Source organism: Thermobia domestica, chromosome 10 (genome assembly GCF_964235325.1).
Source record: "Thermobia domestica chromosome 10, izTheDome1.hap1.1, whole genome shotgun sequence".
NCBI classification, from domain to species: domain Eukaryota; kingdom Metazoa; phylum Arthropoda; class Insecta; order Zygentoma; family Lepismatidae; genus Thermobia; species Thermobia domestica.
The window spans coordinates 195816960-195961138 of NC_137463.1; the positions used below are offsets into that span (position 1 = coordinate 195816960).

Sequence of the window (144179 nt, forward strand, 5' to 3'; positions counted from 1 at the left end):
GGTAGATTATTTAAGTGTTGCCAAAAATACAATATACCAGAATATTACGATGGGCCGGTTTTACGTGCCGCACCCTGTATTATAAGACAATGTAAGAAGGCTTCTTACCTCTATATTATTGATTAATTAAGACGGCCTACAATACAACACACTCGGACATTAGTTAAGAGAATAGAAGCCTCAAAATAACAGACAAGATATAGACGTTAATGAAATATTCAGTGCTACAGCTCATAAGTAAAAATCATATCTGTCTAATGTATTGCATCGTCGCATGGGAACCAGAGGGACATATCTCCATTTTCGTAGGTTTGCAGGCGAGAGGATAAAAATATGTTATTTTATTTTATTTTTTTTTTTGTAAGAACATTGTGTTTTTAATGAAATAGTAATTGAGCCACATTACAACAGATGATCGACAAGGATAACAGATGGCAGTCCGTTCCATTTACACCAAGTGGGGCTTTCAAAATCATATCCAAACATGAAGAAAACGGAAACCGCACTTTTGGAGTTATGTTCCCCTGGTTCTCATGCAACGACGTAATAGTCGCTTCTCAGCGTGTTTAGATCCGTACGAATAGTTCCCAAGGGCGTCATTTGGGAAGTGCAGGGACAATTGCCTATTCCAAGATTAAGAAGCACATGTTTTTTTTTTCTTCTTAAATAAACTGTGTAGTTTTAAAAAATCGCTTTGTTATTTCGGTGGACAACCTTGTCGGTCCCCTTTGAATAATGTTAGTGACAGTGTCCCTGTATTTATTCCGTTGCAGAAGAGCATTACACAAATCATGGTGGTTCACATTTCTTCCTAAACTGCAGGGTCAAGTCTCACATAATCTCGTTGCTGAAAAGGAACGCCAAACTTCAACAACAAAAAGTAGTTGCTTTACATGTATTGAGACCAAAGTGAGTGTAAATATGTAGTTTGTCTCACATTTCACATAGCCTCAAAACTAAATACGTATGACAAATAACAAATACCCAAACATACTAACACCAGACCTTTTAGTTTGCAAATTCTAAATTATATTAAAATTGAAAATAAGAAATGGATTATTTTACTGTATTATAAGTATTTAAATGTTAAATGTATGTGAAATACTCAGGAATGTATATTCTATTCAATACTGGTTAACATACTTAACATTTGTCAGCACAATTTTTATTTGGAGAATCTACGTCATGTTCTACCGCAAAATCAAGCAAGACTAATGCATCGGCAATGCCCTTGCATAATTTTCGCAATTTTGAAACATTTCATTTTCGAAATGGAACATCGTCCTAACTTCTCTTCGAAAATGGTTCTCATTCCATTCAAGTTGATTCAATGCAATTATTATTATTTTCCCTTGAAATTTTTAAACCACTTACATATTGACTCATAGAGGGCAAAGACGCGTTAAAATTACAAATTTATAAATTGCCTTTAAATCCAGCACTCCATATAGGATTTTGTACTAGTGAAAATAACTAGCTATATAACAAGAGTTAATGAAACAAAAAAGTAGTATAGAAATAATTTTGTTTGGAAGAGATGTGATATGAAAAATCCTACTTCTTAATGATAATTTTGCTATGTTTAAATTAGTAAACTCAATGCCGATGACATCCTCGATTTTTAATCATATATGATCAGACAATTTTTAAACTTTCAAAGAGATCCAAAGGATGTAGTATGCCCGTGCCTTGGATAAGAAGTGACAATGACAGTAATGCTAACAACCTATGAAGAAAATGGGTTAGATGGCCTTCGGAAATAAGCGCAAAAATGGCTAGATTTTGAACTGCTAATCTATAGCCTACATTGTACATTTTAACCCTCTTATTTGTGTGTAGGATTATTATAAGTGAGTCATAGTGACATTTGAAATGTTGAATTTTATTTGCTAAAGACTAGCAACCAACATACATGACTTTAAATTAAAATAAAATCCATCAACAAGTCATCTGATTTGTGAAAGTCAACAGCCATATTATCATCGATGACGTCGCAGCTAGTCAAGGTGCTGGAACTGGATGTGCCATCGTGCGATTGTAGATTACTTGTGTTTGTGTAGACTGCCACTGTCTCAATTTTCAGTAGTACTTCTTTCGGCAGGTCATAGACTTTGCAAACACTTCTTATTTCTCCGTGCACCCACATGAATCATCATGATTGCATTGAGAGTTTTCAAGCTAATTAAATATCCTATTTGTTTCCTTTAATAAACAAAAACAACCTCTGTAGCTTGAAGGACCAAACAGTTTACTAAATTTTTGTATTGAAAAGTTTCATTCTTGGAATGAAATGCGAAAATTAAAGTAATTAAAAAGTAACGTACGGGACCGTTACGGGAGCGACATTAAAATTCTTTCTGAGTCGATAAGTATTGTTAAGCAATTGTAAATCTGTAAGAGGGGAGAGAGAAGAAGAATGAAAAATAAGTGTTCGGTACGTAATAAACACCCTCTGTCTAGAGAAATCAACTACTACCATAACAACTAATGCCAAATAGGCTAATTTTAAAACATTAGACTTTATTTTCAAAGAAAAAAACACTTTTAGAATTAATTTAACGTCTAATAGAAAACCAAAAATGGCAAAAGAGTTTCATAAAATAAGCTATATTCAAGGCTATAAGCATTCTGTAAATTTGAATGGCTAAATGCCTCTCCAAATAGGCTAGCTTTAGGCAAATCAGGCTAAATTGGCATCACTGGACAATGATAACCATAGTTATATAGTACTTGCTTCGAAGATAAGATGCATTTTTCTTACTACGAGCACACTATATTATTAGCACTTAAAGGAAAAGAAAGTCAGAAATGACTGTAAAATTACCCAAATCAACTCAACATCAAAACAGTAATTTCGTTTCACTACTAATGTTGTTCTCTATTCTATTATTTATTAAGTAATAAAGGACATGAAAGATTTCATTGACCAAAGTGTAAATTCATGTGTTCTTCAAGACATGAATGAACGGAACATTTCTATAATAATAAACTATTATTGGCTGTATTAAATATATAAGGTGTTTCAAAACAACACCGGTAATGTTTGGGAGTGATTCATGACACCAAGATAAGACAAAACTATAGACCATCCTGGGTGCACAAATGCTTCCTTTCGGAGTTAGAGGCTGACAAAAACAAGAAAAAATGAATTTTAAGGGTCTTTAGCTACAAAACTTGTGAACAGCACATGAACTGTGTTTTGATTAGATTTGCATATTAAATTTTTGCGTCAATTTATGAATATTTTATCATTTAATTAGGGATTTACATATGTAGTTTATTGGAATTTGCATACGTAGCAGCGGGAGCAGATAACTGTTATTGGTATTTTTATGTATATATATTGTTTATTTAGAGTATGTAATTGAACATTGACTAACAACAGGACGGGACATCATATTGGTCCAACGATATTTTAATATTATTTAAAATTTACTTCGAAGAAGATAGAACATTCTAATGTTCAGATACGCTATTTTGCTTGCAGAGAGGCAGAGAAGGCCTCAGAGAAAAAAAAAACTTTAAGAAAGCTTGCGTTTCTAACGGAGCCTTGGTCTACCGCAGCGTGGGAAGAAATAGTGAATCAATGTAGCTATCTTTATTTGGGGTAGAATAACTATGAGCTCCACTCTTCGCATATATGCAGAGCTAGTCTCAATTCCTAGTGTAGTTATAGGTAGGAACATACACTGACACTAGAGAGACACTATGTCCGCAAGTACAATGGTTTCATAGCAATAAAATTTTTAGCGTATCTGTGGCAAAATTGATGATACAAAGAGGTGTTAGATTTTCAAGACACGATTACTTTTCGCGTTCTAGTCACTGGAAGCGTCCCTTGGTCAACGAACTGCCGTCAGAGAGGAGGAAGTTGACAAATTTGAAATTTTGGACGAGTTCACCTTAGTCCTAGTTGTAGTCGTCCAGAATACTGTTTGTAATAGTACAGAAACATCCGTAAGATGTCTCTGTTAAAAGATTATTTTCGTCTGCTCCGCTGGTACATGATTTGCTATAATAGTATGCGTTATGATATGTAAATAAACTTTCTGGATGTACCCGTAGTATTTAGATATATTTAGATCGATATTTAATTTGAATAATATTAATGGCTTGTATTAATGGCAGTTATAAGCCTAGTTGATGGTTGTGAGAGGTATTCAAAAGACTAACACAAACCTCAGTTTTTTTTAACATCGACGAGATTCGCTACTGTTTGGTAGAGAAGAGAACTCTCAAATAGTATTATAATATTTATTTTGATGTGTCAGTCCACGACAGCCTTGTTTAGGACTCATTTAATATATTAGCATTTGCGTAGTATATTTAAAGTGTGTATTTAGCATGAGTAATCATATAATAATCAAAATCCTTCAATGCATCAATTTCAATGGTATGCAATTGTCAATGTCATTGGGACAAAAAGTTACAAGTGTCGCCACTAGGTGGTTCCACTTGCCAAGCCGAGTACGTGAACCTGTGGAGTGACCAAGTTTAAATAATTTTGTTGTTTATTTAAATATTGCTAATAAGTACAGCACAGTGTTAGTGAGTGTTATACACAAGATTAAAGCTTAGTAAATAAGCTATTAAACACATATAGTGTCTGTTAACAATGTAATTGAAGTGAGACATAAAATACAGAAAAACATGAAAAACTGTTGAATATCGGAAGTAAGTAGGTCATTGGAAGCCTACACGTGAGTGATGTTCCTTCCCCACCTATTTTGGGAAAGCGGGCAATAGTGGTTTGGCCCAACACGAAGTTCCAGCAAACAATGAACTTCAGTTGAATAAAACAGTACGGGACACAACCAGAAAGGCAGTCTTTCTTGAATATTCGAATCGTGAACATCGGTCACAAATCTCTTAGTTTTGTTTTAACCGACCGTTAACTTGGAATCTTGGAATCGACATTAGTCGCGTTCAGCTCTGTGGTCGAAAAGACAGTGTGTTAGTTTAAAAGTAAATACATTGTGAGTGTGTTTTACGAAATGAGCACTTAAAAGTTAGTTACTGTCATATAATCTTCGTTTACACTGAACTCATTTTCTAGTGGAATGAGAGTGTAGGAAGTACTCCTAACAGTTAAGAAGGTGCGGTTTGCGGTAATGTCAGCGAGTTAATATTTCAGTAATTAAAACATGTACGAAAGTTGCAAGTGTGAAGAGACATTGCTTCGTAGTATATTTTGTGAAGTGCTTCGCACATGTATTAACTTTTTCAGTCATACGTCAAGCGGCGTGTCACATGTGCAACGTTATTTGCAGTGATTACTGAAGTTAGTTATAGTATTGGTAAAGACAAACTCTATGCCTGATTCTTTAGGCAATGACCAATGCTAAAATACCGTACAGTTTATTTAAATAACGTTAGGTACAAGAGACTGAGCTTTTACCCTTGTACGAATTAGGCGCATTTAGCGAAGTTACAATTGCAGTGCGTCATATAATGGGGAACTAGTGTGAACTTTCATCACATATTCAACGATTCGCTAGTACCATCGCACAGAGGATTACCCGCTGAACCGCCACTGATGCAGCAGAACTCCGATGTTAGAGGGAGAATGACCGGTAAAAGAGCCTAGCAGCACAACAGAGGAAGAAGGAGGATGGTCACCAAATACGGAAGAAACGCTACAGTGAAGTGTAGGAAGTGTTGACATGCAGAGACACTGCAAGAGAGAAGAGATCAGCGCAATTAAAACAACCGTGCACGAACAATTAAAATGAGATCTCTGAAAGTGTGATTTAAAATTTCAAAAGGAAATATTAATATTTTTTTTCTTTTCGGGTCTCAGTGCGAGACCGCGCGCGCGTGTGCTCTTGTATAATACAATATTCTGTGCATTTGGAATGTTGGAGTGGTGCATTAAAAGGATTACCAGCGGAATTTTGAGCTTCTCTTTCTTTACAACAGTGTGGCTGCAAGGTATGTGTTACCCTTTTTCTGTCTATTTGTTTCCTTTTCAGGCCAGATGCTGGGATTATCAATGAGTCGTGAATACGATGTGCGTATTTTGGGTAACTTTCACATTCAGGATGGTTGTTAAAACCACGGGTTCCTTGAAAATTAGAGTTTCATGCTACAAAGGACATGGTTTAACTTTTCCAAATTTTTATTTCTTGTAAATAAGACTCTACCGACTGATCTAAATTCATTAAATTAACTTTGTGAGTGGAGGTTGCATTAAGTTAGAGTAATTTTGAGTGTGCATGTGAAGTCTCCTCCCGCATTTCCATTCTAGCATATTAATTATTTTGTTAAATTTATTCATCACATGCAATCATCCTTCCTCCCGTTCACAAACTATGGGACCTATCGTAGTCGGGTCAAGACTTCATGTAGGAACTAGTATGTGCACTATCCAATTATCCATGTTTGAGAATCTTGTGGTACTTTTGCAACAATTTTATTTAAATGTAGTTCGTGAGTACCTCAATTTATATGCCCGTAGTCAAACTGCCTCTATAAAAATTGTTGCGTGAGTACCCCAGGATTCTCGAACTTGCATTTTTGGATAGAGCACATACTAGTTCCTAAGTGAAGTCTTCGCCCGACTGCGGTAAGTCCCATAGTATTGGAACTATGGACCTCCAAAGTCTATTTCTTCATGTTGTCGACAGTCTATAAATTCGAAAGGAATCCTTTGTGCACCCAGGTTGGTCTATACTTTTTGCCTTATCTTTGTGTCAGGAATCACCTCCCAAACGTTGTCGCTGTTGTTTTGAAACAACTTGTATAGAGCATGTTCAACTAAAACGAAATTGTAAATATCTGCTAGATCAAGATCACTTTTTCTTCCAGATTCTATTGACAATAAATAACTTCATCAACAAACTAATGAAAAATTAAGGGGGATACAGCATTCTTATGTTAAAGTAGCATTGTATTATAATGGCTCTTGGCCTCTTGGCTTTTGAGTACATGAAAGTTAAAATTTGCACTATTATACTTAATTAATAATTCCAGAGCAAACTGAGAAAAAAATCTGTGAGAGCAACAGTAGGTTTTTGGTATGCCATAGGATGACAGAAGCTAGAAACAGTAAAAAAAAATGAAAATGTTCTTGCCTCCTTTAACTACGCAAGCAAAGCAAATACATTTCTTTAAAATTTGACGTTAGTACTGCAAACAGTTATTGAGATACAGCGTTTATATTTAGTTGTGACGCCATCAAAGGAGATGTGGTGTTTTTGTCTATGACTATAAGATGTAATTTCCTAGGAAACAAGAGCTGAGATTGCCTGTTATCAGAAATGTCTTAAAAGTGATCCAAAATCTCTCAGAGCATGTCTGGTTCTCCTTAGGAAATTCTCTCTCGATCAGTCTCATCGGGAATCTGTTTTTAAAAAAATTAAAAATTGGAAAATTTAGTCTATTGAAATTAACTAACCAATTTTAATTAAATTACATTAACCAATGTTTCTTGCTTAGTAAAATAAGAAATTTAATGTTTCGCTATGTATAAGTCACGAAATTGTCAAAAATTGTTACACCTCACACAGCCCAATACTGAAAAGGGACATCAAACTACAAATAATTTCTAACAAGCAGCAAGTGAGTTTCGTTTCAAATTTTGAAATTACGGTAGATTTTTAAAGTACAAAAGAATATTTGAAGGAAGCGTTGTGAAGTTTCTAAAGTTCAACACGATCTAATTTGTGCGTTTTGTCGCCTGTTCAACGATAACTCTTGTAAAAAAAACAAACTGATTTTATTGAAACTTTTCTATTAATTTGTAGAATTAACCTCATTGTTAGGGATTCTAATCTACTCCGCATTGCAACTTTGAACATATATAAATGTTAGACATTTTTTTTTATTAGTCCAGTAATTAAAGGTCAATAGTTAGGCGAATCCGAAAAAAAAAATCATGCAAGCAAGCACTTTCGCAGTAAGTTTCCTTATAAGATCCTAATCAATAAGTCAAATGTCCCTAATAATTAATTTATGCTGTGCTCTGGATGGCATCTTGGAAAATGGCGGAATATTAAACATTTAACACAACATCTTTACCTTGTCATGAAACTTGCACCAAACTGTAGAAAAGTAAACAGGATCTTTCATAATAATAGCTAAGTTATATTCATACGTTTTTTGCTAATAAATTAAAAATACCTATCTAATCTTAGAACATACGAAAATATATTAAGTGTATAAACACAATATATGTGGAGAGCTCCTTCGTGGTTAAGCGGTCAGCGTACGCGCCTCTGGCGTGGAAGACCCGTTTTTGATTCCTGGCGGAGCTCAAGTCGTTCGGATTCCACGTTAATCAGTAGGTCCAGGTCTCATATAGAATCGCTGCTGAATGGGACGTTAAGCTATCAAATCAACAAGATAGTTAGAAATTGTTTCTTTCATTTGGCGTAAGTTTGGTTGCAATATGACAATCCGTAAACAAAATATCATTTTTTCCTAAGAACAAGTGAATATTATTTTAGGAGTTCTATATCAACAGTAGTAAAATCTTCAGTTATTAAAATTTGTTGTAACGTCCATTACAATTAAAAATTTTGATTTTTAAAAATTCGGCAGTCCGTAAGAAGCACACAAGGAAAGTAACATGTAAATTGCACATTTTGTAGTAGGGGATACCGGGGGCAAGTGTAATAAAATTTACATTTTATTTTTTTTTTTCTAAAACATGTTTGTGCTCCAATAAGTCTGAAACTTATATAATATCTTAAGGCTGTTGCTACCTCTTCGCTGAGTCGAGTTTTCTCCTATCTAATAACATTGGAACTTTTTTCGTGTTTTTCTCAGCAAGCAATGAACAAATCCTTATAAAAATTTGCATAGAGTCAGGTCGATAATAAAGGATTTGTTATATGAGCTTATAATTTTACTAAAAGCGTCCAATTAAATTATTCATTCCCCCCTTTTTTTTCAAGTGAAGATTTGCAACAGTGCGATCTCTGCTTCTCCCTGTTTGTATTAGCAGCGTGAGGGAAATTCGGGCTAGCCATTTAAAACAGGTTTTTAAACTCTGTCCATATCACATCTGTGGAATGAAATTTTCTAGCCCTCTCGTCCTTTTCGAGGACAGATTTATGGCACTGAGAAGGAGGGGGCGCTCTTTATTTTCTTTGCTAAACCTATTGCTTTTAGTATATTCGTCTAGTCTCATTCGGAGTTCTTGTGGTTACTTTCAAACATAGCAAGATGCCTCTTGCCTCTCATGTGTTTCAGTCTTATACCTGGTGATTGGTTATACAAATATAAATTAGCAGACGATTGTGATAGCAGATAAATTTCCTGTGTGGGGGCCGCGGTGGCTCAGTGGTAGAGCGTTCATCTCAGTTGCATGGGGTCCTTGGTTTGATCCCAGCTCGCGCTAAGTGAACTTTGTGGTGGACAAACATCGTGTGCATGGGTTTTCTCGGGGTTCTCCTGTTTTCTCCCACTTTCTTCATTCCACCATTTCATTCATTACTTATCATCACTCTCTCCTTTAGCCTAACCGGCATAACTGTGGGACGTAAAACTTACAGATTTCATTTTATTTTCAAATTTCCTGTGTGAAATAATAATAATAATAATAATAATAATAATAATAATAATAATAATAATTATTATTATTATTATTATTATTATTATTATTATTATTATTATTATTATTATTATTATTATTATTATTATTATTATTATTATTATTATTATAGGAAATTCTTGGCACAAGAGATTGTAACGAGCAAGGAATATCAGTGCGGCTTGGCACTAGTAATTTAGTTAAAATTTGTGGTCCCCACATCGGTTCCTCCTTGCCGGTGTTTCCTTGACCAGAGACTGGCCGCGCTGCCGACACCAGTGGGGTTTTCACATTGAAAACACCAGCGCTCTTTGACTTTTGTAACCTCACGGAAACAGGTAAACCAGTGGAGATAGCATTTTGGAATAATTATATATATGTATATGCAGACCCGTATTCAGGAGGATCTAGGGGTTTGCCCCCCTAAATTTTCGCTGGCCTCCCTAAACTTTTCACGGTAGGCTTGCAAATGAAATATAATATGGTGATAAACTATGATATGGTTGGATCGGGCTCCCCTAACTTCAGCCGCCCCCCTAATTTTTTGGGCTGGTTACCGGCCTCTGTATATGTATTTTATAACGAAATACTTTAGTTTGTATAATATTTACCTGTACCGTGGGCAAAAAGTGCTCATAAATATGTAATATACTTAGTGGAATGTTCATTTTAAATTAACAGAAAAGAAGAATGTTTTTAATATATGTAAGAGATTATTATGGGATAGTTATGGCTATGTACATGTTATGTGTTGACCTAGTCAAGTAAAATTTATGTATTTTACGGTCTTAAAAACAATATTTAAGACATATCAAGCAATAAAGGTGAGACTAATAATCTTTGAATATCTGAGTTGATTTGTGCATAAAGAAAAGTAATTATCGCTTCGTAACTGATATTTTACACGACGAACCAGGTTGACGACGCTTTTCTATAGAGTCGTTATAAAAATTTGGTTTACCAAACCCGGGACTTTTGAAAATTCAGTTCCCGAAGAAGGAAAGTAGGGCTGAATTTACTTGGATATTACCATTTATGAATACGAACTTAACCGTATTACGAAGCGGTAAGGTCATCAAACGAAAAATGGATAGTGAAATAGTGCAAAAGGAATCTAATACCAGTAATCCAGGTGAAATTAGTGCAACACCAAGTTTGTCATCTGAGGATCGACTTTTGTTAGCTGTGCAGCAACAAATTATGCAAATGACGACTGAGATAAAACAAACCATGGAACAGAAGCTCAATGATTCTAACACAAACATGGAACAGAAGTTCTATGAAGCTAACCAGACCATGGAACAGAAGTTCTATGAAGCTAACCAGACCATGGAAAAGAAGGTAGAACTGAAATTTAACGAAGCTAGCAAGCAGTATGAAGAATTAAGTAAACGAATAGAACGGATAGAACTGAAATCAGACGATACGAAACAAACAATCGTCCAGGTGATGAACGACATATCCTCGCAGTTTGAAGAGAAGTTAAAAAGGTTAGCCGATGAGTGTCAAGAAAAGCACGATCATCAAAATCATGAAATCTGTGCTGTAAAAAAAGGATTTAACGTTAATAGAATCTTCCGTTAAACATCAAAAGATCCAGTTGGCTACTATGCAGGAAGAAATTAAAACGTTACAGGCTAGAGATAACATTTATCGCAATAATCTGGGCAGTGATCGCTTCGAGTTTCCCCAATCACCGGATATAAATACGCCTTCGCCGGAATCTGAGGAGGATATTATATTAGAGGAAAATTGTCCGAAGATCACTGATGAACGAAATATAAATGGTATCATGACACAGCACGCTACGGACCGGAACAATCACACCACAAGAACAAGGAGTGAGAAAAGAAAGGTAAAGTTAAGTGTCAAGATGAGCGAAATCAAAGCCATGAGTAAATTTAGTGGTAAGTGCAATGAAAATGCTAGTTCTTTCTTAGAGAAGTTCCAAGACGAATGCAGTATAATGTCTATCGACCGATCACAATACATGAAATTAATACCCCATGTATTACTCCCACCTTGTTCCTTATGGTTTAAGGCAATACGTGATCACATTAGTACATATGAGGAATTTAAAGCGGCATTGATCGCGAATTACGAAAATGACTTTTTGCTGGCAAACAGAGATGCCACTCTTAGAAATCAACATTTCAATCCTCGATTGCACAAATCTATTGTAGAGTTTGTTATAAATGTCTATAATGAATTAAAGGTCGTTAATCCCTTGCAATCGGAATCAAGAATAATTGCATCGATTCGCAATTTGCTTCCATTTAAATTACAGCAGATCTTATTTTCCACACAATGTATGAGTTTCAGTCATTTATTAATGCTTGTACAATGCTACGAAACTCAATACCATGCTATGAATCTAACACAATCAGGAATGGGTAAAAATAAGAATAATTCAGATCATTTGGTCCCTGTTCGGAATTTAAATATCCGAAGTGTGAATAATAATGAACCGAACCTAAGACGAGTATACTCTAGCAATCAAAATGAACAAAATAGACAAGGTTATGTAGGGAATCCGCCTAACCTAATTAATCGTAATAATTCCTATGTTAGACCATATAGTCAAAATAGGTTTAAAAATAGACGAAATGTATGGAGAAATTCCACCAACGCAGCGAACTACGTGGATAGAAGTAATGGAAGGATAAGAGATGGCACTTCACATCAAGATCCAGGTATTGAAGTAATTTCTGTACAAAACAACAATACAGGACATAATCATGATTGTGCTGTACAGTGTACCCTATTGGAACCCTACTCGAGTATGAATTTAAACTAATTGCGGCTGATATGGTAGGGGTTAAACCCATGTCAGCTGTAGGTTATCATGAGCATTTGTCTAAAAATTTAAGCGATAATTTCTATGAACATTTGTTTCTGTAAAATAAATTTATTTACTTCCATTTGATTATTCAAACGTAGGTTATGTTTAATTTTTATTCTTTCTTATTAATGTGAAGAATCATAATTCAATTTATAATTAGTTAAAGGCAAAAATTATTTTATATCAGATTGATTTGTGTTTAATTATCAAAGATTATGTTAAGAATAAGATCCATTCTATAAAATCAATTATTCAATGACTACCTTGAGTGAAATTCTTCTTTATTTTGGACATCTTAGTGCTACTATGTATACATTACAATTGCAACATCTAACTTATTTGTTATACAATGCGCCCGAAAAGAACAAATATTATTTGTCACATCATCGTTTGTAATAATGATCGAAACTAGTAATCTTGATAATTTGTGTTTCACCCTCGTTAATTATATTCCTAAGCGACGATGTTTTTTTAATGATAAAGAATAAATAATAATGTAATAAAAGAGAAATATTAATGAAATCAAAGATTTATTGTAAATGTATTTATGTGAATGATAATAACTAATATTTTATATATATATTAGGGATAAAAAAAAAATAATGAAGATATATACGAGGTGTGATCAAAATATAAAGAACATATGTAATGTACGAACATTAATCTAATCAGACCAGTGGTTCTTGAATATAAAAGCCAAGCCTACTCATGACTTTTATATTCAGTCCCTTTGGCGGGCGACATTTTCTATAACGAAATACTTTAGTTTGTATAATATTTACCTGTACCGTGGGCAAAAAGTGCTCATAAATATGTAATATACTTAGTGGAATGTTCATTTTAAATTAACAGAAAAGAAGAATGTTTTTAATATATGTAAGAGATTATTATGGGATAGTTATGGCTATGTACATGTTATGTGTTGACCTAGTCAAGTAAAATTTATGTATTTTACGGTCTTAAAAACAATATTTAAGACATATCAAGCAATAAAGGTGAGACTAATAATCTTTGAATATCTGAGTTGATTTGTGCATAAAGAAAAGTAATTATCGCTTCGTAACTGATATTTTACACGACGAACCAGGTTGACGACGCTTTTCTATAGAGTCGTTATAATTTGAAACTGTGAATAGTAGTATAGAATGTTTATGCTAAATAATAATAATTTCATTTTTACCACATACGAAGGAAATTTAGAAATAAACTTTTTTGTTACACAAATGTGTTCTTAGCGTGAATGCTGTCGAATTCTATTCCTAATGATGACAGATTTTTCGGTGTTGTTTCAGTATCGTGAGGCAACTGGGAAACTGAAGAACTGGCCACACATTACCCTTCTAACAGAGCACATTTGTAGGAAAAGTGAAATGTAATATCAGGGATTCTTTTACTAAACAGAAAAACATCTATACATAATGAAATATGTAGTGTTAATGTAGATACAAATGTCATTTTCTTGGTAACGTCTTTTCTTGGTTATTACTTTACGAAATATGAATAGAGACTTATTTCTTGGTAACAGGGAATAGGGACTTATTAGTGTTACCTGCTAATAATAACTTTGTAACTTACGCATTGTAAATAAGAAATATTTATTTTCCATATGGTGAACGCGAAATTTCATCTATAGCTACAACATATATATATATAGTACAACACATATTAACAGAATAATTTTAATTTTATGCGTTATTTTTTCATGCTTCATTTTAAAATATAGGGCTTTTTTTGTTGAGGTACACCAATTTGTCATTGTCATACATATTAAACTAAAGCATTACCGTATGAGTATAAAAATATGTGATGGAATACTTCGTTACATCAAGCCACAACATTATGTAAATGAAGTTATTAAAAAATAATAAACAAGCAGTATAATCAAAATGCTAAATATCACCGAAGCACTATTCACAATTTAAATATCTATGAGCATACTCCAAAATCCCTGGTAAGTTTCTATATTGAAAAAAAAAGTAAACAAAATTCACAAGGCCACGCTAAACATAAATACAGGAAAAGTTAAATTAAAAAAAAAATGTTATCAGTAAAATTTCTACTCTTCCCCTCCAAAATTATGTCTCAAATCAAGTAAGTAACTTGCTTAAATTATACTGGTCTACGACTTTTTAATTTTGTTGATAATTGGTCAAAGTTACACTCGAAGTATTGACTTCAATCAATACAAATAAATCAAACAAACACTAATATTTCACATTTATTTATACAATGAGTATGTCATAGTTTTTTTTAAAAAAACAATTTTCATTTCATGTATAAATTTTAAAGAAATAATTCGGTTTCAAATGTTACTTTCACGGAAAAAAAAAGAAAGAAAGAAAATATACTATGGTAAATTAAAGTGAGATTACAGTGTTACGTTAGTTCAAATAAGATGTTAACGAAATTTTGCGGACAACTCTCGAAACTTATCTGAGAAGCAACTTTAAAAATTGACAAAAGTTATAGATATACTTCATGAGTGAGTAAAGAAAGAATACAAATGTAGATTAAAAAGAGATCTTTTTAAAAAATCTGCAGTTAACAGGAATATATTAAACAAATCTAAAAGATTCTATAAAATAGATTTAAACAAATCTTCAATCAGATCAATTGATTCCCTAAATTTTCTTTGTATCACCTTATATATAAATATAAAAAATATATAAAAACAAGAATTTTAGGAATAATCAAAAAAATGGATCAATGATCCAAAAAGTGCATAAAAAGATTGCGATCTTGCCAAATAATTAGTTTTTGGATCAGGGGCCACAAAAGTTAGCAACGGTTCCTAAATCGAGTTTTCGTATTTTCTACGGAATTAGCACATTATAGTTAGTAAATTGTTTGGGTTTGGGTTTGGCTATACTATATGTAGTTCTCAAAATATGGGACGTACAAGAAAATGTTTGAATGGGTGAAATATATATTGATTTTTTTTGATCAGGGCCCACACATTTTTTGAATGGCAGCTGAATCCTTTTTTTTTTTTTTTTAACGGAATAAGCACATCATGCTGAGTAAATTGTTAGTTTTGGTTTGGCCACACACTTTGTAATTGTCAAAATATGGGGCGTACAAGAAAATTTTTGATTGAATGTAATATATTGAATTTTGTGGATCAGGGCCCACAAAATTTTTGAACGGTCCTTACATCGAGTTTTTGTATTTTTTACGCAATAAGCACATCATACTAAGTTAAGTCATAGTTTGGGTACGCTATATGTAGTTCTCGAGATTAGGGATGGTATCGAGACGAGACGAGACGAGACTTTGTACAGTCTCGGTCTCGTCTCGGTTTAAAAATAGCTGTCTCGGTCTCGGTCTCGTCTCGAGTCAAAAATCGCCGTCTCGGTCTCGGTCTCGTCTCGGTCAACAAATGCTTGTCTCGATCTCGGTCTCGGTCTCGAGGGCCAAATCTCGGTCTCGTCTTGGTCTCGTCTCGAAAGTCTCGAAATAAAAAAATGAAATTAAAATTGTAAACGTATTATTATTGTAAAGTCTGTCGTTTCTGCTTCTTATTTTTGGCCTTATTCTTGACTTAGAATTATACTATGGTGTACTTCTTCAGAGCTAATTTGCTAGCGCTGATGCCTTCCATGCGTTTGTTCCAGTTTCAATCATCAGTGGGTATATCATATCTGGGATATAACTCTAATAGTAACCCATATTTCACTTTCAGCAAAAGACATTCTCATATGGCCTCAGTACTGCCTATACAATTAAACTCTATTAAATTAACTTCAGTACTATACAGTAGTTTATTTCCTTCCTTAGAATAAGAATTGTTCAATACATTCTAACGGATAACGCAACACATAGCAGCATGAATGTATTTAATCGTACCGAAATTGAAATTTTACAATTTCTCATTTATTATCCAATACATTCTGTTTTGACTGTCATTTTAAAAACATAATATAACGTTCATTATCTGAACAAATAGGGTAAATTATTACTACAATATATTTTCTTTAAAATTGATCAAATGCTTTATTACCGTTTCACATCTACGTGTTTAATTGACACCTTATAACACGAAATTCCTGAACTTTGTGGTGGGAGCTACGGCAATCATCTTTGTTATGTGTGGTCTCGGGTTGCATCACGAAACAAGTTAGATTCAAAGTCCGATGTTTCGCATAGTTCGCGTCTAAATTTAAATACATTCTGTTTCTTATACAAGTTCCTAAAGTTGTAATGCATTACATACGCATACGTATATTCACTGCCGTAACATATATTAAGCTTATTCCTGAGCTCTTAGCGGTGCATGTGATCTTTATTCGAGAAAACCAATCGTGCGTTCATTACGTTGATATTTTATATTGATTGAAAATTACTTGCGAAACATGAACATACATATTATATAAGTATATAGGTAATTCGAGCTAGCTGTATCTATTTTCTCTCTCTCGCCAAAACAAGTGATTCTTAACTTTCTAGTTTTCTTTTGTATTCATTTTCGTAGTTTTGCAGCAACATGAAGTATTAAATAGTCAAAAATATATTTTTTTCGCTCTATGACTTTCGTTAAATTTTGGATACAATTTTACCCTACCTTACCTAGTAAATATATATCTGAACATTAGTGGTAGACTATGTTAAGTCACTTTTTGGTCAAATTGAGTTAGAATACTTTTTTTTTAATAGACTATGTTCTTTCTAGTGGTGTAATAAAGTAAGTCTAAAGCCATCTTACTACTTTGTAACTACTTAGTATAGTTTGAAAAACAGTATTATAGATCTTAGTTAAGGAACCGGTTTTTCGCTTCTTCTGTAAAATTACGAAATTATGACTTTTTTTAGTTTACCTCTGAGGTCTCGATATAAAATCACCATCATCATAATCAACATTATCAATCCACTGCTGGATGAAGTCTTCCCAAGTTTTCTCTACAACTATCTATCTTGGGTAATTCTTTTCCAGGTTACTCCCCTTGGTTCCTGATTTTGTCACAATTTCTTGTATGCGGACATTTCCTAGGCTGTTTTTGTCACGTGGTATCCAATCTAAAATTGTTTTCGTCTACAGATCATAATTTCGTCTTGCAATATGTCCATCACATTTTCCAGTCTATTTTAAACACTATTTCATTAGTACCAGTCATTAGTTGTCAAATAATTCATTTCTATATATTTGGTCTACAAATAGTTCATATCCTCTACTTTTGGAGCACAGACACGCTACTTTTTTATCTTTGGATCTGGCAACACTGACTCAATTATTTAAATCAACACAATTGTAAGAACTCCCATTTTTCTGTAATGGCTAGTACGCTTGATTTTGGTTCGCATGGTCCCGAGTTCGATTCCCGGTGGCGGTAATGTTCAACGACCGAAGTTTTTCGGATTCCACTATGATCAGTAACTCCACGTCTCCTTTAGCCGTCCTATCATAATCGTGAGACGTTAAACTAAAACAAAACAAACCAAAAATCAACACAATGTGTATTACTAACTGTAAGTCTTTGAATAATTGCATATAGCTATATGGTGTGGATCGAGTTTGAGGTGGTCGGTGGTCAAACTATAACAAATGAAATGCAGTTAGGGTGTAATTAAAATTTAAATAAAGCAGTGTTTTAATCTAAAAAATACACCAAGCCTAAGGCTTAGGGAGAACAACTAGTGCTATTGAAAAGTTGTCAGTTACGTTTAATTTCAGTTACAATTTGCTTTTACATGTATTGCTGGAACGAAAACTTTGACATTAACATTATAAGTAGCCCAAAGACTATAAAAAACACCGTGTTTTGAAAACATTCTTGCACTATAAAACAAATTACGAGTAATTTTAAAATATTTTGCACTTTAGCTACGTTATTTGCACTATATTTATAATAATATTTAGCAATTTATTTAAGTTCGCAACACTGCTTAAAATAATGTAACTGCGACTTGTTGTAAGTAAAACTACTGAACACTAATGTTATAATGTTCCTGCCATTTGAGTTATTAGAGATCTCCAAAATGTTGATGTTAGTGATATGTATTGTCCTTTGTTACACTGAATAACATATGTGCTTTTGTGGTTTAATTTAATATCTAAATTAGAAATATATAGAGCTTTTTCGTGGGTAAGCAGTTAGCCTATGGCGTGAGAGACCCGGGTTAGATTCCCGGCGGAAGCTCATGTGGTTTAGATTCAACGTTTGTCAGTAGGTTCAGTCTCATATAACCTCGCTGCTGAAAGAGGCGTTAAACTCAATTAAAAAATGAAATGAAATTTTTGAGTTTTACGTCCCACGGTTATGCCGGTTAGGCTAAAGGAGACTGTGATGATGAGAGATGAATGAAATGGTGGAATGAAGAAAGTGGGAGGAAACGGGAGAACCCCGAGAAAACCCACGCACTAAACTAAATTAACTGAACAGAAATATGTAATATCAAACGTAGTGCAATTTGAGAAATTACAACTTTATGTTGCGTTGGCAACATTGCTTGTTTATCTAGTGGTATTGCAGAGTATCTAGAATAATTTCCCGTTCCATATTTCACACAGCATGTTAAAAAAATTCAGCATTTTTATATATATGACTATTATATACAACTAGATGAAATACCCATTTTTCGCATAGGACCAGTATTTGGAAGTCAAGGCCTGTGGGAGTATCACAATCTCAGCAACCGCGAAAACTATGTATTTGACACTAATATCGGTCATTTTGTATTATTTTTCCGTCTCGGTACTCCCCTCCCCCGCAAGTGAACCACGGCCCGCATGCACTGGTAACTGACTTTGAAAGTCATCGCTAATGGAAGTATCATCATTGATCTCAGCGACTGCGAAAACTATGTATTCGACATTAATATCGGTCATTTTCTACTACTTTTACATGTCCTGGTAAACTCCCCCCTAAGCTCCTCCTGATTCAAAATTTAAAAAAAAACGCTTCTTCTTGGTCTGAGGTCTGGGACATGATACTTGTCACCCAACTTTCGTAACTCTTGGACTCTCGTGTGGTCCCCACGCCGCACACAGTCAATCAGAAAGACAGGCACGCAGACACACAGACAAAAAAACTCATCCTTTTACTTATATTAGATATGATATACAGACGAGGATCCAAGAGGAGTGTTAAAGGGGTAATACCTCCCCTTGACACTCAGCTATACACTGTATAAAATGGACTTCAATCCTACTTCTTTCTTTACACTGGATAAAATGTCAAACTATGGTTTAGCCCCTCCCTCGATCATATCCTGGATCCGCTGATATATATGGTGAGAGAGGGAGTGAGAGACAGAGATGTCTATACACATCAGCAGTGGATTTTGTTTCGGGAGAGGCTTGAGAATGAGCAAGAAATATTTGTGTTGTACGTGCAATGCGAAAAAATGATCACAAATCTATTTCGGGAGGGGCTTCAGTCCGATAGTCATCCCCTAAATACGCCACTGAACATTAGTCAACTGTTCCCATATTACCTAATACAGCAACGAAAGAAAATTTGAGTAAAGGTCAATCTTAATAGTTGTCTATATCAATATTCGAGACGAGACCGAGACTTTCGAGACTGACCTAAGTCTCGTCTCGGTCTCGTCTCGATTTATAGAGCTCCGTCTCGGTCTCGGTCTCGTCTCGGTAGATAAAAGGCCGTCTCGGTCTCGGTCTCGTCTCGGTATATAAAAGGCCGTCTCGGTCTCGTCTCGATAATTCCAGACGATACCGAGACGAGACCGAGACTAGTCTCGGTCTCGGTACCATCCCTACTCGAGATATAAGACCTACAAGAAAATTTTTGTCTGAAATAGATTGCATCTTTTGATCCAATAGGGTCTAAATGTATACAATATATACTGGTGTTGTTGTCCATTATTATGTTTGATCTAAATCTATAGTTGACTGGTAATAGGTGCTGTTTTGAGCACTATTCGTTGTTACAAACGATACACTTTATTTTAAATTGAAATATAATAAATAAAATACAAAGAATACATCACTATAAAGTAGCTTTTCTTTTAGCAGTATAGAAGTTTATTATAAATACCTCATATATAGATAAAATGGGCACTGGAGTCAAGAAAGGTATGTCTCTTCATGTTTTGAAAAATGTAATAATAATAATAATAATAATAATAATAATAATAATAATAATAATAATAATAATAATAATAATAATAATAATAATAATAGTGATAAAGTGACATTCGCTTTCGTATACATTAAAAGTATCTTTATTCAATATAGACAGTTCGCTTCTAATTACTTATAACTGTCTATACTTGACGAGGGGAAAACCTAATGTAAAGAAGAATGGATCTGTTCTCGCTGTGTTTATTTTTTTCTGCTTTCAGCAAAGAAAACGCACTCCAACGCCTCCTCACTGAAATGCCATAAATATGTCATTGTTGAAAAGGGTCCCCTCACAGCTGTGGACAATGTTGAAACTTCAAAGTAACCCTCAGTTACTCGCCGCAACCTGCTAGAAGAGAGAACGCAGTGTCGTCAATGCGTTGTTGCAAATCTTCACATGAAAAAAAGGGGGGAATGAATAACTTAATTGGAGGCTTTTAGGAAAATTATAAGCTCATATAACGAATTCTTTATTATCGACCTGACTCCATGCAAATTTTTGTAAGGATTTGTTCATTGCTTGCTGAGAAAAACACGAAAAAAGTTCCAATGTTATTAGATAGGGGAAAACTCGACTCAGCGAAGAGGTAGCAACAGCCTTAAGTGGAGCTTTGTTGCTCCATTCATTTTTTTTAATACATTACAATTTCTAATATAGAAAGTTACGAAGCATTTTATGACAGCATCGGTCTTGTTACAAAACGTCCCCGTGCCCGGGTCAATTGTAACAGAGCTTCGGGTCAACTGTAACACGATGCTTTTAATGAAAAGTACAATATATATGGCATTGCAAAACAATATGTATGGTTAAATGTTTATGGTAATACATGCTATACTTATATACGTATAGACCTACATGATATACTTATAGAGTGCTATATAAGTATTTGATATTACAATGTATAAATTTCAGTAACAAAAAATGTAAACGATACACCTACAATAAGTACGAATGTAATGTACAAGTGGTATAAAACGTCTACTTAGAATATTTCGCTACATTTGCCTTCTTTTGGTTAATAAAAAAATATAATGGAACATAAAATATTCTGCAATTTTACTCGTTACGAAAGAAAAGTACAATGTATTCTGACAGACAATTATGACATATGTAAAAGAAGGCTGCTTAGTACATTGTAAATGAACCCACATTTTGCATTCAATGCATTGGATCCATTCTTCATTAGAGGACCACCTCTAACAAAATGATCACGATAATGCAGCCTCAAGAACACAAACATTGGAGGGACAATGTTGCCACAGACACTTACGTGACAAACACCATGTTCCTTCGCACTAGAGCGAATACTTTTACCATTTTTGAGAAAACCATGGGCTGCCGTTTCCATGATTTCTTTGGGCCTTGAGACTCGGTTTCCCGTTCTAAACCTTGATCTTGGCATACTGAAAGAACAGAAATATCATAATAATGTATGGAAATTTTAATTTGAGCGTAAGATAAAAGAAAATAATACTGATAGGTTTATCAATGAATGGGGACAACAAACTAAGAGTATAGACATCCTCAAATTTTAAAGTAAACCTATTTAAAAATATAGAATTTCCACGCGTCAACAGGATTAATGAATGATGAGTTACTTGTTACCGGTACCGTGCCATATTAGCTCAAAATAACGTAAACATTAACAAGCAAGTCTAGATTAAAATATGATGTAACATAACAAATCAAGCCGGTGAACTAACAATTGCATTTGGCATCCCTAGACAAAATCTATAGTGGCGTCTCCTCTACCCCCTAATATACCCAAGCACACTGCGCCCTTAGGTAATACCTACCCTGCCTACCCTATTGTTACGCCATTGATTCAAGTCCTAATGATGTACTAATAGACACACACACTTAATTTGTAACCCCTATATACATCCCTCACACAAGGACGGGACAGAGATTGCAATATTGGTGAGAGAGATTAAGTGAAACAAGTGAAAAGTTTAAATATTGTTGATTACCCTATTTCTCTTTCATCATAAAGGGAGCCTGTTTGACAAATGAGTCTTTAAAAACATATATATATATATATATATATATATATATATATATATATATATATATATATATATATATATATATATATATATATATATATATATATATATATATATATATAAACATAAATAAATCACAAGAAAGGAACATACTGAAACGTTAGCCTATTCTGATAAAACATCGAAAAGCACTGATCCGCAGGCAGCCACAAACGTTTATGAATGTGTGTATAAAGAAATTAGGGGAAATATACGGTGAAGATGTTGTCTTTCCCTATAGCAACCACTAAGGCCGCCAACGATTTATTGGAGAGTCCGGTCCCCAACCCCTACGTACTAGTGTTCCCGGAAAAGCATACTTAATACGTACATTATTTTATTAATTACATCAATTCTATTATCTTCGGTCATATCTAGTTTGTTTTCATTATGGTTCAGTATAATTTTGTCTGGGACGATTTGCCGATCGTCATGTTACTTTTGTACCTGTTCAACACTCAGTGAAAAATACCACGATTTCTCATAATTACATTGAGCCAAAGCATCAAACACAATATCCATGTTGTCAAGAAAAGAACATAAATTACACACGCACAGGGTATTTGTTTACAGTAAACGCATATCTATCAAGATAAAATAAAAACAAGTCAGTTAAAAATTTACTTACCTGTGTCAAAATCTCGTTTTTCGTTGTCCAGTCTTCCACACTTTACTAATGGCGCTTTTTTTTCCTACATACACTTTACACGTGTGACTCCAGTGACATCTACAAACGATGTTTCGAAGCTCACTTCTACAAGTAATGGCCAATGTTACAATTGACCCGTGTTACAATTGTCGATGGCCTCCCCTACCTAGTTACATTGCATAAATTATTACTATAATTTCATAATATTAAAAAGAATATAGAGTAGTTCTAATAATGTGAAAGTAGTTACATACAGACTGCTGATCACACTGTAGTCTTTACACCAAATTAGAAATATCACAGTATTTAGTTTCAAAACCTGTACATATTTTTTCTTGAACTGTGCGTGCTCGTACTTTAGTGGAAAGAGCGCACTTTTATCTCTGCACACAAATAAGTGGAAGGATACTCATGCAACAACTTTAGAATTTATGAGGTTATTTCCCAGGCTGCTTCCACAGATTGTTAACATTTTCTAATTTACATACAAGGGAATGATTTCTGAAAGTCGTGCGTCTGCTCTTTGGTTGCAGTATTTTCACCAAGCAACTTTAATACATCAGTTCATTCGAGTAAACAGAATCGAAATTGTTATCTTCATGTAGGAACAGGCATAAAAATGATATCGTACATCCATGCGGCACGACACATCTTATCAGCAAAATGAGTGCATTTATACATACAGAAAATGGTTGAACTGGAATCTTGTCTATTTCTGGAACATCTAACATTCACCATACTTTACAATCAGAAGTAACTATTATGGGTCAAGACCGTAAAACGATATGGTTATAGATCCATCTTCAATGAATAATCTGAAGTTAACAGTCTCAAGACTCTAGTGGAATGAACGCTGTGTATACAAACGTGTATGGAAGTAACTCATGTTGTAAATAATTTACGTAGAATTATTCCTTTGTCGACAGATCATGCAAAACTTAGAGACATTGTAGAAAGAACAAGTATGCGTGCGAGAAAGATGTCTTATTACAGTCCCTAACGCAGCACAATTTCTTTAAGCAGAAACCAGGAGGTCTCTTTTTATGTCAGTTGATGCTGTTAGACAATCTTATTAACTTCCAATCACTATGAGGAGAGCTGTGAAGAAAGCATTCGAATGTTAGGATTTGTTTACTGCTACCTTATGCAGAAAAGAGTTAGCTCCAGTGTTTCTTCCAGACAAGTTTTTAAGTGGCACTGTCCTCCTGGGGCTCTAAGAGTAATACCCTGGATTGAATGTTGACTTTATAATGTTAGATCTAACCGATATGATTGTATTTTCTTGAACATCTTCACTTATAGCGGTATTTCGTTATCATAAATGACACATTTAGTGTAGTAAAAATGTAATTTGTCATTTCATTGTTATATCAGATAAAATTTTAAAATCCCGTTTTATTTCATAAGAGAACGAGGAGAATTAACAGTCACTATAAGAGCCCGAAAGATGAGAAAGATTGGAAAACGAGATTCTAAAGCAGAAATCATTATTTATTTTCTAATAGTTTGGAACCATAGCTTCTGAAATATTTCAACATTTCGAAGGTCCCCCAACCTCTTGGAAGGTTGGAAGAAATATAGTTCTCATTTCATACTAATTGGCTTTTATGCAGTAATAACTATTATCTTTACAAAAATATTTTAAGAAATTAATTTCCTTTAGTAACTCATAAATTGCAAGCCCTTTGAAAATTACACGTTTTAATTTCTCGTAAACATAACACTCCGTGTCTGATTTTGTAACGACCAAAAGTAGCAGAGACAATAAAGAAGTTAAAGAGTTAAGTTTTGTAAACATTATTCTCAATTCTATTATTCAAATAATTCTATTAAGAAAATATGTTGCATAAAAATTTAATTTCTTAATAGTAAACATTCTTCTATTTCCAGTTTGAAATTAACCATCTCCAAAATTTCTTCACGTTCATGGTTCCCTACCAGTTTATCTTTAAATTTTTATACAAGTGTATGAATTATATCTGTGCCTGAAATAATAATTGATACAGTTTTAATAGTATACTGCGTTTCAAATTGTAAATCCATCTTCAAAGATAGAGTAATTCGGGGGGGGGGTGAACATAGTAAGCAAGAAAGTGAAAAAATCTTACACAGAAATGATAGCACTGCTAATTGACAATTATATATGAATAGGACACATCTTCTTCATTCTGAAAAAAAATTGTGGTTCTTATTGTGTCTGAAGTAACGTGCACAGAGTAAATTATCTACTTCACCACACACATGAGGGTGAAATAAAGATACATATGGGGTGAAGTGGTGAGAGAAAAGTGTCCTCGACATAATGTAAATAACAAGATATAGACTGCTATATAATGAGTGTACAGCTAATGAAGAACACCTACATGATGTAAAGATACATAAGGTATTGTTGTAGAAATGCTTAAAGAAGCAAATAGACATACCAACCCGAGATCGTGTCCAAAGTGTCTCGGGAGCATTGAGAGTTGTTTGACCTTACACAGAAAGAGCACAATATTTGAGTTTCCAACAGGTGTTGAACCCAGGTTTCTCCTATACGAGACTGTGCATTGGAGCAGTGTCTCTTTCAGAAATGAATCTGCAGATGGCCAGTGTTTGGTACGGAGTATTCGGAGGGCATACATACACACAATATGGAATGATTAACAGAACTGTTCACGTGACCCCAAAATATGTTAGACGTTTCACCCCGTCGTCTTTTTTTAAAAATATGTTTTGCAGCTTTATGTTCGCAATATATTGAGGCACATCTATATACATGCGTACCTAACAATCGCCCAATGCTGTTGTGGAAGTATTGGATACAATACGATTACTTCAGGAAAGAATTGTCCTAGTTTCTTACTGTTCCATATTACAATAGCAACAAAAAAGGGTTGCAAATCTACTCGTCTTCCCTGTTATCCGCTCTCGCTGCAATCAATAGTTCGCTTTTTTCCTCCGTACATTACCTTATCCGTCAGTCCCATACTCAATACTGCATATATAAGGGCTTTGCAAGGTCAGCACCGATTATGTTTTGTTGCCACATATCATTAACCTTAACTCTATCCACTTCACCCGTATGGTTACTTTCCCCCGAATTACTTTATAAGAAGGATGTATCTTACATTAAAAGATGTATCGTGTAATTGACAAGAGAATTTTATGTAAAGTAATTTAGAACTTCTTCAACAAAGATGAATTTATAAACAAGTTTCAACGGGACATGATAAAATTTTAGTAATCATGACCAACACTCTAAGGTATTCAGGAGGATATTAAGGCAAAACGTCAGGATTCTTCCTGCTTAAAATTCCCATGAAGCTATATAGAAAAGCAGTAAATTACATGCAAGTGTGTTCAAGCCTTCGTATGAAATGGTTTAAAATAAGCAGAAAGTCGTAATTAAACCCTTAAAGCATAGGAATTCTATAATAATTTAATACAAGAAACAATACTGAAGACTATTACGTTTCCTTCACAGTTCTCGAATTTTAGTCAGCTTTACGAGCGTCACTCTTCTAGGGATTGATCAATATGTTCCGCAACGTCTCACGCGGATCACAGCAGACATTATTGCGGCTATTTTATAGCATCTGATCTTAAGCGACGTTTTCACGCCAATAGCGTGAGACTCTGGTTCTCCCCATCTTGATACCAGAAAAAGATGCAACGACAGCCACGAGCTAGAGACTCGTCGCTCTTACGAGTTGCATTTCTAAACTCTTTGAACGCATGGTTATCAGGCTTCTCGTTTGGTAGTTAGACTTAAGTCGCTGCTAAGCACGTTTCAGTGTGACTTTCACTCTTAATCGATCCGATCCACCGTAGACAATATTCGTAAGCTCGAAAGCAAGATTCAGGAAGATTTGTTGTCTCATCAACACCTTGTTGCTTTGTTTTGTGAGCTGGAGAAGCCAAATGACACAAGTTGGTGTTATGTCACTGATGAAACAAATATATGACAGTGGTCTTCTTGGCTGCATGACAAAATTCCTAATGAGCTTCCTGAATGAACGTTATTTTAAGATGCAAGTGGATGATTGTTTTTAAGTGGGATTGTTGCAGGAAACTAGTGTTCCCCAAGGCTATATTCTTAGCGTCACATTGTTTGCTATCGCCGTCAGCAGTGTTCTTTTGCAGATAGAGACTCTTATCAGGCGTCTACTTTATTTTGACGATTTTGTTGTTAATTTTCGTTCAAGATTTTTCTTGGAATTACATGACAATTTAAAATGACATTAAATCGTATTGCTCACTGCTCGGTTTCTGGCTTTCGGCCAAAAACAATAGTGTATGCGTTTCTGTTACCAGCGGACTTGCCTTGTTGGTCCTTACTTACATGTATATTTTGTTGACTCTTGTCTGACATTTGCTGTGAAGGTTCAGATTTTAGGTTGAACTTTCGACTGCCGCTTAACACGGGCACCATACATTCGAATCTTAAATACTCTTCTCTTCGAGCCCTGAATTTCCTTTGTGTGCATTCCCATCGGTCCTGAGATGCTACTCGTGTAGTCCAGTTATGGTTATATCGTAGCCTAATTCTGTCAAAGTTAGACCACGGTTTTATTACGTATTCCTCTCTACTGACACCACTTGGCACTGTCCATCACCTGGGAATTCGGCTAACTACTGGTGTCTTTCGCACTAGTTCTGTTTCTAGCATTTACACAGAAGGAAATTAACCACTGGTAATCTGTTCTCGTGGTGGACTTCTCAGAAATTAAACAAGCGATGTGTGTTCTGACGGATCCTGCAATTTTCCAATACCTAATAAATACTGATATACATCACAGCCTCACGCACATGGTACATTAGAATTTACGGAAAACTCTTCGTTGACTAATTTGAGTGCCACTACCTTTAGCTGCTATATATTTCTGCTTTTTACCATTGATGTTTAATGTATTGAGGCTCGATGTTTGGAACATACAAGCAACAAGAACTTCTAGCGTAAGTTCGAAGAGTTACTAGAATAGTGACAGGATTTTAATGTAATACATACGGTTGGTTCCAAAGAAGACGATGCCTTAGCTGTACCTTAGAAGAATTCAGTCTGAATCGCCTGTTCAGAATTTACTGCTCAGCTATCAGCAATCAATTTGGTCCTCGACTATGCTTTTCACGTTTCACTGTGTCGTGTTGTTACCTGCACAGATTTTCAAGGCGTTATTACGAATCGCAAAATGTCGTCAGTAAACACAATCACCTACAGGAAAAGGGTGTGTCATAATTTTGTGATGGTGTCAGAAAAACGAGCATGCTGACACAGCAGCCATGAACGCTTCATTGGAAGATGTTATGCAGGAGCACTATCTTCCTTGCTCTCACCTTAGAAGTTATTTCCTCCAAAGGATGCTGTCTGACTGGCAAGCAGAATGCAACTAACCAAACAAAGCTAAGTTCTACTCAGTTAAACTCTTTTGGGCAATTAGCAGACGTCTTACGGAACTAGTCCCCGAGATGAATTGATCCTGATGCACTTGCGTATCGTGCACTCATATTTCACAAATACCTATTTAATGCATGGCGCTAAGCGTACGTACTGCGAAGATCGTATCGTTCCACTGAGTATTCGAAATATTCTCGTAAAATACCCAAAATATTCAAATCTAAAAGAACGTTTAGGGTTACAAAAAGATCTAAATCAGGTTTCGGTGGATAATCAGGTTTTTATTATTCATAAATATATTCTCAACTTTATTTGTGCGATTGAAAATTTTAACGTGTTCTGAGGATTTTTAAGATTTTTTCTATTATGGGTTTCTCTTATTGTTACTCTTTTAAAGCTGTGTAGTTTTGCTATACATAATTTAAACTTTATTTATTCCATTATGTTTTTCGCGACTTCTGTTTTATCTTTTATTAGTTTTGATTTGCTCTCTTAATTTGTTGATCTTATATTTAATTTATATATTTTTAGTTTTATTGTAAACTTTAACATGCTCCTTGTGTCGCCCAGTGGCATTATCATGACGGAAGCAAATAGACTCGATGCTCGGTAATAGACGCCATTACGCTTTAAATAATCAATCAATGAATCGAAGAAATATAATTACATAGAAATATATATACAGGGTGGGCCATTTTAATTAATCCACGGAAATATCTGAAAAATGATAAAACATAGAAGAAATGTTTTAAGTACATGTTATATATTGCTAAGGGGAAAAAACAATTCCACCAAAAGTACCCCTCCGCGCCCCCCTAAATGAGGTGACGGGGGGTAACTTTGAAATGTCAAATGGGAACATGGGTCGAATAATACCTCGTTCGAAAGGTCTTGGAAAACTAAGTAACGCTGTACCAAAAGATGTTCCATATTGTGCACCGGTTTCAAAATGGCCGCCATAATATGGTTCGGAAACTCCAGTACCCGTAGTATGAAAACCATGGAAGGTAAATGAATGGAACAAAATTGAAATACATAAATATCATAGGGCATATCGAACGGTGTGGTCCCTGTGATCCCAGTGGCCTCCCTAAAGGGGTCTTGGGGGCTAACTTCAAAATTTCAAATAGTAACATGAGTCGAGTGGTACCTCGTTCGATAAATCTTGCAAAATCTAACATATTGCAGAAGAAAACGATTGATGTGAAATGGCAGTGTTCTCAAAAGGCTGCTGAAAAATAGTATCCGTGTCAGAGAAAAGGTTTAGTACCCGTAGTATGAAAGCGATTGGAGATAAATCAACAAAAGAAAAACTGGAGTAGCTAACTGACGTAAGGCACATCGAGAGGTGTTGTCGGGATGACTCCAAGGGCCAACTGAAATGTATCCGGGGCCAATTTGAAAATTTCAAATAGCAGCTTGAAGCGAGTAACATCACGTTACATAGACAAATTAATATCAAACAGCTTCTGTAAGAAAATTTTCGACATGAGACACCGTTTTCAAAATGATCGCAAAGACATGGTGACTGTGTCTAAGAAAACGTCTAGTGCCCATAGTATGAATACGGTTAGACATAAATGAAAATAACGAAAATTAAATAGGAAAACCACGGAGGCGTTCTAAGGCTCGAGAATAATACAACAGAGACAAAAATATTAGAGTAAAATTGCCATAATGTATAGAGAGAAATCCAAGTCCTGCAAAATAATCTCTCCCTGCGCTCTGTATGTGAGTGGGGTGGAAAGTAAAGTGAAAGTTCAAAAGAGAACTCTACTTTAATTCGTAAATTAAGACTAACCTTACAAATAGGTATGGTGTAGTTGAAACATTTGTTTGTAAGGATGACGCTGTAGTGACTAAAAAAAGAGAAACTTTTATGCAATGCGTGCTGGTTATTCAGAAAGCATTTCGGGGATATACGTACACACCGTTTCGTCCCTCAAGCTCACAATATGACATGAATGCTAATAGTTAATCAAAATATAACTGGCCATCCGCGTTAACTTAGTGCACCAAGTCTCTATGCATGAACTCTGCCTTCCAAACAGCATTGGGTAGGTCAAGCGTACGCCCGAACCGTTGTCCGGTCGGACATTGAAATTTTGAAGTTAGCCCACAAGACCCCTTCAGGGAGGCCACTGGGATCACAGAGATTACATCATTCGATATGCCCTATGATATTTACGTATTTCAATTTTGTTCCATTCATTTACTTTCCATGGTTTTCATACTACGGGTACTGGAGTTTCCGAACCATATCATGGCGGCCATTTTGAAACTGGTGCACAATATGAAACATCTTTTGGTACAGCGTTACTTAGTTTTCCAAGACTTTTCGAACGAGATATTACTCGACCCATGTTCCCATTTGACATTTCAAAGTTACCCCCATTTACGGGAGGCGGGGAGGGGTACTGTTGGCGGAATTGGTTTTCCCCCTTAGCAATATATAACGTGTACTTCAAAAATTCCTTCTATGTTTTATCATTTTTCAGATATTTCCGTGGATATTCAGATTAATATATATGAATCGTTGAGTTCCAAAAACCGGTCATCTCCATGGAAGCTAATTTGAGAGGAGTGAGAAACAATCTAAATTAGTCAATGTATCTGGCATATAGGGTTGTTTTTATTTTCGGACCGTAGAACTGATATTTTTCTAGTGTCTAAAAATGTAAAGAACCCTATATACCAGATACGTATTGGTTAATTTTGTTTTGTTTATCACTCCCCTCAATTAGCTTTGATGGAGATAACCAGTTTTCGAACTCAACGATTCATATATATTTGTATCTATCTATCTATCTATCTATCTATCTATCTATATATATATATATATATATAGATAGATAGATAGATAGATAGATAGATAGATAGATAGATAGATATAAATATAGCTATAGATATAGATATATATACTTTCCACATGATACAAGAAAAATATACTGCAAAGTACTTGGCCATTGGAGACGCCAGGGCGCGAAAATCAGTTCACTTATACACAAACAGTGTACATTGTAGATCTAGAAACAAATTTCAAATTTTAGTAGTATTGCTCAAATGTCGTCCATTGTTTGCAAGACATTGGATCTATAATTGCAAAATATATCCGATGCAGTAAGCTTTTATCATTATCGAGAATATAAAGTATCTTGATATTGAATTCTCTCAGTGGATCCAAATCTACCGAACTCAGGGGAATAATTTTAGTGAGTATTTTCAGAAATGATTCACACCACATTATAGGGTTGTTTATGAAATAATAGCAAAATTAGTCAAGGAGTTTTAGAGGAAAGCATCCGAAAACGTGATTTAGATTTTAGAGTTTAACATACTTTTTAGTAGTGAGGCTATATGAGACATTGACCCACGGATTAATGTGGGATCCAAACCACATGAACTTCCGCTGTTAATCGGACCCGGTACTCAAACATCAGAAGCATAAGAAGACCCAGGTATCTTTAACGTGGGAGACCCGGGTTCTATTCCCGACGAGAGCTCATGTGACAAAACTTTCCCCAAAACCAAACTATCCGTTTGTGAATATCTTCAGAACAAACTACTTACGCTACATTATACGGTTATTAACGAAATATATATTTATGAAATATGGGCAAAATCGTCATAGAAGTTTTTAAGAAATACGTTCGAAAAAATTTCACCCTCAAGAATAAACTAACACTTTTGGAATTTTGAGCACAAAATAGCTTGCATCGCATTACAGAATAATTAATGAAATTTATTTATATAAAACGAACAAAGTCGCTTCAGTTGTTTGTGAAAATCACACCCCAAAAAATATATCCCGGAAATGAAATAGGAGTTGTGAATTATTTAAAAGGAGACATAACTTAGACCGTACCGTACACCACTGATCTGTTTCTTTACAGAATCGCAAAAACAGAAAATATCGCTTTTGAATTCTCTCTAGGATAATAACTTATAACTTATTAATGATTGTTAATGGTATTTTGATTTATAAAGAAAATTGTTAGAACTGTTGTAGAAAATATCGGAAATTTTTATTTTTAGGCTACGGTAAATTACCCCAAATTTAGATGCATTGAGAAAATTTTAAAAAATGTTCTTAGGTACTACCGGTATAATCTGGTTAAATAACTTAATCCTTCAGCTTAAAATTCCGTCTGAATATGTAGAACGGTATTACTTATTATCAAACTTATATACACATCAGGGAGTACGAACGAACGGATGAACAGATAGACGACAGGCAAATCAGCTTTTCAGCATAGGGCCATGAAGTATGTGAATTCAAGAATTAGCATATTAAATAATACATTCGGACGTACAAAGGGAATGTGAACTCCACTGAAATTCATTTTAGAAAAGAAAGCCCAGATTGTATAACTCTCCCGAAATTATGCACTTTTAGTAATATCAAACTGCACAACTTCAGTAGCACTATTTTTTTAGTTTTCATTTATTTCATTTCATTTCATTTTATTTTATTTATTTGTTTATTTATTTATTTATTTATTGATAAAGTAATAAATTTCTTACAAGTTTTGCAAATTTGTGGTTGGTGTTCGAAAGTAGTACCGATTAACCTCAAAGTCAACGATACACATTTTCCTCAGAATAAATACTTATACTAATGATGTTTTGAAATAAAAAAATATCTTCCTTGTTGCTTCTCGTTGAATTGAAAATTTTATTTTCTCATTTTGTTTACTCAAACATACAAAGAACATTTCAACTTCATTCAAAATTCATGGTATTTAGAACCTTCGTATCTTTCTTTACTTCTCCTTTAACTAACTTCATATAGGTTTCGCGCCATTCCATAACACAACTGCCGTCACTTCACTACATTGTGTTCACTGTGTCACTGAGGAAGTACCAAGAAATTTGTATTGAAAATTCACTGAGAGGATGTATATATATCTACGTATCTGTCTATCATTCGTTTCTAGCTGTTATTTACATTTCTTCATCTCATATTTTCTTAAAGTGATTAAATTTTTTTAAAAAATAAACCATCTGTTACAAGTATCTAAATTGTATTTTTATGTATAGCACGTAATCGTGAATTCTGGTCTGACCTCCTAGCCCCACCCTGGTTGAGAGCCTGATTAGTACTAAAGTGCTGTACCGAAATTGGGGAGGACGATTCGGTGTTTGGTTCGTATCATAGTGCCTTAATTTTTTATTGCTGACCAAGAATTCGATAAATGTAAAGCGGGAAAATTTCTTTCTTTCTTTCTTTTTGTGAAACATGTAGAGAAAATATGACGTCTACTCGTATTAGTGATGGCAGTAGCGAAAATTACACATATGCACATACACTGTAAAAATATCCTAGATTTTACTCCTATTGTAAGTGGAAACGCTAATGTAGATTAGGTTACCGGTGGCACAAGGGTTGAAGTGATTATTGGAGAAGGCGTTGAGTATACCAGTGATAAATTCATCCTTGACTGTTATGCTTTTCACGTAGTCATGACTAAATTAGCCAGGTTAGTCTAATGTAGCTAATCAAAACAAATGTAGCTAATCAAATGAAAGCCCAAGTAAATAAATTAGAGGAAAATGCAGATACAAAATTTAACGAAACCAATCGAGATTAGGGGATAATGTTAACAATATTCTTAAGAGTCCCCATCACAGAGAAATTAAAATACCGCTAATTTTACAGTAATTATGTGATATCTTCAAATAGATAAAATATAGTCAAAAAGTAGAACCAGAGCTCGCTAGACAATATTATTTCACGTGAGATATCCTTATCACGACTCACTTATCTACTTCCAGCCTTTCGTTCGTTCCCGATTCCCAGTAGCGTTCGATTTCCAGCCTTTTCAAAAATCGGCATTTATTTTCGCGTTTTCAAATGGCAGCAAACGGAAAGCTACTAGGTGACTCCTAATAACGGTACCTCATGCCAAATAGTATTGTCAAGTGTCTTCTTGTTCCCCATTTCGATTATCTTTTACCTATTTGAAGATATCACATAATTAATGTAAAATTAGCTGTATTTTAATTTCGCAGTGATTAGAACTCTTAATGCTCATCGGAAATGAAAGAAACCAGTATCAGCTAAACTAGATAATAGATAATGTGAGAAATATCCATAATGCTGATCAGAAGTAAAAGGAACCAGTATCAGGGAAATTAGATAAAATATTATCTGACTTACCTGTTACTGATTTCTTTTCACTTCCGATCAGTATTAAAAGATAATATGAGAAATGTCCTTAATGCTGATCGGAAGTGAAAGCAACCTATATCAGATGACTCAGATAAAAGTTAATGTGCGAAAGGCTGGTCAGGAATGGAAGGAACCTGCATCAAACTTCATTTGTGAGGTTACCAAACATAAAAGTGAAACAGGTAGAACATGAAATTCAATCCGGAGAGATGAAAGCTGCTAATTTGGATTTTGGATTTGCGTTAAGTTTAGCGTCCCTTTCAGCAGCGAGACTATATGTGAGGCGGGCCTACAGCTTAATGTAGGATCCGAACCACATAAGATCCCACCTTGAACCGAATCCAGGTCTTCTGCTCCAAAGAAGAGTACGCTATCCACATAGCCACGGCAAAAGCCTAAGCTAGTTTAGTGTTTGTTGACGCTAGAGGATACAATGGAAATAGTAGATGCTGATAAGCTCAAGGATTCGAATGGCTTGAATACACATGTAACGTGCATTGTTCCACCGGTTAAACGTATAACGTTTGGTATCCGTAACAAAACCAATTTGTTTTGAGGGGGAAAAATAATTCAGAGGACGAGGATGGATTAAGAAAAATTCCCACAGGCCATTCAGGAAAAATTTCAAATACTATACAAACAAACGTTCTTACCATTGGTAGTCGTTCCAACCGTCTTTTAGCACGTTTCGTCCTTGATTTTAAACTTTTGTGAGAAATAGAATTGTAAACAAAACTATAGTTTTAAGTTGCCAATGGAAAATTATTGTCATGGCAATGATTATAATATTCAAAATTAATATCATTATGGATTCCCCGAGAATTGTAAGACGAGACAGATATATCAAAGATAATTTCTAAACTTAACGCTATCGATCTAAGAGATTTTTCCTTATATCTCTGGAAATGCTAGCAAAAAATCTGCTAGAAATTATTTGTCATCTAAGGTAAAGTCTAGACTATTTCCAAATTACAGAGATCTCATACTTCACTGATCCAGTCGAGATTTAGTAGCTCCCACTTGTTAGAACAAAACGGAAGCAATGACTTTTATAATTTCAATATGCAATAATTTTGTTCAGATTAAAAAAATGTAAATTTCAATGACTAAAAAATGAAAACCACGACAAATATGAATATGGCTCCTTCATCAACTATGTTTGGAATTTGATAGGAAGATATCGGATAATGAAAATAGTCATTGTAGTAGATGGAATTCCCGACGAAAAATTTGTGTTTTTCTAAAACATTGTGATGTCTAAGTCAAGAAATGAATTGATTTCTCATTTGACAGCAGGGGCGGATCCAGGGGGCGATTGGGGCAATCGCCTCCCCCCCCCAGAAGAGGGAACTTTCTTATTGTATATATATATAAATAAGAGCCCATCAAAAAGTTTGGAGCCCTTAAAAGTAGCAGTAGGACTACCCACCGCCCCCCCCAGAAGTCGGTCCTGGATCCGCCCCTGTTTGACAGTGTTATAGTCTGAGAGAGAAACAAGACACAGATTATTGTATTGTGGAGAACGAATTTGCTAATGGATACAGTTAATATAAAGAGTACGAATAAGAAAAACGTTTAAACAATTAACACTTTATGTCTTGCCAGGTGGATCTTTGGAATTTTGGTAATCTAAAGCAACGACAGAATAGAGTTTAATGGGAAATCGCAAATCAAATATTCCGATGGAAAGAAATCTCAAAATAATGATGGATACAAAAGAAATTCTGGCTTGAATATTCAAAAGATCAGTTATGGGCAGCGGCGTGCCGTCAAGGGGACTAGGCTGGTCCCCTGGCATTTTAAAGTACGTTGTGATAAAAATGTACGGAAGAAAACAGAACCAGTGTTTATATTTCTCTATTTTCTTCCATAAAATAGCTGTTTCAATTCTCACAGAACTTTAATCCGCGCCCGTCTTCTGGCTGCGACAGCTGAGTAGAGATCGGAAAAGTTCGAGCCGTAATCGGCTCTTCTCGGGGAAAGGAACAGGTTCCAGTCAGCTAGTCCGCGTATCGCGCTGTGTAGAATCTAAGTTCGGGCGTTCCGTCGTAAGTAAATTTAATGTTCGTTTGCTTTTTACTAGTTATAGTATTGGCTCAATTAAACTTACATTATTATTCTTGATACTATAAGAGACCTAGTGAAGTGTGAACTTGTTGCATTATCAATATATTTTGAAAGTGAGTCGAAGTGTGAAGTATGGAAGGGGACTCGGCTGAGATATCTAGTCCCTTGCAGCAGAGGGATGGCGCAAGCATTGGTATTCCAATTGATACAGGGGAATGTAGGAGTGGGGATCGGGCCTTTCAATGCTGTGTTCTGGACAAATTATTCATGGTATCGTTTGGGGGCCTTAGTTTTCAGGAAAAGCAACAAATAATAACCAATGGTAGACCAACTCCAAGTATTTCAATCCAGACAAAAATGAAAGATTATACACGTAATTTCAAAACTGACTATTATGCTTCTTTAAAATGGTTAACTGCATGTAAGTTAAGAAGCAAACTATACTGCTGGCCTTGTGTTCTGTTCCACACAGAAAAAGACGTGTGGAATAATGATGGATTTTATGACATGAGCAATTTTCACAAAGCCAAGATGCGCCACGAAAAGTGCTATTCCCACCTGTCCGCAATAACAAAATTGAAAACATTCGGGAGAACCAGAATTGATTTTCAATTGAGCGAGCAAAGAAGATTAGATGTTTTAAAGCATAATGCAGAGGTTGATTCAAATCGAGAAGTAATGAAGCGATTGATAGATGTCTGTTGTCTCTTGGCTAAACAAGAGCTACCATTTAGAGGACATAACGAACAGGAAGATTCTGTCAATCAGGGAAACTTTATTGAAGTAATTCAGTTACTCGAAATACGATAGTAAATTGAATTCTCATCTTCATAGTGCGAGAGCGTTTAAAGGAACATCAAACAAAATTCAGAATGATATTATTAAATGTGTTGGTGACGTAATTCTGGATAGATTTAAGTTAAAAATAGACAATACACTTTTTATAGCAAAAATGTTGGACGAAACTACGGACATTGCAAAGCTCTCTCAACTTTCAACCGCCATTCGAAGGCTATGATGGAGCTGCCACGTTTTCTGGACATTTTACAACTTACAATCTCTTGTGAAAAGGTGTCCCAGTGCACTCTTCATACACTGCTATGCTCACAGACTCAATCTCGTTCTTTCACAGTCTATTAATCACATCAAGGAATGTGAAATATTTTTTAAAACATTGAGTGGCATTCCAAATTTCTTTTCGCATTCATCGAAACGTGTTAATGTTCTTGCTGAATTGGAGGTAACTAAAGATTTCCAACGATACAAGATGCAATTACAATTCAAGAATTGTGAATGCAGTGAATGAAAATCAAACACAGCTCTTACGGTTTTTTTTTAGGACATTGCAGAAGATCCAGATAATTGGGACACTGAAGCTTTCATGATTGCAAGAGGCTACGTGTTATCATTGAAGGATTGCGATTTTGTATTTCTACTAAAAGTTTTCAGTCATATTTTTTCGCTCACGGACACATTATTCAACATTCTTCAAAGTAAAACATTGGATGTGAAATACTGCATCGAAAAAGTAAAAGAGACGATATCTCACCTTAGAGATGCAAGAAATGATTTGGAAGAGATGTATAGAAAAGTAAAAGTAAATGATAACGTGGAAGCTCATAAGAAAAGACATAAACAAGATGACCAAGCAGATCCAAAAATTAAATATGTGCGTCTCTACAATGAAATTATTGACACTATGATTGGACAAATGGATGTGATATTTCAAGGTCTCAGTGAGTTGCAGTTTCTTGAACTGTTAGATTCAAAGAAATTTCAGTGCTTCAGAACTCGATTTCCTGATTCCTTGTTTTTGACTCTTAAATCAAGTTACGGGAGTTTTTTCGATTTCATCAATTTGCGGAGTGAATTAACATCAGTTTACAGGTTCACTGATTTTTTTAAACAAAACTGTGACTGAAATTATACTTTTCTTGAAAGAAACAGGTTTAGCAGAAGAAGCGTTTCCAGAAACATATAAATTATGTTGTTTGGTGTCAACAATACCAGTCAGCACTTCCACTGTAGAGCGCACATTCTCTTGTTTGAAACGTGTAAAGACGTCTGTTCGTAATACGCAGAGCGAGAATAGAGTTTCTACACTTTCCCTGTAATCTATTGAAAAAAGCTTGCTAGATGAACTGCAAAGTCAAGGATCATTCTACGACGCAGTAATCGGAAAGTTCCTTGAGATGGGTGACAGGAGAATTCCACTAATAAATAAGTAAAAGTAAGTTTGATAGTATTATATATATGATTGTTTCACTTTTTATTTGATTAATTTACTAACTTGTTTCTTTGTTATTAAATTATGTAAGGCTTATGTTTATTCGATTTCTAATTTTTTTTTACACCTGATAGAAATGTCTTCGAACCTAGTCCTCTATGAGAAAAGTCACCGCACGCCACTGGTTATGTGAACTGGAGTGACAGAAAAAGTTTAACTTTTCAGAACTTCCAACTATAGAAATTCCTATAAGGTTGACTTTTCAGGAAATATAGGCTATCCACCATACGATTTCACTCATTATTCTTCATATGGATTTAATCAAATAAAGAATAGAAAAGAATAAATGAAAAGAGCTAATAAATTCAATCAAAAAGAGCTGATGAAATGTATGTTAATACTGTTCAGGAAAATCATGAGAAGGAAGAAGACTTACATTGTGGTATGTTGACAAAAGTTTCTAGTTATGAAAGATAGTTTGTAGGAAAGAAATTAAGTATGAAACAAAGGAGGTAATTGTCTAGACTGTGTTTGGAATGCCCTTTGACTGAATCTGGCATTATCTTATAACGTGGTGTATAAAACAGAAGAGAATAATTGGTAATTTAGTCACTATAAGGATGAGAATCAACTATGGTAATAAAAGTATTGAAAGATGGCGTAGCTAAAATAAAAATTTATTGCAATTTCCAGTACTAAAGTAAAATGTAAAATAAATATTTAGATGAACAAAATTAAAAGAAAGTTAAAGCAGAAAAAGCCTGTTAGAAAAAAGATCAAGAAAAATTTCTAACTGAGAACAATAATCAGATTTGAAAGTTGATTTTCAGAGAATCATTATCACAATTTACAAAGTAAAGAAAAACATGTTTCTGAAATTACTATTCTTATCCGTAAATGACTCCAGGAAATGTTTAATGATGCCGAAGACGAATAACTAATGAAAGATTCTAAAGTCTAATTATACAAGTACAACCCCATCAAGGATGATGATATCTGCCGGTAACAGGAATTGCAGCACAGGATTTGGAACACATTACTGAAGGATGGCAGCAAGCTGGACAGCTGCGAATATTCCCGCCATCACTATATGTGACAGGTATAACTTGCTTTGCCATCACTGTATAGGAGTTCTTCACACACATATGTGTGTTAGTATGAAAGTCGATAGGGTTGTGATTAACACAAATCAACCGAAATCACCGTTATGAACTGGTGAATGTCGGAAATTGAACTCCTACTATCGGTGATTTCCGATAATCACAAAGTCACTGTTAAACGTTTCGAAATTCTACGTAAAAACAATTACGAAAACCTGGTGAATTCACTGGATTTGTTCAGCTACGTATGACCTACGAACGATTACAAATTGAGTGGAGTGGGGCATAAGTGCAGCCACTAGCACCCTCTGTCCTATGTTTGTAATAGAACGGTTTACAGCAGTCATGTATTAGAACGTTTGTAGGCGACGAGAAAACGCGTGGACATACATCTCTTTGTCTCGTAAACTTCAAAGTTTGAAATACAAATAAACGACTGTGTTCAAGCGAGCCCGAAATGCTGGTCTATTGAAACGTGCCTTCTCGTACTGAGTGAAGCAATGAGCAGGACAGAGTTACGATTGCTTAGTGGAGTGCCCTATTTTGGCAGCAGCACGAATTGATACATATCATGTCTTCATTCCCGTCACGGGCCGTCCAACATCGTCCGTGGTCAGGTCCTGTGTTCATAGCTTTGTAAAGGTTGAAGGAAATTCAAGAAGGCATATTTCTTTAGTAATCCTTTATAATAATAATAGTTCTCCATCTTGGAAATACGAAGGCTGATTGACTTCCACATATGTAAGAATTGCCGAGCACGCTACAGCACAGGCGCAATATGAAATATGATAAAATGAATCATGAAAAGTGAACTACTGAAAAGGTAGTGTGCGAAATATCTCCTGGTAAATTAGTGTGCGAGATTGAGAAATGCAAAAGGCGATTAAGTTCTTGAGAGGCAAGATAGTACAATTTTATGCTTTGCACTTAAATTCTCCAGTACAGTTGTGAGTACTACGAACAATACTTCGCTAATGAACACTCTAGTATAAAACCCATAGTGTGGTGGTATACAGCACGACTCCCTTCATAATGTATATTAATATCAAAGTCTCACAATTAGTGGATCCCACTGAGTCTTATTCCACTGGTGGTGAGTGGAGTTACAATGTTGACGGAGAATCTACTAATTTAACCTACTATGGTCACTCTTTTCCGCATGTTTCAACCAATAATCCCTCGTCTTATTCACAAAAGGCTTCGTCTTAAGGTCGCCTATAAGGGGATTGTTCATCCTTTTAAACCCAGCTAGGTGCTGCAAAAAAAAAAAAAAAAAGAAAAAGAAAGAAAAGAAAAGAAAAAGAAACGCAGAAACCTGTACAAGTGCCAGTTGATGCATAATCGGTGAACGTTTGTAGTCATCGTGGAAGAAACGTTGATTGTGGAAAGATTTCGAGCAATTATGTACAGAAATGTCGGAAGAGGATGAAATAATTGCGTTCCTCAGTGGGTCGAACATTAGCCCTAATTACTACAAGGCTTAAAAACACAACCCAAAGCATCAAATATATTCTAGTGATGGATGCTGCTGGGACCTCCCTCGGGATCTCCCACGTGGATGGTGATTCATTTGGACTTGGCAATGTTCATTGGTGTTAACGGAAAGTTTTTGTCTATAATAGCATTCCGATAACATTCGGAAACGCTGCGCAGAATGGTGGCCTAATAGTTTGTCTAACTTTGTAATGACTAGACTGATGATAGCCACTCAAAATCACATTTTTTTCTTTATTATTAGAGGTCTTATTGTCACTTCCTTTTCTTCTCATTACTGTTTTCTCTGTTTCTTTCTATTTTTATTTGAAACGTCTCGACAACGATATTCAGTATTTGCTACAGAGAGTCACATTCTCTTTAATTTCAAATTTAATTGTCGCCCATAATTAATTTCTTCCTGTGTGGTTCCTTTCCCAAAAGGGTACTTATTTCAAGCGGAAAAATGCATCCTATAATGTTGTATAGGTATCTTACCTTACGTTCTGTGTTCACGAATGTATCCAGCAAACGGTATCCATTGTTTGGAAGAGGTTGCTGAAAAGTATCAGTAAAACTAGATGATACTTCTTAATGTTGAATCTCACATTCCGAGAGCAGATGTAGTTAGGTATGCAGAGGTTAATTTCTAGAAAGGAGCAGTTCGCGTTAGTGTCCTTCCTTGACTTCATAAAAATAAAGCAAAGGAAAGTTTCTTTAGTCTCCTTGAAGACAGTGGAGGCTGAGCAAATTGACCCAGGGCATGTCCGTTCCAGTTTCATAGCAATTCTACTGTGATGGCACGACATAGAAGTGATATTAAAGAACTAACGAGAAATTAGTCTGACTGTGATGTGAGAAGCATTCACTCAGCTTGATGGCAATACAAGAAAAATATGTTTGTTGATTGAAGTTTAGTGCCCATTTTCAGTTTCAAGCCTATGTGAACCTGTAAATGTACAATTTAAGATGAAATGCAAAGCACCGCCAAATTTTTTGTTGTCTACTGCCGGGTATTGAACCCAAGAGCACGTGCATCAAAGACACATGTGCTAGGTACCAGATCAATGCAAGCAATATTCGCTCGTTTAAAGAAGTGCTAGCCACAGTGAAAACTGATGTTCCTATCGTTTAAAATTAGAATCAGAAATTAGATTAAGTTTGTCTCTTAGTGTCACACATTACAGAAGTAATTTAACTCTCCAGATCATGCTAGATGATGAGAGCGAAAGTGGAACAAAAACTTATTACGAAACGTCATTGGGATTTTCGAACAAGGTACGTACTTTAATCGGTCGAGTTCAAAACTGTCTCCACGATCCGAAGATGAATTTCCATGAAGCTGTCTTGGATTTGAAAGACATATCATCATTATCTACACTTTCGTAAATCCCTGAATGAAGAATTTGATCTCAACTGTAATTTTTTATAAAAAAATGAAGTTGAGAAACGGGCAAGAAAAATGAAAATAAGAACTATGAAATCTCAAAAGATTGAGGTCTAACCTCTAAAGAAGAGATAGCAAATGTAATGAAGGTCACTCGGCCGTGTTCACCTGGAAATTGAATGGTTTCTTTTCCTATTTTTCCACTATGCAACATGGATATCTGTAAACCTTACGTTGACCACCATGTGCATCACCGATGATTCACACTGGGTGTACTTTGCAGAGCCATGTGTATCGTATGTGATTCACAGGCTTCGTATCTTTGTTTTTGAAGCCGTGTGAATCACCGATAATGCACAAGCATATAAGTTTTAAATGGTGAAATATATTCTCCGGTCTCAGAAAGATGTTCGGTATTCTTTATTTCCGGCTTCTGATGGATTTTCCCCAGTAATTATTTAATCATTATAATACACAAGAAATAAAGCTGGGTTTCCTATAATAAAACTGGCTCCAAGGTGCACTGTATCTGATTTGGCTCTGGCAGTCAATATGTTAACAACTGTGAAATCCTCTCCATGCATGAAACCAAGTAATCGAATAAGCAATTATATTTCATTTTAAAGAACAGATCAGTTTTTAGGGTCGAAAATGTAGAAGAATAAACTTCACAAATAATATAACTCATATACGTTTTGTCACTTTCTTAACTGAATTTAATATCCACTCATGAGAAGCGTACGTAACAAGATGTCTATCTCTACACAAACCTATTTATTATGTATCCATAGCAACAACTCTTTTTTTCTAATTTACGATTACAAAAGAATAATCTCTTGATATCTCTATGTATCTTTCTTTTCTTTTCACATAATACTGTTCCACTAATTCGCCTCTGGTCGCCTTTTTATAAGTTGGCACAGATTGCCAATACTACATTAAACAACATAACAACGTTATCGTTGTAAATGTAATAAGAATGCTTAGGGTAGGAGGGGAAAAACTGTGAAAGTAAGCTCTTCATGTTTCTCATTAGAATATTATTATACTATTGATTAAAATGTGTATATATTTGTGTCCTAATATTTATCAAATTAAGGAGGGGACAAATGTCTTCCTACCCTTCATACATGAACTTTCTGGATAAAATTGCTCAGTTTCTAAATTTGATAAAGTAATTTCTCTTCCGCATTTGATAGATATATAAGAAATGTGGTGTTTCTTCATGGTAAAATTGCCAGCAGTCACTAAATAATTTAATATACTACATCATTAGTAATATTTTTATTTTGTTTAACTTATGTAATAGCAGAGGGCAAGTTCTCCGTTTGGAAGAGACAGCCCCCCACCTCTTCAAAATTTTACTAAAATAGTCTCAAGTGTTGTGCATCGTTTGTGCATGCAAAACTGTCGTTTGTGAACAAAGAAATTTTAATGTAGCTATTCAAAAGCCGGAAGTGGGATATACTGATGTATCTATTTTAAATTTTCTCGAAAGTGCATATGAGTATTTACCCTCAGCATGTTATTGATCAGATCTGTGTGATCCCTTGCCTAATATATCGTTGGTAAAGGCACGTACAGGCTATCTGAATGTTCTTAATTTTACAGGAACGCGATTTGAAATTGTTCGTAGAACGTTATACCTTACTAGTCATTTCATTTGCAACACAGTGTTGCGAATGTTGGTACCAAGAAGGCTTTGACCTTAGTGTTTCTGAAGATAGTATTAAAGGTTGATCACGTTGTACTTTTGGCGGGAAAAAATGTGCCTCAATCAGTTACACCCTTCCACCGCTTTTATTCTAAAGAAAAAGTTTGTTACACCATTGAGAAATTAAAAGTATGATACAGCAATAGTGTTAGGCGTTCAAAAATACACTGATAACCAGAAATGAAGACGAGCCGGGACTCACCTAGGTGATGCCCTGGTACTTTTCTTACTACTAAGGCAGCGCTCCGGTACGTTTTCCGATACTGGTGTACAGTTCTGAACATTCTTTTAGGAGAAAATTTGTGTTTTCATGTTCCATTGTTTGAACTCAGGAAGTATGAAAGTGCCACGGTGTATGTTGTAATTATTATTATTATTAGTAGTAGTAGTAGTAGTAGTAGTTGTTGTTGTTGTTGTATTTGCTGCTGTTGTTGTTGTTTTCAAACAACCCAAAATTTATTTGTGGCAAATGACACCGTGGCAAACAACACACGTACGATTAGAATATGTTTGTTTTTGGGCTTTCTCTGTTTCCTTCTTTTATTCGTTGAACTCTGATATATTTCCGAATTTCTAGTAATGGAATTTTAAAATGCTGCTGAAATAAATTCTCTTAAGACTTAAATAATAACAAAAACTATCTTTAAAATCATAAATTACATAGGTAACTTCAACTTTCGCCTATTCAAGATTCGCCTAATAACGTCAGGCAATGAAATTTACAAATATTAACTCAAGAAAAAGTGCAAGCGAATCTTGAATTCAAGATTTGTCTAATGCGAAATTATGTTGGTAGTACTGACATAAATTAAAAATTTATATGTATATATTTAAAAAAGTAAGTACATATTAAAACAGAATAAGCACAATTATAGTATATGACTAAGTATTATATGTTTGACATCGAGATATAAAAATGTTGCATGAAGTTACAAAATGTAGTACAGAAAACGTAAAATGAAGTATCACAAATTCTATGAGAGTTTGCATAAATGAATAAAATTAAAGAAAGCACCAAAAATCAGTATAAGCACGATTATGGTATATGAATAGATAATATACGCTTGACATGGAGCATCGTCATTAAAAATGTTAATTTTTAAATTAAGCGCAAACGGAAGACGGAAAATTTTCCGGAAAACAGAAAACTGAAAATTTACGGGAAAACAAGGGCATAAAATTATCTTACGAAAAACAACCCACACATGTCCCATATATGTGAATCTATAGACCTACAAATAAAAATGAATGGTATGATGCATGTTCGTGCATCACGCTTAAACACCTGTACCAATCATGTTCTTCTTTGGTAATCTCAAATACGATTATTACGTTTTACTTTGAACACACAAGTACCTAGACCCCTACTTTGTCAGTGTTGGCAAGCTAAATATATTTTTAAATGGTTTCTGTACCATTGGAGGTATATACACCAACTTCGCATAAACATAATTCAACACTATAGAAAAGATACTGTAGATGCACCCGTCTCCCAAACACCCACGTTCGTCAGTATTACCAAGCACTTTAAAATATATTTTTCCTGTATAACTATATAACCATTTGTTTAATTTCAACTAAACTTAGTACATACATGACTTACAATTAATATTTTCAGATTGGGTACGATTTTTTTTTAAGATTCGTCGTTACCAAAATTTCAAATTGAACGACACGTTACTTTTGGGCTGCTTTTAATTATCTGCAAGTTATAACTTCGTAACTCTTACGAGTGCACCATTTTCTTATTTTCATAAATAAATTCAAAAATTACTAGTTTTATATAATACAATAAAAGTTTTGTTCATTCAGTATTCTGTTCATAATGAACTATAATTTTACTAAAACTAACATATTCGGAACTAGTTTAATTGTTGTTTTATTACTATTCCGTCTCAAGATCTGACAACATTAATCTTTTATTAAGTTTACAGTGTTGCATTATCACTGAACGCCTTGTTGCCGCAAATAATGCTTAGGACTAATGATTGTACGAACCTGTGTACACGTGGACATTACAGATTTAGAATAAGTGTTCAGTGTATTATTCATATTAATATAATGATTGAATAGAATTACAATGAAAAACTTCCAAAATTCATGGTTCCTAATTAAAGAATTTAGCAAATGAAATTAAGAATTGAGGAACTACAATGAAAAATCATACTGAAACGTTATAAAGTGTATTTAAGAGCTCACAAAACTGACTGAAGGAAACATGTCTCCTTGGAAATCAGAAAGATCGACCATTTTATACTATCACCGTTTGCCTAGTTCATTGCGCACTGCAGTTCTATTATTCCATTCGTAATATAGAGTTTGGCATAACACCAACCCCAACAGTCCGGAACCCTAATCGCCGGCAACCGAGACATCTTACGTATTTCCAACCCTAGGTGCTTTCATTAAATCGATATGTAATTATCTATATATATTATTCCTACCTATAGGTCTAATTATTATTAAAAGTGTATAGCTGCTAAATAATTCATTTTTATGTTTGGGCTATAAATAGTTCAAATCTGCTACTTTTAAAGCATAACCTGGGGATCAAGAAATACTGGGGGGTAAGCATCCCTAGGAGTAGGGATCGGAGAGGTGACATTTTAAAATTGTCGGAAAGATCGATATTAATGTTGAATTCATAATTTTCGGATCGCTAAGATAAATAGTGACAGTTTTCATGAAATTGAAATTTATACCTGGGGTAAAAATGGGAGGTGTGAGCTTCTAAAAGTAATCGAAAATGATCAATATTAATGTCGAACCCATAGTTTTCAGGGGCGCTAAGATGAATTGTGGCACTCTTGGCACTGTTTAAGAAGAACAAGAAGAAAACGTGTAAGTTTTCAGTTTAATCAATTGGAACTCATACACTAAAAAAAAAAGAAACAAAAACATTCATCATCCAAACTGTAGATGAGAGTATAGAGCTTTTTTAAATATATTTTAAAAGATAACATTTCAATATTTTTTTCAGCAGCACAATGATATAGGCGCGCGATAGAGAAATGTCCAGTGTTTTTTCAACATATTCTCAAACTTTTATAAGGATTTTGTTATGATTTATTTACAATTTTAATTTGTTCTGTTATATTTATTTATTATATTGCAAGTACACATAACTTTGTGAACACATGAACTTCTAAAGTAGGCCTATATTTTGGGCTGCAGTGGCTGATTTGTAAAGCGCTCACCTTCGATGCATGGGATTCCCGGTTCGATTCCTGCTTATATCATGTGGCCATCGTGGGGTACAAACAACCTGTGTATGAGTTTTCTCGAGGTTCTCCCGCTACCTCCCATTTTCTTCATTCCACCAATCATTCCATCATCATTCGTCAGGCTAAGTCAATCAGTCAAAGTTGCCGAAAGAACTTAAGTTAGAATTGAAAATTATATTCAATATAAGTGAATAATATAAAGTGAACATAAGATAGAGACATAAATAGAAACAGTAGTCTGACCCAAAGTTACCTGAAAGCAGTTTCAAGCTTCTCTTTACTTTTACCATACCACTGTTACCACATTGTTCTTCCAGAGGAAGAAAATGTAGCTATAACAGTCTATTTCTTTCGTCAGCTCTGACAACAAATTAAGGAATAAACTAATTTTAAATGTTTGCGTTAGGTCCGGAAATACCTTTGTTATATATATTGTTATATATAAAATAGGATTATTTGAAGAGGGCATGGTATTTGGAAAAGAGGGAAGGACGGGACGACAAGAGTAGAAAATGAAGACATATAATCCGAAAGCAGGGCGTCTGGTAACCTGGTTCAATACTTGGCTCACCCGCGACCAACCGCATGACAAAATGGACTGCAACCAACGACGGGTTAAGAAAAATTTTTAAAAATGCTACGCGAAACCAAGCAAATGAATTAATGCTCTTCAACATCTACTGTTATAGAAACGCAACTCAAACTTAATAATGGATAGGAGAGCACAGGTCGAGCAACTCAGCGTAGAAACATTCCTTCCTGCCACAATCTACTTGAACACTTGCTTAATCACGTATTATTTCTGTTTGCGTGGGGCCATTCTGATCATTTGTATGAACCGGGAAATTCCCGATCATGCGTTTTTCGGGGAATCCCTGATTATGAGGCAGACTCTGAGGGATGAATCCCTGAGGGCAGTTCACACAGTTCAGTTATCGCTTGTTGAGGTCTCGTAAAGTGATAGTCATACGTAGAGAATGGGGAAGTCGAACATTTGGAAGCATTTCAAACGTGAGAAGAATGCTTTAACTTTAAAATGTGTATACTGCTTAGTGTAATTAAGTATGGAAACAATACTTGTAGTCTATGTTACCACATGAGAGCAAGACATCCAACTATAATAGAAGAAACTACAGGGACGGCCACACTTTCTCAAGATGAAAATGTTGATGATGTCACAGAAGTTGCTGAAGTGCGAAGACCTTCAGATTAGAGATGGCCACATTTTCCGGTAAAACGGAAAACGGAAGAATATTTTCCGGAAAAACGGAAGACGGAAAATTTTCCGGAAAAGCAGAAGACGGAAAATGTGATTTCCCAAAACCGGAAAATCATTTTTCCGGAAATAGCCATCCCTAATTCTAACACAATCGTGTTAACACATAGGCTTGTAGTTGAAATAATACAACGATTGTTTACAGTGTACACCATTGTTTTGCAGTCAACAATAATTTTACACAACTTTTAGGAAGGAGTGAAGTGAAATTCTGCGAAATTCTGAAAACCCAACATTATGGGTTAAAGCTTAGTATTTATGTTAGAATATTGAAATACACTGAGAAAGGTCTTATAATTCCTCGTCCTAGTCAATTCCTGGTTGATTTTCTTCCGACATTTTTAAGAACATCGATTCTCTGAATTATTTTATATTTTTCTTCAGACAGCAGTTTTTACGAACTTTCTAAATATATATTTGCTTGTTACATTTGAATTTTCTCCATTTCTGCATTCATTTAAGTCCTATTTTGTACTTAGTTTTTCTAGAAATATATTTTTGTACAAATACGTGTATATTTTTGACTTGGTTTATTTTCGATTTGTCCTAGAAATATACTTTATTGTCAACTCATCTCTTAGAATAGAGGAGGAAATAAATTGGAAGGATAGTTCGACAGTGACGCTGTCTCTCGCCAACAATAATTAATAATTATCTAGAAGAGATGGTGAAAAGGAGCCTACATAATAAAGATGGCATCTTAGTACGAGATAGAATGATTAGGAGTAAACGGTTTAAGATGATAAAAGGACTTATTGCGAAATCTGAAAAGAACATCAATAAGATATTAGAGAACTTGAGGAAGGGTTCTAAATAATATGTTATGAAAAGAAATGTTAGAAAAACAAAAGCCATAGTGATTGGAAAAGAAGCAGTCGATGTCAAATATGAAAGAATTGGAGAAAATAAAACAGGTGAATAGTTTTCGATACCTGCCTAGTATACCTATTATTAGTGATTATATGAAGTGCAAACGTGTAATAAAAGCCAGGATAAGAATAGCGAAAGAAGCCTTTAGGAGGAAGAAAAGTCTATTTTGCATGAACTTGAGTAAAGAGTTGAGAAAAAAGACTTAAAATGTTTCGTGTGGAATATTACACTGTATGAGGAGAAACATGGACATTAAGCAAAAATGATTAAAAACGACTGGAAGCTTTCGAAATGTGGGCGGTGGGGCGGGGGAGAATTGAGAAAAATAGTTCGGTCGAGCGGAAAACGAATGAGAGGGTGTTAAAAATGGTGAGGAAGAAAAGGATAATTTAAGATATTATTAAGAAGAGGAAGAGAAATTGCTTGGCTCATTGGTTGAGAAGGAACTGTTTCATGAGGAACGTGGTAAGTGGTATATTGGCAGGTAAAGGGGAGGGAGAGGACGAAGAAGGCTACAATTGATGGACTATATCAGAAAAACCGTACGTGAAGACGAAGAAGTTAGCGACGGACCGTGGAGCATGGAAGCTTCTCAGTTGCGACAAGTGACCTGCCAATAATGCAGAATGCCTATGATGATGATGATGATGATGATGATAATGATTCTATTTTTAACAACCTTCCACTATTATTAGGTATCGCATCATCACCCGCTCTCTTAGCTTCAGTGCTTCATCGTGAGACGTTAAACGAGCGTTTTCCAACCTTTTTCAACTTACGGCACACCACAGGTGTTACTTGGATTCTCGCAGCACATTTATACAAATTATTATTTGCAAATATAAAACACAGTGGTATTTTTTCTGTGATTATTGATCTCCTCACAGAGAAGAAAGCTCGATCACTGATTTTTCAATATAGTAAATCATTATGCTTATTTTTCATTCTAATTTAAAAATAGAAAAAAATTGCAATAAAATGTTGGACTCAGGTTTTTAAAAATGCTCTTTCTTTTAAAAACTGGATCCAACCTTTTACTAAGAACAAAGATCACTAAATAACGAACGAACAAACAAAACTCTTTTAGTTTCAAAACACAAATGTAGGTAATTTGTCGAAAGGATTGAATGATATTTTAAATTTTCAACTTACGAAATAGTCTGCAACAATAAAAAAAAAAAAACAATAATGGTCATAACAATGATAACAAATACTTTTCTCAACATTAGAAATGTACAGAACAGTAACACGGTATGAAACTTAAAATTGTAGATTCATAGTAGAGGTTCATACTAATGTAAAGTACAAATACTGTATACATTTTCCCCTACGTTTTGCAATTTGATTGCTATAAAATTAATATTTTTTTTTTCGATTCCTCGCGGTACACCCGCGGCCCATTCACGGCGCACCAGTTGGGAAACGCTGCGTTAAACTAACTTTTAAAAAAATATACGTGCGTAGCCAAAATCTTAAAGATACCGCACAAGCTTTTCCAAAATATTAACAATATACCTAGGTAATGGGAAAAGTTGGATTGAAATTCTCTTGTCACAGTTGCTTTTCCATTGTCGGCAGAGGGAAAATAATTTTCATCTTCCGCATCTACTAACATGGTTAACATGCGCCGAGATCATCAGAGTGTGATGGAGACATCTCGACTAACATAAACATCTAAGAAGGACGAATATCCACGAAGATTCTTTATGGGAGAAAAAAAAAATAGTGAGAATTATGGATACACACACACTCACACATCTTCCTTTATTAAAAGAAAAAATGTTAAAAAAATATTTTTGCTACATGCAATTGTCCTTCATTACGTGTGTTTACCCTCTTCATTACATATGACTTCGTATCTCTTCTTCCGTTGGTTAATACGTCATTACTGACCTGACCGTCATGGGTCCCTCGTCACCAATTTCAAGATCATTCATTTTCCACGAGTCAGTGTCACCGTAACTCAACAGTGTCATTTTCAGTGATTATTACATGACTACGTATTTTTTTTTTTTATTTTTTTTTCACATGCCGTGTTGATCATTACTATATAAGCAGAAACTTAAGTACGTAGCTTTTAATTGCAAGAGAGTGAAGTGGTTGAAATAGAGGTATCTTGCACTAGTCGTTTAGTACAAAAGGATTTAGAATTTAAGGACATAAAAATGCGGTGTCTACTTGCGGTAAGTTAGTGTTGGAGAGCTCATTTTCTTTATTCCAGTTACATTATAGAGATTAATGTTCTTAACATAGCACTAGACGATAAAAGGAAAAAGGTTTCAGTGTATTTTCTCGTATATTTTGTTGGAAGTCCCGTCTTGTTTCGATTCTCAAATATCTAATTCTTTCACGTCTCGCAGCGATCCTTCCTCTGGTCTCGTTTCCAGACATCCGTTATCCAGAGAGCGGTATATTGTACAAATATACGGAATCCATATGTTTACTACGGAAATCTCTATGGAGACATACGTTATTCATGTGTTTCATACGCACTTTTCCAGCTTAGATGTTACATCATGTTGCTGCAAAATGTCTAACCTCTAACAGTCTTCCGTATATTACATACTTATAAATATGTTTCATACCTCGCCTGTATGTTATATACGTCCATCTGCAAATGAGATCCTTACATGCTATATACAATCATACGGAAATTACGTATAGATGGAACACGTATACGGACAATATTATAAAACTTACGTTTTCAGTTATACTTCTGGTGGAGGATGTTCTATATCAGTTATACTTCTGCTTGTACTTTAAGTCCACACGATTTACGCATGTAACCTACATTTTTACGTACGTCACATTTATTTTTTTCTCTGTGTCGATTTAAAATTTCTGTGCAAAATTTATGCCTTAATTATTTCTTATTAGAATCCTTGAGCATCACGTGAGGCCTACGAAGCGTCTGGTACAACTACATTTAAACCTTATTCTATTATTGAAGTATATTGTGCAATAACTTGTCTATCTTTCATAATTGATAAATTTTCTTTATTGTATTCGTACAATTAATTTATAATTTAATACTATGCGTTATATAATACTAAAAATCACTAGTTGAGATTTAAGTCTTGGATAAAGTACTGTCGCCTACAAGACTCGAGAAATTACTCACCTCGACAAAGAGACGAGAATTGTTAAATTCGTCTTCTCGTTTCGAATTCAGAAATTGGGGCCACGGTGGCTCAGTGGTAGAGTCTTTACTTATGGTGCGTGGTTACTTTCGATCCCAGGTCGCATCGAGTGTGTTTTATGGTGGACGAACACCGTGATCTTGGATTTTCTCAGGGTTCTCAAGTTTCCTTCTACTTTATTTATTCCCATTAGATTCATTTCTCATAATCACATTCTCCTTTAGCCTAGTCAGCACAATCGTGAGACATAAAAAACTTAAAGATTTCATTTCGTTTCAAATTTAGAAATGGTTTTCTTGTTTAAACTCTCGTCTCGTTTTAGAAATGAAACGAAAAATATCTACGTAGTTTATTTTTTATTTTTATTTTATTTTATTTTATTTTTTTTTTTATCAGAGTATAACACTTAATTCCTGGTAAACTGCTGTTGCTTAGTGAAAGAGTGATGACTTCTGGCACACGAGGACCCGGGTTCCGTTCCAGTTCGGACTAGTGGGCTTTATGACGAAAACATACCCTATATGTGAGTTCCTCACTTTCAACGTTTCCTCCCACTTTCATCATTTTACCAATAATTAATCTCATCATTACCCTCTTAGCCTTAGTGTATAGTCGTGGGACTTCAAACTTAAAAATGAAAATCAGTTTCTGAACCTAATCTCTGAAAACTTAGAAAAAAGTTCAGAACAGTAATTTAACTTTTTTTTCTTAATGATGGATATTATGCTTACTTTCTTTGTAAGGCTACATGTAAACGAGAACTTTAGTATAAAGTGAGATCTGAATCATCATTGAGCCTTTGTTAGTCTTCCATCGGCAATCGAACTCGAAACCTAGCGCACCAAAGACACACTCTTTGTTCACTAGACCAGCAAGAAGAGTTGTAACAAAGAAAATAAGCAATGAAGGGTAGGAGGAAGTTATAGAGGTTCATGTCTAATGCAAATGTTTGTAGGATCGATTCTGAATTTTGGAAAATATTACATTTTTGCATTTTCTCGATGTTTTTCTTATTTTGTTGTTCTTCTGATTCCTTCTTATCGTTTGCTGGCATTTGTTATTTTTATCCATTTATGGTGTTGAATATGTTGACCATCTATGTTTCTTAGAATATGGATTTATGTGTACTAATTTTTCTTTTGTCTGTGAAATGTACTGCAATTCGAATGGTCCTTAGATTTATCACAACGTATTTGCAATATATCTAAAGAAGTACATATATACTTGTAGCCTGGTGTTCACGTATGTGTACATCGGCAAAACAACAAATAATCTCTATTTTTCACTTGGAATAATGTACTTCAATCTTTATAAAATTATGGGAAGAAACACAGATGTCAGATTCAGCAGGAAATCACCTTAACTCACAACACCTTTACCTTGAATAAACCAGTATCAATTTCACAATAGAAGATCAATTATTTCGAAAATGAAAAGGAAATTCCATTTACGTACCAGCCACCAGGTCTTCCATTATAGCAGACCTACTGTAGGAGACACTCTAAATAGATGTCTATTCGCACAAGACCCAGTTTTAATACAGAAAAGCCCGCCAAGGCTCGGAAATTATTGAAAAATCAAATCTGCGTTGCAACCTTACTACAAAAGTACCAGATTTAGTGAAATGTGATGTACACAAACGTTACGGTGAGGGCTGAAAGGGTTAAAATATAAATTCCTCATGTTTTGATTCAATCAACCCATCCATCATATCATTTTTTCTTCTTTATAAAAATTGAATCGGTGTTCTGAATATCCATGCAGTATCGAACGAAACAAGTGGTAGTCGGAAGAGGATATGTCTGGTGATTATGCTAGGTGGGGTAAAACATTCCACCGTAGTGAACAAAATTTTCCTAACAGTTTTACCAACATGCGGTCGTGCTTTGTCTTGAAGGAACACGACTCATTCACCTAATGGACCCCATTCTGTACGATTTTCCTTTTAAACTTGGTTCAAATTGTGTAGCTGTTGTCCGTAGCATTCTGTAGTAACGTTTCACCAGGTTTCAGAAGCTAGAAGTACAAATCACCCAGTTCTGATCACCCAGATGCATAGTAAACCCTTCTTCGCGCGGACATTGCGTTTTGCTTATGCATGGCTCGCTTGAATCAATCCATGATCTTTTACATTTCGGATTGGGAAAATAAATATATTTTTCGTCGCCAATAAAATTTCAATGAAAGTAATACCCTACTTTATTTTTTGTCTGGCAACCAAAATTCAGCAAGTTGTTTTTCGTCTCCATCTATTTTCCTTCTCTTTTGAATTTTTCTTAAGACAAACGTTTGGATACAGTTGCTTGATTAACTTCTAATGCTTCTACAAGGTGTTTTTGCGTTTGAAATGAGTTTTTAACCACCAATATTTTCCACGTGCTTTGTCCTTAACACTGAAATCGACATCTTTGAATCGCTTAAACCATCGTTCACACATGCTGACTGAAGGAACATGTTTGTTGTATGTGTCCACAAGCATACGACAGGCTTACGCAGAATTTTTCTTTTAAAAAATATATTTTAAAAAAAGTGAAATAAAACTTCTTGCAAATTAAACTTTTTTCGGAACAAAAGTGGACAGTTTCAAAGCGAAAAGGTAACATGTTTTTCATACTCCAATTGCTACTGCGTGTGTTTGTACAGAATTCCATCAAGCTCGAAGCAAAAAATGTAATGAATTAATTTAGTTTAATATCCCACTGTTATGCTCCTTAAGCTAAAGATAAGAGGTGTTTAAATGAAAGTGAATGGTTGTGAAATTAAATGTTTTGTGCTCTCCTATCGGGAATTCTACCCAGGACCCGTAACATTAACATAGATACTACTTGCTGGGCCGACCTCAAGCAACTTAGGACTCCTTCCCGCAAGCCCCACCTTAAAAGCCAAGATTTTAAGTGTGTTACCCATCATTATTATAGTAGAATTAATGAAAATATAAAATTCACCAAATAATAATAATAATAATAATAATAATAATAATAATAATAATAATAATAATAATAATAATAATAATAATAATAATAGTAATTGTGAATAAGGAGAAATGTTGGTCGGCGAATAAATCTACTTAAACTATATTTGTCAAAAATTAACTACAGATATGTATTTCAAATAATACATATTTTATATATTTCAGTTTTTTATACTTTCATGCCAATTTCTTGTGCCCTCAAAACTTGGTGCCAGTTGGATATGCATGCATATCTTCCTATAGAGCCTTTCCTGACTACTTATAAGTTTGGTAATTAGTTCCAAAGTGACTGATAAAAGATAGTATAGGGTGTGTATACGCACTTTCAATTCATGAATAAACTATTTCGCAAAATGAATTTTATGATGTAGATATTTGATATACAATGCATAATGTATATTGAATTTCCTAAAAATAGTGCCCAAGGACCACAAACAACAACTTTACCACAGCAGGTCAAAATTAAACGATAATGAACAGGAGCTTTCTTCAACTATTGGGACCAATAAAATATGGCATAGGGCCTCCCTCATTTTCCCAGATGTCGGTTAAACTCAGTAGATAGTGACGCTATTTATGCATATGAAGTGAAATAAACACAGCTTACTTGGTAACAAAGGAGAAAACAAACACATTTGCTCAAAGTGTTAAACATTGGATTTCTTAGACATGATGTAGGCCTAATTTGTCCACATATTAATAGATGAGATTAGTATTAACGTCTGCAGGCTTTAACTTTCATCTGACGAGCGATATAACTGCTTGACGTACTAATAAGGCAATGCTAACGGTTTCAAAGTTAATCTACGACATTGTCATATCAAAAGCGCACTGGGGGAAAGTGTTGCCAGATCGATTAGATGGAAAATCAGAAGACTCGAAGCTAAAAACCAGGAGAAAGCAGTAGACACATAAAGGAGCGTCATTTGAGTGCAAATCCAGGGAGAGCAAAAAAAAAATACATTATTAAGGGGAGTGTGATCAGAACAAGAAGTCCAGAATTCATTATTACTTTCATTGCAAAATAAAACAATACATACAAATCAAATTTGAATTTTAAATTTCGTGTTTTCCGATGATTAGGTTATCTTTTGGAAGTAGAAAGACCCTAATGGCCCCTTTATATCAATAATATTTGATACACATGTGTGTGAAGTAAGATGTAGTGAAAGAGCAAAGTGGAGTGCGAAAATGTCGGTTATCATGCACCTAGCGATAGTATAGCTATATGGTACAATCACACGTGATCATGCCGTAAGATGAATTTTCGCTAACGATCGTGGAGAGATGATTTAAGCTATTCTTCCAACCCAAGTCCCACTCTGAACAACATGTACTCGTAAATTTTACAGTAAGTCATAAAGATCATCAACCATCATGCATACAGAAGATAACGTACAGTTGTATCCTTGTATTCATATTATATACAACAAATCTCTATAACTATATTCTCTACAGATCTTTGTGTATGCATATAGAGAAATTTCATCTTTTTATGAAAGGAAAAAATGAAAATTCAATATTAATAATAATATATTTCTTTAACTTCCCGAAATAAGGAAAAAGCATGAGATTAACTTTTCATTTTCGTTCGCAGTAGATCAGTAGAACGTGAAAAAAGCAGATCTCCTGCAAAATCAGTAGCTCTGGCAACACTGCTGGAGGGTATATTATTACATACAACTTTTCGTTTTATATTGATCTGTAGGTTTGTTATTCTTTGTAGTCATTGGTGCTATTTTTAGTACACCTGGTTGAAATTCGAAGTTCTTCAAGTATTCTAACACTAAACTTCTGTTATCCTAATGAAAAAGTAAAAAGAAACTCCATTTTTAAACTTTAACACTTCTGTTTATTTTTTCATGCTTTTCTTTAACGCCAATTATTTTAAATAAGATATTATTACTTGAAACATTAATTTTCGTCTATTATATTGTTTGCAGGTTTTGTGTGTAATTGCGCTATTGATTTTGCAAGTATCAACCGAAGAGAAACCTCAAATAGCTCCATCACCAGGTAAAAATCCGGAATCGTTAAAACCATCGGAATCATTTTATTATCCTTATTATGGATACGGATATGTTCCCACCTACTATTCATACGCTCATTATAGTAAGTATAATAATATAACTGCAACTTAATGTATTTTATGATTTTTTTTCTTTTGTGTCCCGTAACCAAATATACAACTTAGGAAAATGTTTGGTAAAGAATTGCCTATAAGTGTTCTCAGTTTGTTGCAATCATCTGTGCATATAAAAGCAGGATATTTGTTTTAGACTTGCTATCTACAGGATGTGTTGTACAGAAAGTCACTATCTAATTTTATTTAAATGGTCATAGCTTTGTCAATTTCAATTAAATCTCAAATTTTGTTTTATATTAGTCTAGATTCCTTGAGAAACCAAGAACATAGAGGCAGTGAGATCTACCGTTTGTTAATGAATGACTATCCAAGATGCATATACTAATATTGTGTTTTGAAAGAAATTCCAGGAAGCATTTCTTGAAATAAAATTGATACAGTCCTCTAATTCTTCCAAACTGTTGTACGTAGACTTTGTCTTTGGCCCAATCACATAAAGAAAAAGTCACAAGGTAGGGGGTTAGGGATGCTGTCAGGCCATTCATGTAGCCCTTTCTCTTATCATCTAGTGTTCCTGGAAATGTGGTTCACTTCTTCCATCTGCTACATACACAGTTGTCATTCTTTTGCATGACAGTTTCTGTTCGTGCTGGGCAGAGTCCGATTTTTGATCGTGAAGGGTAGAATGAGGTACATGAACCTTTCGCCGCCATTGCTATAAAAAGATCAGAGATTTCCACTCATCAAAACAAAAAGATATCTTGTTGCGATCCTGCTATGTCATTTTTTTTTTTCGCTAGCTTAGTCACTCAGTCGCTTGCGCTGGATGTCATTTCTATTGTGGCCTTGTTTTCTGAGGGAACGTAGAATAATATAAAATATTGATTATGAGAATCCATTAAAAATAATACAACTACGACCATTTAAACAAGACAGTGATTTTTCACCCACCGTATGTCAGGTACAAAACTGGGAAATTTTATTTGCCTACTGTGCTCGGATGTCTATCGACAGCAGAAACGGGAAGAGAAAGAAGTGCTTTTTTGGTGTTTGTTCGTCGTGTTAAGAATTTGTGCCATTTCAGTTTTTATCCTCCTATAGATACTGTAAATTGTAATGAGGAATTGGGTGTGAAACAGTTGATGGTTTCTTCTGCGGATACCGGAAAAAGACTAAGGAAGGAAGTACTGATGTATTTTCAGCTTTAGGGGATCCAAAATCCTAATAAGAAGTGATAGATTTATCAATTACGTTGTCAGTAGATGGCTAATGGGTAAGATAACCCTTCATCCTAGATGCTTAATCAATTCAGGATTTGGGATGTTACTCAATACAGTTGAGCAACCCAGGTCGTTTCTTCGTTCAGGCAAATCATATTGGTGCAATGGAAAATTTTAATGATTGAGAAAGATTTTTCTTCGGCTAGAAAGCTTTATTTGACAGTAGCAAACAACGAGAAAGAATTCGCCGTAGAAACATTTAACAATAACATTATTGGACTGTTTCAAATGCCGTTTGAAGTCGGTAAGGCTATACAATTTCAGTTGATTGTTTTCGGTATGTTTACACGTAATATTACAACAATCACAAAACACGTATAGCACAATAATTACTCAACAATATTACAACACAACACAGTGACATCATTTCAGATATTCTTTCAGGGAGGGGGAGGACTCCGATATATATAAATCAACTTTTCAAGTTTTTCATTAGTATAATTATAATGTAACCATTTATGCACACTTTGAATATACAGGGTGGTCGTGCATCAATTCATCAAAATCTGAGATGAATCTACAGATAAAAACAAGCAAACAATGCCATATGAACATTGGGTGAATGCAGCTTCGTTTCGACGCTAGAGGCATCTGAAATGCCACCTTCCGAGGCAAGAACGGTGGGCAATAATGCGAGAACGGAGAGAAATAGGAATGTCGAGTCAAAAGATATCAAAGAAAATTCCATCCGAAGAATTCAAGTATGCATAAGTGATGGTGAAACAGTGGCGGCGCCAGGGGTCACACAAAGAAAGCGAAAGCAAGAAAAGTGGACAATTTACACTGACACACTGTAGAAAGGGATGTTACATGGAACATGCAACAACAAGTGTTAATGAACAAAGGCAACAATGGCTACGCTGTAGGGTCACTATGGGAGGTGGAATGTAGGAATACAGTATTTTTGTAATTTAGAGACATAGGAATGTGCGGTCAAAACATATCAAGGGAAACCCCATCCGAACAATCCAATTATGCATAAGTGGTGGTGAAGTAATGGCGGCGCAAGAGGGGCACAAAGAAAGTAAATGAAACGCTGAGAAAAGTTGAAATTGATGAAAACACAACTACTTGAAAGCAATCGGAAGACAAGGAATACAACTTCAGGTGTACTGTATAGTACATGTGCGATGACGGAGGGCGCATAGCTACAGAAGATGAAACCAAGGGGGTGTGCGGAGCAACGGATTGTAGAGCTAGTCATAGGCAGTAGTGAAAACGTGAAGGTGCAGAGGACAGCGTGTAGTTCATTCGTAGCGAATGGGGTAATCACAGCAACAGCACAAGCGTGTTAGTCCTAAACTCTACGGGCACGATAGTGCCAGTGTGTATGCGAACGTGGTTTACTTTGTGTCGTGCAAAACAGTGTTGATGTTGACAAGCGCGGGACGGACAAGTGCTGTGTGTAATGCACCATGATGAATAGGGCAGTATACGCTAACAACGAACCCTAACTGCACAAGATGTGCTAGGCATGTGCCATATATGTGTCCCAGCTAACTTTTATGTACCTAAAACTTGACACATATGATATTCATGTCCTAATGTGCTAAGTATGTACTTCAGCTACCTACAGTTTTAGGTACTTGTTACACCTAATTGATATTTGCAACTATGTACCACAAATATACCATTTATATACCTGGCTCAGTTTCGCACTCTAACAGTTATTTGTTTCTAGTTCGTCATTTGGGACATACATCTGTCATGTTCTAGGTACGTCCTTTAGGTACATACAGTTTCGGATATCCAAATAGCACAAGATATGCTAAGCTTGCGCCATTTAGGTGTTCTTAATTCATCCCCCACATTTGATGCATTTGTTGCTTCTTTTTCTAAGCGATTATGTACTAGAAGTAACAAACGCATCAACTTTATTAGATGGCAACTGTTGCCAATCATTTGAAAGTGAATATGGAAGAACCATGAAATAAAGTAAACAGACACTCGTTATAAAATTACATGGCGAGCAGATTTTATCTGATTTTAACGTGTATATAACGTTATCGTCGAATATACGTGGTTAAAGAAGCACTCTGATTAGCCAAATTCAAAAGACCTCAAAGATTTATCCCTGTAGAAGCGACGTTCTCTTCGTCGCCTCCATGGCGAATTTGGAAGAGCACACGGCTAGTAATCCAAAGGTTGGTGGTTCGCTCCTCCCGCACCTGGGATACATTTTTTTACTTGTTTAAAAGTTTTATAGACTCACTTTAATGTAAACACATTACGCATATAGGGGGATTTAACATGTTTTGGGGGAGTAATTGTGTGGTTCATTGACGCTTACGGCATGGGGAACATACCTAGAACATACTAGGGACGTTCCCCATGTATATGTCAGGCATGTGCCTAGGGGCGGACATAGACTGCGACTTTCACTTGTCATAGATGTGATTTCTCTCTCAGAGGTACATAAGGCACATAGTGGACACATTCCTATGTACACTCATGTCCAAAATGATTGTCGCATATCTATAACTGTCTTCTTGTAAGAATATAATTTGATAATGATTTTGCAGGGTACTTTTAATAGTGATACTATGTGTATAATAGGAAAATGTATATTTGTGGTAAATTCCATAGGAAAAGAATTATGAATTCGAAAATTAGAATGAGTAAAACAAAATGTTGTTAAATGAACAATGTTTCATTTTCGTTTTATTGTTCTTATTTACATATCATAAAATTTGCCACATACATGCCTTTGCCGATTATACACATACTAACGTTATAAGAAATACCGGGCGAGTCCTTATCAAATTATATTCCTACAACACTTTTATAGACATGCGACAATAATTTTGGACATGGGTGTACCTGAGGGAACATGATAGGCATATGCCTGCTATGTAATTGTGTTGTTAGGGAAATGCGGATATACATTTGATGTGCGGCTTAGCAGAAGGTAATGCGCAAGAAGCACGCAGATTATATGTGGAACGCTATCTAGATCGACAAATTCCAGGACCGGGGATTTATTCGCTTTCATCAGCGATTGTGGGACACTGGGTCATTCCTTCCCAATAGAGACATTCCGATTCGACGATGTGTTAGAACACCCGCTCTGGGAGAGATTTTACTCTGACATGTAACCCGGAACCCGAGTATTAGTACACCAACAAATAGCATGGCAGGAACACGTTTCGCATCAACTCGTGCTAAACACCTTTGCATAATAATAATCACAGAGGATATCACGTACAAAGAACGCATGCGTTATACGATGGTGACTATAAAGCCCAAAACGGTTCTGTAGTTGGTTATAACGCTGCTGCCGTGCATCACCAGCCTTTCTAGCGCAGGTGTTGTTCTCGGATGAGGCATTTTTCACACAGGACAGCATCACAAATGTCCACAATGACCATCGGTAAGCAACCAACAACTTGCATGCAACTCTACAGACGAAGCATCAACAGCGTTTTTAATTGCATGTGAGGGTTGGCATTATTGACCATTACGTTGTGTGACCAAACGTCTTACCACAGCGATGGAACACAATATCGTATCTCCAGTTTCTGACCAAGTACCATCTATTCTGTTTGAAGACGTTCCACTGAGGACACAATAGTGTATGTGATTCATGCATGGTGGCGCCCCTGCCCTTTCATGTCGCACCATTCGTTCGCGCCCCCCTCCCCTGTAGTACATTTTACTTGTTTAAAGTGTTTTTTAGACTCACCTTAATGTAAACACATTACGCATATAGGCGATTTAACATGTTTTGGGGGAGTAATTTTGTGGTACGGCATGGGTAACATACCTAGAACATACTAGGCACGTTCCCCAGGTACGTGTCAGGCATGTGCCTAGGAGCGGACATAGACTGTGACTATCACTTGGCATGTATGTGATTTCTGTCTCAGAGGTACATAAGGCACATACTGCACACATTCCCATGTACCTTTGGGAACATGATATTGATATACCTACTATGTAATTGTGCTGTTAGGGCTGAATCCTCCAGATTTTTTTCCTGTGGGGTTACGTGAAGAATCTCGTGTATATACGGCCCGTGCATGACGTTGAAGATCTTCGCCAGCGTGTGTGTACCACAATTGCCACACTACGGTAAACGCCGGCGATATTGCCACCAGTCAGAGAAGCCTTACGCCATCGTGTAACTGTCTATCTCGAAGAACTAGGAGGACACATTGAACAGCTGCTGTAGGACGGCATTATGGTGACCACGATAAATACAATCTCTCTTGTTTTTATTGTATACTGGATCTCATCTTCCATACGTGTTTTGTACGATCTGCATGTTTCACCACTAAGAGTGTTTAACAGTTTCCGCCTCTCATAATATTCCTCCAGCGTAGCCATTGTTGCCTTTATTCATTAACATTTGTTGCTGCATGTTCCATGTAACATCCCCTCCTACAGTTTCTCCGGGTGTCATTCACTTCCTTTGTGCCCCCTGGCGCCGCCACTGTTTTACCATCACTTATGCATAATTTTATTTTTCGGATGAGGTTTCCTTTGTTATCTTTTGGCACGACATTTTTACTTGTTTCCGTTTTCGCGATATTGCAAACTGCTGCCTTGGAAGGTGACATTTCAGATGCCTCTAGCTTCCAAACGAAGCCGCATTCACCCAATGTTCATATGTCATTTTTGCTTGTTTTTACCTGTAGATTCAACTCCCAAGTTTTCTGTCATTGATGCACGACCACCCTGTATAACGGTACCGCACAAAGAAATGTCGAAAATTGAGAACCTGAATTGAAAAATGCATCCCAAGTCCACAGAAATGTATATACTTATTTTTTCACTTTGATGTTTCAAGTAGTTCGAACTATAATGAGGGATAACAACGAACATAATTCATAATACAAACAAACAAAAATAAAAGACAAAAACTTCTAAACAAAAAGGTTCAATATTATAATGATTTGTCCCTCCTGACAAAACTACTTCGGTGGAGTTGGGATGTTCCGGTCTTCAATCGAACCCGAGTTTGAATCTATTCTTAGAACATTAGTTGCATAGGATAAATCATTTTTCGTTATTTATTGTTATTGCTTTTGCTGTATCGGGATCAATGTTGAAACAGGAGGTTACAGTAGATTTGAACGACTTTCAATCCAACTAGAAAGCTAAAGGTAGAGTAAAAATTAATCACTGAGATGCTAAATCTGTTTACCGCTCTTTATTTTTATGTTTCTCGTTATTTTTAAGCATTTCTTAATTGTGAGAATTAGCACTAAAACCGAAAGTAGCAGATGTTTATCACTTCCATTTGAAATAGAGAAATAACAAGATGGAAGCTATCTTTGGGATGCTGAATGCACATCACAAAGCTGTTATTTTTCCTCTGATACAGATAGACAGATCGCCAACCGTACATAAATGTTTTATAATATTTCTTATATATAACACAGTTTGAAAGTCATAAACTCACGTCGAATGTTTCTCCAAAGTACGAATCAAAGAAGCCGACGTTTATATTCAATTGTACTCGAAGGGAACATTAACGTGATTATTATTATCTGTAACACACAGAACTACTGAATTCAAATTCAAAGCAAATTTGAAATCGAAGAGCTTTTCTCGAAAAGGCGTTCAAATATCTAGATATTTGTCCAAAGTTTGTCCAAAAGTATTAGTTTATTTTATTACAACAAACGTTATAATATATTCTCGAGAAAGAGCGTGATGTAAGCGGTGAACAAGAGCCAATATAATATATTTCTGAATCCAATATCGCATACATAGATGCTACCTAGGTAATTAAATTAAAATTTAAGCTGTTTCGAAATATACTAAGTCACAATCCTTTATAGTTTTACTTTTGTTTGACGATAGCACAGAGGAGAGATTGTCTACAGTTAAAAAGCTGGATTCGAAATTGGAGGGAATTCGCACGTTTCACAACCAATAAATGTAGAAAAAATCGACTTTTGGGTATCTGTCCATCTATTCGTGAGTCCGTTCATTCGATATTTGCTGTTCTTCATGCGTAGTCGATAGTACCCCGAATGAAATTAACCCAGTAAACATAGCCCATAAATCTCCCAACTTCCGTTGACCATTTGCCTCAAACCGGATGAAAATCGGATTTCAGTTAGAAATTCTAGACCCAAATGTAATCCACTAGTCTTTTTTTTAAATTCGCCCTATATAAGTACGTGTTTTTCTAAGAAAAATCCAATAGCATTAGTTTGCTCTTGGAATGAGTATTTCTCAAACGACTTTTTCGAAAACGAATGAAGTGATTTCGTTCATATTTCATAAATACATGGTGTTTCAAAACAACACCGACAAGGTTTGGGAGGAGATTCCTGACACCAAGATAAGACAAAAAGTATAGACCAACCTGGGTGCACCAATGATTCCTTTCGGAGTTATAGGTTGCCGAAAACATGAAAAAAATGAACTTTATAATTGCATATCTCCAAAACTATGAGACCTGACTTAGTCGGGTCAAGACTTCACTTATTAACTAGTATGTGCCCTATCCAAATATAAAAGTTTCTGAATCCTGTATTCCGCAAGTATTCCGCAACAATTTTCGCAGAGGTAGTTTTCAATATTTCAGATTAAATGCCTGTAGTCAAACTCCCTCTATAAAAATTGTTGCGTAACTTAGTATTCTGAAACATGCATTTATGGATAGGGCACATATTTGTTCCAAAGTGAAGTCTTGACCCGACTACGGTAGATCCCATAGTTTTGGAACTATGGGCCATAAAGTTCATTTTTTCCTGTTCTCAGCAGCCTATAACTCCGAAAGCAAGAATTTGTGCACCCAAGTTTGTCTATACTTTTTGTTTTATCGGGAATAACCTCCCAAACGTTGTCAGTGTTGTTTTAAACACCCTGTAGATGTATATTTTATTAAATATTCTACAATGTGGCCTGACTGATTTGTCATTAGAAGATGCACTAGTTATAGTTTGCTCTTAAGGTCTGGTTTTAGATAATTTTCTCTAATACGACGCAGTCGATTCTGGTCGTATGTAAAAATATATATATATATCTATATATATAAAAGAGAACGCACAAAATCCTTTGTCCGCTCATCACGCTAATACGGCTGAACCGATTTCTTTCATTTTTGGGGGGTTGTTAGGATTTGGACCCTAGATGGTTTTTATCATATCACTTTAATTTTCAATTACCAGTGTCTTGAGATAATTGACCAATCAGGTGTCAATACGTACAAAAAATCCTTTGTCCGCTCATCACGCTAATACGGCTGAACCGATTTCTTTCATTTTTGGGGGGTTGTTAGGATGTGGACCCTAGATGGTTTTTATCATATCACTTTAATTTTCAATTACCAGTGTCTTGAGATAATTGACCATTCAGGTGTCCATACGTACAAATCCTTTGTTATTAGTTCATCATAGGTATAAAAATAAACGTATTTATATGCAACCCGCATGACCCTGTGACTCGGCGGGTTAACATAACTGACAGGCGCTATAAATCACTTGAAAGCGAAAAAGTAAAAATTATCTAAGTAACAAAGTTTATTGCGTTCCGGGATGACCGCAGCGAAGCGGGGCGGGTTGGGGTGACCGCAGCGAAGCGGGGCGGGTTAACATAAATGACAGGCGATATAATGTTAACATTAGTGCAATCTTCTATGGTTTTTATCATATCACTTGAAAGCGAAAAAGTAAAAATTATCTAAGTAACAAAGTTTATTGCGTTCCGGGGTGACCGCAGCGAAGCGGGGTGAACGCTGCTAGTATATATATATATATATATATATATATATATATATATATATATATATTTACATCAGCTAATGCTTCTGGCAACAAATACTATTCGAAGCTTTCTTGCACCCACTGGAAAACGTGAAGTATATTAATATTTATTTGCATATATTGTTATTGTAGACTGTTCCCATAATGCCCACCGACTTCGATTTTACAAAATTTGAGAAATAAATTTCACTTTTTATTTAGTGGTCAATTTGAAGGCATTTTGTTATACTACCATTAAGAAACCCATATACATCATATTACGAATCAATCATTATGAAACAATCTCATGTGTGACACGCAGCAGTGGTACCAATCTTTGAAAGTTTCATTTACAACTTTTTTCTTTTTTCTTTTTCAACTGATTTTGTGAGTAATGGTGCATTCAGTATAAAGGTACAACAAGATATTCTCTTTCTCTCTCTCTGTCCCTGTGTGTGTGTGTGTGTGTGTGTGTGTGTGTGTGTGTGTGTGTGTGTGTGTGTGTGTGTGTGTGTGTGTGTGTGTGTGTGTGTGTGTGTGTTTGTTTCTAGTTTCCGGCGTAAGCGTGTGGATACTACCAGGTATACTTTCGTGTGTACAAATGCTAGTGTGTGTGTGTGTGTGGCGCGGGTATATGAACTATTAATTGGGATCGCGTAGTGGACCTTATCAATATTAGTACGTACATACAAACGGCTGTTATTTCACACGATAACTTTGGACGAATGCGAATTTTTAAATTCTGCTTTTTGCAATAAATAAGTAGAGTGATTCCTCTCGAGGGAGTTCCCCTAAATGGTAGCCCCTACCATGTCCAATTAACTCACAAATTGCCGCAATCGTTGTACATTGTTTGTACAGAAATGTACAGGCCAAATTTTCGTTTGTACACTATTAGGGGCGCCGCCAGAACGAAAACAAATTGGGGCTGTTTAACTGGTACCCCCCCACCAACATGTTCTATTCAATCACTAATTATCGCAATCGTTTGTACTTCGTTTGTACAGAAATGTGCAGGCGAAATTTTCGTTTGTACACAATTAGGGGCGCCGCCAGAACAGAAAAAAATAGAGGCTGTCTAAGTGGTAGCCCCCACCACCATGTCCAATTGAATCACAAATTGTCGCAATTGTTTGTACTTCATTTGTACAGAAATGTACAGGCAAAATGTATGTTCGCACGCAATTAGGGGCGCCACCAGAACGAAAAAAATTGGGGGCTGTCTAAGTGGTAGCCCCAGACCATGTCCCATTCAATCACAAATTGTCGCAATCGTTTGTACTTCGTTTCTACAGAAATGTGCACGCGAAATTTTCGTTTGTACATAATTAAGGGCGCCGCCAGAACAGAAAAAAATGGGGGCTGTCTAAGTGGTAGCTCCCCCACCATGTCCAATTCAATCACAAGTTTTCGCATTTGTTTGTGCATCGTTTGTACACAAATGTGCAGACGAAATGTTTGTTTGAACAAACTTAGGGGCGCCGCCAGAACGAAAACAAAGTGGGGGCTGTCTAAGTGGTAGCCCCCCCCCCCATCATGTCCAATTGAATCACAAATTGTCACAATCGTTTGTACTTCGTTTGTACAGAAATGTGCAGGCAAAATGTATGTTCGTACACAATTAGGGGCGCCGCTAGAACGAAAACAAAGTGGGGGACTGTCTAACTGGTAGCCCCCCACCAACATGTTCTATTCTATCACAAATTATCGCAATCGTTTCTACTTCGTGTGTACAGAAATGTGCAGGCAAAAGTTTCGTTTGTACACAATTAGGGGCGCCGCCAGAACAGAAAAAAGGGGGCTGTCTAAGTGGTAGCCCCCAACCATGTCGAATTCAATCACAAATTATCGCAATCGTTTGTACTTCGTTTGTACAGAAACAGGCAGGCGAAATGTTTGTTTGTTCACAATTAGGGGCGCCGCCAGAACGAAAACAAAGTGGTGGCTGTCTAAGTGGTAGCCCCCGACCATGTCCAATTCAATCAGAAATAGTCGCATTCGTTTGTACATCTTTTGTACATAAATGTGCAGGCGAAATGTTTGTTTGTACACAATTAGGGACGCCGCCAGAACGAAAACAAAGTAGGGTGCTTTCTAAGTAATACCTCCGCACCATGTCCAATTGAATCACAAATTGTCGGAATCGTTTGTACTTCGTTTGTACAGAAACGAGCAGGCGAAATGTTTGTTTGTACACAATTAGGGGCGCCGCCAGAACGAAAACTAAGTGGGGCTGTCTAAGTGGTAGCCCCCGACCATGTCCAATTCAATCACAAATTGTCGCAATCGTTTGTACGTTTTTACAGAAATGTTCAGGCAAAATTTTCGTTTGTACACAATTAGGGGCGCCGCCAGAACGAAAACAAACTGGGGGCTCTCTAAGTGGTAGCTTCCCACCAACATGTCCAATTGTATCACAAATTTTCGTAATCGTTTGTACATCGTTTGTACAGAAATATGCATGCGTAATTTTCGTTTGTACACAATTAATGGCGCCGCCAGAACGAAAACAAAGTGGGGCTGTCTAATTGGTAGCCCCCACCATATCCAATTCAATAACAAAATATATCAATCGCTTGTACATCATTTGCACAGAAATGTGCAGGCGAAATTTTTGTTTGTACTCTATTAGGGGCGCCGCCAGAACGAAAACAATGTGAGGGTTTGTATAAATGGTAGAAGCATTAAAAAAATGTGTCACATTTATGGAGTATTTTTCTAACAGGACTTAGTTCACACTATTGTGTGGTTTGGTTTGTTCACACTATCGTGTGATTCACTATATTGATCTTATCCTAACGATGATGGAATTAATTTTTTTTTTATTTATCTATATTTATACTTACAATCATTATTGCTGAGTTAGTTTTTCACTCCTCGGCTCTTATTATTAAACTTATTCATTATTTCTTACGTGAACTGAATCCTTATGAGAAAAATGTATTTTTTTCTTTCTATCTTGCGCAGAAACCGTTATTCTCATCTCGTACAGGAAATTGATAAGTGGAAGATATAACAAATTCACAAAGTAGACTGTTAAAGGGAAAATTAGAACACAGTATTTTGTTTTATTTGATCATCTTCATTAAACTCATTTTGCAGAAACTATAGAATGCATGGTGAAGTATTTTGGTGCATTCAGCATTCTGATTTACGAGTAGAGTTGCTAACTGGCTTGTATTTGCTGTAATTTTGATTAAGGCCGGTGACCGGTACAAACTTCTTATTAGCCCCCTTCTGACGGGCATTTTGCAATCTGCAATCCAGAATATAACATTGAACATCGAAATTTTTCAACAGTGCCTTTACAAAGACAAATTTCCGTTGTATTATACATTATCGATATTTTTTTAACGTAAGGCAGTTTTTTTATTTATTTAACATAACAAATTTGATAACACTTATATTTTATTGTAAAAGAATTTTATTCATTTATTGAGAGTAGAAAATGACTTTTTAAAGCAATTTCCTTTGTTTGAAGTGAAGTTTATAGAATACATTTCATTTTATGAATCAACTATTGTTACATAAAGATTAATATCCAGTATTATTCATCTGTTTCGATAATTTTAAACAAGTGGCAATTGCTGGTAAATACAATAACGATCAATACAGTCTTCAGTTTCTCATTTGTACAGAGAATTTTGAGGGTGTGCCGGTAATTTTGTTTTCCTGAGTTGGCAACCTATTTACGAGGTTTTGTTTCAACTCTGCTACGTAGTGGCTCCGTACTGACACTCCGCATGCAAATAAGTATGTAAGGCTACCATACGCCCCGGTTTCTTAAAATTTGTCCCGGTGTGCAGAAATTTTCCTTCTTGTCCTGTTTTTTTCTTTATTATTATTATTATTATTAATTACATATCAAAATTTCTGAAAAGATAATAAAATCGACTTATTCCTTTTGCTTTCAATTCCGACAATACTATAGGAACAATTGCATTCTAATCTTTATTATTATTGCAATCGCTGCTTCCCCGGATATAACATGCAATGTTTAAATCCTCCTAAGTAGCACTCTTATCACTAAAAGTAAGAATGTATACCCCGAGGTGGCAACAAATTCTTGTGACGTTGCAGACCAGCCCCGAAAACACATTTTTTTTCTGCTTCAGAAAAACAATTATGCAAATTGCTTTCTTTTAGTTCGCATTTTAGGTTAACAAAAATAAATCAGCCTATTGAAATTTTGAAACAACTTCATAAATCTGGATATTTTTCTTTATAGACATGTAGAGCATGTAAAGGTGGTATGCGTAATAATATTGAAAATGTAATTTTTGCCTAAATATTGTATGTTCACTGATTGCGTTTATATTGTATAACAGCTTCTAGCTTCTATAATAATTTTTAGCACTGTTGATTAAGTATGGACAGTGGCGTATTTACGATTTTGTTTCGGGAGGGGCTTTGCTAACTTCCGGGGGTGCTTTGCCTGAAAATATGAAAATTCTGCAAGATACTTCATATACTTTACTATAGTAAGTAAGATTTCGGTGGGGGGCTTGAGCCCGGAAGCCCTCCCCCTAAATACGCCACTGAGTATGGACTATATTAATACATTATTTTAAGTTGTATAACTAGTGCGATACTGTAGTAAAATTCGAAAGATAAAATTAATACAAAATGCAATATTTACTACTAATTTGTAAGATGTCCCGTTTTTTCTGTTTTCAAAAAGTATGGTAGCCTTAAAGTACGCTAAACCATACAAAATAAATTATACTGTAAATAGTACCCCTCTGATAGTGCTCTCAAACGGGTCGGGTTACGGGTCGGGTTGTCGGGTCGGGTCAGTCGGGTTAGCTCGTGTCGGGTCACTCGGGTCGGGTCGTCACATTCTTCACTTATTTTCTATACGGAATACTATAAAGAGCTTTGTTGTGGAATTCAATTCGAAGTTGGTGAATGAATGATAAATGTGACTAATTAAAGGTGAAATAGTAATAAAATTTTAATTTTACCCTATATTAACTAATTGGTATTGTAATTGTAATTAATATTACTACTGACTTTTTTCCTTTCTGCGTTTCTATGTCAAGTTAAATGTCACATTAAGTGAAATTGAAAGGAAATATCTAGTTAACGTCCCACGTTATGCACCAACGCTAAGAGAGACAGTGATGATGAGAAATAATTGAAGTGGTTGAATGAAGAAAGTGGGAGGAAATGGGAGAACACCGAGAAAACCCATGCACATGGGGTTTGTCCACCAGAAAACTTACTTGGTACGAGCTGGAATCAATACTCATGGACCTTCGGGTCAAACATCTGCCTTTGGGCAGGACACATTATTATTATTATTATTATTATTATTATTATTATTATTATTATTATTATTATTATTATTATTATTATTATTATTATTATTATTATTATTATTATTATTATTATTATAACTTTAAGAGTGCCCAAGAAAGTTCCGCTGCCTTTTCACCAACACCTTCGAACATTGGTATGTAACCTAAGACGTACCTGGAATATCAAAAATCGTCTCCATCAGCCTCGACGACCTTCTGAAAACGTTCTGGAAGGCCATGGATTCCATCGCAGTCCAACTTGGTGGGACGTGAAGTGAAGAAGGTATCAAGTGCATATTGAACCTCTACTAGCTGTTTGAATTGGCGTTCTCTAAGGTGATTGTCCAAGGAATGGAACAGGTGATAATCGGACGGTACAATGTCCGTGGAGTATGGCGGATCCAATAGTGTTTTCCATCCAAGGCGTAGAATGATGTACTGGGTCATTTTAGCCACGTGGGGCTTAGCGTTGCCTTGTAACAAGAGGACCCCTTTGCGATTCAGAACTGCTGGATCCAGACAGTACACAGTTGCATTGATGATCTGACCAGCTGGTAGCAGTTCCCGATGGACGATGCCTCGAGCAGTCCACAAAATGCACAGGAGAACCTTATTCTGGCGTAGTGCTGGCTTGGGCTGTTTTTGAACCGATTCATGGGATGCTAACCAACAATGACGGCGCCGTGGAGCTTCGTACAGGACCCACTTCCCATCACATGTCAACACCCTGTTCAGAAATTGCTCCTTCCTCAGACGAGACACCAAAGAAACACAGGTGTCTGCTCGCGTTGCTTTCTGGCTCCAAGTCAAATCATGTAGGACCTATCAACCCAGCTTGCAGTGCTTCCCAAGTTGATGGTGGTGGTGCCGAATGGTTTCTCCACTTACACTGAAAGGTAGTACCAGTTCCTCACATGTCTGTCTTCGCCTCAATTGCTGCCCGAAGATCTTTATTTTGAACATCTGTTTGTCTTCCGGCACGTGGTGCGTCTTCGAGTGTTTCGTCACCGTCCTTAAACCGTCATACCATTGCACTCTGCGCGTAGTCACGACACCCTCACCAAAGGCCTGTCATATCTTCCGCTCCGCGGAGCAGCAATTTGAACTCGTACAGCAAACAAGCCCTTATGACGCTCTGTGAAGGCCCCATGTTCACTCAGTCCTTACGCACGTTCACGGTGTATCTGAACAGCCACAACCAAGTAGTATGTTGGATATACTTACTAGTGTTGCTCACGAGACCTGATTTGGGGCATTCTCGTTTCGAAAATGTGTCGTGAAGGTAGTCTCGTCTGGAAAACTGCATATGTTTCTATTGAAAGAGCTCTGTATCATCTCGTACCCTTTCATGAAAATTCTGTCTCGTCTCGTCTCGTCCAACAACTGACCTTCACCTTATATCCATTCGCATTCAACTCACGGTGTGAGGGCCAATTGAACACAGACCTCTACAAAGAGACAGAACTTTCTTGGTCACCTTCAGATTATTATTATTATTATTATTATTATTATTATTATTATTATTATTATTATTATTATTATTGCTGGGGTAGTGATTTGACTTTCTCCGCAATAAAATACTTGCTAATTTTATATAACGTTGCAAATATCTCCTAGATAAATTAATCAAGAAAAAATAAAAGGTAATTCCCTACAGAATGATATTTCAGTGCAATTAGTTCCTTATGATTCTATCAGACAGCAACGCTGTTTTTAAATAGAAAAATCGGAATGTTAACGTGATGAAATTGTTGTTTGTTACACAGCAAAAAATATTAAAAGAAGTTCTATATACATTCCTTACTAGAAAATAATGTTGTCTTCAGAACTTTTATTCTTTTAGCCTTCAGAACTTGTCTTCAGAACTCAGTCAAATTTTATTTTGATTTTCGAAGTTGAATGCCTAAATTTTAACATTGGAAATTTGGATGTGGAGTAAAATAAAGAAGGTTAGCAGGGTAGAGAGGAAAACGAATTAGGAAATGCTGAAAAAATGCAAGAGACGAGAGCAATATTAGACGATATAAGGAAGCGAAAAAATGGACGGATCACAAGTTTCGATCTTGCTAAGGGATTGCATTCTGAGAGATGTAGTAAAGGGGGTGATATCAGGAGAGCGAGAGTGTGTAAGAAGGTAGCAATTGATAGATTGTAATAAGGAGGGTGGTACTTTATGTTGGGTTGCGAGGCAGATATTAGCGGGAAATCGCAAAAATGGAAGCTTCTTACCTAGTTCACAGAAACTGGCCTGTCATTAATGGCAGAACACTGAGGAGGAGGAGGAGGATAATTATACTACAAATAAAAAAGCCGAAACAATGGTTTATGCATAAGAATTGGTCAGCATTTTTTTTCTGGTGGCAGTTTTGTAAGGTTCTAGCTCTCTCAAACTGATTAGATTGTAAGGTCAGGTCACTCGGGTCGGTTGTCGGGTTAGGTCACTTCGGGTTGGTTCACTCGGGTCACTTTGGGTCGGGCCAATCGGGTCAGCTCTGGTCGGGTTGTCGGTCGGGTCAGTCAATTCGGGTCACGGGTGGGGTCGGGTCGGTCTTCAACACATATAATTTCCACGAAAATTACAATATACCACGGTTTATACCTCACTGGACTTCCAATAAAACATTTTCAATGATGTGTTCACCATGTCACCATTTTTGTATGAGGAAATTTCTAGAGGAATTTTGTGGGAATTTGATGGAGTGTAGATTCCTGTATGTGTGTGTGTGTGTGTGTGTGTGTGTGTGTGTGTGTGTGTGTGTGTGTGTGTGTGTGTGTGTGATACGTTACAGGATACAAGATGTCGAGGAAGTGTGTAATAAACCGGACAATTTCTGTTATGTATGTGGGGAGCTGATATTTAAATCACAACGTCGATGTTTTACTCCACTTGTGAGGAAGTGTTATCAGTTATATTTTGGTTGCTGTGTAGGAGACCAAGATAAGAACTGGGTTCCTCACTACATTTGTTGTACTTGCGTGAAACGTCTGACTGGGTGGGCAAATGGTGGACGAAACATGAACTTCGCAGTACCGATGATCTGGAGGGAACGAAAAGATCATTCTTCAGACTGCTACTTTTGTATGACACAGATAAAAGAAATAAGCAGTAAATCTAACCACACAGTACAGTACCCTAATTTGCCATAAGCAATTAGGCCAGTTCCACACAGTGCAGAATTACCTGTACCAGTACCTCTTCCTCATCTTACGGTAAATGAGGATTACGTACTTGAGGCAACTATTGAAGTTCCAAATGAAGATGATGATCCTACTTATGTAGGAAGCACATCTACATTGGATCCCCATCTGATAACTCCGGATGAACTAAATGACCTCGTACGGGATTTAAAACTCTCCAAGACACAGACAGAACTTCTTGATACTAAACTTAAGGCTGGAATCTGCTCCATCGTGACACTAAAGTATGTATTTTTCGAAACCTTCATACAGAGTTTCAAAACTATTATTCTCAAGAAAATGATTTAGTGTATTGTAATAATGTCTGTGCTGTGATGGATACACTTGGACATGCACATAAGTACAGAGTGGAGATTGCTTATTGACTCTTCGAAAACTAGTTTTAAGGCTGTCCTTTTGCATAATGGCAACAAATTTCCTTCAGTGCCTTTGGCTTATGCAACTAATATGAAGGAAACCTATGAAAACATCGAAATAGTGTTAGAAAACATTCAGTATGAGAAATACAAGTGGACCGTTTGCTGTGATTTACGCCATTTCTTTGTTAATGGGTTTGCAGCTTGGTTATAGGAAATGTTGTTTCCTCTGCGAATGGGACAGCAGGAACAAAGCGGAACATTACATCAAGAAGGAATGGCCAACGCATGTATTAACTCCTGGACAGAAGAATGCTGTTTATTCCTCACTGGTGAGCCCTGATTAGATAATTCTACCTCCTCTTCACATAAAGTTGGGGCTCTTCAAAAACTTTGTTAGGGCAATGGACAAAAGTAATGCAGGATCTTGTTACCTCAAGGAAAAAATTCCTCGGGTTAGTGAAGCTAGGGAGTTTTGCAGACACCCAAATAAGATGTTTGATTCGTGACCAAAAATTTGAGGATCTCTTAACTCTGGTTGAGAAAGTAGCTTGGTGTCCATTTAAATGTTTAACAGAGAATTTTTAGGAAACAAGAAAGCCCCAAATTACCGTGAAATTGTGAGTGATTTCCGGCAATCATTCAATGAAATGGGTTGCAACATGTCACTTAAAGTTCACTTTCTAGACTCCCACCTGCATTTCTTTCCTGAAAACTTTGGTGCTGTTAGTGATGAGTATGGGGAACATTTTCATCAGGACAATTCCTCCATGGAGAAGAGATACCAGTGACGGTGAAGTTCAAAAATGCTAGCTGATTACTGTTGGACACTTAAAAGAGATGTTCTAGAAACCAAACACAGAAGAAAGTAAACAACTAAAACATATTAGTTGAGGTAAGTAAGTGTCCATTTATTAAGAAGATACCACTCACTTCTATTGTATTATTTATTAAGTAGATATAAAATGCTGACACGGTGTATACATCATTGAAAATATGTTTTATTTCAAATCCAATAAGATATAAACCGTGCTTATATTGTAATGGAAGTTATATGTAATTTTATCTGCAATAATGAATATTGTAAAATGAACAGTACACATAGCATATTTTTATATAAATATGTTTATTTCTCTAGATAGAATAATGCTACTTAGAGGGCTTACTAAGTACAAATCAAGCTAACATACAATATAATTTGTGTGTTTATATACCTAACGTACCCAAGGTACAAGTATGAAAATGGTTTTTAAAAAAAGAAAAAAGAAAAAGAAAAGAAATTTGAGGGGAAATTTTCCGAAAACACCTCTGTCACGGAAAAACTGAGGGTGATAGAGAAAAACTGATTGCAGATTCGAATTCTACGTGAAAAGGTCTATTAGAATCAGGTATTTTCTTCCGTGTGCCAGAGAAAAAGATTTTTTTTTCGACTAGTGTAATAGGTACCATTTTCAAACTCAGCAACCGTTATTCAAACCGGTTAACGTTGATCGCAGATATTAAAAATACTCACATCCGTATATTATTTAATACAAACGAAAATTTTACTTGCACATTTCTGCACAAACGATGTATAAACGATCGCGACAATTTGTGGTTCAATCGAACATGGTGGGGCTAGCACTTAGACAACTCCCCTTTTTTTCGTTCTGTCCACGCACCTGATAGCGTAGAAAAAAAAACTTTCGCCTGCGTATTACTGCTCAAACGATGTACGAACAATTAAGATAATTTTCTTTTGAATCGGAGTAGGGAGGTGCTACCAATTAGGCAGCCTATACTTTGTTATCGTTTTGGCGCGCTCGCAATTGTGTACAAACGAAAATTTCGCCTGCAAATTTCTGTACAAAACCGTAATAAACAAGAGCGACAGTTTGTGGTTGAATTCGACATGGTGGGAGGGCTATCAATTAGAGAGCCCATAGTTTGTTATCGTTTTCGCGGGGCCACATTTATGTGCAAATGAAAATTTCAGCTGCACATTTATGTACAAAGGCGTACAAACGATTGCGACAATTTGTGATTGAATTGGACATGGTGGGGGGGGGGGGCTATCTCTTAGACAGACCCCCACTTTTTTTCGATCTGGCGGCACCCTTAATTATGTACAAACGAAAATTTAGCCTTCACATTTCTGTAGAAACGATGTGGAAACGATTGCGACAATTTGTGATTGAATTGGACATTTGGGGGGGGGGGGGGGCTATCACTTAGACAGTCCCCAATTTGTTTCAGTTTTTACGGCGCTCCCATTTATGTACAAGCAAAAATTTCGCCTGCACATTCTTGTACAAATGATGTAGAAACGATTGCGACAATTTTTGCTTGAATTTGACATGGTGAAGTGCTACCACTTAAACAGCCCCCACTTTGTTTTCGTTCTGGCGGCGCCCCTAATTGTGTACAAACGAAAATTTGGCCTGCACATTTCTGTACAAACGATGTAGAAACGAATGCGACAAATTGTGATTGAATTGGATATGGTGGGGTGCTACCACTTAGACAGCCCCCACATTTTTTTCGTTCTGGCGGCGCCATTAATTTTGTACAAACGAAAATCTCGCCTGCACAGTTCTGTACAAACCATGTAGGAATGCTTGCGACAATTTGTGATTAAATTGGACATGGTGGAAGAGAATACCATTTAGATAGACCCCACTTTGATTTCGTTCTGGCGGCGCCCCTAATTGTGTACAAACAAAAATTTCGCCTGCACATTTCTGTACAAACGATGTAGGAACGATTGCGACAATTTGTGATTGAATTGGACATGGTGGGGGGGGGGCTACCATTTAGACAGCCCGCAGTTTGTTTTCGTTCTGTTGGCGCCCCTAATTGTGTACAAACAAAACTTTTGCCTGCACATTTCTGTACAAAAGGTGTAGAAACGATTGCGATAATTTGTGATTGAATTGGACATTTTGGGGGGGCTAACATTTAGACAGTCCCCCACTTTTTTCGTTCTGGCGACGCCCCTAATTGTCTAAAAACGAAAATTTTGCTTGCAGATTTCTGTACGAACGATGTACAAACGATTGCGACAATTTCTGATTCAATTGTACATAGTGGGGGACTACCATTTAGACAGCCCCCACTTTGTTTTCGTTCTGACGGCGCCCCTAAGTGTGTACAAACGAAAAATTCGCCTGCACATTTGTGTATAGTAAAATCGCTCCAATCGTCCCCAGGCGGCTACAAAGGAAGAGGAACACAATTGAAGGAAACCGCGTGTTTCTTTGTTGCATGGGAGGGATAATTGAACATGTCCTTCCAGTTGAGGGTGGCCTGCCAGTTGACCTACTGAAAAAGAAAGCGATGTTGCAATTTTCACCCTCTTGCTTATTGATTCTTCAGTAGTCTTCGCAGAAAGACAGATTTATCTAGTTTTTCCGTTACTTTTGTTTTCATTGCATACTCCTCCTTCCGTCTCCTTTAGCTTGAAGGGCACAGTTATCGGATGTTAAACTGAAATATTTAATTTAATTTGAATTCAATTTGGATATGTTATAATGAAGAGAAAAAAGAAATCAATCATTAGTTTCATGATATGTGCTTATATTACTCTTAAATATAGCATATTGTTAATATTATGTAACTTCCGTAACGATAACGCTTGTACGAACCTAACATGTTAAGTAGTTCGCCCCTGTTCCCCCCCTCCCGCAAGGCAGTACCGCAAAAGCCCGATGAGAAAAAAAAATACAATCTTTCTTTGCCACTCCCAGAAATCCGTCCTTGACCGCCCCTGTCGATACTATTATACTGAATCCCTATGATTGTTGTGTTTATTATTATTATTATGTATTATTATTATTATTATTATTATTATTATTATTATTATTATTATTATTATTATTATTATAATGTATCCATCCATAACAAAAGTTTAGCGATGGCAACAACGTATTACTTCGACACCGAACACGTGCCGTTTATGACTTATTTGGAGTGTTATTTATGAGGGCGGTTAGGGTAAATTTTCTGCTTGAGTACAAAGGAAGCCGGTTGGGGACCTATAGAACGTCTCGACTATACAAACGATTGAGACCATTTCCGATTGAGTCTGATAAGGGGGGGGGCTGTCTAAATGGACGTCTCCTTTTCACCTCTACTGTAATTAAATTCTTCCTCGAGAAAATCTGTAATCAACACTGTCAGTAGCTACGTCGTCGACTAATATACCTTAACAAGTACAGCTTTATTTTCGTATAATTTTCAACAGTTAACCAATTTAAAACTATCGCAAACAAGAATATGTAGTAAACTTCTTAAATACTTCGCTCGCAGGAACCCGTTCAGCGCGTGCAACAAGCAAAAACAACATGTTTTGCGTCTCACAAATGAAAAAGGGGAAAAAAGAAAAGCAAAAGCAGCACGACAGTGCCTTATCGCAGTCAGAGCTGACAACATAGTTTCGGTCGTTACTAACGCGAATAGACCTACTAGCGATGTACAAGAGTTATACAGTTACAATATACGTTGTGCCACAGTAGCGCTACAGGCGGAATGTGCACGAACTACAAATGAATATGTTCCCTTACAAGCATCAGACACTGTTGCACCCTCTTTACATTCTACACATCATTTTTTCTCCCACTTTTTGACCTTGACAAGCAGAAGTACCAGGCTTTCCGAGTTCACAACCATAAACTCTTTGTGTACAGAGTACGTTTTCAGTTCTTCCAATGACTCTGCGCGCGAAGAACAGGGGTGACGATCGGGCTACCGAATACGGAAGTCAGAGACACCCGGTTGCAACTTTAAATGTAAAATACAAATATAGAGCCTTGACAATGCCGTGAGGATGAATATATATATATATATATATATATATATATATATATTTCATTGTCTGGCCTATAATGTGTCCCAAGTCATTTCTCCTGAAAATGTCCAAAAGACTAGTTCTTTCTTCGAGGTGACTTTTTTCGCTAAATTTTGTCAAAGATCGCAGACACTGGGGTTAATATTTCATAAACAACTCTATATAATACTTATATGTCATAACTTGGTTTTCCTCTTTTATTTTTGGAACGGACTTTTTTCTACAGAGGATATTCATTTTGAAAAAAACTGCTGATCAGTTTTTTCGTCTTTCGCAAACCAGTATTTCATTAACAACCCTACAGTATGAGGTAAGACATTTCTCCTAGAAAACCGAAAACTGGTAGTTTGCATATACTTCTTGATCTCAAACGATTTTCTCTTAAATCGCTTCGTCAAAGCTTTTCGAAAATACCTATTATAATTTTGTTCATATTCTATAAATAAATGTTTCAGCCATAACTACAATAATTATAGTGTAATGGTTAATGCTGTTTATTTCTCTTTACGAATATGTAACAAAAATGTATGTATGATCAAGTTAAATAAAGCTATTTAACTGTATTTTCGAAACTGAATCAGAAATCTAGATATTGATTCTCAATGAAAATCAATCGTTTCGGCCTCTTTGCCAGTAGTTATACAAACGACTAATAGAGGAGTGCCAAATCTGTATTTACATACTAAGAACGATATGTCACACTTTTATCTTCGATTTTCCTTTAAATGTTATAATCTTCTTTACACAGTTTATTTTATTTTTTACACTTTAATTTTTCTGTGCTATACTTTACTTTCCACTACTTATTTTCCCTTCCCTATATATTATTCTCGTTAAAATATTATAACAAAACAGGACATAATAGCATAAATTCCTATCGAATCTTACCTGATATCATTCGACATTGAACGTGCCTTCGATACAGTTTGGCATGCAGGCTTACTATACAAATTGCAAAGCATTCTACCTATTACCTGCGTACGCCTCATCGCAAATTTCTTATCGCACAGGAGTGCCTTTATTTCCATCAATAGCGCACGCTCTCGAGAGTTCACATTAAAAGCTGGGGTACCACAGGGTTCGGTGCTATCCCCTCTTTTATATATACTATACGTTGCTGACATGCCTCAGCCCCCACCACCAGTCCACGCCCTACAATATGCTGACGACACGGCGTACCTTGCCTTGGGGTCATCTGTAGATAGAATCTCTCTTCAGTTACAATCTGCAATTGATATGCTACTCGCCTGGTGCCTCCGGTGGAAATTGAAAATTAATCCAATCAAAACTCAAATGACGCTCTTCGGGCCTAACAAAAATAAGTTCTGTCCCACCAGAAATCCGGATCGTCTACGCATTACTGTCATGGGCTCCACTATCCCTCTGCGCAACAGTACGAAATACCTCGGCGTTCAATTCGACAGTCATCTTACTTGGAGACCTCATCTACAAACTCTCGAGGCAAACATACGCCGGCGCCTTTATTTGCTGAGTCGCCTTAAAGGGACTACCTGGGGCCTCAATTCTACGCTATTATTATACACATACAAGGTCTTTGTCCGTCCTGCACTAACCTACGGACATCTTGCCTGGCTCTCAGCAAATCAACGCTTTTATGACCGCCTCCAAGTCCTTGAACGCCGAGCCATCCGAATAGCATACTCACTTCCAGTCAGAACACCCACTGCCCTGGTCTACATCCACACCACTATGCCTCTTCTTCTTGATCATATATACCGCCTCCGCACACGTTATATTGTACAACATATACTAGGCAACCATCCTATCATAGCAGAATTATTGGATCAAACCCCGGCAGTACCACGCAGAGCTTACCCACCCCTGGACCATCTACTCGCAATATATAAACGAGAGGCAAATACAGCTGACTACAACCCTGCTCGTCGCATATACCACAGCCATCCGTCAATCTATCCTCACTAAACTGTACTCTCTTTAATGTTTTAATCGTCTCCTGTGCTACCGACCACTATACTTTTTAAAATCCAGCTGGACAAATAGGCCGCTTACAATTTTCACCAGGTTTCATTTATATTCTTTTGACCATCTACCTTCACTTGTATCCATAATATATTTCTTACTCTGGCCAAGAGAAGGCGTCACCTTCTAAGGCCCGCCCATCTTTGGATGGGAATGAAATGCGTTTGATGATGATGATGATGATGATCGAATCTTAAATTCTGAATATTATTAATCGAGTAAGTACAGAAATTTAAAATAGTTGAGCACGAAACGAAGAGTTAGGCACTAATCTTGTTTAAAAATATAGGACGATTAAAAAAGTTTCTGATTAAGAAATTTTGAGTTGTGTTTTAACGCTGAACCTACAATACGACGCTTTATACTTATGATAATGCCCCAGTATCATATGGTACACCTAATACGTGAAGAGATAGTTATATACAAGATACGAGAGAGTAGGCTGGGATCTTCACTGGGGCATTATCATAAGTACGAGAGAGTATTCACTGGGATCTTCTTTGTGATTGCCTTAACCCCATGTCTAATTTGGTCTTCCCTTCTTTTATTCTCTTCTTCCTTAATCTTATATTTCTGACTTCGTTTTTCCTCCGTCCCCTCTCAAATCCTCTTCAACCCTATCTTTGCATCGTATTTTGGTCTTTACTTTGCTTTCCTTCCATCTCCATTCTCTTTATTATATATAGTCTTAACCTCTTTTCTCTCCACGTGCTTGAGCCATCTGAACCAATTATCTTGTATCTTCTTGCTGATGGGTCCTACTTTAACTATTCCTCTGACAAGAATTTTCAAAATCCTGTCCATTCTTGTCACCCTTATCATCTATCTTAAAGTTTTTGTCTCTATTACCTCTGCTTTTACAATTGCTCAGATTTTTGAGCTGCATATCGTTGCTGGCCTCACCACACTTCCGTACAACCTCCCTCTCATCTTGTAGTTCACTCACCTACCACAAAGTATTCCACTATTACCTCTCCAGTTCCTTCGCCTACTTTACTGTTTATTTGAATCTCAGGAGACAGCTCCTCATCACCTCAAAGGTATCTAAATTTTTTGATACTGGTAGTAAATTTTGATACTCCTTGGAGTTCTACATAACTATCATTTGCAGACTCCAGCCAAATTACACATACTCTTTTTTACTCTCCTGACCTTCATTCGCCTCTATTGCAATGCTATTCTCCCCAGTACAATGTCATCTGCAAACACCATCTTGCATGATACCTCTTTTCTCATTCTCCCTACAATAACGTACATCACCAAAATGAATAGGTATGGGCTGAGGGCTAACTCTTGATGTAATCCAACTTCTACAAGGAATCCTTCTGCTGTATTTATGTCACATCTAATCTGAGTCACTGCTTACCTATACACCTCCTTCATCACCTTCACAAGTTTTCGGGAACTCCTTTTTCTCTCATCTATCTCCAAACTTCCTGCCTGAGCAATCTGTCATATTCCTTATCAAGGTCTATGAACGTAATATGTAGTTCTTTTTGCCACCTTCGATCCTTTTCAAACATCTGTAAATCAAAATTGCATCCATTGCTTGAACCCAAACTCTTAATCTATATACTTTTCTCTTCTGTTCTCAATAATCTTTCCCAGACCTTCATTGTATGGAATATAAACTTTATCCTTCATAGTTATTAAATCCTTGAGTATTGCATCTTTCCATGTAGATTGGGACTAATACACCTTTTATCATTTCCCTGGAATTCTCACTTGGCGATATGCTTTTTCATAAGGCCCCACAAAATATCAACTACATCATTGTCCAAGCTTTTCCATGCATCTACTTAGACCTAATCTTCCCCTATTGTCTTCCGTTTTTCATTTTATGCAACGCCTTTTCCACTTCCTTCTTATTTCTTAAAATAATACTTAATTTGTCAGTCCAAACTCATATATCTCCCTTGGGGGGTTACATGCGTAGGACCGAAACGGCATAGCATTGTGAACAGTTACCTGCACACGATCGCAATAATTAAAAAATATCTTGTAATTATGCAATATTAAGTAACAATAATTTTCTTGAAAATATATAGGGAAAAACCCACATAAGATCGAAACGGCACAGAACCAAAACGAAATAGGACAGAAACTGCATAGGGCCGAAATGGGCTTCTGAGCTGGAGTTTCGGTTGTATGACGTTTTGACCCTAACAAGTTTCAGTCCTGTGTCACATTCCCTTTCCTGGATTTTCATTGAGAAACTTGTTGAAATAGTCTTTCCTTCTTCCTTAAACGTTCTCCTAACCCTACACAACGATTCCGTTCTTATCTTTTATCTATTTTATTGATGTGAAATCCGTCGATGCTTTGTGATTTGCCTTTGTAACTCTCATTATGTGTATTTCTCTAATTTATTCCTCTATTTCTGTAACAAGCTTTTTCTAATGCTTTGTCTGTTGCAACCCCCCCCCCCACAACCATTTTGATATTCTCGTTTGCCAATTTGTGCCTCCACCTATCTCCCAGGTTATTTGTCAGACTCCATTTCTTCTTCATTATCTTTTTGTCTCTTATTGCCGATTCTGACTCAGCATTCTATCACCAATTCTCCTTTTCCTCTAACGGCCCCTCTCAAGATCTCCTCCGCAATCATTCTTATACTTGCACAATTCAACTTCCACCATTCCTTGACACTAATTCAAATTTCAGATCTTCTTCCTTCTCACCATCATTTTATCATCCTTTCCACTTTGAACGGGAGTTAATTGTTTATACATCTCCTTGTAGTCACTCATCAACAATCTGTACTGTACTGCCATACTTTCTTCATTTATTACTTTGCAATTTCTGATTTACTTTATTAACCGTCTTCTGCACATAAGTAATCAGTTTGACTTTCCCCACCTTCACTTTTTTATGTTACGAGTTAAGTTTTCCGGTTTTCAAAGTAGAAATTCACAAGGTCTCTGCAATCATTATGCCCTAAAAGATGCATCTTTTGCCAGGACTCAAATTGTTCACTTTCCATGCAGGCTATACCTATAGCCAAATAATAATAATAATAATAATAATAATAATAATAATAATAATAATAATAATAAACAATGCAAGTTTAAAAACTTCACAGTGCTTGATAAGGGGATACACGCGACAAACCATAGTAATACCTAGACCGTAGAAGGACACAATGCTCCGTCAAAATCTACAGTTAAGATCCAATCATCTCCGCAATGTACTCGAGATGTTGTTAGTGAACTACGGTAATATGTGACCAAAGAGAATCTACACCACAACGTGAAATAGCAGGATGTGTTCAACGGTCACCAGAAACCGTTAATCAGATCATCCGATAGGAGTTAAGTCTGAGAACAACACACAGACACTGAGAACAACAAGTTTATAGTCTAAAAATAATGCACACCGTCCAACGGAGAGCAGCATTCAAACCTCTGTGTGTGGGATACTTAGTATCCTAGATGAGACGTGGGTCTATTTCACGAGGTAAAAGCAGCTGTATGTGATTTACTATCGTTCTGCGATAGAAATGAGTACGCACAGTAGATTCACAAGTGCAAGGAAAATTTGTCTAAAAAAAGTTCATGGTAGTGGTGTGTTTCTATAGAAAGAGGAAATTTTCTACACACAAAGTGGCAGCTAATGGGAAGACAAATGTACTTACTGGGGCTGCGGTGGCTCAGTGTAATGGTGCATGAAGGCTCCTTGGTTCAATCCCAACTCTGGTGGACAAACGCCGCTTGCGTGGATTTTGTCGGGATTCTCACGTACCTACTAATTTCTCCATTCCCCATTTTTCATTCATTTCTTATCATCAGCGTCTCCTTTAGCCTAGGCGACATAACCGCGGTACCTGAAACTTAAAGATTTCATTTCATTTCAAACGTGATTACAATATACATCATGTCTTAAATCCCGTATACACGCAACTTAAGGCTGCTTTGTGTTACAAGGAGAGCCTCAAAGTCCACATACACTAAGACAAGAGCAGCACTGACATCTCCAAAACAACACTAGGCTACATGACTGTTATAGTACAGGAGACAAATATCAAGGCTTCCCATTTAGACACATTCCTGTTAAAAGGCCATGTACTTTCGTAACTTTGGACTATTAAAATGGAACATCAGAAAACTCAATCCAAAATAGTAAGATGGGTTTGAGAGAGTATACAAGGGTACGCGGTATAAATTGGATCGGCGTTTGCTGAACTGGAGCCTTCTTCAATAAACCCGAGACTGTGCAATTGTTCATTGCCAGAACCATCATAATAAACACATTCAGTGTTGGAAAAAGGGGTTTACAGCTTAGGGAAGGTAGTCGTAATTTTTTACCATCAGGCCAAACTGATCTGTATATGGGACGGGTCTTACTATTTGAAGTGGAATTGAAAACATTTCGCCTTTTTATTCGCATTATTTGGAAAACAGCGAATATCATGTCGGCATTTCTATACATAGGTTTGGAACTTCTTCTGTTTTATTATTTAAAATCAAACTTGTCATTATTACTTTCGGCTTCCCAATGATCTTATGATATTAGATTGACAATTTTCTACATGGGGGTGGAAAGAGGGAAAGGTGATTACGGTGTGGCATGTAAAAATAATCGAAAATGACCGATGTTAGTGTCCAAGCCATAGGTTTTGGAGTAACTGAGGTAAATAGTGACACGTCCTATGACGTTTGAGTCGAAGTCCGGCCCCATCGGCATTGAGTGTGAGACGGACTGGGGGTTGTAAGAGGGGATACTATGAAATGTTGTCATCACAGATTGATTTAAATGCGTGCCCTAAGGTGAGGGTAATGATTGAAATATTTTCAATAAACTTATTGTCCTCGTGTGAAGTAGTGTTTTTTTCTGCTAATTAATATAAAAATGAGAGGTGGAATTTTGGAAAGAAGTTAGCTAAATCTGTATTCTTGGCTGGAACATTTAAAGTGATATAAGTCAACTGAAGGAAGCGCTTTATACTTCGTGACTATACAGTACAGAAATATGAGAATTCTTGTAGAATGGCTATGCCCATTCATCTTATTGTCTCTATCAACCAGTATCACAGAGAAGACGGTAAAAGGTATTAAGAAGCGGTCTCTTATAAATTGATTCAACGTCCAAAGAACATTTTACATGTCCTCCCGTAATTCAAATTGGAAGTGATAAAAAAATCGAAATTTTCGGTTTCAATGTTTATTATCATAGAGCAGAAACGATAGCGAACGTTTTCTGCAATCAATTCAGCATTCCAAGAATGAATTTCATCTTCACCCTAATCCTTCTTTAAGGATTGTTTTAATGTCTGTTCCCCCTCCAATGTAAGTATGTGCACTTGCCTAAAGGGCGTACTGTTAAACGTATTTAGAACAAGTTTCAAACTTCGGAATTCCATGAGATTCTCTATGAAAGGGTTTTTGAATTCTCTTCATCTCCTAGCAGAAGTATGTTTTTTCTTCATCAACTCACAGATGTGTGAATTATCTCCATCTCTTTACAGTTTACTGAAGGGTCAAAATGGAAATCTTCGGTTTAGTTGAAAATGACTTTAGTGATTGCAAATTTATTTGTCTATATAAATCTTAAGAAATGAATGTAACAATGCATGTTTCCTAACTGTTTTTTGATTGTTGCATCGACTTTCATGATTTTGATTTTATGAGTGCGTCCTGGCCTAACTTTTCAGCACATGTTTGGCGAAGGGGAGAAGAGGTGAAGAGTAACATATAAAAGTAATGGCATACGATCCTTATCAGTGTCTAGTAGATAGTTTTCGGATCGCTAAGATGAATGGAAGCATTCCAGATGCCATTTAACTCCAAATTCATCACCGTTCATATCGTAGGGCGAGAAAGGGTTCAAACACTTCTCCTAAACATGTACTTCCCATGTGAATAACGGGCATTTCAGCTTGTCTGTATAAGAAATGGACGTTACAATGTGTGTTCGCTAACTTCTCCTTGACCGCTTCACCGACTTTGTTAAGTTTGTACATGACTAGACTCTGGCCTAGCTTAGGTTTTGAGTGCATTTTCGAGAGGCTGAAGCGGTAACATACAACAATAGTCGAAAAGAACCAATATTAGCGTCTAACCGATAGCTCCTCGGGTTGCTGACTTTAATAGTGGCAGCCCAAAAGTCGTTTAAGTCCAAATTTATCCTCACGGGTATCATAAGGGGAGGGGGAATTCAAATACGTTCCGTACATTGACTTCCTGTACAAAGAATAATCATTTCAGGCACTATGCAATAAGTAAAAAAATTAAAAAATTGAGTTTTCCACGGTTATTATAGGACATTCTCACGTGTTTTGTAAAACAATTTTAGTCTGTGTTGCTAAACTGAAATATTTTCAGTGTTGCTAAAAGCTTTTTAAGCAAAAACAGAGCACTTTGCCAAATACCAAAACCCAATTTTTGAAAACAATAATATAGCATATAACAGAATAAAAATAATTGCTGACGTAGGAAGTTAAGTCTGTTGTGAGAAGAGTAAACTATTCAAATTTGTTACTTTCGAACTGATCTTGGGAAATAGATGTCAAATCGAAATAGTAAATTTCTTAAAACTCAATTTTCAGAAAAATGAAATTACTTTGATTTAAAGGTATTAGCTAATCTCTATTAAATTTAACATCTACCAGTGAAAACTACAGCGATTTGTTGTCACATTTATAACATAAATATTATTTGTAGATACTGAAGATAAATATTAATAATTACATTTCAAAATTGAAATATAATTTCCTGTCATTAAGTTAAATCGCTCTGTTATCGTTGTTGAATGCCTGAGCCATCTTTGTTTTTTCTTATTGGCCCACTGATTCGTAATTTGAATATTTTCCTTCTTTCCTTTGAAACGAATTCTGAGTTTTATTGATTTGAATTTTATTGATTTCTTCCTCAAATTTAAGTATATTTTCTTATATACATAATTTTGTTGTTTAATAATCAAAATCAATTTTGGAACTGCATTTAGTCAGATGCTAAAAAGGTATCAACAAAATCGTATGTCATGTTTGGCGCTTGCTACAGATGCTATAGTACACGACTTTATAAAATACAGGTCGCCAGGTCGCCATGGTGTCTGAAAACACAAGTATAATGACTAGCTAATTTGAGGCTAAGAAATGTAAGCTTACAGACCAAATTGAATTTCTTTTGTTATAGCGCCCGCTTTCCAGAAGTAGCACGTAGTTCAGACGAAATTTTTTATTGCAAATATGTTAATTGAATTGAATTGAATTGAAGAAGGCTTTATTCAAGCGGGCGAGGTTCAGCATTTGCTGCTCTACCACCTAACCCTTGTCAAAGAAGTACATTGAGTTATACAAAAAACATATAATCAATTGAGTCAAAAGATTCGGTTATATACAACAAAAAATACAGGTATACATTAAGATGATAAAAAAAGAGAGAAAAGAAAAAAATGGTACTTTTAACAAAACACACAAACACACGCACAAGTACTACAAGTGAAGAAAGATAAAAGCGCACAAATACAAACTTGAAAACAAACACATGCCGATCAATAATATAGAGACAAAATAAGCTATGCTTCTGATTCACAATGCAGGGAGGAGAGTGATGAAGTATTTTTACAATGCATGATTATTTAATAAAGAATATGTACCAAGTCAAGTCTGATTTCATTTACGTGGTTCAAGTGATAGAATACAAATCATGGGTACCTGAACTTAAATTTTGTTGGCTGACAAGTGAGTAAATAAATTTTTAACATTTTCTTGAAAGAATTAAATGTTTTAGCTTCTTTTACTATATTTGTTAGAGCATTCCATGACCTTGGTGCTAATGAAGACAATGTTAAATGAAGACAATAAATAATAATTTCTAATTTCCTTTTAGACTGAATTATTTTATAGGGCAGCGTTTCCCAACCTTTTTCAACTTGCGGCACACTACGCGTGTAAGTTGAATTCTCGCGGCACACTTATAGATATAATTATTATTTGCAAATATAAAATATCATGGTATTTTTTTCTGATTACTGATCTCCTTCTCACAGAGATGAAAGCTCGATCACTGGGTTTCCCATATGCTAATTCATTATGCTTATTTTTTATTCTAATTTTAAAATAGAAAACAATTGCAATGAAATACAGGACTCAGATTTTTAAAAATACGCTTTCTTTTTCGAAAACTGTATCCAACCTTTCACCATAAACGAAGATCACTAAATAACGAACGAACAAACAAATGTCTTGTATTTTTAACTTTGCTGTTTTAACCCAAACCGGTGCATATTATAGCAATCACACAGCTTGCGATGCGTGGAAGTCAAAATACAGCTGTTGAACAAAGTGTTGTTTTGTCATTCACGTGCGAACGAGTGTTCTACTACGTTCATTTGACGCGTACCGTACAAGTGCTTCTATTTCTCGGTGTTAGTATGACTCTCAATTGAAGCGTAACATAGCAGCTAACCGTGGAAATTATGTACGAGCCGTAATACTGTCTGCTACACAATAATAGATGTAGAATAATATATTACAATTACAGTATTTTTTTTCCATGGTAGAAATTCATAGTAATGTGAAATACAAAAACATACATTTTTCCTATGTCTTGCAATTTGGTTGCTATAGAATTAATAATTTTGTTTCGATTTCCTCGCGGCACACCAGCGGTCAATTCGCGGCACACCGGTTGGGAAACGCTGTTATAGGGAAACGACACCATCGACAACACAGTTTCTTTCTTTCTTTCTTTTTCTTTTCTTTTCTTTTTTCTTTTTTCTTTTTTTCTTTTTTTTTGTATTTAGAGGAAAATAAAAATTTCCTTTCGACTATTTTAATAAATGATATCCTACGACTTGTCTCACTTCTTTAAATGATACAAACCCTCGGGAAGAGCTATGCATTCTTTATGCACGAGCTGGTAGCTGTGATCTCAGTCGTCTGTTCTCAAAGCAATCCACTCCCATATGTGACAACATTCATTTGGCGACGATTGATCTAAGTCAGTATTGAGCACTATCTTTCAAGACATGGTAAAAAAAAAAAAAAAAAAAAACATTCAGGCGGGACAATATAATTTATTAAAAATAGCAATGATATATTTTACGATTTTTTTAAATACTAAATTCTATTATGACTGAAGCTTCTCACATATAGTTCTAACTGTGAAGCACTGATTCTCAACATATTTTTCTTTTCATTTCTCAGATCGTGAATCATGTATCGGACCGATACATCCTTTCAGAAGGCCGCATCAGACCCACTGACCTTAGTTTGCCCATCACTGGTCTAAATTACCATTTTTTCTTTCACTATATTGCCTGTGATAGAAGTGTGTCGGTATTTATAACACTACAAAGTCCGCCAGAAAAATATATACACTCTTTGCCATCCTGTATCTGGATTCTGGCATTCACAATTGTTTCCAGTTAAAATTATGTTGTAGTACGGTTTTTCACTCAACAGATGTCGGTACTATCAACACGGTTACTGAGATAAGAAAATGGCAGGTACGCGCTTGACGTTAGATTATTATGCGTTTGGTTGTTAGGCGGGTTGGTAGTACAGCACCAAACTCCCGTCTCCACTGACGCTGTACTTCGATGGCATTCCCAAGCCTGATAAAACACTTCAAAACGAACTTACACTGCTCGAACATCAAGCGGGCATCTTCCATTTTCTTATCTCGCTAATTGTGGTGACACTACCGACATCTGCTGGGCGAAAAATCATACTACAACATACTTAAATTTCAGAACAATTGTTAATGCTAGCTGATACAGGATGGCAAAGAGTATACATTTTCTGGCGGACACTGTATTATAACAAAGCTCTATTCTGAAATAATATTTTATATTATATTAAGCAGATGTAGGTTACAAAGCTGATAATCTCTGAATCAAATTACTAGTGGGTCGATTCCATCAGATGTCCAAAATTATTGTCGCATATCTATAACTGTCTTCTTATAAGAATATTATTTGATAATGATTTTGCAGGGTTCTTTTAGTACTGATACTATGTGCATAATCGGAAAATGTATATTTGTGGTCAATTTCATAGAAAAAGAATTACAAATACGAAAATTAGAAAGAGTAAAACAAAATGTCGCTAAATGGACAAGAAAGTTTTATTTTCGTTTTATTGTTCTTATGTACTGCTCTTTTGACATGAAATTTTGCTACATTCATGTCTTTGCCGATTATACACATACTAACATACTAAGAAATACCGGACGAATTCGTTGTCAAATTATATTCCTACAACAACATATTTATAGACTTGCGACAATAATTTTGGATATGAGTGTACCTACAGGGCAACTCAAAATACTGTAATAGACCCGATATCTGAAATTTATTCTGTGAAATCTAGTAAACATATGTTATTATCAGACAGAAAGGTAAACTGTCAAAGTTTGCTTCAAACATATCACAAGTTCTGTGTGAGCACCTCGTGTGAAACGGCACACATCAAAGCGATAGACCATCTCCTGCAAAACTTTTTGTAGCATGGTTGCGGTCAATATGAGTCATTTATTTCATTCTCGCTGCTGACTCACAGCGTTAGAAGGTGGAAACACTGAGTAGAAACTCAAAGTTAAACTTTCGACAAGCATGTTTCACAATAGCATATGTTTATTAGAGGAAAGGGGGGCAAAGTGGATATATGAGGCAAAGCGAATAACGCAATTTACAGTCAACTGAAAACAGAGGGCAGGAAATGTTTGCCCCACTTTATGACGTCACTAGTCAAAGAAGAGAAGGACGTTACTGTTTTGTGTGTACGTGTTGTTTTTTAGACGAGAGAGGAGAAAAAAAGAAAATACGCATTTTGCTAAAAAATTCAAGACGTAAGGATTTTGAAATATTTTCTTACTATTCCGTTGAATGTTTGCGAGCACACTATGCATGGACAGGGTGGGATCTTACCTTTGTTATCATGTTTGAGAATTATCGTAAATACGTCGTCCGTATGCTGTAGACAGTCTTTTGTCTCATGTGGTAGTGTGGGGCAAAGAGAATAATTTTAGAAGGGGCAAAGCGAATAGCGATTCACTTTGCTCCAAGCATAATGCAGTACTGTTTTAGAGCATATGTTTGGCACTAAATAAGTACGTATACGTTGCAACACAGCTAATTTGAATATTGAAATTCATATTGAATTTGTTCCGTTAACATTCAAAATCACCAGAAGGAGACGGTAGTTACCAATGCAAGTTCTGTAATGAATATTATTCAGATCCACTTAATGAAGACTGGATTCAGTGTTCTATTTGTTTGTCATGGTTTCACGAAAACTGTACCGATTATTATAAGAGACAAGACAATTACATTTGTGATCTGTGTAAACCAAGCGTGTGATGTGATATTATTTTCAGCCTTAAGCCTTATTTTTTTTTTTTCAATCTGTTTGCTGCTACGTAGATTGTACTCATTAGGGTTACTATAGATTGAAAGAAACTAGATACTAGATGCCTACTTGATAAGAAAAAAGACTTCTATGGACTTGAGCTTTTTAAACATATTTAGGGATCATGTATATGCAAGCTTTGTCTAGACTTAATTCTATATTTAAATGTGTTAGGCTAATACTCACAAAATATTAAACATTTTGATCTTCTGGTAGGTAAAGCAGTTCATTTAGGTGTCATTCTTTTATGATCTTAGACTGTATACATATATATTATTCTTCTATACAATTTCTATTTTGCATATCTGTATTAAACCTGACTTTTAATGTATGAGTTTTTGCTTATTCACTTTGCCCCACTATCATGATCCGCTTTGCCCTACCGGTGGGGCAAAGTGAATAAATTGCAGTAGTTCAGTAATTAAGCAATATCATTTATGTATATGCAATTCTCGCTACTATTGTATTGTTATTTGAAAGTTTAATAATCATAAAATATTTCCTCAAAATTTTGGTTTCCTAGTCTTAATTTTAGTTGCCATTTGAGGCCTTTGAAGTTAAGTGATCCGCTTTGCCCTCCTTTCCTATATATTTCACAGAATACATTTCTGAAATCGGTTCCTCATTTTGACTTACCCTCTATAAGCTCAATACCAACCGTTTCTAAATGTGCCTATAATCTGATAACGCGTAAAGTACTTGATATACAGCATTAACGTTTAACCTAAAAGCTGTTAACTTTTCAGCTCTTTTGAGACTTACGTGCGCATTGTATCACATTACTCACTATCATAAGATGTTAAGAATTTGTTTTTAGAACTTTTATTGTTTATGTGATATTTACCTGTCATCTTATTAAAGAAATGAATACTCTTTTTCATTTCAGGTTTACCATACTATGCGTACAGGTACCCTGTGTACGCATATTCCTACGCGTATAGACCTTACTATTATTGGTGATACAAGACTTTGTTAAACATGCGTGGATACCATTTGGAACTAAGAACTAAAAGAAATAACACTGTAAGGTGTACTATTGTAATAAGAGAAATATGTTTGGAAAGTGTATTAAAAAATCTTTTATTGTCTTTCTCTGTATTTTTATTTCCTATATTACAAAATACAGTTCAAATGGTAAGGTTTATCTACCACAGTATACCATTCTTCGGTATTCAATATTCATAAAACGGAAAATTCCATTGAAATGCCATACCATTTAAAAGAAGAAAAAGAAAATAGTCTTTATAGAACAGATTCACAATAAGCAAGTGAAAATTGAATGGTATTTTCAGAGTATTTAAGAGATTAACTGCTGCGATATGGCTTAGCATACTATCTATATTGTTGATAAGCTCTCATAATTCTAAAAAAAATCACCGGCGTGGGATCATATATTTAACGCACAGCAATTTTAAGTCCATCGAAAACTAGACGTGTTACATGCAGTACTCAAAGACAATGAATAAGAATAGGCGAAATATTTCCCTAAAGCAGTTGCACATCATGGAGAGGGCAATCAGGTTCGAATCCACGTTTCATCTTACTAACTCCACATACTACAATTTCTTAATAAAACTGGCTCGGAAATTATTGATGCTGGGCAATTATTGATGAAGCGGGGAAATTATTGATGCAGCCTGATAAATTGATTTGATCTTACATTACATCAATACTCTTTCTTTTGGTATAGAAACAATTAAGGTGAAAGTACTTTTAAATTACGTATCTTTTTTCAGGTGTATAATAATAACAGTTCAACAATATAACTTTGGACCCCTTCCAAGAAAACATTTCTAGTTGCACGTCTGCCCTAAACCAATATCATTACAAGCGATGTGTTGCACCAGCATCATGGTCTAGATTCATTGGATATTGTTTAGGTTCAACATCATATATCGGGTGTTCGGGTGTTGCAACTCTTGCGAGGTGACTCCTGCCACTGATACAAGAAAAATAGTTATCTTGAACTTTCGGCTATCGGACATAGTTTCGGATCTACAAGGTGCTGAAAGCGTGGGAAAATGACTTTCGGACGCTAATAGTTCGGAAATTATCCAACGTAAAGAGGAAGGGTAAAAAATTCACTGAAGAGGTCATACCTGCTGTATTGAATTTTGCATGTTTCACAATCCTACCATGCACGCGCAAGGGATTTCCCAAAGAAACGTAGGGAGTCCCGGATAATCCGATAAATGAAAATTGGTATAAATGGATATGAATTGATAGGGTTTCTACCAGGCAACAATAATTTGTTTGTATTAAGTCGATATCTGGAACAAATACAAAATGGCGGACGCCTTCATGCCCGTTGTGTGTGGTTGCATAATCGCCAGGAACGGATGCTGGCCAACAGTGACGTTCAGAGTATTAAGTGTAGCGAATTTATACTCAAATGCTCTAGAAAGACATCTGGAGTGTCGGTAGAGAACAACAGATGGCGCAGGGTGATTCACATGTGTGGAAACACTTAAGAAAAATGCCCAGAAATGCACTTATACTCAGTAAACACGAGTTCAAAGCGTCGGAAATGTAAGGATAAGCGTCAAGAACATGAAAGCCATTGCCAATTCACCAATAATATTCGCTCAATCCGATGCAATATGATGTGCACGGTTGCATACCAATACGGATGCAACAACTGAGGTCAAATTGAAATTGTGCAAGGGAACTCACAAAGAAACTGGATAAACTAGTGCACGGTTGCATACCAATACGGATGCAACAACTGAGGTCAAATTGAAATTGTTCAAGGGAACTCACAAAGAAACTAGATAAACTAAATGAATGTCACTGGTAGGATCGCATGATAGATATTAAAATGTGGCCAATGTGTGTGTTGATACCAACATGTAGCTAATGGACAAATGTCAACATGTCCCACTTCTGCTGGGCACCGTCCCACGTGCGAAAACTAGGAAAATAACATTGTACATTCTGCTATTACATCTGGTGCACTTTTTGGTAGAACGTAATTAGAACACGATTGTATCGATGTCCCTCTTTGTTTGGGACATTGCCCCACAGTCGACACAAATGAAAAGAAATCTCTTAATTCATTTTTCAAATTCTGATAGAGCATGAAAATAAATTTTAAAAAAAACACTTGTATCATGCCCCACGTCTTCTGGGACATATGACGTACTCGAAATATAGGAAAATACCTCCAGAAATTCGTATCTTACACACAGTGTACATGCCAAGATAAACACGAAAATGAACCAATTTGGGACATGTAACACTACTGCTGGAACACCATACATATGGAAATAAAACGACATGAGAAATAGGAAGAAACGTCTTACAGCTCTGATTGTTTACAACTGTGCAGTAAGAGTAACAAAATGAAACAAACAAGCATGTCGGGACGCTGTACAAGAGCGCTTGCCAAACAAAGTGGGTACTCCTCAAAGAAATGAATATAGAGAAAATGAGGCTCCCTCGAAGCATCAGGGCTAGAGCGCTCGTTTTTGCTCGCGTGGTCGTAGTTTCCAATCCTACTGGGAGCCCACGGCCTCGGATTCAAGACCCGAGTAGTTATTTTCCTATTTTTTGCACGTAGGACGGTGTCCCAGCAGTAGTGGGACATGTTGACATTTGTCCATTAGCTACATGTTGATATCAACACACATATTGGCCACATTTCAATATTGATCATGCGATCCCACTAGTGACATTCATTTAGTTTATCCAGTTTCTTTGTGAGTCCCTTGCACAACTTCAACTTGGCCTTAGTTGTTGCATCCGTATTGGTATGCAACCGTGCACATCATATTGCATCGGATTGAGAGAATATTATTGGTGAATTGGCAATGTCTTTTATGTTCTTGACGCTTATCCTTACATTTCCGGCGCTTTGAACTCACGTTTACTGAGTATGAGTGCATTTCTGGGCATTTTTCTTAAATGTTTCCACATATGTGAATCGCCCTGCTTCATCTGTTGTTCTCTACCGACACTCCAGATGTCTTTCTAGAGCATTTGAGTACAAATTCGCTACAGTTAATACCCTGAACGTCACTGTTGGTCAGCATCCGTTCCTGGCGATTATGCAACCACACACAACGGGCATGAAGGTGCCCGCCATTTTGTATTTGTTCCAGATACCGATTTAATACAAACAAATTATTGTTACCTGGTAGAAACCCTATCAATTCATATCCATTTAGACCAATTTTCATTTGTCAGATTATCCGGGACTCCCTACGTTCCTTTGGGAAATCCCTTGCGCGTGCATGGTAGGATTGTGAAACATGCAAAATTCAATACAGCAGGTATGATTTCTTCAGTGAATTTTTTACCCGCCCTTTTTACGTTGGATAGTGTCGGAATTATTAGCGTCCGAAAGTCATTTTCCCACGCTTTCGGCACTTTGTAGATCCGAAACTATGTAGATCAAGAGAACTTTTTTTCTCTTGGGTGTCCCACCAGGAAAGTACCGTATTTTGAGGAATGATAGTATTAGTTATGACTAGACTTCGGATCGATATGCACTAAAAAACGGCAAAATATGCACTAAAAATCACGAAAATATGCACTGAAAATATGCAAATATGCACTAAAAATTGTAAATATGCACCAATCAAAACATAAATTTAAATGAAGAATTTTATTATCTTAGAGAAAAACGTTATATTACTAAAACTACATCCTACTTGGTGCATAACTATGATGCATTCATGCTATAATACACAACTATGTAGTTTTCGGTGTTTGTGGCAAAAACTTGCATTTATTAGTCAAAACATTACTGTACATGAAAAATGTTCCTTTCGTGTCATGGGTCGTTTCTAAGAAGCAATGTTACTTGCCGACAAATCTGAAATTCGTGCGTCGTTGTTCCCAGAAACACTTTATTTACATTAGACAACTTTATGCCAGGATTTTTCGCGTTTATTGACTGTGTGTTTAGAAGAAATGCTTGTCCGATTGGTTTTTGTGGCGTCTGGTTCGTTATTGAATCAAACAGCTCAAATGCACTACAAAATTCTAATTATCGCTCTTCTAATCTTGTTATGATCTTTGAAAATGAAATGAAATGAAATCTTTAAGTTTTACGTCCCACGGTTATGCCCGTTAGGCTAAAGGAGACGGTGATGATGAGTAATGAATGAAATGGTGGAATGAAGAAAGTGGGAGGAAACGGGAGAACCCCGAGAAAACCCACGCACACGGTGTTTGTCCACCACAAAGTTCACTTGGCGGGGGCTGGGATCGAACCCGGGACCCCAAGCACCAGAGGTGAACGCTCTACCACTGAGCCACCGCGGCCCCATTATGATCTTTGAAATTGAACTGAAATGAGTATTGATAAACGCAGGGTCACTTTTAATGTTTTCAGCTCTGCAAGCGCACAAGGCTTCCTGAATACATTTTGTTTCTTCGGGTTCAACAGCTTACAGTCAGTATGTGAAATTAAAATACATCTAATTATATAACACACACACACACACACACACACACATATATATATATATATATATATATATATATATATATATATATATATATATATATATATATATTAACTTACGAATAAAAAAGAATGCACCAAGTATCTGTAAATAAAAAAAATGTATTCAGAGAAGTAAATTTACATTTCTGGCATAAGCATATAATAAAACCTGCCTAGCGAAATTGATGAACTATACTCGCAAAAAATTCCATTAAAGGTTTTAAAGTTAACGAAGATAGATCTATGCTTAAAAAAAATAAAAAGATATATACATATAATTGACATAGTGAGATAAAATTAAGTTGTACATAGCCTACCGTATTCAATTACAGTATTTATTATGGTACGAATTAATACACATAAAACTTACAGTAAAGAAAAGAAGCTTATATACGGTTTCAAAGGCCAAGACAAAAGTAGATGCTATGAACTTTTCAGCATCCCCCTACTTTTGGCTCCCTTTTATTCTATTGTGTATATTATGCTCCTTGTTCCATGTCTCTAGACCAGCTAGAGAACAAGTTATTGGTATTTAGAAATAACTATGTGAATTGCAGTTCGTTCAAAAACTCGCACAGTTTCTAGAGCCTTATATGGCAGTGTACTAAAAGTTAAATGTTTAAGGTAACAAGTAAACGAAGATCTTTAAAGACAACATAGTTAATAAACCTAACCTCTCACAGAATGTCTAAACTTTTTCTAAACGCTGAATTCCGAAATTTGAAAATTTCCGATAAAAAGTATATTTTAACATCCGGTGTTCGCAACACAGGTTCCACCTAATCAAGAGAATTTAACACTTTTTTTTAACCTCTAAATTCATAGGAACGTGAAATATTTCCATTTAAAATAAATTTCCGTTTAATAAGGGGCCTGTTGAAGGCAGTTGTTACTGTATTAAAAGCCTGTGTTCAAAAACCTTTATGTTCTTGTTTAAAAGAGAATATGCCCACTTGAAAATACTTTTTGTATCCAATTATGTGTAAATTCTAGAACATTTTCTGCTAGCTTAATATTGTCCGTTTCAAACAGCAATAATTTACAATGTATAATATTGATACCTTAAATGGAATAAAGCGATTTGAGCGAGACATAGAGCATGAATGAGAAGGTAAAGTTATCGAAAACATAACAGAAGACTTAGTAGGAATGTTGCGTTTTGAGAGACCAAGGTACGTATCAAAGCAACACAAGCTTATATTTAAATACTCTCATAAACTGCTTAAAGTGAAACTTGGAAACGTATCTTCTTATCTCAGAAAGTAATTGCTGTGACAAGTTTTAGATTTTGTAAAGGAAATATTTTAATTAACTGTAGAACTCATTTTCAAAAGAGGTGTTCATTTCTTCCCGAAATACATTTTTCAACGGTTTCTTTGGGATGAACTTTGTCGAGTATGCAAAAAGTGCTATATCTGTGTTTTTCATAGTTGACTTGATTGGCTTGATTTTGAGTTTAACGTCCGTTCAGCAGCGAGGCTATATGAGACGTGGACCTATTGATTAACGTGGAATCCGAAGCATAAGAAACAAAAAATTAAGAATGACTACAGTAAATTTAAAAATATAGTAAATTCTCAACCAATCAAGGAAACACGGTGGCTCAGTGGCAGAAGGCTCACCTCTGCTGCAAGGGGAACTGGTCCGATCTCGGTCAAGTGAGTTTGTGGTGGACAACATCGTGTCCCTGAGTTTCTCGGAGTACTCCCACATTCTCATTCCACCAAATTCCACATAAACATTCACTTGCATTTATCTTATGTCTTCTTTAGTCCACGGGACATCAAAGAGAAAACTTATCAAGTAAATTAAGAAAATTATGTAATTTTATGGTTTATATGTTTTCTAGTCTAGCTGTAACACCCCTACATCGCCTTCACATATGCCTAGTAGGCCTACTTTGTTTCTTGCTTGAAATAATCATGTTGTTGCAATTTCTTTGTTTGAGGTGCTTTGTATATACATATTTATTTCTATATATTTTTAAAACACAATAGTATATGTAACGTTTTATTTCGTACAAATGTTTAATAATACAGTTTGTTATGGCGTAAATTTTGATACTAATATTCAGAGAACTGTCAATTTCACCAAACCTTTTGTTCAAATACAAATTCTATAAATAAGCGATCAGCGATTTCAAATAAGATTATTTTTTTATAAATCAAAAATAAAAACGATGTTTAAAATATTAAATACGTGCGTCCCTGCTCAATAAAGTTTTTAACCTTCCCTGAGATTCGGATAAAACTTACGTTTGAGCAACTCTTAAAAAAAAAGAAAGAAAGAAACTGTCCAAGCATAACGAAAATATACGTACATGCATCTCTGTTTACGAAAACAATGAATTCTCCCTTGAGATATTCTCAAAATTTATATGGGGTCATCAGTAAAGAATTCTCTTTCAAGCAAAATAATAATAATAGTAAATCAAAACCGATCAATGAGTTACGAAAATATACTTGAGCATACATAAATATATAATAATGAAGTGCATTAACGACACTATAGATTATTCAGGCCTATACATACTCGAGTGTATTACTTCGGATGTTTAAGAAAAAGAAAGAAAGAAAAGAAAAGAAAGAATAAACATAAAATGTAGTGAGCAATATTGGCTTGTTCAAGCTTCAAAGTGTTTAATATGAACTGATATTACTGTTTCTTTTACTATTGTAAACATCTTCCTTTGAATTCACTTAGCTTAAGCATTGATTACATTACGTTTATATAATTATTGTTTGTACTAAAACTTTTACTTCGTTGACGATCACTATAAATAGAAGAGAAGTTTGCGTGTAGGATACCGGCGAGCAAGCGCTTGTTAAAAGTTCATCTCACTCTCGTTGGCCACGTCTGCGACCAAGATGACGTCATGCGCCAGAGCGACAAGAATGTAGCACTGCATTGCATCCACCTTGTAGTCTTTCCACCATGATCTCTTGTGAGACATCTTCAAATTTGAATTTTAAGTAGCTCAGAATTTTGTCCAATTTCGTCCATCCAAGAAAAAAATGGTACCTTTCAAATAAACTAGGGAAGGACATTTCAAAATTTCGGCAACTTCGATTACTCATAGTGCGACATCTTCAAATTTGAATTTTAACTTGCTCAGAATTTTGAACAATTCTTGTCCATTTTTGCCCTCCCATAAAAAGATTTGTACCATTCAAATAAACGAGGGAGTGCTACCTCAAAATTTCGGCGACTTCGATCACCTGTAGTGCGATATATTCAAATGTGAATTTTAACTAGCTCAGAATTTTATCCAATTTTTGACCATCTTGTCCACCCTGGAAACATCAGGGAATTTACCATCGTGAAAAAATTAGAACCCTACACACATACTTCTCAGAATGTAGGAATGTGTCAATGTCTTTTTCCATTATTGGCATGGGAGAACGGGTTCGATTCCCTTCTGTAGCTCATGTGGTTTGGATTCCATGTTAACTCGCAGGCCGTGTCTTATAGAGCTTCGCTGCTGAAAGGGACGTTAAGCTCAAAGTCAACTCAACTATTTTTCCCATTATCTAGCATAATCATTACGGAGGGCTCTTTGTATTCCATACTTTCTCAGTTCTTTATTCAACTTTCTTACCTAACAAACGTACCCGTTACTACGTTGCTGTTTAAACACTCACTAATACCCATCAAGGACAATGGAGTTCTTGGAAAAGTGTTATTTCCCAACGTATGTAAATAGTTTTTAGTGGCTTACAATTACGGTTTTATATAAAAATGTTGGTTGCATTGAAGTTACAACATCGTAATTTAATGAACAATTGGCAGTAAATTAAAAGGATAACGTTAGAGTCAGAGCATACAAGTTTCAAGTACGGTCTCGTCTATCAAAAATTTTTGTGGAAACAGTTAAGTAATTTATATTCATGTTACACGGCTCGTTTTGCGCAGACATCTTCTGTCTATCCAACACAAGTAATTTTGCGGCGGTGAGTTAGGTTTGCATGGCTTAAGGAAGATGTTTTTAGCGCCAAGATGTACACGATCATTCTTTTAAGTGAAAGACCAACAAAGGTTGCCTCAGAGCGATGCAAATAGTAAACCGTGAGGAGAAGCTGGGCTTCTTGTGAAGTTTCTGTAGCTCAAAATCTTGCCCGAAAAGACTTTATAAACATCCTCGCTGAAATCTTAAACGTTTAACCTGTCTTCTACTGTTTCTTATTTGGAATCAAAGTTAAAAGCTACCCAAATTTAGTACAGTTACGTATAAAAATTGGCTCGTTTAAATTAAATATTTAGTTGGTATTTGAAAGTTCAATGACAGAAAATAATTATCAAATTGAAGTGGAATTCTAGTGGACGAGTATAATGGTAGAGATTTTATGCATAAAATATATTGTCAAGATCTTTCGTACTGTTGGGTAATACTAAACAGTGAAACATGTTCACACAATAGATGTGTTCTTAATTAAATATATCAAATTATATATGAGGTCTGTTGGTAGTATATTCTTTAATAACTGGAAGTCTTCAGCAGGTTATAGTCAACATTGCATAAATAACACGTCCATGTTTGTATATTAAATACTAAGTAAGAACTTATTTTTTAATTCAAATGTTTTTATTGTAAATATAAATATATTATTCGTTTTGAGCATCTGGTAAAATGCATTGCTATTGTTTCCGAAGAATCTATTCTTGACCAAGTAAAATCCATAAATTATCTGGTAATAGTACATGTTTAAAAAGGGAACAGTCTATAGTAGATTGTAATCAATATTATTCAATACACATAACTGTAAAATAAAGTTTGATTGCTAGTGTTCATGTTTGTATATTATAATCAGTGGCGTATTAACAATTTTGTTTCGGGGAGGGCTTTGCTAACTTTCGGGGGTGGGGCTTTGCCTGAAAATGTGAAAATTCTGCAAGATATTTCATATACTTTACTATAGTAATTAAGATTTCGGGGGGTTTAAGCCCGGAAGCCCCCCTAAATACGCCACTGATTATAATTATATTCAATGAAAAAACACCATTTTGAATAAAATGATAAATGTACTGTAAATCTAGTATTTATTTTTAGCATCTAGAAAGAAATGCTCTTTTGGTTTCGATTATATGTGCTTGTAAAAGTAATGTATGGTAATTGTCAATTTTCTTTTGAACGAAGTTGTAAAAATATCTGTATATATATTTTCATATAAACATGTTATTGTAAAGAGTCACTTTATTTACATTAACATCTATCCGATGCAATAGGGTGCAGTAATAATTTATGTTTACGTGCTCATGGATCACAGTTTTGTATTATCGGAGTATGTGTAATTTTCATTTTTCGAAGTATGTTGGGGGGTTTTACTCTATAATCTTCTTTAGTGCTCTGCAGTATTCCCTCATTATTGTTAACCAAGGTTGACGGATGACAGATTTTGTAAAAGCAATCCAGTAGGAGCCCCAGGTGATATGTCATTCGATAATAAAGCTTTTCCTGTGTGTGAAAAATAAGTATGTAAACAAAGTTTCATTATGTTGTTTTGCTTTAATAACGCTTTGTTCAAGTTTATGGTAGCTAATAGAAGCAGTGGCGTAGGGAAGGGGGCCCAGAGGGGCCGCCCCCCTAAAGAGGTCCGACAATGTACTTTGGTACTTTGATGTTTGTAATTTTTTATATATATATTTTTATGTTTATATATTTTTTTGTTTGTAATTTTTCTATATGTACCTATAATAGCACATCCCCCTCCCCAAACACACATCCTGGCTACGATACTGAATAGAAGCAGTAGAATAGTCATGCAAAGTGAACAATGAAAACATAGCTGCAACGTTATCAGAAATAGTCAGGGCTCGTTTTCGTACGATATATAAAACTTTATATTACGCTTTTTCAAGCTTCCATAGTGCAGTTGTTATTATTATTATTATTATTATTATTATTATTATTATTATTATTATTATTATTATTATTATTATTATTATTATTATTATTATTATTATTATTATTTAGCTGGGACGTATACTTTTGCCTCTGTGGTTACAAATAGCAGTGTTTCATTGTAAAAATATACATGAACGAAACTGCATATTTGTGGTACAGATTGAAACAAAGTTATTCAAGAATAGAATACAATATAGCAGAATAGTTCTTATACAAGGGCAAGATAATACGTGATGTAATCTCTCCATTTCAAGACCAAACTGCGTTATGAAAGCTAGAAAAATGCGTCGTATACACTACCAATGCTGTATAGACTTTTAAGACATCGTACCAACAGCCACATACCATAGTAATAAGTACAATATAGACTCTACAAATATCGTACGAACAACCACAAAATATAGTAGGGAGTACAATATTGACTTTCAAGGCATGGTGAGAACAACCATATATTATAGTCATTGGTAGAAAAGAACTCTCGAAAGACCGTACGAACAACCATAAAATATAGTTGGAAGTGCAATCCAACACCGTTCCAACAGCAATATAGTATAGTGAACGGTACAATATGGACACCAAGGATATTGCATTGCCAACAATGTAGTATTGTTACAGTTAATATACTGTATGGTTGCAGAAACGATTTAAACTTCGAAGATATTGTCAGTTGTACCACACTCTATGGTCAAGACAACAACAATATGTTGTAGCAGAAACGATACAGTATGGTAGACGCTACAATCGTCGCTTCAAAGATATCGTACTTCTAGCAATGCAGTACTGTTTGTCTTACAATATTGTATCGTCCTCGCAGCACTACAGCATTGCATTTGCGACTATTAGTATTGTTACGCTTATCGTAGACATTTCCGATGTAATTTTGGAAAATATATTGTATTGTATTTCCAGCTACACACTGCCGCTATAGTTGGCAATACCATATAAAACTATCGTTTATTAAATAATAATATAGTTCCTTTACCCCAACTTTATTGTAAATCGATCTATATCATTGCAACAATATTTTATGGTATCAGTAACCTAGAAGCATGGTCGTCACTTTTTAAACCATGCAGTATTGTAACTGTCACCCATTTTCTGGCTTTTCTAACTATACTTGTTTTTTGAGTGCAAGCACATCTTTTCGAGATGAGGCATGCTTTGTTCGAGATAAGACGAGACAACCTGAAGTCACGTCTCGTTTCGTCTCGTGGGTAGAAGTAGGAAAAAACACACACACACAATGTTTACAGGTAAAATGAGTTGATGTTACGTAAGGTACTAATCTAAGTACTAACCTAACCTAACATAAATAACCTAACCTACCCTAAACCATCAAAAGCAGAAAATATGGGAAGAAAGTATGAATTTTAAGGAAAGAAATTTGGCCTCCCAAATTCAAAGATCTTAACCTAACCTAACCTAACCTAAATCATCAAAAAGTACGAAAATATAGCAAGAAATTGCGAAAATTAAGCTAAATATTCTGGTCCTCCAAATCCAAACATATGCCTCATTTTTAGATTTTGAATTAACTTATATACGTCACTGATCAAAAACATGGTGGTTCTGAGTTTGGTTTGCTGGCCTGCAGCTATTTCCCCCTGGATTTTGACTGTTACCACAATATAATTTTCCGTTCTCAGATTGAACAAAATTCAACTTCATTTTCTTTTAATTGCTCACATTTAGTACGCCATGTATTCATACATGCTCTTCATTTTTTTTAAAAAAAAAAAAAAAGATATATCTTGTCGCGATACCTGTTTTTTAACTCCACGCAATCAACTCATTTCTGATTCGATATATCGACGAAGTACTAGCGAATTTGATGTGGCAGCAGTTGAGCTATGTCTATTGCGTTTGTGTAAATTCTAAGAGACTTTTAAAACTATGCACGTGCCTGAAGTTGTCCCCTCATCTCTCAAAAATTACACCAAACGTCGCACATCGTTAGTGCATCGTTAATGCACATTAGTGCAGGGGCGGCTCCAGGACACGAATTCTCGGGGGGAGGGGTTGTAATACTGCTACTTACATGTTAGAGCTATTTTTAAGAGCTCCAAACCCTGGGATGGGATTTATTTACATATAAAATAAGAAAGTTTCCTGTTCTCGGGGAAGCGATCGCCCCCTGGATCCGCCCCTGCGTTAGTGCACTAAGAATAAACGTTAGTGCTATCATAATTTGGGATTTATTCAAGATTTTTGGTAGGGGGCTAACTTCATATGAAGTTAGCCCCCAGCCGTCTTTATACAGACAGATTTTCACGAAACTTATCACATCTTAGTGCATCATTAGTGCACTTAAACGCAATAAGCACTAACGTTAGGGTTATATTTTGGGATTTATTCAAGAATTTTGGTGGGGGTAAACTTTAGAAATATCAAATTCCATACAAATTGACATAGAAACATGAGATTACCGGCAATAGTTAGTGCACCGTTAGTGCACTTAAACACACTAAGCACTAACGTTAGTGGTATCAGAGTTTACGAAAAAATGAAATGAAATTTTTGAGTTTTACGTCCCACGGTTATGTCGGTTAGGCTAAAGGAGACGGTGATGATGAGATATGAATGAAATGGTGGAATGAAGAAAGTGGGAGGAAACGGGAGAACCCCGAGAAAACCCACGCGCACGGTGTTTGTCCACCACAAAGTTCACTTGGCAGGAGCAGAGTTTGAACCCGGGATACCAAGCACCAGAAGTGAATTCTCCACTACTGAACCACCGCAACCCCCTCAGAGTTTACGAGATATTCAAATGTTTGGTGGGGAGCAACTTCAGAAATATCGAATTCTATACAAATTGATGTAGAAACATGGGGTTAACGGCAATCGTTAGAGCACTTAAACGCACTAAGCATTGACATTAGTGCTAACATATTTTGGAATTTATTCAAGATGTTTGGTGAGGACCAACTTCAGAAATACCAAAATCTATACAAATTGACGGAGAAACATGGGGTTAACAGCAATGATTAGTACATCGTTAGTGTACTTAAAAGCACTAAGCATTAACGTTACTGTTATCACATTTTGGGATTTATTCAAGATTTTTGCGGGAATGCCAATTTCAGAAATATCAAATCCCATACAAACTGTTAGTGATTTCTAGAAGCACTAACGATGCACTAACGAATGGCACTATTTTTTGTTAGTGCTTAAAGAGTGGGGACCAAGTGCAAGGCCAAGTTCACGACCTCCAAAAATATTTTACTTGTAACACCTACGGTAATGTTAGGGGTTAATGCGCTAAGAAGCACTAACGATGTGCTAACGATTGCGCTAGAGGAGATCGTTAGTGCTTTTGAATTCGACGGAAATTTGACGCAATGAGAAAATCCTCATAAATTCCTTATGTGAGTTTAGTGACATGTAATTGGCCATAACTACACTAATAGTGAAGCACTAACGAAACTGTTAATGTTTCCTAGAAGCACTCACTATTTTTTGTTAACGCTTGAACTGTGGGGGCCAAGTCCACGCTGGCACCCCAAAGGTTTTTTACTTGTAGCATCTACACTAATGACGCACTAACGTTAGGGATTTGTGCACTAAGATCACTAAGAAACGAAGCACTAAGAAGCACTAACGATGAACTAATAATTGCTCTAGGAGAAGTAAGTGCTTTTGAATGTGATCGAATTTGACGCAATGAAAAATTCCCGATGAATTTGTTATGGAAGTTTCGTGACATGTAATTGGCCATATCTACATCAATAGTGAAGCATTAACGAAACTATGAGTGTTTTCTGGAAGCACTAACGATGCATTAACAAGTGGTAGTTGCTTTTCGTTAGTGCTTAAAGTGAGAGCCAAGTTCACGCTACTTCCCAAAGGTGTTTTACTTGTAGCACCTACACTAATGAAACATTACTGTTAGGTGTTGGTGCAGTATGAAGCGCTAACGATACACTAACGAATGACACTAATTTTTTCGTTAGTGCTTGAAGTGGCTGGGGCAGCGTGAACTTAGTCCCCCAAAAGGATTTATTTGTATCACCTATACTAACGAAGCACTAACGTTAGGCGTTGATGCACTAAGGGGCACTAACATGGAACGGAGGAGCATGAGGGTTACCTTCTTGAAATCTGCGTTTCATAATCTTCCCATCGAGGTATCATTCATATCCCTGTGACAATTAGGGACGTTGCCAGGGCTGCCAACGTCAAAGTCTACTAATCTTTTGAAATCCCTATCCGGCGTCTCTAGGATGATAATAACGATGATTTTTTAAAAAAAGGGGAAACGTGACGTGATGACAAATCTGATTTTACTTTCAAACTCAACGCCGCAAAATCTTTAAGAAACGACTAAAATGTCCCGGCCATCGTTTTGGTCTCAGAAGTGTGAGTGATTGGAGTTGGTATCTGCACAATTATGCGGGTGCGTCCCGAAGGGGTTAGTGTCATTTTGCGGCGCCCCCTGCTAGGGCATGATTTTTGTCATAAAAAATGTGTTTCTGTATAAATACACATATTGCAATCTTCATGACTTCATTATTTATAATCAGGTAGTTGCCAATTCTTGGTACTGTTTTATAATAATATTTTTGAAAAGAAATCAATGTAAAAAAAAAAACAGTGAAGTTCAATATTTGTCCGACTTAAAACACTATTTCCTTAAATACAAAGTTATTATTTGCTGAGCAAAACAATATATTTTTACATCACTATTTCCTATATTGTCTTTCGAGATATAATCAATATTATACTTCGCATTGTTGATATTGCTTTTCTGTTTTTATGGTTACGAACAAAAATTAGAGCGAAGGCTCTTAAAATACTATACGGTTGATTAGTGTGCATGCTCCTGAGGAAAAGTTCGATTTCAAGGCGTACGATAATTACTTAAAGGCGAATGTAAGTATACATATCATATCTGGGTATATTATACATTATACAATGTAAAATTATCAATTATTATATATTTATAATTATAAATTTTGTTATTATAGTTGCGATGTTAGTTAGTTGATTTGTAGTTTAGTATCCTTTAGTAGCACCGAGATTACATCATACGTGAAATTGCAACTTGGAATGGTGATTAAACTCAGATCTCCTTAGCTTAAGGCGTGTATACTAACAGACACGGAAAAAAATCATTTAGATTTTACAAGTCATTATTATTATTATTATTATTATTAGTAGTAGTAGTAGTAGTAGTAGTAGTAGTAGTAGTAGTAGTAATAGTAGTAGTAGTAATAGTAATAATATTAGCTCCAAAACCTTTGGTTTATCTGACAATTGCCTACACGCTAGCGACATCTCTTGCCGTCAAGTAGGAAGCAGTGCAGCTAGCGACGGCTTTTAGCGTGACTGTGAACTGTAGGGAAATAGTGACTGAGTCCTTTAGCGTTTATAATAAGGAATAAGAATATCAATATTTTCGCCGAGATGTTTATGCAACCCGTAAATTTTAAATGGCTTGAACTTGCATATTAACTTTATTATTATTATTATTATTATTATTATTATTATTATTATTATTATTATTATTATTATTATTATTATTATTATTATTATTATTATTATTATTATTATTATCAAAGCCACTATTGTTATCTGCCAAATTTTAATTTAACTCTGGGTTCTAGACTTCCAAACTATGGTATACCTTATCATAAGTCACATCCAACAATGCTATCCGTCAATCTTTTTCTCGCCAGATACCAAAGAAAAAAAGCGTTAAGGAATAGGGCGAAATGGTACTTGAAGTGGATCCAGAGAATTATGTAGATTTCAGGGCTCGATCCCCAATAGATGAAAAACAGTAAGAAAGAGTGAGATGCATTTAACAAAAGTCAAAATTCAGCATCGCAAGAATATGCTTTTATTATTCATAGTTTGCAACAGTGTTCGTAGGTTTCTTCAAGGAAATTTCCCTCAACTGACGTAACATTTTCTTTTTTCTTATCAACTTTTCCCTAGTTTTGTAAATGGAATGAAATCTTCCTGTTTTACGTCTCACGTTTATGTCGGCAAGGCTAAAGGAGACGGTGATGATGAGAAATGAATGGAATGGTGGAACGAATAAAGTGAGAGGAAACGGAAGAACCGCGAGAAAACCCACGGACACGGGGTTTTGCACACCACAAATGCCACTTGGCGCGAGCTGGGATCAAATCAGGAACCCCATGCACCAGAGGTGAACTCTCTACTACTGAGCCACCGCTCCACCTCCCTAGTTTGTGGAGTGTCCAATTCCTATGACAGAAATTATGTGATAAGATTAATTTAGCTGTATTAAAGAAAGTGTCAACCATATTTATTTTTTCCTTTATTTCTTTTTTTTTCTTCTTTTTTAACCAAAAAATATACACATGAATAAACCAGCCGACAAAGGGTGCAAATTATGATCAAACATGCACACGCACACACATTCGCACATTATTACTATTGTGGTTGACTTCCCCGCCCCCTATATAAGTTTCCTGGCGTTCAGGGTCTCCAGTAGAAGATAAAATGTTCTTACTCCGTGTGATACGATACGAAGATGAATGTATAAATGAAGCAGTGGCGCAACCAGTAATGAGTTCGGGACCCCAGGCCCCTCCCGAAACTAACCTGGCCTACTTTATGCAGCACCGTTGCAGTCAAATTTTGGTGAAATTAAAAAAAAATAATTCATTATTACTTGCCATTTGTCCAGTAACTTTAAAAATATGAAAACACACATACACGCACCGTGTGTGACGAGTGCTCTTAATCTTCATTGAAGAATGAGACATCACGTGCGAAATATTGTCTTAATAATTGAGAATTTGATTTTTTATTTTGTGATGGTAATGATAGGAATAACTAAATAATTTGTGATGGGGAGAATTCAAACTTTCAATTTTGTCCATATCAAATGGTGCAGCACGTCGTTTACGGACTACTTTACTAGGCAGTGTTTTCCCCTCCCGAAAAAAAATCCTGGTTGCGCCACTGAAATGAAGCATAGGATATGTTCACCACATCGAAAAAAAAAAAAACTTCTAAATGAAACGATACAGTGATCTGGGTGAAATGTTTACAATTAGGGACCACAGAAATAATATATATATTTCTTAAGACTTTGGGTTGTGTCAAATATTACCTCGTCCGTTTAACTAGTGAAGCGTGAAATAGACACATCATAACATTTCCTATGAACTGAAAATAATTTAAGGCGCTGTTACTGGTCCATCATATCAATAAAAAATATTTTCCTAAGATGAAGCACAAATGTAATCTCTGTTTTATCTCAGTAAAAGGCCAACTGAGTTCCCTAGAAGTAATAAATAACATTAATATGTATTAATGTTTTAAATATTAGGGGGGATAACTATGGGGAAACTTCATATTTCTCTAGGGGGGCGGGCGAAATGTTAATACAGGGTGTCTACTGGTCATGAAAGTCATGAAAGTCATGAAAAAGTCATATATTTTGCTTAGTGGTCATGAAAGCCATGAAAAAGTCCTTTATTTACCCAACTGGTCATGAAAATCTGAAATCTCAGAGTATATTTTCATACTTCATACTTTTATACCTCATACTGCATGCACTGAAACAGTTGTATCAGGTCAGTAATTGTGAGAATTTCCCCCACCAGTTAGTGCTGGCTAACTGGTACTTTACTGTCTTCCTAGCTGCTCCCCATTTCATCTTCTAGTCTCTGTAATATAGTAACAACTTTTTACTGTCCAACTTTCTGATCTGCTATTTCTTCACTTCTAAGAAATGTAAATTGTGTATTTTTGGGCCTTTAGACTTATGCAAATAATATTATTCGTTTGAGTTTGCAGATTTTAAATTTGATGATCTATTTTTTTAAAACGAATTTCTTTTATAATTTGTTTTGTCTTTGGGCAGTTCTCTGAGTGCTTAATTTCAGACAAAGTTCTGCTAGATGGATAATTATACTCAGAATTAAAACTTCAAATACAGTATAGAGTGATTCACTGGTAAGAGCAGACCCGTATTTAGGTAAGTGCTATTCTGTGCTCGAGCACAAGGCGGCAGAATTTTAGATTCTTTCTTTAAGATTCACAATAAGTGATATTTAAGATTAGCAACCCGCATAGTTCCGATGCACCACTGATGATAGGGGTTTATTATTACTAATGATAAATTTTTATCGCCATGGTCATGAAAATTTGAACAAAAAGGTCATGAAAAGTCATGAAAAAGTCATGAATTTACTTTCTGGTATTCCAGTAGACACCCTGTAATACTTGTTCCCCAAGAAGAGGTTTCAACTATACTCCATTAATATGGTAGTGAATTTAGCACACAGTTTGTGATAACCCAGCTAACTAGCCACAATTCGATGCACTGTTTCAGCGGACACTTTTAGAAACTCTTTGACGAGTACAGTTATTGCGAATCGGCAATTGGATCGTACTTTCTCGTTAACACGTTCCATCAGATCGCCCACCTCCCTGAACACTAGGCCTTCCACCACGCTGATCATCATGAATATTTGGACGCCCTTTCCGAAACTCTGCACTATTGCTTAACCGTTTTACTCACTACCCTAACAGCACAATTACATACACAATTACATGGCATGCCTATCATGTTCGCTCAGGTACATGGGAATGTGTCCAGTATGTGCCTTATATACTTCTGAGAAAGAAATCATATTGATGACAAGTGATAGTCGCAGTCTACTTCCGCCCCTAGGCACATGCCTGACATGTACCTGAGGAACGTGCCTAGTATGTTCTAGTTATGTTCCCCATGCCGTAATCGTCAATGAACCACAAAATTAATCCCCCAAAATATGTTAAATCGCCTATATGCGTAATGTGTATACATTAAGACGAGTCTAAAAAACACTTTAAACAAGTAAAAAGAAAGTGCTCCAGGCCGGGCGCGAAACACCAACCTTAGAATTACTGGCCGCGTGCTCTACTGACTTGACCAGGGAGACGATAAAGCATGGCGCTTGTAGAGGAATGAATTCTTGATGTCTTTTGAATTTGGCTAATTAGAGTGCTCCTTTAACCGCGTATATTCGATGATAACCGTTTGGGATAAGATAAAATCTACTAGCCATGTAATTTTATAACAAAATGACGAGTGTCTATTGACTTTATTTCATGGTTCTTCCATATTCACATTCAAATGATAGGTGACAGTTTCCCTCTAATAAAGTTGATGCGTTTGTTGCTTCTACTACACAATCGCTTAGAAAAAGAAGCAACAAATACATCAAATGTGAGAGATGAATTTAGAACACCTAAATGTAGCATACCAAGCTACCTAAAAAGTAGCTGGGACACCTAAATGGTACATGCCTAGCACATCTTGTACTGTTAGGGTATCGTCGGTCCGTAAATGGTACACAATTCCTTATGAATGTTAGCTGCATCCTGTCCTTTGTCGTTCAGAAATAGTATGACAGATGCAACTTCACATTTTACGGCTTTGTACAGGGTCGTAAGTAGTGGGGGGAAGGAGGGGCAACTTCCCCCTTGGGAAGCTCCCCGCCGTTCGAGGGGTCCCACTTTAAGACAAAATTTCCTTACTCCATGTACGATACGAACATGAAATTATAAATGAAGCATGAAACAGGTTCACTACATGCACTAAAACAGCACAAAAAGGTAAATAAAACAAAAATGAGTCGTGGGCCCACTTCAGTAAAAAATGTCTACTATTGGGTCTCTAGAAATATTTCTTCGTATGGCTTTAAGATTTGTCAATATTGTCCCCTTAATTAATTTGTCATGCATAGAACGTGTCCAGGGGTGTATGAGAGGGCCCACAGGCTCAGGGGACCCACAAAGAGTAAGAGAAAGATGGAGAGAACGGGCCTATTTTCTACTTTTGCGGAAGGGTCCAAAAAACTTTTTCTAGGGGGCCCAAATATTAATGCTTGTCCTCCCCTTTAGAAAAATCAAAGTTACGGCGCTGGTTTTGTATTACGGCAGCAATCACCTCTTACTACTGCTGCACTTACTGATTTCATTTATATCTACTGGGATTTCTTACTTCCTAAGCTGAGTGTGGTCATTTCTATTAAGAGAATTCGTTTATGGTTCCACTAACGGTTACTATTTTTTTTAAATAGCGTTTATGTCAAGTTACTTTGTGTAACAGGAAAAGAATATAAAGCAACAACGATTTTGGCCAGAAAAAAGAGAAAATAGTATCTGCATCTCCAAAAGAGTGTAATACAGGGTGGTCCGAAAGTGGGCGTACCCCCCTTTAATTTCAACAGTATAGTCTTAGTTATGGGGACCACAGCTAAATGTATGTACACAGTTACCTTGAAGTCTTGAGAGTCACAAACCTCGGTATGATCACCATCCATGTCGTAACGCAGCTGAATTCTGCGCCTAGTTCTCGCAGATGTTTTGCGAAGATACTCCGGAGTCACGACGGTGAAGGCGTGTTCCACACCTGCTCGTAATTCCTGCATTGTGTGATATCGAGTGTTTCTTACTTGTTGCTTTATGAAACCCCAGAGAGCATTGTCTAGTGTCGTCAGATCAGGACTTCTTCGAGGCCAGGTAAAGGGAGCTGATGAAGATGTACAACCTCTTCCAATCCAGGGGCCAGGAAACGTCTGATTGAAGTAATTACGCACGTGAATCACAAAGTGCGCTGGTGTTCCATCCTGCTGTAACAATGTTGCCTGACAATGTCAAGGAATGTTACCAGACAATGCCAAACAATGTTACCAAACAAATATGGATAAAACCTAAAACCGTCAGAAAACATCAATTAGGGATACACCCACGTCCGGACTACGCTGTACTCTTGAGCAGAGTATATCTGATCACACTATGCTAAGATTTGGTTTCAAATGTTAAACGTAGTGACACGATGCTATTTGTGTTTCTTTAAATATATTCATTAATCTGAGTCTGTTTATTTAGTTAATTAGATAAAGAAATGGATAGTAGAGAAGACTGGGAAAACATGTGGCGCAGCTACAGAAGGCATTGGCGAGGACCTCCTACGTTGGTTGACTGCATTCAGTGTATTCGCCAAATGATCATCGTGGCGAGAGGCAATGTAGTTACGTTCTATCTTGCGGAACGCCTTGTAGTAAGTTCACATTCTTTAATTAAGTATATTAAACTATCATATTGTGTGAAATCTAGTTTCCAGTTTTTGTAGCAAATAATAATTTATTGTAAAATACGTTTGGTCTAATGTCTTATATCTCCCGCATTTGCTTTTCATACAGTCAACGCTGCTCGCTAGGCATAAGAGAATAAACAACCGTTTCAAACGATACAGCAACAGTGTATCCTCATGGTATTTTCTATATGGCATTGATTGAAACAATGCTGCTGACTGGAGGAACATTTTTATTCAGGAACTCGCCAAGTAACCTTCGTAAAAACCCGCTAAGCTTGATTTACTGTCCTGGAGTTGACGATCTCTGATTTGCTCCTATTTCTAATCAGGAAATAATGAAATGTGGAGTTGCGTAAATTCAGAACAAAATTTGTGTTTTAGTTTGTGATATAATTGGCATAACGTATATTACGGTATTTCTTGTCGCATATTTTCATTTTGCTGCAATGTCAATTTTGTAAATTTATTTCATAATTTGCTATGAATTCAAGTCACTTTCATTACATTGTTATTAGTAGAGTAAAATATGCGATTTGATTCGGAATTAATTGCAACATAAATGACTTTACCGCCAAACGATACTCTTCAATATCCCATACCTGCCATCTAAATGTGAGGGAAAAAATCACAATCCTGATATTTCTGGCAGGAACGATCTGTTGGAAGAGGAACTAAAAAAAAAAAAAAAAAAGTTTCAGTTTCTAATCATTGTTTCATAACGTGTTATACCTCTTTCAAAGTTTATGAATCATATATTTAGAATATATATAGAATATGCACCTACGTTCTCAATGTAGAATAAAATGACGACGAAAATTGAAAAATAAATAAATTTTAAAATATATTATTAACTATTTAGCTCTTGGAACATTGTCGCTATGACTATAAGAGCTTCAAATCGATTGAAGATCATTTGTCATTATACCTCTCTCAACATAAACAGAAATATCTGATATACGACAAATAGATTGAAATTTTGTTATTGTTCTGGTTTTTTGTGTGATTTGAACGTTGACAGCCAATCGTCCGAAGCCGGCCATAATTCGTAGATTAATTGCAACATAAGTTGTTTTAGTACGAAACTGTAAAATCTTATAAAATAATATTTAGGGTAACGTATGAAAAATTCTCTCTCCAAATATTGACCACGCATGACACTAATATCAAAGTTCCAGTACAAATCATTGTGGTTCCTGCTACTTTGATTTCTACTGCTTTCTTCCAAGACATTCTTCGTCTGTGTACTCTATTTAAACGAATTCGGCAGGATGGTAACTCTGACAGTGGCCCATATACGCTGGTGAAGTAAACATCATTTCCGCTTCCTGTTCAGCCAGCTGGTTACAAACAAACCAGCTTTGAGCGGTTTATATGAAGAAGTTTACATGGTACTCGCCTATGAAAATGATTTGTTTCGTTTTCGGATATAACCGTAACAGTTTAAGAGGTACTCCCATGCGCAAAAAATATTGCGCGTATACTGTAACTCACAATTTTTCGCAGTTATTCCATTTTCCATATGTTTATTGGTAAAATTCAGTTATTAGTACTTGGAGATAATAGAAAGCAATCCATCTAAGGAGATATTTCCAAAAAATATAATAAAATAATAAAAATATAAGCAAAAAACAAAATTATGTTCGGTTTTGTGTATACTGGCAATAATGTTTTCGAGGGAATTTTTGGAGTAGCACAGCACGATTGCAGAGGGAATAACAAGATTAGTAGGAGAACAGCTGAATCAAGGAACTGGAAATTGGAGCAAAATATTGCATTTATTGGCTTAAATCTAGGGTGTAAATTGTCTGCTAAATATAAATTAGCTTCTGTAAGCAAAATATTATACGGAAAATATAAACAAAGAGAAAAACTGTTGTCTTAAGTTTGGAAGTGACATGCTCTATAGCCATGAGCATTTATTTCGTAAGAAAAAGCTAGGCAACGGTAGAAAATCTGTGTGGGCAAGTGGGTAGAGTGACGGACTAGTAATTCTTATACTGTTTTGACACCAGATCGAATCCCAGCCGGTCCTGTTCAATTTTTTTTTCTTTACAAAACATTGTAGAAAGTGTATAATTTTTATGTTAATAAGAAACGAAATAATATAATAATGAAATAACTTTTTGTTTTTCTGATGACGTATTTATTCAGAATTAGCTTACTATTTATTACTAATAGCGATTGTTTTTAGTTTATGGTATGGTATGCTTAACCGTTCCCTCTCCGTTTTTACACAGCTTCAACTCACTGCGAGTGTCTGTGAGTCAGGAACAGAAAAAAACAAAACAAGAGCAACCTGGAGCTTTACACACAGCGTGAGGAACACAGTCACAGCGATAGCTCGTTGTCATGAAGAAGAAAACTGTTCTAGTGTTTCCGTGTGTGTGTTTCTTTTTAAAGTATTGACTCTCTCTCTCTCTCTCCTTTTGTTTCATATCCACAAGTGCAACAAATGCAAGTCTGTGTGAAAAAAAATCATGAGTGCATTCTTTAAACAAAACTAAATTTTACAGCTCTCTTTGTGAGGAACGCGAATGCTTCCAAAAGATGCCATGAATATTAACTATAATCGTACCGAATTATACAGTAGCGTGAAAAACTGATAATAAAATGATGTAACATGCATAAGCTTTTTTTTTTTAGAGTAACCACACATTAAACATAACAAATTAAATTTTTGAGATTACAAATTATCACATTACGTGTCGGTGTAGGCCTATTCGTTTTCACATTCGAGCGACGAAAAAAGAAAGTGTGGTGATAGTTATAAAAACCGAATACCAGATTTCAATAAATTCAAGTTACATGGCTCCTACATAGCGAAAAAAATGATTTTTCGATGTCTGTCCATCTATTTGTCTCTCGGTTCGTCACGCTTTTACACGCACTCAAATAGAGGCCATACTGTTCAACGTATCTGCACCGAATTCTAGACATAACGTTTTAGTAACATAATATCTTTCGAATTTTATGTCCTTCGACACCTAAAAGCAAGGGTAATTTACTGAAGGATTAAAATTTAAAATAATTCAATTTTCTCAAATAAAAAAAAAGCTGTGACGATTTTATTTACTTTTGATAAATATATATTTTATTCACAAATCTCCACCACATATGAATAATTTTTCTGAAAAAATATATATGGTGTAATTTACTGTATGGTATGCGTTCTTTTTGCACAATTTTCTCAACCACATTTCATAAATAAACGTATCATTAATTACCTAACAATATGTCAACTCGTTGGAAGGAGTAGCTTAATCTTAGGGTGAGCTTTCCCCCGATGGTTTTCCCATTAACGCCTCAGGCAATTTTGTTCATATTTCGTAAAGAAATATTTCATTAATAAACTAACATAGAGCATAAATAGTTTATTCCGATAACATACAGAACAAGTGGTTTTCTCAAGGGTTGATTTTTTTTTTGGACAATTGTCTCAGTTATTACTGAAATTTCTATTTTTACTGAAATTTGTTCTAATTTCAGTAAAAATATTTTCTGTAATAATCTTACAATATGGTATAATTCGCTTGTTCCGAAAAGAAAAATCCAAAAGAGATAGTTTACTTTGACAGTGAAATTTTTCCCGACGATTTGCTTAAAAATTACTCGATATACTGTCAAAATTACAGATAGAAGAGTTTACCTTTGGGGGTAAGCTTTTGCCGATGACCTTCCTAAAAACAACTCAGGAGATGTTTGTTGTTCATATTTTATAAATACATATTACATAAATAACCTAGCTATATGGTATAATTCCCTCATCCGGAAAATCTAGAAATGGTATATTACTTTTGACAGTAAGTTTTACCCTGCGATTTTCTCAAGAACGATTCAGGCGATTGTGTTCGTATTTCATAAATAAATGTTTTATGAAAACACTAACAATATAGCATAGCTCGTTTATACTGAAAAGATCCACAAGGGATAATTTATTCTTGGGGGTGACTTTTTGCATAATTTTCTCAGAAATTAGTCAGACGCTTTTGCTTATAGTTCACATACAATTATATCTTTAATAATTCTAATATATGGATCAAGTTATTTCTAACGGAAATATGACCAATGGGTACTTTACTTTTGGGCCTGAAGTTTCTTCTAGCAAAGTTTTCCAAAACATTATTTTATTCGCAATTTCCCAAATAAATGTATCAATAACAGTTGCAGCCTAACATAAGTCAGTGTAAAATATTCGAGCGAGAAAGTACAGTGCGTTTACTCCGTACCCTTTCTTAAATATATTTTTAAATGTTACACCTAATCACAATTTTCCGAACAAAATCGAAACTTCTTTTTAAATGTGCCTTGTTGTGGTCAAATGGTTCAAGTGCATTGGTTCTGGATTAGATTTCCATTGAGAGCTAGTGTATCTTCATCCAAGAGATGTGACACGTCGGTGCAAAGAAGAAAGTGTTTAAATAAGCCTAACCAAGCTAATCAACAAAAGAAATAATTTAATGTTACGAAATTATCGTAGAAACGTTGTTAATATTAGGTAGGTTCGACTGGAATGTCCAAACAATTGTCAATTCCAAAGGTCTTTGTTTTCGTCCGGCGGGAGCTCATGTGGTTCGGATTTCACGTTAATCAGTAGGTCCACGTCTCATATAGCCTCGCTGCTGAAAGGGACGATAAACTCAAAATCACATCACACATCTTTGTTTTAGCTCATAAATGTCTCTGTTCATAAGCTCCTTAGTGGTTAGCGTACGCGCCTTTGGCATGGAAGACCCGGCTTCGATTCCCGGCGAGAGCTCACGTGGTTCGGAGTCCACGTTAATCAGTAGGCCGACGTCTCATATAGCTTCGTTGCTGAACGAGACGTTAAACTCAAACTCAATGTCTTTATTCATAAATGTCTTTGTGTGTGGTTTTTCATATACGTGGCATGGACATTAAATTTTGATTTCTACGCCATATGTATCTAATTACATACACACCTATAGAACGAACACAACCAACTTGAAATATCTACATTGTTTGCGTATGGAAAATAATCACGCTCTACTGTACAGGACAGCCGTGTGTATGGAATTCCATACACATGGCAATCAACGTATTAAGAAATGTATAATAATAATAATAAACAGAAAACGATACGATCACTTACATAATTTATAAATATAAGTTAACATTTAATAAGCATATAACTGCAATGGAATTAAGTTGTTTTTCTCTCTCCCTGAACGCTACAGCCCTTATTGTTCTAACGCGTAGAAGAGAACTTGTGGCACCCACGATTTGGGGCGGTGTGTGGTCACAACTTGGTATCCCTTTGTTGTTAGTCCTAGCTTTCTAGACGGATGCAGTTATTACCGGTAGAATATACAAGCAAATTGACTTTTGTATTACTATTAAAGTAAATAATTACACTCATTCCTTCAATGTGATACTTGTGGTTGCTTAACCGTATACAGACAGTTGATCCATGGAAAAATCGTTAATAATAATAATAATAATAATAATAATAATAATAATAATAATAATAATAAATAACAGGAACTCGACAAATATTCTTGCAAATAATAGGAAAAAGTTTGCGTCACACTGTTCACTTTGCTGGACACACCAGTGTGGCGCGTTATACCGATTGTGGCACACTGGAATATAGGGTATGTTTTTTTCCAACTATTCCAACTGCTTCAATTGAAATGGATCTATAATAATAAGAGAATGAATTTAGTCTTCTTACCCTTCAATTTAGAAATATGGTTCGCGAGAATTTCATAAAAGAATAATATACTCAGAATTGTATATAGTAGTTTGTTTTATTCGAAATTACATACTTCCTGCAACTGTTTTTTGATTGAAATGATTTGAAAAGAAATTTTTAAGTTTTATGTCCCACGATTATGCCGGATAGGCTAAAGGAGACAGTGATGATAAGAAATGAATGAAATGGTGGAATGAAAAAAGTGGGATAAAACGGGAGAACCTCGAGAAAACCCACACACTCAGTGTTTGTCCAGCACAAGGTTCACTTGGCGCGAGCATAGATCGAACCAAGGACTCCATGCACCAAAGGTGAACGCTCTACCACTGAAACACCGTGGTCTCTGAAATTACTTATGGAACTACCGAGAACTATGCTGTAATATTTGAATGTGCTTCAAGTTTACAATAATTAGTTTAGTTAAATTCATTATTAACAACTAAATAATTGCATTCATTATTAACAGGTAAATGCTGCTGATGCAAAGACTTAAATCTAGCGATACCGCGAGCGTAAGTATTAAACAGAGGGATTTTAAAGGGCCCCCTGAGCTGGGAGCCCTGGGCTCCATTGGCTCCGCCCTTAATCCGCTAATGCCTATAGATTATAAATTAAAGGGGACGGGCCGGGTCCGTTCTAAAAATTCCGGCCCGTGCAGACCTCTAGCTCCTGTGTATATGCTATCTGAAAATACAGTAGAGTTTCGCTTATCCGACATAAAACAGGCAGGCAGAACGCCGGATAATATGGATGTGTTAAGGAAAGATCTATAAAAAGTCAAACTATGATATAATTTTACATATTGCGCATCTAATTATCATCTTTGCAAGAAACAAATATAATGCATTGACTCAGTGACGTATCCAGCGTGAGGTCCTGGAAGCTGTCCCTTACCAAACTTCAAGCACTTTTTAATAAACCTACTTTTTCCCTTTTGAGTTTTTTTTTATTTTCTTATTTATGTCAGATTACTTTGAGTCAGTGTCCAAACTGTGGACAATGCGTTGTTGTTATAATTCTAACTAGTAACACTTCCCAAGTGTAACACTCCGATTTTGATAAAATTTGGCAGGTAGACACTATACATAAAATAAACAAATAAGTGCTTTTTTACTTTTTTTGCTGAAAAACGGTTTTAGGGGGCAAAAGCCCTCACCCAAAATTTTGAAAGTTGACACTCGAAAGGCAAAAACAAGTGGACCAAAGTGAACGAAATTGTGAACAGATATTGCGGACATAAAATTAGAGAATACGTGTTTTGTATTTTCTTGGAAAAAACGGTTAGGTGGGGCACAGATCCCTCCAAACCTTTGATCATGAAATATCAAAAGTGCTAATAACAGTATGTCAGAAGTGCCTAAATTTACATGAAGAATTGGAACAAAACTTTGTGTTAGGACAATAAGCAAAAAATAAACAAATTCGGCTTTTTTATTTCCTGCGAAAAAACGGTTTTAGAGGACAAAAGGTCCCCCGAATGAATTTTGAAATTTGACGCAAGAAAGGCAAGAAAAAATGTACCGAACTGAATGAAATTGTTCACAAATGTTGTAGAGGTAAAATGAGGAAATACGTGCTTCGTATTTTCCTGAAAAGAGAAAAATACCTTTTGAGTGGACCGAGGCGTTGAGTGTCGGAAGGATTGGACCGAAGCGAATGAAATTGTCTGTAGATATTGGATATGAAAAATAAAGCCTCTCGTGTTTCACAAGTGTCTCCATCAGATTTCTTCAAATTTGGCAGATCAACATCAAGAACAAACAGTATAGCGTATTTTGTAGTATTTCACGAGGCAACTTTAACCCTTACAATGTTTTTCCGCATAAACAAAAACACGTGCCGATTAATTTCCTGTTTGCTGTTGATGTGCCAAAATTGATAGGGACATCTTTAAAACACGAAAGTCCTTATTTTACATACAGTCTATACAGTAGGAATGACTAGATTTGTCAACGACAATAGATTTTATTGCCCCCTTAATTGCTTTTATGACTGTATACATTTGATGTCAATATGGCCGTGTCGGCCTTGGAGAGACCGGCCCCGGGCTTGGGGGAGGTTTCTGGGGGAAGTGGTTTTATTAGTTGTGCAATAGAGGTTGTTTGGAAAAGTGGAATGACCTTCTTTCTTGTTGAAACACGCTCCTATACGTTTCTTGAATCAAAATTATAATCAAATTAGAATTAAAACCATGATTTAGATAATTAGAGCAATGGTATACGGCTTTGAATGCGATCCAACACGATATTTGATTGAGGATACGGCTTTGAACGCTGTTCCTAGCTTTAAACATAATTTAATACATTTCTTGAATCGAAATTATAATCAAATTAGAATTAAAACTATGATTTAGATAATTAGAGCAATGGTATACGTCATTGAACGCGATCCAACACGATTTTGATTGAGGATACGGATTTGAACGGTGTTCTTAGCTTTAAACATGAACCTATACGTTTCTTGAATCGAAATTATAATTAAATTAGAATTAAAACTATGATTTAGATAATTAGAACTTCAGTATATGGCTTAAAACGCGGTCCCTAGCTCCATCAAGTTTTTCCCCATTAATTTAATTATGATCTGACTTGTAAAGCTCGTAACTAATTGAACACTCTTATTTGAACTACAAAATTATGAATAATGAATATGATTACACCCTTTAAGCTCCAATGTTTAGCAATGATTTTTAATGGTACTTTGTTTTACGGAGTAAAGTATTAAGATAGGAAAAAGGAAGGAAAGGAAGAAATATTTATTTATTTTCATTTATTTTTTGTTGCGAACTGCACTTCTTTCGTTTAGCTTGCGTGGTTCTTAAATGACAGACTTAACTTTGCTATTTTTCAGCGTTGCTCAGTACAAAATTCGCAGATACGCAAGGTCCTGTGTTCTCTCCAACATCCATTGCAATACTGAGGGTGAAGAATGAAGTTCAGTTTCTCACACCCTATGCAAACAACCTTGCGATATGATTGGCCAGGAAAAACCAGTTTGCTCCGCCTTCAATGTTTAACCATGGGAGATAGATACCTGCCAATCATTTCCTCTAGTTTGAGTGAACGGGAGAACCCACCCTTCCCCCCGCCTCTCTTTGGACTCATCTTGTGTGAACATGCTTATACCCTCTCTCCCCACCCCGGACAACTGACATACATTTCTTGTCCCCACCCTTCCCCGCCTCTCTTTGGCTTCATCTTGTGTGAACAGGTTTTTACCCTCTCCCGCCCCGCGACAACTGACATGCATTTCTTGTACAAACCACTTCTGGTGGATGGTTCTGGAAACAACAACCTTTCCCCCGCCCACTACCCTGTTGGGACAAACAAACAGGGTGATGGTACCAGACTGTCCTTGGATTTAATGTTGATAGCCTCATATTGAGTTTGCAAACAACACACAAAAAAGAACCTGTAGAATTGTTTCTGTGTATTGCCACATACAATAATTGTCCTGTTCTTTTCGGCAAAATACAAGTTATTGAAACAGATGTTGAAAATGATAGCTATATAGCTTACTGAATAAAGCCGGAATTTTAAAATCTAGGAACATTGTCGCCTGAACCCAGCTAACGAATTTTATTGCTTGGTAAACAACTATTGCCGTGAAAAATACGACAATTTGGCGTCTTTGAGGTACGAATTCAGACATGCTGGCGATGTTTTTCAAGCTTTAGGCATTGTGTGAAAATTCCCTGGTATTACCTCTATAGAAAAAAGAAGGAAAAATATTTCCTTCGATTCGGCAAGAGACCAACAAAGGAATTCTTTTCTGCTTCTTTGCAGAGTGAGGCAATGCTGTATTACAAGGCAAATTCATTTACTTTATTTTTTTTCTCCACCTATTCTATTTCCCTTATGTTAATGAATAAATAAAAAATATATTATATAAGTGCAGTATACATGTCTTCTATTGACAATCTTGCTCGCGAAGGCTTCTACGTTGCTTCTTTAAAGTGTTTTTCTGGATTTTTTTCTGTGTCTTGTTCAAAGAAGAAGATATTATATTCAAGTAAGTTTTATATCATTATAATTGATTAGATATATTTGCATAAGTATCGAATGGTGGGACTCCCCTAGAAAATTAACACATATTGTTTTTCTTATGAAAATAATTAACACAGTGTAGAAACGAACTAAGAGTTTGCCAATATGTTTTAACTTGTGGGGGAGCATAGCACCCCCAAACAGGGGAACCGCGTCTGACTTATATTGCCGTCCGTGTTTACCGAAAACCGGGGGAACCATACATGGTGGGGCATAGTGCCCCAAACCTGTGGGGGAACCGCGTCTGACTTATATCGCCTTCCGTGTTTACCGAAAATCGGGGAGCCGTGCATGGGGGCATAGTGCCCCAAACAGGGGAACCTCCCATGACTTATATTGCCTTCCGTGTTTGCCAAAACAGGGGAACCATACATGCGGGGCATAACGCCCAACAGGGAAAAGCTAGCTTCCTGAACGGTCACCACGAAGGAACGAAATATTTGCTTTTTTTTAAAATTGTTTGAATACTATGTTTGAGTTTTGATTCCGTTTCGGTTGCGTTTTTTTTTGGACAAGTTGACCACAGGAAAGAGTGAAGAATGGAACTAGCATTATTATTATAGTTAAGAATATGTGGGGACACGAAAAATATCTTGGCAGTGTTAATCTTTTTAGAGAAAAATGCATGGTGGCATCCCTTAAGAACCGTCAATGACGGACTTTACGGCAAAAATCAAGTGTGCAATTTCTTTGAATCTTTATAACTGAAATTGTGATTAAACTGAATTGCGTACTGTCCAATATTTTTGATGGTAGATTTTATATAAATACATTGTGTCTGAATGATTTGTCATGAATCTGTATTCATATTGGGAAGTCTATTCGAAAATAAGCAATTTACACATAAAGAACACTTTTAGAACACATACATATTCAATATTTACTACAGATAATGTTCAAAATATATTGTTTAGTGTAAAATAATTAAGTTCAACAGAAAAGATAGACATTTGTTTTGCTTGTATCCCTAATATTTAGAAAATCAGTCATTATTAAGTGCACAGATGTATTCACAAAGTGTTCAGAACTGAACAAAAAAGTGTTCAGAACCGAGAAAAAAGTGTTTTAATGTGTTTTCATACTGAAAAATGTACTTATATAAAGAGTTCTTAGTTGTAGTGGATGCAATTTTCCAAGATACATGTGGATATTGCAATTTTTACGTAAATGTGTAGACTTTTCTTTCCCACAGTTAGACTCCAAAGAAAAGAACTACGTTCATTGATTCATTTTGGATCATAGCAGCGGACTTTTCCCTTTGAATTCGTGTTAGAATAGCTTGTTCATCACGAAACGTAGTGAATACTCAAATGGATATTTTTCCAAGACATGACGAATAAACGAATGTAATTAAGTGAGAGAAATTTAAGCTAGATGTTCTTTTATTTCTGAATAAGTGTTGGGAATATATTTGAAAAATATAAGAAATATGAACTTGCGTATTTTTAACATGTGTTGCAGTATTCAGAATTCTAATCATATGGTAGTCGCATCCTTTTTGTACATACTAACTCTATATTAAGCAAGGTAATGAGTGAGAAAAATAAATATTGGCTTTGTAAATGAAATGAAATACGAAATATCTTGTTAGGGGGTGCAGAAAGAGAATCCAATGCAGTGTGAACGCGCTCTGTTGCGTGGAGGAAGAGGGACTATACCCGGAGTGAATTCCCCCTCATAACTTTTCAATTACTGAATGCACTCCTTTTGCGTAGAGAAAAGAGGCTATACAGGTCTTTTAAGAGTAATGCCTCCCATTACTGAACGTTACTTGTTTTATACATGGATTTCGCAGTGAGGCAGTAGGATTTTAATGTAAACGTATGCAGCAGTACTAGTAGAGGGGGTCATCCCCCTGAAAGACTGGGGTTCATACCCCAGAAATGATGTGGTACCGCACCACTTAAGTAAATACTCGTTCTGTCACTGAAAGACATGGGTTTATATTCCTTATTTAACCCAATAGTTTTACTTATACTTGCTTGATTTTCAATACTTTGATAGAATATTAAGACCAACAGAATATACAAGCATGTGCTATGGTTTATTACACAATGAAAACATATATACTATACTCACCTGAGAAATATACGGAACTTTGTCACACACGCGTCAGCACTGCGGGACTTTCAACGCACAACTAATCTTTAATTATGACTTTTGCCGATAGGTGTCACTACTAGTTCTATTAAAATAGTATTAAATCACTATTGCTAATGTACTGGTTCTGATTTTTTTTCTTGGAAACATATTGGTAGTATTACTATAAAAAAGTATAAGGAATCCGCAGACATAGTGTTTGTTCAGTTGGCATGACCTAGGATTGAACTACATACCCCCTAAACATATGAAGTGAACACCTTAACCACTTTTTTTTTAAATAAATAAATAAATAATTTTGTTTGAATTCTGTTTATAGCATCAAAATTTTGCTTGTTATGTTGTTGGAGTGGACTCATATAAGTTTTTATCGGGATTGAGATATAGGATTTTACAAGTGCAAGAGTTTTTGCGGGTGAATTAGATTTATCTTTTATACGATGATGAAAGATTGATTTGATTTTATATTTCCGATCTCTAAACATTTTAACCTGTGAGATCAGACAACTCCCAGCAAGCATACTATTCGGGAAAAAGAGGGAAATTAGGTATCACGCAAGGCATTTGTCTGGTGTAAATGAGAAAAACATTATTATTATTTTTGACTAAATGCCCCGCCGGTAATTGGACCAGAACCGTTTGCTTTGAATGCGTTTCGGGGTACGTCCGCGTCGCGACACCTTATACCAGAAATTGTGCCCGGGACCGCTTACATTGAAGAACGCAAAAAGCGAAAGCAAGTACGCTACACGGAACCACCCGCATTAAAGCCAAAACGCGTTAGCGACTACGCTGTGAGGGAACACTAGTTCCCCTACCGGGAATTGAACCCGGGGATGCTCGCACCGAATGCAAGAACGTTACCGATTATATTGTGAGGGAACACTAGATTTGATCTTAAGTTATCGGTACGTTTAGCTTTGGGTTTTACACAACACAGATAGTTTGCTTGTACAGATTTATTGAGAATTCGAAAATGTATAAAGTACTCTGCAAGAATCCTACATAGCTCTTGCAAACTAAAGATAGTTTTTATAGGCTAAAAGAAACTGATTTTCGTACGTGGATAGAATAACAGAATTTTTTTTTATTTCTATTAAGTATAATTTGCACTATTTTGGTGAAATTATGTTGTACTAATAACATTTTTTTTTATTTTCCAGAAGAAATGGAGTCCCAACAGCAAGCTTCTACATCAGCAACGAAAATTCAGGATGAGAAGAAAGGGTCTGTAGGCAAGGTTACGAAACAGAGGACCAAAACATACAAATTGTCAAAAAGAGATATAGAAGAGATATTTATTATATTTGAAAAAGACTGCAATAAAGAAAACCGGACAATTAAATTTGGTGCTGTGTTAAAATATATAGCTCTTGAAGAACGAATGAAGAAATGAGATGAAAAATAAGTTGTGTATATTTGTAAATAAATCGTATGTTGTTGTTGGATGGGTGCTGGGAAATTTGTGTTTTCTTTCCTCTGAATTTTTAAAACCTTTCTAACTTTTTAACAGTACTGAGGTATTTTGATAATAGTCTCAATAACTAATGTGCAAACATATAAGGTTTCTTCTTCCTTTATATATACTTGAAATTAATGCAGGTTCTATTTTGATGAATGGTTGAATTTTGAGTTTATTTTTCAGCAAGAAGTCTCTAGTTTTTCAGCAAGAAGTCTCTATTTTTTCTAAATTCTTAGAACATTCCTTGTAAGAATTAATCTGTTGTCACATGACCTATCTTCGGGAATCGAATCCTCGACGAGTGATATTAGAAAATGTTTTCGTACAAATAAAAATATTAAATGTCCAACACTGATGTACTATTCAGTTAGCCAAGACGATCATACTAACTTGGCCATGAAACAATTTTAGTTGGTGCTTACATGATTTTTTTTTCAGTAGAAAACAAACTGTACACGAAACTATACTGTACAAACCTTGAAGATTTCAAAACAATTGAAAAGAGAGAAAGAGAATTGCTTATTTGATTTTTCACCAGTAATATTTCTCTTTGTCTTGTGGTAAACTAATCAAAGTTTAAACTTGGATAGGCTAAAGGAGACAGTAATTATGAGAAATGAATGAATGATTTAATGTTGTTTCGTCTTGAAAAACTCAAAGAGAGTTCACTACAAGTCTAACTGCTGGTACTACCACTGACCCACTGCTGTCTTATATTGAAATTTGAAATCAGATTCTTTACTAGTTAAATAAATAAATAATTAGTGGTCTCTCTTCGCTATGTATTGAAATGATTTCCCCTTGACTGTGTATTAAAATGAAATGTGACACCTTACAATTATTTTGTCTAGGATAAAGCAATTGGTAAAATGAAGAAACTCTGAGGGGAACGCATGGAAATGCTCAAGAAAAAAAAAGTTACAGACACAATATGTTCAGCCGTAATTTTAGTTGGTCAACCCGTGATCTCAATCATCTAAGGTGAAGTTTGGTTCAACAATTAGTTTGAAAATATGTATTCGTGAAGATAGAACAGTAAGCATGTTGTATGTCAACTCTCATTCTAACATTTAATTGGTGTAAACCTCCCTTGCTTTTGAATTTGTGACCGTAATGTGAAAACAATCTTATTTTATTTGACATCACATTTGCGTGGCACGATTAAGGAAAACTTCACGTAAGATAGTCATGATACGTATGAATTTGTTTGGAGTTCATCAAAGCTATTTTCTTTGTAGTTTTTAGACAGTAAACTGATAGACTTTGAAGTTCTTTTAAACATTCTACTTGGGAATCGAATCCTCTTATTACTTATTTCTTATTCTTTTGAGTATTTCTTGTATTGGATTATCTGCTTTTGCATCATGTATTTGACTTACCAATTTCATTTTTAACGAATCGCTTGTTCAAGCTCTGCTTTTGTGTTATTTCGTTTTTATTAAAACTCAGCTTTTGAATTCTTTCGTGTTATTTAATTTACATTGGATCATTTGCTTTTTGCAAATTCAGAACACTCTTTGAGTGTGAACGTTAAAAAATAGTTGTTAAATGTTTCGAAACACTAAAGTCTATGAACATATTAAGACCTACTTGTGAAATAAATGGAAAATGATATTAGAAAAAAATATATAAGTACGAATAAAATTTAGATGTCAAAGACATGTACGCTATCCGCTTAACCATACAAACTTTTGTTTCATTTCGTCTCATCTCATAGGCAAGCTAGAACAAAGAGAAAAACTATTCTTATTACTTTTAGTACAGAGGTTATATGAGACGTGAAATCGATACATTGATCATTTAGTGTAATCTCCTTTCCTTATGCTCTGTAAGCTAAGAGAAATGAATAATGCTGACAATCAAAACAAAACAAAATGTACATTTAGAGGAAGAGAGAGAGGTTCAAAGATGGAAGGAGAGAGAGAGGTCCAGAGATGGATGGAGAGAGAGGTCCAGAGATGAATAGAGAAAGGTACAGAGATGGAGGGAGAGAGAGGTCCAGAGAAGGATAGAAAGAGGTACAGAGAGGGAGATAGGAAGAGAGAGAAGTTCAGGGGGAGGTCCAGAGATGGAGAGAAAAGTACAGATAGGGAGATAGGGAGAGAGAGAGAAGTTCAGAGAGAGGTCCAGAGAGGGAGAGAGGGAGAGAGAGGTCCAGAGAGGGAGAGAGATGGAGGGAGAGAGAGGAAGAGATGAATAGAGAAAGGTACAGAGATGGAGGGAGAGAGAGGTCCAGAGAAGGATAGAAAGAGGTACAGAGAGGGAGATAGGGAGAGAGAGAAATTCAGAGAGAGAAGTTCAGGGGGAGGTCCAGAGATGGAGAGAAAAGTACAGATAGGGAGATAGGGAGAGAGAGAGAAGTTCAGAGAGAGGTCCAGAGAGGGAGAGAGGGAGAGAGATGGAGGGAGAGAGAAGTTCAGAGAGAGGTCCACAGAGGAAGAGAGAGAGGTACAGTGAGGTAGAGAGGTAGAGAGAGGTCCAGAGATGTAGGGAGAGAGGGAGAGAGAGGTCCAGAGAGGTATGGAGAGATGAATAGAGAAAGGTATAGAGAGAGAAGTTCAAAGAGAGGTCCAGAGAGGGAGGGAGAGATGAATAGAGAGAGAAGTTCAAAGAGAGGTCCAGAGAGGGAGAGAGAGGTACAGAGAGAGAAGTTCAGAGATAGGGATAGAGGTCCAGAGATGAATAGAGAAAGGTACAGAGATGGAGGGAGAGAGAGGTACAGATAGGGAGATAGGGAGAAAGGTCCACAGAGGAAGAGAGGGAGAGAGAGAGGTCCAGAGCAGGAGAGAGGGAGAGAGGTCCACAGATGAAGGGAGAGAGGTACAGAGAGGTAGAGAGGTAGAGAGAGGTCCAGAGAGGGAGAGAGAGGAAGAGAAGGATAGAGAGAGGTACAGAGAGGGACAGATAAGGATAGAGAGAGGTACAGAGAGGGACAGATAAGGAGAGAGCGGTACAGAGATGGAGGGAGAGAGGGAGAGAGAGAGAGAAGTTCAGAGAGAGAAGTACAGAGGGAGAGAGAGAGGAAGAGAAAGAGGATGTACACTACAAGAAGTTTGTATTCAATAATCTTCATGGTTTTGCGAAATATGTTCCTATCTTTCTTTACAACATTACGATCTTCATATTGAATTGAATTCCTCATAAGCAATACGAAGCTAGAACTAATCTAATGATGGATTTGTCAACAATTTCATAGTTCTCACTGTAATTTTTCGTATTATTTTAGAGTGCATATGCGTAGCAGACTCCTTGTTAAAATTGTTTGAACACTAAATAATGATGAGTAAGCACTTCAAAATTAGACCTGATATATAGCTGAAGCTATTAAATACCAACAAGTTGAATGGGCTCAAGTCAGAAAGTATACTTGAACTGAAATCTTTATTTCTAGTGGGTATGAAGAACACCTCTTAAGACATGTGGGTGAATAAATGAAGGAAAACATGGGTGTTGGGAATCGAATCACAAACTACCACATCAGAGATGTGTACCCTATTACATATAAAGCTATTTGATTGTACAACAGATAAATAGGCGATATACTACACTTTATCCGTAAAATAAATTCCAATTTCATGAAACGTAAGAAGGAAAGGTGGCAGAGGCCGATGTTGGAAACTTTTATAATTTGCTCAGTTTACTTTAAATATTATTAGGAATTAGATTTTTTTCTTTCTTTGTTTGAGCTTATCAATATTTAAGAACATGTTAGCTATGAAGGTCTCAGTATCTATTTATCTATAAAAAGTGTACTGCACTGTGATCAATATCGACACTCGGAGATTTATCAACTGAATATGAGAATTTGTATAAGTTTGTAGCAAAATAGCTGATTTGGACAGCGAGTACATCTGCAACATATATTCGCAACCTACACTAACCAATGCTGACAAACATTCTCGTTCTCCTTAAACATTGAAATAAATGAAATCTTTGAGTATTACGTACCACATTTATGTCGGTTAGGCTAAAGGAAATGAGGAAATGAATAAAACTATGAGGGAAAACGGGGAAAATTCCCAAGAAAAGTTACGAACACAATATTGTCCGGCACAAAGTTCACTTCTCAGATCCTTAAACAATTTATTACTCCCATTTGATCTTTCCTATGACCAATATTATTTTAGATAATGTTTGTTGTACTTATCTGTGCACATACTTTTCTGCATTAGTAGAGCAACTACCCCATCCCGGTGTCAACTCTGTTGAATTTTACGCGGGAACCAAATCAAAAGCAATACCAAAATCAAATAGAAAAGGGAGTAAACCGCTAAGGCTTCAATGGGTAATAGGATAGGCCGAGTGTGGACAAAGTAGGAAACTCAGCATGAGAGAGAGACTTAAGAATGTTCAAAAGTAAGAAAATGATAATTAGATACAGCTTAAGATAATCATTATTGGAAAATAACAAGAGCAAAGAACTACTTAAGAATCGGAAAATCTAGTAAACATTGTTAAAATCTTCCCTTTAGCTTTTAAAAGGATTATTTATCGATCAAATCAAACTGTCACATTGCGTTGGAATCCAATAGTCTAATTAAAACAAACACATGCAAAGGATCTATTGATGTTCAGGTATCGTGAATTCTAATTATTAATCTAAATGTCAGTATATAGAAATTCAAGCAAGCGCGGGTAAACGGGATGGGTGACTTTATCTGTTGTAAAAAAACTCTTGTAAAAATGAAAATATTTTATTGCAAAAATGTGATATTCAAGCAAGCGCGGGTAAATGGCATGGGTGACTTTGTCTGTTGTAGAAAAAAACTGTTGCAAAGATGAAATATTCAAGTTAATTTGAATATAAGAATCACTTCATAATCATAAAAGAATAGCAGCTAAAACTAATGGGGATGGAAACTATGAGTTTCAGGTCTACCTTAAACTTGTTCAAACCTGTTTTCATTGGTTAATCCAAATAATACAGTACATCCTACGGTGAAAAGTATAAATACCAGGGTTAACAAAGGTACATATAATAATCTTGTGCTGTTGTAGTCGATGAAAAAGATTTCTTCTTCTTATAGTGGACAGTGAAAATATTTATGCCTAGTGTTTTAGAAAAATACATAAAAACAATATTTTCAAACTGTTGAAGATTTGAACTGAAAAATGTCTAATGCTGAAAACGTATGGTTTTGTTTCTGCAATAACATTCGCATAACCACGCAGTGCTTAATAAATGCGTTTCAACTGTGAGAATCTAAAAGGAGAAGTATGCTTCTTTGCAGTGGATGTGCAGATGGATTAAAAGACGCAATAAACCATGACTGTATTCTGTTAGATAAAAATATATTGAAAACAAAAGTACTAAGTATTGTTGTGGATATTGACATACAAGATGAAATTTGGTATGAGTTTCAAAAGATGCACGGCAATACTTTTAATAAATTAGAACAGTTTTTTCATATATATGATGATGCCATTCATAATGATACATTTCTTAATCAACTGATAGAAATATTCTTGCAGAAAGATTTTAAGAAATTCTTAATTTGGAATAAAAACCATAGTGATAGTGATAGTGTTTGTGATTGAAAAATATGAAGAAATAATAGACGTATGGATAAAATGTTACTCCGCTGTAGGCGTATGACACATACAAAGTGTAAAAAGGATTTGATAAGACTTGATTTCTTCTGTGAGCATAAAAACTGATAACAAATAAATCTAACTGCTGTAATTCTCTAAGAAACTTGACAATAGTTACTGCATAGTTCGGTATAGTGCGATAATTTTAAACATATGTTTTGATAATGATGAAAAGAATGTGGTAAATGCTACAAAGAACTGATTAACACCAATACAAAATGAAAACTATGTACAACCCAATTTAAAATATTGAAAGATACGCTTCTGCTAGAATTATTTGGGAAATAAGTGATAGTAAGATATTCACTATAATACATGTAAAATCCTACAAACAATAACCACAAAAACATTGGGTTACAAACGTTTATGTATGTTAGTTATCAATTGGTTCTCATACAAGGTGTAAATTTTGTTTGCCATCTTTAATTCACGGATATATTATACTGTTAACTCATTTGTTCTTCTCATAAATAATTATCTGGTGTTCAGAGGTTAGTTTGTTTTCGAACTTCTTCGCATCTGCAATAGTACAACCATGTTAATGGTCAACACTAACATTGGCATCATCGCACAAATCCATACCCTGCTTTAACAATCGCTCAGGGTGATTCTTTAGTTTGTACACGTAGTTACGACGCTGATCAGTTTTACCCATTCCGAGGATGACAATATACAATGTTTCTTCATTGGGGTATAACACTTTTCCAAAAGCGTTACATAATCTTCTTATTTGGCTGAACCATGGGTTCGACCCTTTCCCTTGCATGGATCTCCCTTCTTTCCAAATGTTCATTAGTATTTAAACATTTTCAACTATATGGAACGATATATCGGGATTCAATTCCTTTTTAGGTTGTCATGTCATGTACATCGTTTGTTTAATTTTGACGCGAACTTTCAATAGTAATACCGATAAACATATCATCATCATTGACGTCATTTAGCGTATATTCTTGTACAAATTCGAATAATGAACGAGCATATGTTTGCGGGTCTTCGATACCACTAGTGTGCATACATTCAATGGAAACTTCCTTTCCACGCAGACCAAAATAAGGATATTGCATAGTTTTACTATTAACAATGCGAAAGTAATCCCGAGTGCCTGTACCATACAATGTAGAACATATACTATGTTCTGGTGCAAAACTCGTACTAACCCCGAAAAAAAACACCCATTAACTCGTCGGAATCATCAGCAGTTAAGCCAGTAGTCTTCCCTACAGACACAAATTCACTAATCTTTTCACACGTAGCTTTCAGCATATTGTCTTGACGAAAGAAGCCCACACAGTACAAATCAATAATATCTTTGCGGACTTGCAACTTTTCAACACAATAGTCGGTACACAGCCAAAATGCAGGAATGCTGCCTGCAGTAAGTTTACATATGTTTACCCTCACACCCGTAGCATAGCGTTGCGTTAACACCAAGTAAACAAAATCTTTTGTTTTGCAGTAAGGCAGATCGTTATGTCCATTTTTCGTACATTGACATGTAGTTTGTTTCATGCATGGGTTCATCCTAATATTATCTTCCATTACTTCTATTCCTTCATATACATGATACTCTTTCATGTATTTTTCTTTGTCTCCTTTGATTTGACATAAGGTAAAATCTTAAAGCTTCCTGATATATTTAAATGACTAAGCTCATAACCAACAGTTCAAATTCACATTCTTCAATAATTTGCAGAATTTTATATCCAGTCTTTAACGCTTTTTGAAGTTCTGGGGTACAATATGTGTCTGTTAAGACATGCTGAGTGTCACAATGTGTGCATTCAATGATACCTTCTTCCTTACATGTGCAACATAAGCCAAACATAAGTCAGCCGTTACACGTATATGTCTACTGTTACATGCATATTTCTTTACTTTGTGTATATGTGCTGTATAATGAAACATTACAAGTCGATATAGTACTGTAACATTCAAATACTGAATTGTCATCCATTAAATCTGTATGAATAAAATCATGCTTTCTCACACTATATTTTCATAAGATCATGTATATAATTAATGTTATTCTTAAGTTAATATTATATTCAATCAAAATAAAAAGTGCAGTTAGTCTGACGTATCAAATTAAATATTTTTGATATTTAAAATACACAGAATCTAATTCAATACGTAAACAAATATTGTAATGGGGAAAAACTTTTAAAATATTCATACTTATTTTCTGCGCATTTGTTTCGCGCATCCCCTACCTTTGCACTATAAATCCTGCGCATGCGTGTACTTGTACTAACACAAATAAAGTGGGTGATACGTTGTTAAGATGTACAGTCAAAAGGCAGATGTTTCAGCAGTTGCAAAGCGAGAAATAAATAAAGACTTGCATAATGTTAAACAATTAAGAACATATTCTTCTTTTCATAATAAGAAAAGGAAAGGTGAAATTGAAACCAATCTTTCCTTATCGCAAAGTAAACATGTAAAGTACATTTCACCACGTGAAAAACGTTTTGAACTTGAAAAACAAAAGAAAATTATTGTTGTACATCCAAATGATCCTGACATTCCTGAAGAAGACGCTGAAAAATATAGGATTATTTATCCAACACAAGAAATTAGCATAGACGATAGTGTGTATAGACGAAATTTCAGATACCCGAATGAAATATCCTTTGAAGAGGAAGTAGTAGTGCTAGATCAAAATACAATTTCTAATGACATTCTGATATTCAATGATGTGAAGTGTGGTTGTACTCCTAATGAAGTAAATGAAGTTTGTGTAAAACAGTTACTAGAAAAATATAAACTTTCTGAACCATTACTTTGTGAAAGTTGTGCAATTCGTAGTGAGAAAGAAACTGAGCATAAATGTGTAAGTGAAAGTGATGAAGAATTAAATACTACTGTGTGGAATTTCCTAATTAAGAAATCAACACGCGAGGAAATATTAAAACAATATCTAAAGATTCTTGTGAAATATATAGACGTAAACATTATTCCGCATCTTATAAACAATTTAACTATACATATCAGGAGATTACATTTAATGATTATCACATTTCTGATTTAAGAGAAACATATCTTGAACACGATAAAAATGTGTATCAACAATCCATACTGTGAATACCAATGTCGTTTCCTAAATACATACAATTATTGCGAATATCGGTGTTCTTCTTTTTCTATAGATGAACAATGTATGTTATTATGTATTGACCGTTGGAAACCACAGCGAGAACTTTTGTGTTACGGGTGTTTTCAAAATCGCGCAAATTTAAATGAACATGAGTGTATTACTTTAGACTATGATATGTTATGCTATAATGCATGGCGTAGAATGGTAAGCACACAAAGTTTTGATGACTTATATAAAGATTTTGCAACAGTGCATTGTGATATTGAAATTGATGATTGGACATTTACATATACATTATATAACATTTTGTTAAACAAAGATAACATTCAGTTAATTACAGAGTTATTCTTACAAAAAGATTTACATTATAATATGCACAAAAAATAGTAATAATGGAAAATAAAAACTCTTCTGCTAATCAATTACAAAATAATAATAATAACAATGTGTATAAATTAACAAAAACAAGTGATAAAAAACTTTCAGCAGTAAACTGGCCAATATGTAATTGTACATATACTAATATAAATATAGATTGTATTAAACAATATATCAAGGAATGTTAAAATCACAAATGTATCTGTATGTAAACTATATATATATATCTTATTGTAATTTGTAAATAAAATTTTATCACTGTATATTACTTGTTTTCATTTATATTATTTCCTTAGATGTATGATTTTAAAACTTTCTTTTGTGTAAATGCGTTTTACATTATCGTACTTAAAATTATTTCATGCACCTAAAAACTTTATCATGTGCATGTAACAAAAAAAATCCGTATGTTATGATCAGCGTGCCTAAAATTTGTTTGTACACTTTATATTGCATGCATGTGAAAACTTCACATTTTCATTTTGACAAGTTGCATTTTAGTTTTGACAACTTGCATTTTCATTTTTGACAAGTTACATTTTAGTTTTGACAACTTGCATTTTTTTTAATTTTGAAAGTTACAATTTCATTTTCGTAAGTTGTATTTTTAGTTTTGACAACTTGCATTTTCATTTTGACAACTCGCATTTTCATTTTGACATCTTGCATTTTCATTTTGACAAGTTGCATTTTTAATTTTGAAAATTACATTTTCATTTTGACAAGTTGCATTTTTATTTTGACAACCTGCATTTTTTTTAATTTTGAAAGTTACAATTTCATTTTCGTAAGTTGTATTTTTAGTTTTGACAACATGCATTTCTAATTTTGAAAGTTACATTTTCATTTTTGACAAGTTACATTTTAGTTTTGAAAATTACATTTTCATTATTTCACAAGATGCATTTTTAGTTTTGACAACTTGCATTTTTAATTTTGAAAATTACATTTTCATTTTGACAAGTTGCATTTTTATTTTGACAACCTGCATTTTTAATTTTGAAAGTTACAATTTCATTTTCGTAAGTTGTATTTTTAGTTTACGTTTCTGTATTTTTTTGAAAACACTTTTCGACATTTATACCACATGTATGTGAAAAACTTTTTGCATGTTATGATTTGCGTTTGTAAAACACTTTCTGCATATTGTAATTCACGTTGTAAAAACAGTTTCTACATGTTATGATGGTTGTATGTAAAACATTTTCTGCATGTCATGATTCGCATTTGTAAAACAGTTTCTACATGTTATGATGCTTGTATGTAAAACACTTTCTACGTGTTATATTACATGTATGTGAAAACTTTCTGCATGTTGTGATTCACGGTTGCAAAAACAGTTTCTGCATGTTATGATGCTTGTATGTAAAACACCTTCTGCATGTTATGATTCGCGTTTGTAAAATTAGTTTCTGCATGTTATGATGGTTGTATGTGAAAACTTTCTGCATGTTATTATTCGCGTTTGTAAAACACCTTCTGCATGTTATGATTCGCATTTGTAAAAACAGTTTCTGCATGTTATGATGTTTGTATGTAAAATATTTTCTGTATGTCATGATTCGCATTTGTAAAAACAGTTTCTGCATGTTATGATGCTTGTATGTAAAACACTTTCTGCATGTTATGAATCGCGTTTGTAAAAACAGTTTCTGCATGTTATGATGCTTGTATGTAAAACACTTTCTGCATGTTATGAATCGCATTTGTAAAAACAGTTTCTGCATGTTATGATGTTTGTATGTAAAATATTTTCTGTATGTCATGATTCGCATTTGTAAAAACAGTTTCTGCATGTTATGATGCTTGTATGTAAAACACTTTCTGCATGTTATGAATCGCGTTTGTAAAAACAGTTTCTGCATGTTATGATGCTTGTATGTAAAACACTTTCTGCATGTTATGAATCGCGTTTGTAAAAACAGTTTCTGCATGTTATGATGCTTGTATGTGAAAACTTTCTTCTTCTTCATGTTATGATTAGCATTTGTAAAATCAGTTTCTGTTTTTATATATATTCTCCTTTGCCATTGCAAAGTCGGTGTTAATTTTTTTATTCTCTTGTATTATTTAATATCTCGTAATTATTTAATCGAACACTTTGTGTGAACGTATTAAGAATACGATGAACAATCTTCTTATTTCGTTTTACTTACCGTAATACTCTTACATCAACATAGTTATGTAGTGTTAAATAAATACTATGTAAAATACTAAGGACACTTAAGTGTGAACTTAAAAATGCTTTCTCATTGCAAAGTCGGTGTTAATTTTTTTTTATTGTAAATATATTAAAAAAAGTTTCTGTGGAACTCTGAACAATTTATGATTGTGAATATGATAAAAATTCTTGCAGAAAGTCTGCTTACTTTTCTTAACACAATACTCATAGAGTGTAATTCATCAAATATTTGTTGCACAAATTCGTTCTTATTTATTTATTTATGTGGATCTTTAGTTACATAAACTCTTCTTATTCAAGGTATGTTTGTTTGTTACACAAACTTTGAGGCTCTATGTTTCAAAATCGCAAACTTGTAAAATACTCATTAAACTTTTAAATACTTCAAAGTATTAGTAAAATGAAGAAAAAATATAAAACACTCATCAAATACCAATTTTAAACGATAGAAACCATAAATGAGTTTCACCTTGTAAAATGTCAATGATACCTTTTATTTAGGAAAGTTTCTTTTATTAAATAAAAATCAAGAAATGAAATTCGTATATATTTATTTGGAGATAAAGATATATACAAGCAAGCAAGTATAGAAAATATTATATATATGTACACACACACACACACACACACACACACGCACACACACATACACACACACACATATATAAAAATAATACATACAGATTATATTACATACAAAAAAGAAATCACTTTGTAGCGTTTCTATCTTTTTCTAATAAAATGTTCACTAGTCCTTCAATATAAGTTGGGTTCTTTAATAAGTTGTCATAGTTTTCATGAAATAAATGTTCACTTCTTTTGTTAGCAGAATGTGATTTCACATAATTTGAATACACATTGTCTCTCACATTTTTGCTTGCCATAATTTTCCATGCTTCTGCTTCGAGAGTTAATATATTCACAAGAAGGCACCTGTGCCCGAACTGATTGAAAAAATTTAGGTTACAACCAGGGCAGAGTAAAACTGTATTCGGTTCCCACTTTAAAATACTATCTTTAACACATGTTTCACTTACAAAGTCACTGTTACACTCGCACTGGTACTGCACACGCAAATCCAATGGAACCTTTTGGGGTGAAGATGGATAGTCCAACGGGGAAACACTTGGTGATGGTGTGCTGGGTTTGCACTCTTCTATCTCGTTGAATAACTTACAAATTTCTTCCTCCTCTTCCTCATTAAATAAATCAGGAGATGTTGATCTTCCTTCTTGTTCTTCTTCTGCAAGTGTCCACTTTATCGCTGGAACTTGAAACTTTTGCTCCTGTGTTCCTGCTACTGGTACTGGTGAAGTTGTTCTTGATCCAACTGGCGAAGTTGGAATTAATATTGGCTCTTCTCTTAAATCAATGATTTCTTCCTCTATAATAACATCTGGAGAAGCCGGTGAGCAAATTTCTTCCTCTATAATAACATCTGGAGAAGCCGGTGAAAAATAGCAAGTTTCTTAATCAATAAACAAGTCCGGAGATTCTCTATGCAATTTAAACTTTTTGTTGGGAGATTCAACATAGTCAAATGAAGAATCCCAATCTACTTCGTTGCAAAGTTGAATTTCTCGTTGTACTGTACTGGCAGACGAATCCATGATGATACTATGCTAGTCTTCTCATCATACCCAGTATATAAGGAAAACTTATGTCAACGTCATATCACGTGGTACTTTAAAATACGCCCATTACATCATTTAAAATATTTTCAAATGTACTTTCCCAATTCTCTATACAACTTTCAATAGGTATAATGGACGGAGAAAACATATACTTACATTGCATTTATGTTCTCATGTATCATTTATTGATCAAACATTCTTTTGAAACAACATTGTCAATATTATTTACATTGTGTTACGATCATTCACATCTTACAACAGTATTCCCTCAATAATGTTATTCATATCCTGTACTATTCACTTAAAATGTTATCTACGTACAAAGAAAAGTGTCAACACAGTTCATACTGCAAAACTTCTTTTGTGTTTTCATTCGGTATCATATCAATGTGACAATCTTCTATTGTATTCAATGCCGCTTCATATTTCAACAGAATCAACAGTTCTTTTGTATTTCCGTTCACTGTCGTTTCATGTACCACCATTCGTGGTGCCAAACTTCTTTTGTATTCTTCGTCAACAATGTTTTATTTTCATTTCCTATACCATTAAAGTTGTTTTATTACTCTGTCGGTATTCTGTGATGTTTATCTACCACAACCTTAATCTTCTTTGTATTCACCATCGACATTGTTTTGTGTTCACCTAACGCATTACCAAACTTCTTTTTATTACTCTGTCGGCACTCTGTGATGTTTACCTGGCACGACCTCAATCTTCTTTGTATTCGCCGTCAACAATATCTTGTGTTCAACTACCCTGACGCCAAACTTGTTTTCTATTACCAATTAGCATAGGGGCATGATTCAACATGTTTACCTGCCACAACCTCAATCCAATTTGTATTCTTCGCCGACAATGTCTTGTGTTCACCTACCCTGGCGCCAAACTTGTTTTTATTACTCTGTCGGCACTCTGTGATGTGTACTAATCGTGTCGTCGGTTTTCCTTTGTATTTGTCTTCATGTTTTAACACGCACCTGTTACCCAACAACGCCATCTTTCCCTCTTGCCCAAGGAGTTTCCAAAAAGCGCGCGAAAAGTTCAGTTCATGTCTTAAGTTCCGCAGCGAAAGACGTACAAGAACCACGCTCTGTATATGTACCAGCAATGCCTATCGTACCGAAGTATACATACATATTCTATACACGAAATTTCTAGTATGCTCACACAGTGTTCGAGAAAATAAAGATACGATCCGTCAAATTAAGAAGTCCCGCATGAATAAAGTTTATTCCCTCCAATTTATTAGGAAAATACAAATAAGAAAGAGCTTCTAATGAAGCGAAAGAATGAAAAACGAT

General features: G+C 35.5%; 1 long non-coding RNA gene across 1 annotated transcript; it reads left to right on the forward strand.

The window, feature by feature from the left end:
* The first annotated feature begins 51996 nt into the window (after positions 1 to 51996).
* Positions 51997 to 95337, forward strand: LOC145662140 (uncharacterized). Its single transcript, XR_014126997.1, has 3 exons — positions 51997 to 52222; positions 58094 to 58262; positions 95136 to 95337. It is a non-coding gene; the product is annotated as an uncharacterized LOC145662140 (long non-coding RNA).
* The last annotated feature ends 48842 nt before the right edge of the window (positions 95338 to 144179 follow it).